The sequence below is a fragment of the Mauremys reevesii genome, linkage group 9, assembly GCF_016161935.1.
Source record: "Mauremys reevesii isolate NIE-2019 linkage group 9, ASM1616193v1, whole genome shotgun sequence".
NCBI classification, from domain to species: domain Eukaryota; kingdom Metazoa; phylum Chordata; order Testudines; family Geoemydidae; genus Mauremys; species Mauremys reevesii.
In genome coordinates, this window is record NC_052631.1 from 58,079,571 (window position 1) to 58,222,401 (window position 142,831).

Sequence of the window (142,831 nt, forward strand, 5' to 3'; positions counted from 1 at the left end):
TGCTGCCGCCGCCGGGCCCCGCCTTTCTTGCCCTTGCCGCCCGCAGGCCCCTTGCCGCCTCCCGGGCGCTGCCGGCCCCGCTTGCCCCGCTGCCCGCGCTTCCTGCCCTTGCCCGCGGCCGCCTGGGCGTCCTCCTCGCGCAGCTGCTTGTTGACGGCGCGGGTCAGGTCGAGCGGCGGCTTCTTGCTGCCCAGCCCCCGCAGCAGCTCCAGCTGCCGGCTCCTCTCGGCCGCCAGGTCACCCAGCAGCGGCTCGAAACGCCGCTTCTTGCCGCCCCTGGGCGGGGGTGCGGGCGGCTCCTTGGGGAGCCGGGGCTGGAAGCGGCCCAGGGAGGCGGTGGAAACGCGGGCCACACCTATTTGCAACCCTCTTTGGAGTCTTGACCCCTCCTTTGAGCAACATTTCTAAGAATCTTTTTTATTGCCAATTACTTTGGAAATATCTTAGTACAATTTTTAACAAGCCTTTAAATGTGATGTTACTATGGAATATACACGAGCCCCCATCACAGGTAATGGCCATCCCATAGTGCTCTCTGCTGGCTGAGCATAGTGCAGCTGGTACTGTAAGCCTCAGTTTCCCTCCCTGAGGTTGGTCTCCTTGGCAGTGCACACACTGGTCTGTGCTGGAGATGTGGCTTAGCCTCCAGCCACATCACAGCAAACAGACCCCTCCTGGGGTAGCAAAATCCAACTAAAAAGTCCCAAACAAGCAAAAAGGTCCCTCTGCCATTGGGGGCTTCTCTTCAACCCACCGTCTAGGCCCTGTCCCTTTCTGGGCTACATCTGAGAGTCTCTCTCTGTGCTCTGGGCTAGACACTAGGCCCATGCTGATTCCCATGATGTTCCCTTTCCCCTGCAGATCCTGGCTCAGGAGTGAGCCACCCAGCCTGTGGTTCCCTCTCTAGTCTGCTCACACTCTCAGTCCTTTGATAAGCCCAGGTGTCCATTAATCTATCACCTGACCCCTCTAAGCCCCACCTCCTCAGGCTGGAAGCAACTAACTAATTCAGGCACAGGTGTGGCTGGCCCCATTTCCCCTTAGCGAATGTCTACACAGCAGCTAGACACCCCAGCTTGCCCGTGCCAGCTGACTTCAGCTCACAGGCTTGGGCTGTGGGGCTGGTTCATGGCTGTGTAGACTTCCGGGGTCAGGCTGGGGCCCAGGCTCTAGGACCCTCAGGGGTAGGAAGATCCCAGAGCTCAGGCTCCAGCAGCACCATTGATGACACTTGTTACCGTAAAGTGGTGAACCTTACGTTTTCCATTCATTAGGCACTGGGAGCCCAGTGTGGGAGCATGTCCTGGCTGCACAGCAGAGAGGAAGGGGAGACAGTACCTCACCTAACTCAATAATTAAACGCAATAGTTCAATGCAATAGACTCAATAGATGGTGTGGATTGACTTCAAAAAGCCCTGTCCACTCTTCCATGGCAAGGGCTGTGTGCAGAGGCAAATTAAGGTTTCCTGGGGCCCTGAGCCAGAGCAAGTGGGGGGCTCCTCCCTACCTCTTCCACTTGCGGTCCCATCCCCAGTTCAACCCCTTCCATCTGCAGCCCTGCCCACAGCCGCACCTCTTTCTGCCCCTTCCCCAGGACCCTGCCCCTGTTCCACTCTTGCCCCCCCCATTCTGCCCGCCCCACAACCCGTTTGCTCCTTTCTGCCCCCCCCCCACTGCTGGAGGGGCTTCCCCCATCCCACAGTTTCTGCTGGGGATGGGCTGGGGTGCTGCTGGTGGGGGGAAGGTGCTTCTCCCATCCCATGCCTTCTGCTGGGGATGGGGTGGAAGAGTGCTGCCAGGGGGCTTCCCTCATCATGTGGCTTCTGCGGGGGATAGGGTCAGGGGGCACAGAGGCTTCCCCCACCCCACCCACCGGGCAGAAGCTAGGGGCTCCCAGTTGGCTGGGGTCCCAGGGCCTGGGCCCCATGGGCTCAGTGGCTTATCTGCCATTGGCTGTGTGATAGTGACCATGGTGTGGAACATCAGCCAGTGGAGGCCATTAGTGCGAGAAGTAGGGGGAGAGCCCCAAAGAGCGAACCAGGGACACATGACACTTCCATCTTTCATAAGAAACCTTAGTTTAGTAGTCCCAATTTCCACCAACTATTTATGCTCATATCCATCGCCTGAGCGTGAGCAAGGTGGAGTGAAGCCAACAATGCAATGCTTTCCCTCCCCCGATCTCCTGCCACCACCTCTGCACATGGAAGAATAACTATTAAACTCAAAACTGAAAATGTCCAGAATTTAGAAACCAATGTGAATGGTGCAGTGTGTAAAAAAAATCGCACAACCCAGTGAAAATCCCCTGACATTTATGGGCATGGACCATCCCAATCAGTGCGTCCCTGGGAGAGGGGACTTTATCAATACTAATCATTGCCTCCCCTAGAAGGAGACCCTTTAGCCATAGCTTGGGGTTCAGTGAAAGGAAAGGGGCCCCCTTGCGAACTTCAGCAGCAGCCTGGTGCTAGTTGTTCCGACCTGTGGCTTCGAGGAGTGGGGAAATGACCACTAACCTTGTGTGATTGTTGGAGAATGGGGACTTCTGATGTGTGTCCTATGGAAGAGGGTCTGCATTATCACTGACTGGGGGTGCAATAGAAGGTGATGTCTCAAAGTGGGGGTACTTTGGCCCAGATCCTCAAAGGTATTTAGGATCAATGGGAGTTAGGTGCCTAAATATCTTTGCAGATCTGGGCCTTTATCATTAACCCTGGCTGGGAAATTCCTGATCTGAAGGGTTTTTGGGGAAAATGGCACAGAGATGTCTGCAAAACAGTGTCCTGTGAAAAGGAACTGCGGGTTTTCTACAAATGGCAGTTCTGTTTCACTGTCGTCTCTCATCAGATTTCCACTCAGCGTTGGCTGAAACCTGCTGCATTCATTGTGAGGCTCTCAGGCCTGTGATGTCAGGGCACAGAGAGGGGAACTGCCCTGTCTCCTGTTCAGCATGGCCAAGGTAAACAGTGGGGCTTTTCAAGGGCCGGGTAAATGTCTGTTAACGCCACCTGTTCCAGCAGCGATACGGGGGAGATTTAAGGAATGGCACCCAGGTGATAATAGTGATGGCTGGCTCTGTCACCAGGATGGATGGCCGGCTAGGAAGATGAGAATCACAATGATGACATATTGATCTCTCAGAGATTGATACGTGAGGAATGTATAAAAGAAGAGGTCCCTTCTCAGGCCTCCATCAGTCTGGCAGGCTCCTCCAACATTGATCAAGTTTCCAAGGAGAAGAGGAGTCCGGGAGATGCATCCCCGGGTTCTGCTGTGCACCCTGGCAGTGCTTTCGGTAGCCTGCCGCATCGATGCCTATCCCATGTATCCTGACAGTGATGGGGTGCAAGGTAAGAGCCATTACTGAATCTTTCTTTCACTTGGTTGGCAGCACTGATAAGCCAGGCAGAGTTTAGTCAGTGTCCTAATGGGCAGGTCCTGTCCAGCTCCAATTGGAATCAAAGCAAACCTGACATTTAGTTTGGCATCGACCGCTGGAAAGTGCATGCAAACCTGCCTGCATCTCCCTGCTTTGGTCTTAGACCTGGTTTGATTTGGCTCATCAGAACCACAAGCTAGCATGGCAGAATTTTTCTACAGCCAGTAGACTGTCCTGGTCTGGTTCTGTGTAAAACTGGGTCAAATTAGAGGTGAGACAACAGACCTAGTTCTTAGGCTCAGACAGGCAGTGTGGCCTAATGAATTGGGCAGCATTCACGAGACCAGCATTCAATTTCTGGCTCTGCCACTGGCCGGCTGGGTGACCTTGGGCAAGTCAATGCCTCTGTGTGCCTCAGTTTCCCCACTTGGGGTTAATGATACTGACCACCTTTGCAAATTGCTTTGAAATTTGCTGATTTAAAATGCTGCATAATGGCTAGAATTATTTTTAAATTACCGAAGACCAGTCTATTCATGAGCAATCTGATCTCATTGATCGGTTGTTTTTTAAAATAAGACGCGGGTAGCTGAGTTCAGGTGAGCTGCTCAGATGCTCCTGTGGTGAGAGCCCTGCGTACCTATAGGTAGCCAGACAGAAGTAAATATATAACGACCCCATGGAGAATGGGAGATTACATAGGCATTTCTGGCTTCTAAATGGGAGATCTGGAAATTACAGCTCATGTATAAAGCAATTTTCTAGAGTTACCACCCTGGCTAATAACTAATGTAACTAATGTCTGACTATGAACACCATATATGGGGCCAGTCCTGCATCGCTGGATCAGTTCGGTCGCACTCAGGCGAAGCTCTCAGTGGGGTATCAGTGGGAATTTGCCCCAACCAGGGCTGTGAGAGTTGGGATTTGTAATTAACGTTAACTTAAGTCAGAAACATCAGGATTCCATCATTTGGTATTTTCCTTGGAAGCCGAGTAGAAAGCAGTATGGCCTAGTGGCTAGAACACCACACGGGCATTAGGAAACCAGGCTTCAATTCCCAGTTATGCTACTGCATGACCTTGGGCAAGTCCCTTCACCTCCCTGTGCCCCTCTAAAATGGGGTAATGGCATGGCCCTCATCACGTGTGACACGCCTGGTGATCTACACATGACAAATGTGCTGTGAGAGCTGGGTGTTGTTATTGGTCTATTGAAGGCTCGTGTGTGGGGGAGGATTTCAGGCTGGAGTCCAGTGGTGAACAGTGCCTGTGGGGATCAGTGGTTGGCATCTGTTGCATGAATGGCTTCCGCTTGCAGAGATTCAGTGTGTAAGTTCCATTAATGACCAAGGTGGTGATCATGAGCTGCATTCAAAGCTGCCTCTTCAAGATCCCACTGATGTTCTGTGGAAACCTTTGACCAAACATTATCTGGAGAGACCCCAGGCCTGATTCAGAGTCAGGATCAGATGAGCTAGAAGGAATATGTTGAAGTACAGGTCTCTTTGGCAGAGAACAAAAGCCATAAGGGAAACTATGAAAACCACAAACAGGCCCAATGCTCAGCATTCCTGAGCACCTGCAAATCCCACTGAAGGCAGTGGGTAAAATCCTGGCCCCAGTGAAATTAATGGGAGTTTTGCTGCTGACTTTAATGAGGCCAGAATTTCACCTTACAGCAACTGCTGGGACTCAGCTGGTGCCAGTCCTTGTGGCCCATAGAGGATGGATACAGAAGAACGATAGCAGTGCTGATGCAAATTGCATTAGAAAGCACTGAACACACACTGATCTTTCTAATTAGTGATCTGGGATGTCTTGGAGGCCCAGCTGACTTGTAATCCTTACTTTGCCATACAAATTCCTGTTCCTCAAAGCACCGTGAGCCTGCAGGTGGCTGTTGTGAGAGGAAGAGCTCAGTTATCCAACAGGTTGATTGCTCAGTCATTTGTGTCTTTTTGCTGTTGCCAGTGGCTCCTCTGCATGTCTTTGCCCCTCTGTTACTTGGTCCTTCTGGACACTGGCATCCAGCAGCGTGTGGGAGGGAGCTGAAATTTGGTATCACCAGCTGTGCTCAGCCCTCTCTTTAAGCTTCTGCTGCCCACCCCCCATGGATGCTTCTAAGTGAGCAGGAACAGCTCTGTCCCCTTGGAAGGATCCACTCAGGGCTTCCCTGCTGCAGACTTGGGCAGTGAGGGACATGGGGGCAGCCTGGGCCGAAATACTGCCTGAGTGCCAAGTCTCCACAGCTGACTGCCAAAGCTCTAGATTTCCAGGTGCCCAGAAACACCAGTGACAAAGCCATACGGTGCCCTCTAGGGCAATAACCACACCCCTTTGGAACATCCCTTTCCACCTAGCCTGGCTGACAGTGGTCACTACAGCTGTGGCCCAAAGTACTTTATCCCACCAGAAGCCAGAGTGCATTTCCTGTGGGGCCTGGGACAGAGATCAGGCTGTGAACTCAGATGTCCTTCCTGGCCATGTGATATACCCACAGCCATGGGTGATGAAAGATTCCAACACCACCCTTCACAACATATCAAATTCCTCTGCCTGTCTGTCTGAGGAACAGGACTGTCCTAAAGTGCCAGGAACCTTGTGATAGTTTCTCTGTTTAACCCAGATTTTCTTCCTACAGATTTTAACTTGGAGGACAATGCAGTTGGGTTCATACCTGATAACACCCCTTCCACTGGGCTCAGGCAGTCCAGGAGTCTGAACTCAGTTCTCTCTGCTCTGGAAGAAGGAATAAGCCAGATTCAGAAAGCTGGGCATTGGAAGGGTGAGTACCCAGAGTCTTTGGCACCTGTCTTCCGTTCTCAATATACAGCAGTTTGTCACTTTAAATGAAGTTATCCACACAGTTCACAACTCTGGATCAGTTTTGATTAAAGAATTAAACAAGTTGATTTAACTACAAGGAGATAGGTTTTAAGTGAGTATAAGGCCTTAAAATCAGAAATGGTTACCAGAGAAATAAAGTGAAAATACGTTCTAAACTCAACTAACTAGACTTGGCTTAAGGTGAAGTCCCTTATCACATGTTTTCAGTAACGTTGCTGACCAAACTCTCAGGCCAGGACCTGCTTCCAAAGTCCAATGGCTGCTTCTTTTGTCATCTCAGCTGAAAAAGAAGGGGCTGGACAGGGAGAGACATGGAGTCTCCTCATGAAAGAGGCTTCATGCTGTTGTTTGCTAAAATGCATATTTGCTTTGTCTCTCTCTTGTTGTCTCAAAGACCTTGGTTACCACTTTCATGTAAATTGAGGTAAATACACGCTCCTTTGTTTAAGACCTGCTTGACCAGTCCTCCCTAATTGGGGCTGGTTTTGAACATATGCCACCAACATCACTCAGGGGGAATTAATAACTTTACAGATAATGTTGCTGCACACATTTCACCATGATACTATTGACCAGTGAGTTGTTAGTTTTCAAATGATAGCTCACAAGGCATATTTTGCACAAAGATTATTACAGTCATGTGTAGGGGTGAAGACAGGGTGCATTCCATCACATCCATTTGATTGTTACCCAGTCTTTCTATTGGAAAACCCAGTTGCTCTGTGTTCTGTTGATGATGGTATTGCCATAGATATTTTGTCATTTCAGGAGGCAAAGAGACTTCTCTGGAGGATGCCCCTGATAACCTGGTGAGTGAGAGAGGCAGGCATTGTTGCTGTTTTTCACTATGGAGTAGTCAGCCTTGTTTGGGATGCCAAGTCTCAAATGATCAGACCCAGGGCCAGTCATCCTGGAGTAGGCCTGGTGATGGAGACAGCAGTTTTGAGGTCTAGGGGCTGTAACAGGACACTGCTGGAGGGAAGCTCACACTGTTGGGAGTTTAATCTGTCACTGGCAGGACTTGCTGTGCAGACTCGGGGCACCAGTATGAGGGAGCTCTCACTGGCCCTGCTGCCAGGGTGCTGGAATCCAAGCAACATGCTTGCAGCTTGCAGTGCTGCTGAGGCAGCCTCTTCACTAGCATGTGTGATTGGGAGGTGAGGAGGGAAGGAAAGGGTTCCAAGGAGGGCACTTTCTCCCCAGCGAAGGGCTGTTGTGAGCCATTGTGGCCCTGTGTCTTTTCAGGCAAACGATGTCAAGATGATCCTGTGGAAACTGGTGGCCACAGACCAGCTCCAGAACCAGGGATTCACCAAATCAGAGCAGCCCCGACAGAAACCCAACAAGCGAGGTGAGCACTTAGCTCTTGGGGAGCCACAGAGCCAACCTGAGTCTCCAGGAAGGGAAGGGGCACTTTGCTGAGTGTGGTTCCTTGTTCTGAGGGGCCAGATGTCTGGTCTGTCAGGGTGGGATGCTTGTCACCTGCTGCAGGAATCAAGCAGAGTGTTAGTTTTGCCGACTCTGGGAGCGAGTTGGAAGGCCAGTGGTAGGAGCTGAAGGCGCTTTCCCCACTCATGTCGCGAAAAGGAATTGTAGGGGTAAGTGCAATTCAGGGAGAGTGGGGACTTGAAACTTCAGCTCCCCAAGTACCTCCCATTCCTTTGAGGAGAATAGAAATGCTAGATCCCCTTGCTCTGGCTGCTTGTGAAACCTGCCTGAAGTGACTGCTCAAAGGACTGACAACAGTCAATTACTCCATGGACATCTCAATAAAAGTGTCAAAGGACTCGACTGGCCATATTGAGTAGCAGTGACTTGGTGTGTGGAGCAATTGGCTCCCTCCTGTGCCAGCAAAACCACTGCATCCCAGAAAGGATTCATTCCAGGGGGTAGGCAGGAGGTGATCCCAGGGTAATTCCTCAGCTCCCACAAGTTTCTGTAGATGAACCCAGCTGGGTTCACTAGCTGCTATAGCTATACCCACTCTGTAGGTGTCACAGCCTGGACTTGGGGCTGCACTGCCTGTCTGCAGGCCCCTGGGTGAAAGGAAGACAGTAGGTATCTTGCAGTCCAGCAAACCTGACAAACGCCCTGCACCAGACCTGGCTCCTGGAGTGAATCTGGCCCAGTATGTTCTGGGAATGTTTTACTTGATGACTAAAGATAGAATATTGCCTATGGTCATTTCACTGTCAGCATAATGTGAACAGCTGGCTGAGCACCGGCGCCAAGTCTCCTCCAAAATGATCCTGATAAACTGGAGAACTGGTCTGAAATCAACAATTCAGTAAAGACAAGTGCAAAGTTCTTCACTTAGGAAGGACAAATCAAACACACAACTACAAAACGGGGAATAGCTGGCGGTACTGCTGGAAAGAATCTGGGGATAAGAGTGGATCACAAATGAAATGAGAGCCAACAATGTGATACTGTTGCAAAAAAGACTATCATCATTCTGGGGCATATTAACAGGACTGTCATATCTAAGACATGGGAGCGAATTGTCCTGCTCTACTCAGCACTGGAGAGGCCTCAGCTGGAGTACTGTGCCAAGTTCTGGGCAGCACACGTTAGGAAAGATGTGGACAAATTGGAGAAAGCCCAGAGGGGAGCAACAAAAATGATCAAAGGTTTAGAAAACCTGACCTGTGAGGAAAGGTTACAAAACTGCATGTGTTTAGTCTGGGGAAAAGAAGACTGAGGGAAGGTCTGATCAATCTTCAAATATATTCAGGGCTGTTCTAAAGGGGACAGGGATCAATTGTTCTCCACGTTAGCTGAGGGTGGGACAGAAGATAATCAGCTTAAGCTGCAGCAAGGGAAATTTAGGGCTAGGTATTAAGAAAAGCTTTCTGGCTATGAGGGTAGCTAAGCTGTGGAACAGGTGACCTAGGGAGGTGTGGGATCCCCATCACTGAAGGTTTGTAAGAAGAGGTTGGACAAACCCCTATCAGGGATGGTCTGGGTATTCCTGGTCCTGCCTTAGTGCAGGGGCTTGACTACAGGACCTCTCAAGCTCTGTGGTTCTGTAAGGTGTACTTATGCCATTGTATGCCCAGTGCAGTGAATGAAGTTACACTGGTGCAAAGCCAATTTAACAGAGGTGAGAGCAGGGCCAGCTCCAGACCCCAGCGCGCCAAGCACACGCTTGGGGCGGCATGCCGCGGGGGCCGCTCTGCCTGTCGCCGGGAGGGCGGCAGGCAGCTCCGGTGGACCTCCCGCAGGCATGCCTGTGGAGGGTCCGCTGGTCCCGCGGCTCGGGTGGCCCTCCCGCAGGCATGCCTGCGGATGCTCCACCGGAGCCGCGGGACCAGCGGACCCTCCGCAGGCATGTCTGCAGGAGGTCCACCGGAGCCGCGGGACCGGCGACCGCCAGAGCGCCCCCTGCGGCGTGCCGCTGTGCTTGGGGTGGTGAAATTGCTAGAGCTGCCCCTGGGTGAGAGTGAATCAGGACCTGGGTCTCTTCAGAGATCTGTCTCCATCTCTGGGACAGAAAAATAGTCTATCCTGTGTGAACTCTCAATTTGACAGCCTAGGATCCAAACAGAGGAATTTTCAGGAGCCCTTCTCAAAAATGGAGACTTCTTAGCTGTTACACTGAAACCATTAATTTCCCACCATAAAGTTTCACCTGTATGGTGAATTAAAGGGTTAGGGAGGTTCATTGCTCCATCAGTCTGCTCAGTTTAACACCTTCAGGTGCTTTATCTGACATTTCCAGATAGAAGCGTCTGTCTTTTCTACTCACAAGCTATTGTGGATGCAGAATGGTGGGTCCAAATGCTAACAGTGAGCCATCTAACTACCTGGCTTTGGAACTGATTGCCACGGCAACTATAGGCGCCTGGCTAGAGAATTGCATCCACAAAGCTCAGCTATGCTGCTGTATCAGAACTGTGCTGTATCCCCTCCCACTGACTGTCACACTTCTCCACTCTCCTTGTCCCAGCCTGCTTCTGGAAGTACTGTGTCACCAACTGAGGCTGCCTGTCACATGGCCATCCCAACGCAGACATGCACTTTGTGAGCCCGCACCAAGGGTCCTCCACAAACTCGTTCCCCTTGGATGCGTGTGCCCCTTCCTTGCCTGTCTTTGTGCCCCCAACCTCTCTGCAGCTGCCATGGAAGAGCATGCATTGCTTTGTAAATGGCATTACAAATAATGAGGATGCGTCGGTGGAAAGAGGAGAGCATTTGTAAGAGGGTAATGGGCTTAGTATGTTGAGAGAAAGAACAGGGCTTGACTCTGTTCAGATGAAATAGTCCATATTGAAATATAGGCTACAGTCCTGGGGCTGTATTCCCCTGCCACAGCATGCACGGAAACCCACTGAAGTCAAGTATCCTGCAGTGTGAGAATCAGGCATCTGGTGCCTTTAAAGGTCCCCCCATCCTGCAGTGTGAATTCCACTGAATAATGCTGAGCTCCTGGAAAGATACATCTCCGTGCTGCACTACAGGAGGAATCTTAAAGGGCTGGAACTGTTCCAGGCCTGTTTCAGCATTGCAAATTTCAGACAAACTAGGAAGACAAAAGAGCATGACACATGCAGGGCATTTGTCAGTTTGTACTTGTGCCTGTCAAGCCCATTGCAGAGGTCACAAGGCGAGAGTGCTCCATGCCCCAGGATCAGCAGACAATTAAGAAGAAAACGGAATGATCAAACTCTCATGTTGAAAACCACAAGACAGCTGCGCTGGTTTCCTGCACATCACATGACAGACTTGTAAAGCAGCTAAACCGTTCTTGTGGCTGTGTGGATTATAGCAATGGAATGGTGTAGCTGCTGAGGGATAAAGGCCAGACTTGATCTGGCAACAGAGACAGCTAAGTGGGAAAAAGAAAAAGAAAACCCGTCACTGATCATTTTCCAGGCCTCCAGGATATGCACTTAGCAATTGTCCATCTCACCGGGTTTGCCGCCATTCATTCCCCCAGCTCCAGCACTTGGTGGCTTACCCCCACTTGGGGCTATTTTATTTAATAAACCCTGAAACATTTAAAACATGGTCTTGATTTCTTGTGTGTTTGGCTCTTTCTCTTTACTCTCTGAGTCCATCTTGTTTAGTGTCTTTGGCCCCTCTACTTCCCTCCCTTACATTACACAGAGGAAACAGGTGGGAGTAAATGAAGCATAAAGGGCTCACAGAAAGACAGGAAATGCTGCTGCATGGTGCCATCCGATGGCACTGCGTAGAATGCACAGGCAACACAGAGGTCCTTGCACACCAGGGACTGAACTGGGGACCTCCAGAGCTAAAAGCACCAGTGGCTACAGCTTGCTGCTGCTGAACAGACTCATGTTCGCCATGGATTGGAGACCGTGGTGGACATGGTGAAATGGGGGATGGGGCCTACCCCTCAAGGAGGAGTCAGGGACAAGTTCTTGGATGCAGCATGTTCCTCTCCCAAATCCAAGCACATGGTGCAGAAAGCAAGGGCAGAAGTTACTGACCAGCAGTAAGTGCCCTATATACTCTGCACCCCTCACAGGTGGTATGGGCACTTCAGATGCCAACAGGGGACTAATATCAGCACAGCAAAGGGACAAGCCAAAACTGAGGGGCCTGGGATCCCTATGGAGGGCCATGACCTCAACCAACATGTGGTCAGCAGGCCCTGTGCTTTGCAGTGTTCCTACTGCCAGTGAGTGACATCGTCAATAATGCCACAGCTGTTGCTATGCTGCTGTGGCTTCTCACTTTCTGAGGGGAGTATGGGGGCCATGGAATTCCTGTTCATGTGACGCTGCTCTATAGAGCTCAGGATGCAGAGCAGATGCAGTGTGCCACCCAGAGAGGGCTGCCTTCCAGGTGGTGTCTATATCCCTCTAGTCTGTACAGCATGTTAGGATCCTTCAGCACAAGGGACCGCACAGAAAATGGAGGTTATTATTACTGTTTATTTTAGAAATGCAATTAATATTCACTTCCTCATGTTCCCAGCACAACCACACACCTTTTCATGCTCTACTGCTTTCTCTAGCTCTCAGCATCTCCTGGACAGCAGTCTGGGGCCGGGTTGTGAAAGTTGTATATAAAATAAAGTTTATTATCACTTGAATGAATACGAAACTAACAAATATATCAAAAGCAGAATTGCGAGCACACACTTTTTAGTGCAAAAGTACAAGTAAGAGAGAAGCTTAGTGAGTTTTCTAGGGGGCTTTTACCATCTCAGAGCACAGTGCAGATCTGTAACGCTCAGTATATTATAGGCAGGCCACTGCATTCTACAGAATATTTACGTTGCCACTGGTTTCTGTACTATTTTGGTGGAGGAGGCAGATTCCTGGGTATAGATTTTGGCAGGAGGCCCCAGCAGCACAAATCTAATGGAGGAGAGGAGAGTGCAAAATGTCCCCAACATCCCGTGGGCCCCCGTAGGTAGCCAGTTCACACCAAAGAGTGGGTGATGCTGGGTGGCAAGGGGCAGGGCTGGCATGAGCACTGGGCCAGCCCCTCCCAGCAAACCTCTGTCAGTTGCCTCCTGGACTATGCCAGAGCTAGCAGCAATCCCCAAGGTTGCAGTGGTAGAAAAGGGTTGTAGTTCTTGAGCCAGCATCAGTCACGCCATGCTTATGTGGGCCAGATCCTTAGCTGGTCTTGCCCTTCAGTGGAACTGTGCTAGGCTCCCCCAGCTATGGAAGTGGGCCTGGGTGCTCTGTGCACACACACACACGGTTTGACCTTGATACACTGCACATCAATTATAAAAACCCTTTTGTTTTAGAAAGCAAATGAATTTTTGTCCACCCTGGTTGGCTGGGCAGGTGGGTACAGCTTGTGTGGGATCAGGGGAAAGTGGGCAGCAGACTGTGAAATCATGTAAAACTCCGGCACTGCCTGAACGTGAAAGGGGAACCTCTCCTGATCAAGCTGCGTTGCTGCGCGGGGTTATGGAGATCAGGAGATGGAGCACCTGAGTCTTAGCAGTGCACATTCCAGCAATAAGACTGGGGCAGATCTCTTGCAAGAGTTTCCAAGCTGAGCACTGACACTTACCGGGTGAACTTTGTATAAGAAATGGTTCTTTGCTGCTGGCGCTCTGTATTGAGATTGTGATATGTGTGAGCCTGATACACCTCGAACCTACACCTACATGCCTCAGGAGGAGCTCCACTGAAGTCAGTGGAGACAGAGCAATGGAAACCTGGTTTTGGAGGAGGGGAAAGCACTGTAGTTCAGTGTCTGTTGTTGGTATGTTTGTGACTTGCAGAGCCTCTCATGCTGGAGCCTTCACACAGCTCCACCAGGGCACCTCATTCCTCACCTAGAGCAGCCCCCGCTGGTGCAGCCCTGTGCACATCTTGAGCACACTATCTTTACACAGCAATTAGATAGTGCGTTTCCAAATTCTAATTAGAAATCAGGCACATGCCTTTTTACCAGTGAAGGTGATTAACCATGGGCACAAACTCTCCAGGGAAGTGGTGGATTCTCTATCTCTTAATGTCTTCAAATGCCTTTCCAGAAAATATACTTTAGCCAAACACAAGTGATTGGGCTCAAAGCAGGGGTAAGTGGGTGAAATGTAATGCCCTGTGTTATACAGGGTAGGTAAGTCTAGACGCTCTGATGGTGTCTTCTGGCCTAAACTCTATGCACATGTGAAAACCCATTTTGCTGGGATCTAAGACATCATTTGTACCCCGTCCTCCAGATTCAAAATGGGGATACTTAAACCGCACTATGCCGCATGGTCACCAGTTCTGCACAGTTTTGCACAATAAATGTTGGTGATCCCACAAAAAGGTTGGGCATCCTAGCCTCTAAGGAATGACAAAGCAGCTGCTTCGGCAGCTGGGTGGTGCCATTTCGCTACATGCAATGATTATAGCTGTAAAATCAGGGTGCAGTCAGCTGCAACAGCTGGAAGCACAGGATTATTTTCTGAAAGGCTGTTACTAATTACATCATAATGATTCCTCCAGTTCCTAGATCCCCAAATGTTTGCAGGTGACAGGACTGGGCTGTTCTACTGGCATGGCCATTCAGAAGAAGGGAGCTTTCACGGCAGTGTTTCCAATGGAAAGAGGGGTTTCAAAAACCAGCTCGTTTGGCTGCCCCTAGGTCATCTTCTTGGCAACGCTGGCATAGGTGCGTTCTATCTCCTCGTTGGCTGGGCATGTGTGGCTGAACTCATCACGGGAGTAGGCATTGTGGAGGTAGCGCCAGATGCCTGTCATTTCCGCCGGGATCTCAAAGTTACGGTATTTCTTGGCAGCAATCTAGAGGGGTGAAGGGTGAGAAAATGCAGGTGATTATTAGACTTCTGGGTATCCAGACAAGATCTGGCTCCACTGACCTGGAGGCCTGCAGGCTTTGTTGTTAAGGCACTGGCCTGGTATGCAGAAACTCAGACTTCACTTCCCAGCTCCATCATTGGTTCCTTGGGCACCTCACCTAATCTCTCTGTGCCTCAATTCACATCTGTAAAATGGGGACAATAATCCCACCTTGGGCAGTGTCCAGCACAATGGGGCCCCAGTCTCAGCTGGGGCCTCTAGGTGCTACAGTAGAACCTCAGAGTTACGAACTGATCAGTCAACCACACATATCATTTGGAAGTGGAATTATGCAATCAGGCAGCAGCAGACCAAAAAAAAAAAGACAGTACAGTGCTGTGTTAAACGTAAACAAAAAAAAAAATAAAGGGAAAGTTTAAAAAAAAATTCTGACCAGGTAAAGAAACTGTTTCTGTGCTTGTTTCATTTAAATTAAGATGGTTAAAAGCAGAATTTTTCTTCTGCAGAGTAAAGTTTCAAAGCTGTGTTATGTCACTGTTCAGTTGCAAGCTTTGAAAGACCCAGAACATTTTGTTCAGAGTTACGAACAACCATTCCTGAGGCATTCCTAACTCTGAGGTTCCACTGTAGCATCTTGGACCAAACAGGACTCCATGTCCATGGGCAACTAAGAGTGAATCTTGACTTGGAACTCCCAGGGTGCCCCCTAAAGGTTGGCCAAGGCAATCCATGTAAGAGAGGGAGTGAAAATCATGAAGTGGATGAAACAGTGAAGTCCACTGAGTTCCCACAAATCCCTCCCATCCCTTTTGGATCAATACCCTCATTCAGAGGAAGAAGATGGCCAGCTTTGCTGGAGAGAGATTGATAGACCCGTCAGCTCAGAATCTCAGCTTTCTTGGCTCATCCATCCAGCATGTCAGGGATGGCTATTACATACTGTGCTCTGTTCAAGCATCAATGCTCTCCCTGATTTCACACTTATTCTTCATCATGGATGAGATAGATGGGTTCAAAGTTGTTAAGTCCAGAAGCAGAGGAGGGTTGCAGGTAGGAGGGGAGCTGTCCACCCAGTCTGGCTTTGAACTAGAGACATAAAGGTGTCCCAGTGCTTCCAAAAGTACTGGCTGTGAAAGCCATATCCCTGAAAATAACATCAGAGCTTCACACGGTGCAGAAGGGGTGATACTGTGAAGGCTTTACTTGGGACATCACCTTTGAGAGCTAGCCAGGAGCTTCCCAGACTTTGGTTACCAGCACTGTGGTTGGGTGTGGCTAGTGCTGTTGGTCCCTCACGGAAGAGCAGGGGCTGGAGTGGGGTTGCCCCTACAAGTTTCTCGCCAGTGCTTTTCCTGTTGAGCTTTAGCTCCCTCAAGTGATGGAGCTTCCTTCATTCTCCTTGGGATGCAATTCACCCATGTTTAATGATCAGACCTCGCCAGCCCACTGCTCAGTTAAATGCCCTACTGAAGGGACAAGCGAGACACAGAGCAGGGGATAGCGCCAAAGGAGATGAGTAGAGACAGGCTTGAGTCAAGATATTCTGAGCTGGAATTGGACAGCGCCTCAGCTCCTCAAAGCTTCTCAAGGTCAGATGTGGTAAGCTGGCTCTAATTGGGAGTGTAAAGGGACCTGTACTGCTTTGGGAGGTGATTCTCACAAGCGCCTAAGGCCCAGATCCTCAAAGGTACTCATATGCCTAACTGGCATTGATCTCAATGAGGTGGTAGGCCTAAGTGACTTAGGACCACAAGTCCTGCTAACTGTCACAGGACCTTGCACTCCCGGGGCATGATGGCACTTTTGAAAATCCTGTACTTTGTGTGCTGGCCTGCCCTTTGACCCAGAGATTGTGGCCTCTATAGCTAGTGGGTGGATTTACTTTGATGATGTGCAGCTTGGGCAGCAGATTGCAGTCAGCTAATGTTAGCCTGTTCCCATCCAGGAACTTCCTCTTGGAGACCAGGACTTCCTCAGTACTGTCCTGGTCGATTTCTTCAGGGAGCGGGTTGTTCAGGTAGGTATCCAGGCGTTTGAACTCCCTCAGCAAAGCCTTCTCAAAATCTGCACCCAAGGAGAAACCACAGTGTTAGTGTGAAAGACCTTGAGCAGATTCTGCTCTCACACCCACCAGTTTCACTGCAACTCCACTGATTTCAGTAGAGTTACTCTTGGTCTACACCAGCCCAATTGAGATCACAGTCAGGGTCCCTGGTGTCAGATAATGAACCTGCCCCCATAAAAAAACAAAAAACTCCACCCTCACAGACAAATCCCTGATACTTGTACCGTTGAGCTGGGCCATACTTGAAGAGGGGTTTCCACCTGGGACCACTGTTGCGATTTTGGTGGAGAAACCCTGGAATATATCCTTTTGGCACCTTCCAAAGAGCTCTAGGATCTGAACATGCCCCTAATACGTATTGCCACCTTTCTCTGAGAGGGAGTGGTTAGAGGGGGTTGGCCAAACCAGTGGTAGACCGCCTCCCCAAGCCCAGATCTACCAAACACAGTGTGATGTCCCACTGCCCCCAGTAGGGTGTGCCAGAACTGCTCAGAGTGTGTACAAAACACGGCTCTGTGCAGGTGGAGCTACCAGAGCTGCTCATTTAGCAGCCACCTATCCTGATGCTGTGCTGCTTCCAGGCATTTACAGCACAAGCTATGGATCATGATCCTCAAATGGTGCTGGGTGAAAGGCAGGGTTGCTTCTGTCCTTCCAATTTATTGCTTTACTTGCTGGGGGCATCACTTGGGCGGGTGGAGTGTGGGAGACAGCGGGGACTCCAGCCCAGCCATAGGATGCCCTCTCAAAGAGCAGGAATCCTGCACATAGGAGTTATCACCAATACTCAGCACCTCTAGATCCCTGCCGCTGCTGCTGAGAGGCATCCCCCCCCCCCGTCCCGCCACCTCTCCTGGAGGTTCTGTAGCTCCCATTCTGTGCACCGACATCCCCACCGTCACGGACTGGGAACAGCTGAGACACCCTCTGGATCCCCCTGGCTGAGTGAGCCATTTTTCTAATAGGTTTTGCTTCAGGATCCAGGGAAATGATGGACTCAGAATAATAAATAAAAATACCCCAGGGTTCCTTACTCTCATTCGCTTCCTTGTGGGGATTCTTGATGTATGCAGAGAACTTGGCAAAAATGTTGCTGCCCACATCAAAGGACTCCTTGTATTTGGGGCTTAGGTGTGGGTACCTTAAACAGATAATTGCATAGAGTCATATATGGAGAATTCACTGCCATTAGAAGGCTACTCAGCTGCATTCTCCTCTGGTGACTATACAACCCACGAGCACTGAGATGGGCTCAAAAGCATAAAGCCCTGCAATGATCAACCTCATCTAGCTTCTTGCCCAAGGGATAGAGGGAAGCTCTGAGCTCTGCTGCCACTTCCAGGATGCTAGCCTCAGACAGGAGTGTACGGATTGGCACGGGGGGATATGGAAACTCATGCAGCTCCCATGGGGAAATGCCTTTTGTTCTCGAGGTATCCCAGTATACCCCACATGCCAACATCATCCCAGCTGTTGTGTTAGGCCCAGCCCTGCAGTGGCCCTAAGGTGGGCTCTGCCAGGCTCAGGGTCTGTTCACACTGCAGTCAGAGCGGGGACTGCAGCCCGTGTAGACAGACCCAAGCCAGCCCCCCAGCACAGGCTAGCAGCTCCAGTACCTACCCAGTGGCCTGGGGTGAGGAATGAGTGAAGAAGGTTGAAGGGTGCCCCAAAATAACACTGCTGCAGGTACCAAAACCTCTCCTGGCAGGGGGTGCTGTTCTGTAACTAGACCTGACCATCTGAGCAGGTAATATGCTTTTTCCCATTAGTCTGTTTGTCACAGGGTGGCTGGCTCCTTTAAGGAGAGCAACCCCATCTCAGCCCACCTGTAGGTCATTAATGCCATGCTCAGGTGGCTGATTGGCAGCTAACGAGTGCCTGGACATGAGGAAAGGTAGCTCAGCTGGCAGCGGGTGCACCTAGAGGAGATTCCCCAGGAGATCAGCACTACTGCTGGCTGAGCTTTCCCAGGGCAGGGCAGGGCAGGGCAGGGCTGCAGGACTGACCAGTGAGCCCCAGGATGGGGGCTGGGGGCTGGGGGACTCTCAAATGCAAGGGAGGTAAGCCTGCCTGAATTATTACTCAGGCCATGGAGGAGGCTGTGGGACTCCTGAGCTTATGGGAAGAGGCCTGAATTATTCCCAGAAGAAGGGGAAGACTTGAGGGGCTAAAGAGCTTTGTACTCTGTACAGGAGTTAATCCATAAGCCATTGGTCTAAGTGCCCTTGTCTGGGAGAGGAGAGGGCAGGACTGCACCATGCCATTGCACTGAGCTGAGACTCACATCTGCCCCATCGCTGTGCTGTGCCTGCCGGGCTGAAAGCTGTTAGGTGAGTGAGGATGGAGAGCAAAGCCTCAGTGTTTCGTGTGCTCAGCAGTCACCCAGTGAAAGGCTTGAGCGTTGGTGTGTCCCATGGTCGCTAAGGGCACACTCCTCCAGAGGCATTTCAGCCCCTAACTCCCACAGGAATCAGGCCTCTCAGACCGGGGCTTTCAGAGGGGCTCAGCCCCTGCCACTGAAGACAGATTTGCAAGAGATCCCAGCACCCAACTTGCGCCCAATGTGCAGAGCTCGTTTGCAGATCTGGCCCTAGGACCTAGCGGGTACCTTGGATTTCTCTAGCATGAGCTCCTGGAGTGCCCCCATGCCAGCTTGCTTGGGACGTGGCTGCAAACTGGAAAGGGTTGCGCAGCAATGACCTCTAGCTAGGTATATCCCAAAGTTTGGCTAGGCACAGAGAGGAGTTTTCAGGGCAATATGGAGCTGAAGGAGGAAACCCAGGCTAGGATTCTGCTCCCTGCTATCCAAAGAGTGTTGCTTTGGGTTCCATCCAGACAGCCATGCAGCCACCAACAGCTGGTAACTCATCAGGGAGGTGAGAGGGGGGAGACTCGGGCGAGTCACACAGCTTTCTACAGCTCAGGATCTGGCCTAAAGCCCCAGCTGTGAACTGTTCCGGCCCTTTAAGGTGTCTCCTGTTTACCACTGCAACGAACAGTCGGGGAGAGAGCCAAGAGTGAGCACATAACAACCGCTCGGCTGGGAGCTGGCTGCATTCCTAACCCCTGGGCTGGAGTGTTCACCTTGGCTTGGCTACGTGCACCTGCTCCTTTCAAAAACAAACAGAAAAAAGGTTTTCAGATCCCTTCCCCTCCCCTGCTGCAGAAATAACGGCATCTGCTTCTTGGGTCTCTACACCGATCCACCTGCATGTTCTCACCACATCCCCTACCCCTGTGGCTCGCCTGTCCAGCCCCTTTCCCTCTTTGCCTGCATCCAGAGATCACACAGTGAATTTCCTCCCATTGTGTTATCTCACAGGACAAACTGTTTCCTTGCTGCTTAGCTAGTCATAGAGGAAGGGGGAGGTGGGTCACAACCTTAGATCAACCGTCTCACACTAGGCAAAAGCCTATCTCTGCTTCTTCCCCGGGACACACAGCAGTACCTTGGCCTCAGCAATACCCTCATGGAGAGAGCTATATATTGCTCAGAGCAAGGGAGTAGGGACAAGGGACATTCTACTCACTGCCACTGGCTCCCAGTCCCGCTCTGTGCCTCTGTCCGTCCCCCCCGCCCCACAAGATGAGTGCCATTGCTGAACTGATCAATGTTTGCAAAGTGCAAGGGGCAAGAGGGGAGGCGGGGGGCAGGGGAAGGCCAGAATTGGGTAAGTGCAATGGCCACTACTGCACCCATGCCATTCGAGCTTTGCCATGGCCACAGATCTAGGCCCAGTGTTCTGATCTGGTGGCAGTTCACATCTCGTGGCTGGAAGGTTGCAAAGAAGTGCATAAGACTATGATAATAAATACTTAGGAGGCGCCAGCATCTGCTCCAGGAACTCCTCGATCTTAATGAAGTCTGTTTTCAGCTCCTTGTTGAACAATAAGAATGGAGGGTTGGTCCCTGGAGCCAGAGATTTCAGCTCTTCAGGTTTCCTGAAATGAATATTTTTAAAAAAAGAGGGATTCACTGCTGAGGTGAAGGCCTCACTGCACGTGCAGTGTCACAATCTCATCTCACCACCATGCACAACCACCAAGAAGAACATAGAATGGTAGGACAGGAAGGGACCCTGAGAGGTCATCTTGTTCAGGCCCCTGCACTGAGGCAGGACCACGTAAACCTGGAACATCCCTGACCAGTGTTTGTCCAACCTGCTCTTAAACACCACATGGTGAAGGCATCAAATAGTGAGAGACACAGATTAGTACATGGAGGAGACACAGTGGTGAGAAGGAATCGTGGGCCCTGTGTTTTGGAGCCAGAGCCATGGTGTTCAGGAGCGGGAGCTCCCTGGATAAAGACCCAAATTGTACCCTGAGTTCACAGCTCCCATTGACTTCACTGGCCATTGGGACATCCATCTTTGGCAGCCAGTGGGATATGTGTAGTCATTTCAATTTGCCAAGAGGGCTCACTGCCATCTTTTCATGGCCCTGTCACTTCAGGATATCTTGTATGAATCTCCATGGACAAACTTTTGTTGTTCACATTGTGTCCCCAATTGCTTAAGATACAATGGCCTGAACTGTTGATTTTGGGACCAAATTTCCTGCTGGCTTATCCTCTGTGTAATTCCAGGGAGGTCAGCGGCATGGGGCAAATAGAGCATAAGTGAGGTGAGAATTTGGTCACAGCTAGACTGCTAGCAGGGACACCACCTTGTAATGATGCCAGTCAGCTCCATCTATGCCAGTGACATGACAGATGTAACGAAAGGGGACGTGATGCTGACAGTGGGAGAGATCTGAAGTGTAGAGTGAAGAGCAATTGAGCCATATGACACTAAGATTTTGTTGGTGCACACCAGGGGTAGGCAACCATTTCAGTGGCATTCACACTGCCCAGGTCCTGGCTGGTCTGTGGGGCTCTGCATTTTAATTTAATTTTAAATGAAGCTTCTTAAACATTTTAAAAACCTTATTTACTTTACATACAATAGTTTAGTTATATATGATAGACTTATACAAAGAGACCTTCTAAATGAAGACTTGGTACACCACTTCTGAAAGGTTGCCAACCCCTGGTGCACACAATCCAAGGGGCAGCCCTGAGCTTCCCTGCTGTGTACTCTGGATGTCTCACTGGCATGAATTACCTCCATTTCCTTACCTTGTCATGTCCACTGTGGTCACATTGAATTTGACTCCTTTGAGCCACAGAACCATGAAGAGACGCTGGCAGAAGGGACAATTCCCAATGTTCTCGCCATCCAGGCCAGCCTGCAGAAGGAGCAAAATAGACCGATGCTGCTCACTGGGCATAAGATGTCTCCCACAGCCGGGCCTCTGCAAGTGGCTTTGGGAAAGGAGCTGCTAGCACAGCTCCGGGCTTGGTAAACAGGCAGTGGCAGCATAACAGATGATTCACTGGTTTCATTGGGAGTTAGGCCAGATTGTCAAAGGTGCCTTTCTCTCCATTTTTTTAAAAAAAAGGAGATTCAATGCAACATTATGGTTGAGATTTCAAATGGACTGGAGATAAGAGATCATAGAATATCAGGGTTGGAAGGGACCTCAGGAGGTCATCTAGCCCAACCCCCCTGCTCAAAGCAGGACCAATCTCCAACTTTTTTTTTTTCCCCCTGTATCCTTAAATGGCCCCCTCAAGGACTGAGTTTATAATCCTGGGTTTAGCAGGCCAATACTCAAACCACTGAGCTATCCCCACCCCGTAATGCTCAGCTAGTTCCTGTAGCAACTATAATCAAAGTCACATGGCACATTTATAGTCTATCTAGATATAGGCCCAAACTGCAAAGTTTGCATCTGTGTTTAGGTTTTTTTAAGGGATATGTTAAGATTCAGGGGTCCAGTCCATCCCATTACACAGAGAGACACCTAAGCATCAAATTCAGATCTAGGTTTGCATCTGTATTTTGGAAATCCCTTCCCAGAAGTCTGGAGTTGGTTAGAGGTTGGGGGTCCATTACAGAGACAGGGCATCAGGCTGATTGAAATTACACGGGGAAGATGAAGGGGAGAGGCGGGGGAAGCCCAGCGCATAGTCAGCCCAATACTGGGGAACTACAGTGGCCACTACTGCACCCATGCCATTCTGAGCTTTGCCAGAGCCACGGATCTAGGCCTAGTGTTCTGATCTGGTGGCAATTCACAGCTCCTTTGCACAGTTGTGAATGATCACACATGATGCAAACCAGGGGGTAATTAGCCCCTACTATGCTAACTTACACCCAGGCTTGGGGAGCTACATCATAGAATCATAGAATCTCAGGGTTGGAAGGGACCTCAGGAGGTCATCTAGTCCAATCCCCTGCTCAAAGCAGGACCAAACCCAACTAAATCATCCCAGCCAGGGCTTTGTCAAGCCTGACCTTAAAAACCTCTAAGGAAGGAGATTCCACCACCTCCCTAGGTAACCCATTCCAGTTCTTCACCACCCTACTAGTAAAAAAGTTTTTCCTAATGTCCAACCTAAACCTCCCCCTCTGCAACTTGAGCCCATTACTCCTTGTTCTGGCATCTTCTACCACTGAGAACAGTCTAGATCCATCCTCTTTGGAACCCCCTTCAGGTAGTTGAAAGCAGCTATCAAATCCCCCCTCATTCTTCTCTTCTGCAGGCTAAACAATCCCAGTTCCCTCAGCCTCTCCTCATAAGTCATGTGCTCCAGCCCCCTAATCATTTTTGTTGCCCTTTGCTGGGCTCTCTCCAATTTATCCACATCCTTCTTGTAGTGTGGGGCCCAAAACTGGACACAGTACTCCAAATGAGGCCTCACCAGTGCTGAATAGAGGGGAATGATCACATCCCTCGATCTGCTGGAAATGCCCCTACTTATACAACCCAAAATGCCATTAGCCTTCTTGGCAACAAGGGCACACTGTTGACTCATATTCAGCTTTTCGTCCACCGTAACCCCTAGGTCCTTTTCTGCAGAACTGCTGCCCAGCCATTCGGTCCCTAGTCTGTAGCAGTGCATGGGATTCTTCCGTCCTAAGTGCAGGACTCTGCACTTGTCCTTGTTGTGTAAGGAGGAAGAGGTATACGTTACAGGTGGCAGGTGGATTCACTAGCCCAGATAGCCTGCATTGCACCCCTGCAGTGCATACAAAAGCAAACATAACATTATCAAATCACACTCCAGCATCCAGGCATCCCAGCTGAGCTGGGGAAGCTTTGGAGTCCCATCCAAATTGGCGGCCAAACTCTAGTGAACGTGGCAGCAACCCCCTGAAAGAGTGAATTTAATCTAGCTATTTATACTGTCCTTGTTACTATGGTATCTGAGTGCCTGAAATGCACCAAAACTGATCGTCATCAGAGCAGGTGGGCTGTGCCCCTAATGGGGCTGCTGGGTTCATGAACCAGCACCACTCACCGTGATTGTTTTATAAGCTAGTGTGGTATTGTTTCTGTTTCCTTGGGTGGGAGCTGGGTCAGAGGGGAAGACAATATGAAAGCTCTCTGTGCCCCTTGCTGCCATATTTTGGAAAGCCTGTCTCTAGAAGCTGGATTGTCAGGGGCTCCTCAGACAGGAAGCGAGAAAGGGAGGGGGAAGCCGGTACACTCAGCGCTTGTGGTAGCGGTGGGGGAGGGCGGCACAAAAGGAGGATGGAGTTTGATAATGGATTCAACAGGAAGGGAGGCTCCTCGCTGGCAGGAGGAAAAACTCAAGAGGGAGGGTGTGGGAGAAAATGCACTAACGTTTTCCAGGAAAACAGTAGTTTGTTTTCTTTTCACTGTTCACTTGTTGATTTAAAGAGACAAGGCGTAAATTCCTAAAGGCTCAGATTTTCCATGAACCAGACAAACAATTCCCTTTTTAAAAACGAAAGTCAGGCTTCAGTCAGTGCAACAAAAATGAAGAACACTGCAAGCCTACTGGGCAAGTCCTGGGACTACCTTGTCAGACACAGATTACAGCCCTCATTCTCTGTAGAAGTCCTAATCAACAAATACATCTAGACAGGCACCTCCAGGCGTCTTGCATGTGTTTGGAAGGCTCTGAGGTCAGTATAGGAGAGGTGGGATCATTCAATACAAGGCAATAATAACTCTCAAACTGTGGGCCCTGTCTCCAAGTGGGGTTCTACTACAAAAAGTGACTGTAACAATACCAGCTGGGGGGTTCCACATTTATAAACCACGATCTGGGCTCCTGCCTTCTTGTGCATCAGTGCCAGCATAGCAGGGTCTGCAGGCTGCACTGGGCTCTTGAGGTGACATTTTCAGAAGCATCTAAGAGTAGATTTTAAAAGGTCGTTAGGCCCCCTAACTCGCAGAGAATTGGCCAGCCCCAATGTCTACCCAGCAATCTTACAGCCCCACAGCCCAAGCCCGGGCCAGCCACTGGGGTTTTATTGCAGTGTGGACATACCCTTAGGCACTGGGGTCCTGTGGCACCTTATAGACTAACAGACGTATTGGAGCATGCTCCAATATGTCTGTTAGTCTATAAGGTGCCACAGGACTCTTTACTGCTTTTACAGATCCAGACTAACACGACTACCCCTCTGATATTAGGCACTGGGGGCGTCTCAGTCCCACTGAAAGTCAAGGGCCAGACTTTAGAGGTGCTCAGGTGCCTACAGATACAGATAGACGCCTAAGAGGTACTTTAATAAATCCCACACAAGTTAGGCACCCAACTCCCAAGGGCTTTCAGTGGGAGTGAGGCACCCAGCCCGCTTAGGGCTTTCAGAAATGCCACTAGGTATCTGTCTGCAGCTTTAGGCTCCCGCTCCTACATAGCTTGGAAAATCAGGCCCCTGCTCACATAGGCACCTTTGGAAATTTTACCCTGATCCATCAGACTCTTGTAAAGACAACTAGAGCATCGGAATCAAACCAAGGAAAGCTGATGGTTTAAATAAACAAAATGACCATTTAAAAATGTTCTCCCCTTACTTTTACTATGCTGAAAAGAAACTATTCAAATGAATATTCTCCCAAGAGTATTTTCTGTTACTGTTTCTGATCAAACAGCCGTGTAATCAATAATTTCCATCTCAAGAGTCATATGGAACAGGAATAAGCTACTAGTAACTATAAGGCCTCGGCACTGCAAATGCATACATGCCTAATTTTAAGCCCCAGAGTATTTCCACCCAAGTCAGTAGGACTATTCAGAGACTGAAAGCCAAGCCCCTGTGTTTGCAGGACTGTGCCCTCTTGCTGCTGAAGCAAATACCGTTTACAGAACAGGGGGTGATCAGAATAAAAGAATTAAGAGAAATGGAGCAACTTAGGTCCAGATCCTCAAAAGTATTTGGGTGCCTAACTCCCATGGGTTAGACAAATAACAAAATTATGGGAGCAAAGGTAGGACAAATGAGATGAACTGATTTAATATGAACAAATGAATTAATATAACTTTTAAAAATCAATTTGTATATCTACCAGCACTCAGTCTTCTGCCTCACCTCCGCTTCATGCCCTTATCTGCTGTATTTGTCACCCCCTCTTTTAATGGGTGTGTAAGAAAATAATTTGGACTGCCCACAAAATTCTACTTGTTGATTTTAAAAAAGGTAATAACTAAAATATTTTCAAATAGTCATATTTACAAACGAGGAAAATCTTCTGAGTGCTGAAAGCGTAGAGGGCTTTATTACCTTTCTTGGAGACCTTTACTACTGCAGAGAATTGAAAAAATACCAAACCCATAAACCTAAGATGGAGATTGGCTACCCTATAGCCACCGATAATGGGAAGCTGAGCTTTTTGGTGCTAGATGGCTGATTTGGATTTAGGCTAGGCCACAGACAGCTGGAAGTCATTACCTGCTGATTTATGGAGACCTATTTGCAAGGAGTGAATGTTCTCCTAATTCCACAGCTACAATACAAGTGGTACTGAAAGAATGGTGTGTGTGTGTTGACATTGTTATCACAGAAGCCAAGCACTGGATGAATTTAAAACTGAACTACGGTGGCAGTCCTAGATGTGATCTCCCTAGATTAACGTTCAGATGCACTGGGAGCATATCAACAGGGCAAGGAGATTCCTCTGCTATCTCTACTAAACTGGCCCATTAGACACAGAAGATTTTGCTCCCCCAGGTTGTCCTCCTCCCACATTCACGTGCAATCACCTAGCAATCAGACTCTAGTAGGAGAGGGGCTAGTGGAATTTGACAAATGGCCCCTTACAATACACTCCTGAGCTGGAAGGAGCTTTGCCTGCCATTGCAATGGAGGCAGCCATATCATCCAGGCTTGAGAGTTCAGTGACAGCTAGGGATCAGCCGCTGGGGAGGGAGAGCGACAGACACAGATAGATTGTTGGTTGGGTGACCTAAAGAGAGGACCAATATTGCAGATCAAGGGGGAGTGAAGGGATAGAAATTGAGAGGAGCAAAGTGCCAGAGTGAGGACACGGGAAAGATCTATGGTATATTTTTTTATTCTTTTAAAAATTAATCCGAAGCTGGGTAATGTTAGACAGAGCTGAATTTTAACAACAGAATGATGATTGTAGAAAAAAGCGAGTCCAGTGACAGACTCCTTAACTCATATAAATGGGTGTAGTTCCACCAACTTCAGTGGCGCTGCACTGATCCATAGCAGCTGAGGATTTGGCGCTTAGTTTAACATTTAAGGTGGTGGCCAGTCCATCACCAGTTCTGACACAAACTTCCTGCGTGACCTTGGGCAAGTCACTTTGAGTCAGATTTTTAAAGGTATTCAGGCACTAACCCCCGTGGAAATCAAGGGAAATTAGGTGCCTTTAAAATACATCCCTTTAATGTCTTTGTGCCTCTCCTCTCCATCTATAAAATGGAGATAATCATTCCTTTCTCCCATCCTTTGTCTGTCTTGTCTTCACCGCAAAGTTGACTCGAGTTATAACTTGAGTCCTGTCCAGACACAAAATCCCTTGACTGTAGTGCGGTGGTGCTTTTACTTCCTGTAGATGAGCCCAAGTGTGGGTATAGGGTAAAGCTCAAGTTAGTACTACTTGTCAGCTGCTGGTATGACCACTCTGCAGTGTGGGTGCAGGCTAGCATCATTCGAGTGCTGATAGTTCTCTGATGCCTTCCCACAATTCCCTGTGTGCCCAGAAAGGAGAGGCAAGTTTCCCCACAACTCACTGACAAAGAGATCATAGAGTGGCTCAGCCTACAACAATGCAAAGAACCATGGGATGGCCCCCAGTAGCCGTAGTGCCACACACGAGTGAATGCAATGCATGCTGGTGTGAACACAGCAGCTCAAGTGTTAGTCCTCCGTATGGCTGCTCTCACCCACGCAAGGCTAACTCCAGAGGGGTAAACCGAGTGTAGCTAACTCAAGTGAACTGCAATGAAGACATGCCCAGGGGCCATGCCAGGGACCCTATGTGTTTGTACAGTGCCTGGCACAACAGCGTATGCCTCAGGAATAGAAATAATGATCACAAATAATAGCTTTTACCATCTGAAGATGCATGAGTTACAAGGAAGAAAAATCAAGACCAAGAAGTTCTCAATAGAACTTCAGGAACTGCCACTCTGGGAACAATAGCAGAGGTAGGTAAATGGGCAGCTGCATCACACCCTCCATGTCCAATGGGTCAATATCTTTGCCAGGAGACTAGACCAGTCCTGTGAGGTGCTTGGAACTAGGTGTTCAGCACCTTGTGGGAAGCACTCAGCATCTCATGGGATTCTTTTCCCCCCAAAAATAGGGTTGGGGTTTAGGGCCAGATTCTCTCCCACCAACACTGGTGTGAATGGGGTGTAATTCTAAAGTTACTCCAGTGTTAATTGGGGAGCAGGATCTGGCTCCTGATCTTAAGAGGTGCTGAGTGCCTACAACTGCCATTGGGATCGGTGGTTGCTCAGCACCCCTTTAGATCAGACCCTGTTTCATTAAAGACTGCCTGCCAAAGATGGTTAAAACACAGAAACTGTTATGGTAGGGGACTGTTAGTTTACCACCATACTACTTGTTCCAAGGGGTTTTTTTACTGCTAAATTAAGTAAGTTTTAGGGGAAGTACAGACTAACTTTGTTTTCTGTTTCCCTTCTCTAATAAAAAGCCCCTTGATTCTGATGCAGTTTTGAAACAATCTTGTGTATCATTTTCCTGCCTCTCCCTAAGATAGTTAGGGACTAGCTAGGTAACAATGTTAAAACAGGGAACCACAGAAGCGTTGAATTCACCAGCAAAATACCCTGGGCCAAGTTTGGTTGTAACAATTAAAGGACAGTGAACAGGAGATGATCTTAATGAAGTATCTATGTTCAGCAACTTAGCCTAGGCTTTGAGAGGTTAAGGACAGATAATATCTTTTACCTGACCCCTGAATAGTTTTACTTTGGACAGTCCTGTATGTCAGCAGTGAGAGTAGAGTCTGAGTCCCTAGATTTCTAACACAGACCGAGGTAGCTGTCTGTTATTTGCTGTGGGAAGGATTCGTTGTAATAGTTGGGGAATAAAACCTCCTATCGCATTTAAATGACACTTTTAGAACATTAAACATTTCTTTTTAAAAGACTCAGAATCTCAACATTATTTGTAGCCTGAAATCTTGAGCATTTGCTGTTTGCATCAAAATGCCCTAGACAAAGTCACTTGTTCTGTTACTGTGATGGTGTAATCAATGGCCAGCCAAGTAACTAGCACAGGGCTGGGGAATTTAAAGTTATGGAAGTTGTTCGGGGTCATGTCTCACTTCAGACACTCATTTGGAAATTCAGGCTCTCTGATTTATGTATTGCTCTCTCCACTTTTGCTAAGAATGTTTTGAAGTGGGGAGTTGAAATATTCCAAAGGAAATCGTCCCCAAAGTGCTTAACTGAGGGGAAAACATTTCTACTGCAAAACAGCCTTCAGCTGAATAATCGACACATACAGAGTAAAAGAGAGACAGAGCAGTTCAGAGAGTCTGTCTTGCAACCACAACTTGGTGAGAAGCTGAAATTGAGTGTATGTGTTTGTGTTATTGTCTGTTATCTCTTCTGGACAGGCTCACGCCTTATCTGTCTCTGTAAGGCACATGCCATATTTACACCACTGTATATATGATTTTTATCAGCATAACAATAATTAATAACACAACATCACACCAAAGGAACTTGATCCCCTTGATAAGTTTATAACCTTCCAGTTCCTTTGGCACTACACAGTAGAATGCATAGCTCCCTGCAGAGTCCAGACTGGGAATTCCCCCTGTCTGGGCATGCTTGGCACCCTTTTCTGCCAGCCACTGTGCACACATAGGTGTAGTCATGGGTCTATCTGCCTATATGTACCGCTGACAATAGCAAATGGGACAATACCCCCCACTCTGAAATGATAAAGCACTTGTAAAAAAATCTGCAGGTAACTTCATCAAAAGTAACTGGTGAGTTTAGTGGGTCGTTGTCCTTCCTGCCTGGGGTAAATCCAGCATGCAGAATTCATAAGCGTACATGTCTCTGAAACTCACCTTCACAAAAAGCTCGATCTCAGGCTCCTTCCGAGGGCTGTGCCGCTGGCTTGCCATCCTCTCTGCTTGTTCAAACTGCTAGCCACCCTCCACTGCAGCAAGTTGCTCAGTTCTTTGCTGCTATTGAACCTCCGAGTGGAAGTGGGTGGCGATCCAGTGGGAGAGCCGCTGGTGTATGGTGAAGGACCTCTCTAATGAAGATACACCAAGCCCCGTTGCCAGCTTCACTCACCAATGGGCAGTTCTATCACGGTTCTTTTCCTTCCTCCTCCTGAATTCTCAACTGAAGAGGAGTGACAGAGTGTTTGCAGCAACTGCTGGAGGGGCAAGGGTATTTCCACAAGGGCCTCCCAGTTGTGACTCAGCATCCTAATCTATCAGAGAGCATGCATGAGGTCCCCCTGTCAGCTATCAAGCAGACCAGATGCTGCTCTGGGCTCTTTCTCAGCCATGGGCTTATGTCCCAGAAAAGGTCCTTCCACTTCTGTTACTGTAAACTCCCACCCATGAGAGCTTTTATGACAGGAAATAGGCTGGAAGTGTCTTGTGCTTCATCAGTTGGAGAGATCACTTATTCTAATTATCCTGTCCAGGAGGCAAAAAGTCCACAGCTCCAGAGCACATCCCTCCCCCGACAACATTCACTAAGAGAAAGCAAGTGTTGTTCGGAGAGACCCAGATTCACCAATAAAAGAGGCAAACTTCCCTCTAGTAGGCACAATTTTAAAACACATAGTATCTGCCTTAAACAACAACATCTGAGCAGGGCCCACACTGGCAGCTCAAATCTGAACCCCTCTCCACCCTTTGGGGAAAGCCCCAGCGATCCAGGGAAGGGTCTGAATTTCATACCTCTGGCCTCTCACTTTTGTGGGCTGATTTAGAACCCCAGATGTGAGCAGCCCTCAAATCGGCAGGAGTTTCAATTCCAATCCTGATCTGAACCTGTGGCTCCGGCTCATTTCCACTGGATCCAGTTCACTTTCCATGTGTTATTCTCCCATTTCCTTAGATTTATGGATTTGTCACAGATATTTGTGTGTATCATCAAGGGCTGTGTGACAGGGGAGAGGTGGGGATCTGCTTGGTCCATAGTAAACAAGGGAATATCTCCAGATATCTTCTGCCTTTGCACAGGTCGCCCAGGAGAGGGAATGCTTGGTGAGACAGAGTGGGAAGAATGGCTTGGGGGAGGTCAGGCCCCACACCCAGGAACTTAAGAGAAACTGGAGAAGTTTACTGTCTGCCGTCCACACTCTGTCCTTTGCTGACTGGGGGCTGCTGGGACAAAAAGTTTGGTTTGGCCCAATGAAAGTCCATCACAAATAGATCAGCTCTTCAGACAAAAACACGGAGATTGAGGATGGGTCCTTCTCTTTGGCCCAGAGACTCCCAGGGGCCAATGGGAGGTGCTGCTGTTTTCCTGGCAGCACAGGAGTGGGGGAAGTTTCTGCCCTATCTATGCCTTAGCAGGGAATCGTTCAATCAGACTCAGCGTAAGAACCTAAAGTCATTTCATTAGAAAACATGACCAGCTTGCTTTTTCTCCAGAAGGGAAGGGTCATGAACGTGTTGTTATTGGCTGGCTGCCCTCCCCCACCCCCACCTGCCACCCGCCACCCCCCACCCCCATGCCCTGGGATCCTGATTAGAGCTAGAGCACCCACTAGGAAAACAAAAGTGAGGCATCTCCATTACAGCAGAGGGCAATTTATTGGATTAAACTTTTCTTCAATGAATTCAGGTTGACCAAACAATGTCGTGAATTCAGGTCAAATTAGGGTGACCAGACGAGAGGAAGAAAATAGGGGGGGAGCAAAAAAAAAAAAAAAAGCTGAATGCTGCCGGCGGAGCGAAATATTGGGACAAATTGCATCCTGACCAAAGATCGATCGGGACATGGGACAAAAACACCTAAATATCGGGACAGTCCTGATTTTATTGGGACGTTTGGTCACCCTAGGTCAAATTCACTGAATTGTTTTGGGTTAAAAAAAAAAAACTTGGAAAGAAGCCAAAAAATTTCCATTTGGGCTTTGAACTGACTTGTTAGTTTCAAATTTCAATTCATGCTGACTTTAAAAAAAGTTTAAAAATACCCCTGCTCAAAACCAAGCCATTTTCTTCCATCTGAAACTAAACTTCATTGACTTTTCCCATATGGACAGTGAACCAAAAAAACAGTTATTTTCACAGATCTCCTGCCAGCCCTCATAGTTCAGGACATAGGCTGAGCCCCAGCGAGGGTTGGCGAATAATACCTCTGCCTGGGACAGCATTGCACACTTCAGTATTGTAGCAGCAGACCCACTGTCGGCCACAGTGCAAAATGCTGGTCGATTTTGCTCTGGCTGCATGTATGGGCCAGTGGCGCAAGCTCCAGCCTTGGAATCAGGGGAGCTGTGCTCTGTAATGATACCTGCTTGCAGTTCTGCTATTCAGCAACTAGGGGCTATACTGAAAATTTCAGAAAGAGTGTGGTCTGTGGAACTAAGCAAAAATGGAGGCTTCATAGATTTCAAGGCCAGAAGAGACCACGTAGGCTACATCTACACTAGGAGCTTGGGGTGCAGGGCCGGCTGCAGGCACCAGTGTAGGAAGCAGATGCTTGGGGCGGCCAATTCAAAGGGCGGCACTCCATCCAGTATCTGGCAGCACTTGCCGGTATTCAGCAGCAATTTGGTGGTGGGTCCTTCATTCCCTCTCTTCCTCTTTGAGCTGCCGCCAAATTGCCGCCAAGGAGAAAGAGAGGGAGGACCCGCCGCCGAACTGCCGCAGAAGAAGCGGCGCGATTGAGCTGCCGCCGAAGTGCCACCACTCATCTTTTTTTTTTTTTTGTTTTTTTTTGCCACTTGGGGTGGCAGAAAAGCTGGAGCCAGCCCTGTTGGGGTGTGATTCCCCTGCTCGTGTACACAAAATCAAATGGTATAAATAGTAGCGTAGCTGCAGTAGCATTGGTAGCAGCAGCGGGGACACGGATTAGTTGTGTACCCACCTGTTTCAAGTAGGTTTGTCCTAGGCATGGAAAATCAGTGCCTTTGCTGTTGCTACTATGGCTATGCTGCTATTCATGCTCGTGCTAGCTCACTGAGAGCTAGCACGTGTGTGTATGAGGGGTGAATCACACCCCAAGCTCCGTTACCCTGGTCTGACCGCCTGTACTACACAGGCAATAGAACTTCTCCCAAATAAATCCTGTTTGAACTAGAGCACATCTTTTAGAAAAACATCCAATCTTGATTTAAGGATGAAGCTGGAAACTCTGATGGAAGGCAGCTTGTTTGTTTTGCTGCTGTTTCCCCCAATAAGTGCCTGTTGTTTACCCAGATGGTGGATTCATCCATTCTGATACTGACATTGAATGTGATCTTGGGCTAGTCCCTTCACCTCTCCATGCCTCAGTTTTCCTATCTGTAAGATGGAGGCAAAAATCCTTTTCTAAAGTGCTCTGAGATAATAAGTGTCACGAAAGTGTTAAGTATACTGAGGATTAGCACACAGCCCCTGCTTCCTATCTTGAATGAGTCACCCCAGAGTTGCAGAGAGAGTTCAGAGATTTCTGAAAATGCGCATGCCCCTGGTCAGAAAATAGCTATTGCAAGGACATTTTGGTGACCAATGTTGTCTGCTGCAGCAGAGCACGTGGGAAGCATTTCTGCTGGGAGCCCCTGCTTTTATAGCATGGAGCCATAAGACACAGCCACTGGTGAGGAGCGTATCATCACCTGCTTGGTGATACCCTGCAGCTCTGAAGTTGTCCTCTGCTGTTCACCTCCTGCCCAAGGACAGGAAGAAAGAGACACTCTTTGAGGTATCTCACCAACCCACCTCCTGGGGCTGGTCTTGCAATAGTCTAGACACAGGAGATGCTCTTATTGTATATCAGGAGTATTACTTAAACCAACGGTAATGCTGCCCACTCCAAAAGGGAGCCTGTGCGTAGGGCACTGAGTTTGTTTTCTTTAGAGCTGACAGCCTAAAGGAAACAAACTCAGCCTGCCTGCAGTGGAGCTGGGGTAGCAATGAACTCAGGTAAAACAGATGCAGGACAGCATCTGTATCCTGAGGTATGATGGCTATGGGAGACATGAGTTCCCTGGTGTGTAATTTTAACAAGTACACTGATAGGCCCCAAGCAACATTTCACTGGGCCCAGGGCAAACTCCTAACACAGGCCCCCATCCCATCCCACACACACACATTAGTTAATGAAAGAAAAAATACTCTTTTATTTCTGAAATGGCAGAGATAGGCCTCGTCACGTTACAACTTGCCTTTTCTGGCCTTTTTTGTGGCAAAATCATGAACAACCTCACTAAGGTCAAGTTTTCTTGCAAGTTCACACTCAATAGATAAAACAGCAAGGTGACCTAAGCCTTCCTCCGTCCTAGTAGATTGGCTGCAGTTTCTGATGTGTGCTGGCTTGCTGAAACGTCTTTCAGCTTCTGCCACAGTCACTGGCAATGTGCAAAAAATTCATAGGGCTATGCACACCTCACTGAAAATTAGTTGTTGTTTTGTGCTGTCAATCTCATTAAGTAAGATATGTGGTGGCAGCTCAAGTTCTTTTCCAAAAGTAGACTTGAAACCAGTCTTTTCTCTGTTGTAGGAAGTCCTGCATTTGAGAAGAAATTCAGGGAAAACTATGGCCGTCAGTATCTTTTGGTATTCTCTGAAATTAGGTGCACGAGACAGAATAGGCTTTTGAATAACAGAATCTGTAATGTATTTAGGCCACAATCCTGGAGCTTTTAAAAAACATGAATCAGTATGGACTGCGACCCTATTCTCTCCTGTTTCTTGAAAACCTTTCTCTGAGACTGGTGGTGCTGGTGGCAATATTACTAGACTATCTTCAGAAGTCATTAGATTGGAATCACATGATTCATCTGGCTGCTTGTCTTCATCACTTTCCACAGTCTCTATATTGAAATCCATTTCACCTTGCTAGTTCTTTCATCCTGTTCCCCAGTTTGTGCAATGCTCAAGCTAGACTGTTCACAGGTCTTGTTTGTCTGGAAAAACTGGCAGCTTGATTGGAGACCTTTCACTTCTCCTCCCCCCCACCCCCCTTTCTTTATGCTCCTGACATTCCCGGCTTTCTGATTTGTATTGATAGCCAGACATGGCAGTATGGCACATATATTAATGATATGCCAATGACAAATGCTCTCTAGGCACCCTGGAGGTACTGTTCCCTGTCCCTGGGATCTTGTCTCAGCCCTTCTAGGCACCCTGGAGGACCAGCTCCCTATTTGGAATATTGCTTCTGTTAGGTAGCTCTGGTAAATCTCAGCAGATCTTGCTAGATCTGGACACCGCATGGATACAAACAGACTCACCGGGATGATATAAATAACATATAAATAACATTTAGTCATTTTGTAACATATAAACATATTTACTAACATACAAATAACATTTAGTCAAATGCAATTTAGCCCGAATTTTTTTTCTCATGGAGACAGGTTTGTGGCCCTCTAGCCAGGCCCCTTGTTGGACCAGGCCCTGGTAGAGTACCCATTTTCCTGCCTTTACTTGGGCCTGCCCACAGAGGTATAACAAAGAGGGGAGCATAGTACATTTGGGGTGAACTAGGAATCAGTACATTGAGAGACAGCCTGGACAGGAACTCACATAAACTGACACAGAATAGCAGCAGGGTCTCACAATGTGATGGAGCAATGGGTGTGCTGTGGGCAACAGTACACAGTGGTCTGAAGTAGGAGTGGTGAGGACTGGCTGTCTAGTAGAAAAGGGAAGTGCACTAATCCTGGGCTGTTTATCTGGAACTTGAGTCATGGGAAGGGTGACCACCCATCCAGAATTGGGTGTGACAGTCCCGAAATGCAGAGTTCAAGTCCCGGTCCCGGGCTGAATGACTCTGGGACAACATTTGTGCTGGATTCCCTGTGGCACTGCTCTGTGCCTGCCTGAGGCACAGGGGTGGCACCAGCCTCTTCCCATTGTGGGGAGGGGCTGAAGTGGGCCTTAGTCCCCCTTCACCATGAGGCCCCACTCCTCCTCTTCCCCCTGATGTCCTGCTCCCTGGCCAGGCCAGAAGCCAGAGCCAGGCTGTGGTAAAAGCTGCCCAGGGAGCATGGGCTGCTGTGTGGAGCCACAGACCCTCCACATACTTGTAGGGTTCAGGGCTTCCCATGGAGGCCTGAGCTCCCAGGCAGTTCTTACCATGGCCTACTTCTGGCCTGGCCAAGGGGTGGGATGTCAGGGAAAGAGGAGGGGCAGATGGTGGGGCCGCAGAGGGGGGCAGAGCTCCAGCATGTGTCCAGCTTTTGCCTTTTGAAAAGGTGGTCACTCGAGCCACAGGGGTGGAAATAACCAATTAATATTTGTAAAGTGCTATAGAAGGGGTCGGCAACCTTTCAGAAGTGGTGTGCCAAGTCTTCATTTATTCACTCTAATTTAAGGTTTTGCGTGCCAGTCATACATTTTAACGTTTTTAGAAGGTCTCTTTCTATAAGTCTATAATATATAACCAAACTATTGTTGTATGTAAAGTAAATAACGTTTTAAAAATGTTTAAGAAGCTTCATTTAAAATTAAATTAAAATGCAGAGCCCCCCAGACCCATGGCCAGGACCCGGGCAGTGTGAGTGCCATAGGTTGCCTACCCCTGTGCTATAGCTTCCAAGGTGAAATGCATTAGAGAAGGCAAAGCGTTATTATTCAATGACATTGATGTTCACAGGACAGGGCAAGAGATGGGAAAGAGCAGTCAGGGACTATTGATCTTAAGGCTGTTAAATTAATACTGGTGGATTTTCAAAGAGCAATATTAAAACATAAACCAACCTTTAATTAATGTAAGTTAGGAAGAAACTTTCCCTATGGGCAGGCTATAAATAAATGCCTTTTGCAGGGATGTTTTCACCTTCCTCTGAAGCATCTGGGACAGAAACAGGATTCTGGGCTAGATGGACCAATGGCCTGAGCTAGTCTGGCAATTCTTTAAAAAAAGGCAAAGAACTGTCTCCTTCATCCAAGACCACTGGAGGAAGGGAAGGGGAAACATTTAGCATGAAGGGCAACTCCTTGTACAGCTGTTAAATAAATACCATAGCTAGAGATAGGGCAGTGCTGCAGATATTTGTTTGAATTTGGAAACAAAAATTCACCTTGTGCTTGTGCCCCTTTTGTGGGTGCATTTTGCAAATATTCCAGCCAACAAATTCACTGGCAGGAATATTCCCTGAAACAGATAATGCTACACAAACACTGCAGAATGTTTCCATTTGGTATCTGTAATCAGGGTATCCACAAGGGGAAAACCCAATTTTAAGAGTTATGCTCGTCCAGTAGGGGAACAGAAACAAAACAATGTGACCAATCAAAAGAGCACAGCTATTGAATACTCCAACAAACTGCTCCAAAGGAGGTGCTGACCCAAATTATTTGACAAACAATTTAGAGTCATAAATAAATCTAAGGACATTGCAGTCAGTTCTTGAGTAGTCCATGAACAAGAAAAGGCGATTTTATGTAATGTATACTGGGCAATAACATGAGAAGGCTCCTGATTTCTAAAACTAACCTGGCTCTTTCTTAAGAGACCTATTTACAGAGATGCTGCAGCTGCAGTTAGCATGCCAACCATGTGCACACAAACTGACTTGCTTCTCCAAACTCTTCCCTCCTGCCCCTGTGCTCCCCTCTTCAAGTTCCTTCCAGGTTGCTGCAAGTGACATTTTCCAGGTAAATTGTTTGATACCATGGAGTCACAGATTTTTAACAACCCTTTGAGAGCTCTTTAAAGAGTTGTGCCAGTGCCCTTGTCCTTGGCACTGTTGTCTTGTCTTTCTGGTGCTGACCTCAGATTCTAAGCAGCTGGGTCTCTGGACTTTGGAGGAGGGAATCATTTGCTTTGGGCTTATCAAAGTTCTGAAGTAACAGCCCATGTTGTAACCCTTTCAGACTGCCAGGCACAACAACGTGTTGAAGATTTTCCCCGACTTGTGAAAGTGCTGTGTGTCCTGATTGCCCCCAAAAAGTAAATTCAATGCCTCAACCAAATTACTGATTTCTCAGCAGGGGAGGATGAGGAGAGTAGCTGTGGATGGATCAAGGCAGCTTGAATTGCATATGGAGTGGTAGAAGCTATGGGGCTTTATCGCTGTCAGGGAGAACCAGCCCACTCGCTCTCCCTGAGTGAATTTTCATGCAAGGGATCATTTCATGAGCATTTGTGAGGTTGGTGCAGGGTGAACATTTCCTCTGGAAAATGCCTCTTTGTGTGGCAGGCAGCTGCCTGGCACCATTCCATTCAATGCAAAATCAAGACTAACCAAACATTTGCCGAGATGGAGATTATATATATTTAATATCTTTATTCATGGTTTAAACAGGGAAAATGGCTTTTCGTCTTTTTGAGAAACTAGAGGTGTAAGCTAGAAATCTGGCAAATACATGAAACCCTGATTTGTGGAGAGATGTTGTCTGTGTTTGGTTTGTTTTTGCCAGTTTCACTGGCAGTGAAAACTCTGTGCACCCTGCTCCATGGTACAATTCCCCACCAGGTCTTGCTGCAGAATTCCAGTGAACCTTTGTTGTGGATTATTCCTCCTTTTAAAGTGTGTGTGGTGCGGGGGGGAAGATATCCCAGCTCTGGGAATGAGACTTTACTGGTTAATTAATGAGTAATTTTCTCATTGAAGGGAGAGAGACACACACACACACACACACACATGCACACGCATACGCACACACACACACACACTAGTAATTCTGGCAATGCAAAGAACCAACCCATTGTTAATGGACAATAGGAGCCTCTGAGCTACAGCACCAGCAGCAACGAAAGATGAGATCCCACCCAGACTGGAGTCACAGTGGCTCTGGGACCCAGGCAACAGGGAATCTGGGACAAGCTATATGATGACTGTGTCTCAGTGGCTGCTTGGGGCTCGGGTCTCATGTTTGGGGGCAGTGTTGGGCTTCCTTTGCTTCTCAACGGTGCTGAAGGCAGCCCCTGAGTTCTCAGGTGAGTTTGTGAGATGGCATAGTGGAGGGTGAGGGTCAGTTGGAGGAAGGAGAATCTTCTTAAGTCTTAGCCCTGTTATCGCTACCACTTCTTAGCAGACAGTGAATGAGGATGGGGTGGGGTGGAGATGGGAGGATAATTTCCTCTAACTGTATACCCAAGAGATCAGATTCTCAGAACTATCCAGGGAGAGGTTCCCACCAGTGAAGATGCAGGGGTAGGGCCGGGTTATATTTGTCAGAGGTGTGGGGGTGGCACAGTCTGTATTTAGTTCTGTGAGTCAGGGAATGAGTGACAAAACAAATACACCCTGTTTGAGTTCAAGCCGGCTGTGATTCACCAGCAAGACTATTCTCCATTTGGCCCAGATCAGACCCCGAAGCAAACAATGCCATTCTGTGGCCATTCTGTGTTTGCTACGAATGGTCTAGGAGCAGGGTCCTGCCTGCCACTGATGCTGCAGGCCAAGTTAGAATGGTGAAGTCACAAAGCAGAAAATGAATTCTAGGAAGATCCCTTATGTGAGGTGAGAATCAATGAGGCTTTAACCCCGGTGACATTTCCTCCCTGCCCCGTGGAGGTTTGGGCATAGAATGAGTGAGCTGTGAGGCACAGAGACAAAGCCCAGCAGCCTTTAGAACCCATGTGTCATAGTGTGACAGGGACCTTGAAAAGGGAGTTGGGTCCAATGCACCTGTGACTGGCCAGTTGCTTCCCAGTTGGGCTTAAGGGAAGGCACCTGGGGCTGTGGGGGAGGAAGACAGGAAGGGGCAGGAGAGAGCTTCCTCAGAACACAGACAGAAGGAGCAGAGACTAGCCCCTGAGAGAGAGTTATAGGAAGCCTGGATGAGGGCAGTAACTATGGATGCTGGGGTGAGTTCTGTGGAAAGCCATGGGCAGGACCTGCTAGAGCTGGAGAACCCTGCCAAGTTGTGGGAAAGTTAGTGCAGAGGCCCCTGAGAATGAGGGGAAGAATCAGCTTGGTCAGTGTGTGTTGGGCATAGAGGTTCTGGAGGGAGGTTCCCCCGAGCGAAGTGGGGCACACAGGTGAGGAGCCCTGGGGCAGTGGAACCCTGAGGGGGGCCCTCTCACAGGAGACATGACTTGGGGCTACAGGAGAAGGCTGAGCCCCAAGTCTTCAAGGGAAGAGCAAGGCTTCATGGCTTCAAGGCTCATGGGAGAGCAGCAGGTCTGGGAACTCTCAGGTGGAGGAGCAAGAGGCCCTGGGGCAAGGGAATGGAACTGGGACTGAGTGGTTAATGTCTCGGGTGGGCGATCTGGGAACAGAGACCTTTGTATGGGATTGAAAAGCTGGTGCATTGTGAGTGGATTTTACTTTGGGGTTTTGTTTTACCATGAAGGATCCACAGACTGTTGCCCTATCTATGACTAAAAGAGTTTGCATTTGCCACAGAGGGAGAGAATATTCCTTTGTGTGGGTGACACTCTGGGGAAACTGAGGCAGGCACAGTGGGGGCAACCCAGTGATGCCATATGTATTTAGGACCCTCATCTGAGCAGTGTTTTGCTTCTGTGAAATGAACAGGATGAAATGAGGGGTCAGGTAGAGCATAGCCACAAATGGAGTCTCTGGCTGGGATAAGAGAGCTGGAATTTTTCATTGTGCAGGGGTTCAGATGGGCAGTGATTTGGAGTCTAATGCCTGGATCTGAACCAGCACCCTTGCATTGCAGGTAGTCCTTGGGGGCTGTTTACACCTGCTTCAAGGTCCTTTCATGGTCCTGGAGTAGCAGATAGGGGTTTCTTAGAGCAATTAAATGTCTGGCCCTAGAATTTATGAGCCCAGCTAAATGTACCATCTCTGGGCCCAATAGTGCTGAGCACCCAAACTCCTGTGACTTCAGTGGATCCACATCTGTTTATGCAAGTAGAGAAACTGGCCCTACTATGTGACCATTACAGCATGTGACATTTCTCCAACTAAGCTCAATCAAACCCCAACTCAGCCTCTAGAGATTTGTGCCTAGCCAGAAAGAGCAAAATGTTTTCCCCCACCTTTGTCTGAAGACTCCTGGACCAAAAAGGGTTTGAGCGAAACTCAGCCACTTCCCATTTTGTGGTAAACTTAAACCTGCTGTGTCTTTTTGGGTTTCACAATAAACAGCCCTGAGCTAGTAGGATAATAAACTGAACCCCCGCCTTTCATTAAACCTAAGCATCTTGTAGAAGCACTAATGCATATCAAGATGTTACTTAGAATAACAGATGGGGCTGCAGTAAGATCAAAGGAAATGACTTCATGAGGCAGGGTTATGGTAAATTCATAACCACGAGAAGAGGGACTGAGTCACTGGAACCTCGAGGCAGGAACAATTCCCTGCAAGCCCTGTTCCTTAAAACAAATGTATGGACTGAAGTCTGTTTAATTCTAACACTCCTAAAACAATGTACCCCAATCCGCCCGCATTTCTGGAAGCAGAGGCTGGATTCTGGTATTATGCAACATATCATGTACCCACGTTCCACCAGTGCCCTCACCAGCTTTGGCCTCGTTTCAGATTTCATTTTAAAATAAAAGTTTTTAGTCATAATGGTTGTAAAGAAAATTGCTGAACTGTCAGGACAATCTTGCTGGGAGGTGCCAGCTACAAGAGAGAGTGGGAGTCGGGAGCACACTGCTGTATTGGATTATTTTTGAATGCTTGGTGTTAGGCACCTGAAACTCCTAAAATCAGCTTAAAAATCATGAGACTAAAGAAAAGCCCAATACATTTTTATATATATTTGGATTATTAGATGCCTATTGAGTTTTCAGCATTTAGGGTACCCTCAGGTCATATTTTCAAGCTTTTCTCCATGACCATCAGGGATAGAAACTTACTTTAAAAAAAAAAAAAGCTGAGAGTTTCATATAGTCACTTGACTCCAGGAATTGGAGCTTTAAGAAAGCCATCAAAATTCATGAAGCTCATGATAAAATCATGAGAGTCGGCAACAATTAAGTTGTCATTGTAAGCTCAGTTGGCCATTCAATATACATAGGAGTTTAAAGAACAGGTCAGCACTATGTATGGCAGGCTATCAAGGAATGAAATCTCTCTTGTTTGGGCCACATTTGGAGGTGGTGTGGGCTGCCAAAAGTATGACAGGCCCCCCCCCCCGCCCTGGACCTGTGAGACCATTTGAACTACAGTTCCCAGAATGCTCCTGTTCTAAGGAACCCCAGGAATTCCAGACTGGATCAAATATGTAGTTCATCTAGTCCAGTGTCCTCTCCAACAATGGCTGATGCCAAATGCTTCAGAGCAGAATAGATAAAAATCAATGATTTAAATTTTTTTTTTAAAAATGGATTTTTTTGATAAAATGCTTTTTGAGGAAAAAAACCTATCTAAAGATAGTTTTAATTAAGATAGATATCTCATCATGGAATAGGGATTATAAATTCTAATTCTATAGTATGAGAGAATATATTCATGTAATATTTAAGAAAAGTTTGTAAATGAGTTCCAATAGTTCATGGATTAGGGACCCAATTTTATGGGGTTCCAGGGGCTTCTGTATAGATTATTTAGGTTAATCTTTCTGTCTAACCAATGGGACTCAGTGCTCAGTCTAGAAGATACCATCAGAGATGCTTAGTTTTGCAGTTCTCAAACTGTGGATTTGTGTCTCCAGAGATAACATGCTTGTTAACAGCAAAAATGTTTAAAAATAAATAAATAATATATAGAGATGAGAAATAACAGACCTCAACCCTATTGTCCCTTTGCAAATTTGTGTACACAGAAACAATCTCTTACCTCTCTCTAAAAGTGAAAAGTTTCAAAAAGTTCAATGAATAGAACATTGTTGGGGGCGGAATAGATCTGGACAAGGAGAAGAAGTCTGGAGATAAATGTGAGAAGGAAGGGACAGGCAGTAAAAACAAAAGTGAAACTGTTTGAGCAGCATATTCCAGAAGTCTTGAGGTCTTTGAGTGTAGCCTTCATTGATTTGAGATCTACCATACCATTCTCTCAATAGAAGGGAAAACCTATCATGGCAGCAGGCCGTAAAAGTTTGGGAATAAGAACCTGTGACGGAGTAGGGAGTGGGGCAGATTGACCTGGGAATGTTGTGTGGGAATTTTATTGGGACTGTCTGCATTTGTGATGGGATACCAGGGTGTGAACTCACTTGAGGGATGATACCTGAGCATGTAACCTGAGCCCAGGAGGGGATTGGAGCCAGGTGACACCTTTTGCCCAGGAAACTGGACAAAGGCTGGCGGAGGAGCTGGGGGGAGGTGGGGGGAGACTGCTGGAGGGGGTTTTTCAGTCTGGAGCTGGCTGGGAAAATGGAGGGAGCCCCAAAGCTGGGGTCTAAGCTCCCTGCCCCCCACCCTTGGGACTTGATTGTGGGGTCCTGGTTGTACCTATAAGCTCTGTTTGGGACTGTGTTCCTGTCGTCCAATAAACCTTACGTTTAACTGGCTGGCTGAGCGTCACGGTGAATCACAGAAATTGGGGGTGCAGGGCCCTGACTCCCCCGACACTCCATGACAGAACCATTCAAGAAATATGTTTGCTGATGTTTTAAAGAAAGTCACACCAGTGAACTGGTGGAAGTCACTTAAGCACTTGGATTCAGAGACCGTTGAAGTGATAATCTCACTTTTAACAGCAATAGCTTTCTTCTGCCGGTGTAGAAAGAATATTTTCTTCCTTTGGACTAATTCATGCCATATCGAGAAATCATTTGGGAACTGGAAAAGCAGGAAAGCTTGTTTTTCTTTTCCAGATTATAAACAAACAGGAAAATGAAGGTGAAGATGACGGAGTTAGCTGCAGAAGCCAATATTTTAAGTTTCTCGTATTTCCTGGCTGTCATCGTTGATTTAATTTTTGTTTTTTTTAAAAAAATATTTCATTTAAGTATTTTAGTTAAAAACAATTTAAACAAAAACAAACCTGATTTAAAAAAACTTGAATGTTAAACTAAATTCAAAAATTCATATTCTTGTTTTGTAAAAATATTATGTTTGCTGTTGAAGAAAAAAATCCAGAATACATAATGTCATTGTTTTAGTTAAATAAAACAATTTAAATGTCTGTCTGGTGATGTTCTCCTCCTAATACAGCATAGCAAGAAAATCCTCCAAATATTAATGATTAACCTGCTGAATTGGGGATAGTTCACCTTCCAGTTACTTCATAAATATGTGGTGGGAAGAACATCTCAACTGCCCAACACTGTGGCCTTTTCAAAAAAAAGGGGGAACTAAAAAAAAATGGGGTTAGTTAGAGAAAAAAAAAAAAACAGTAGTGAAGTAAAAGAAATCCCTTGCAAGTTTTTTTTTTTTTTTTTACCATAATAATAGAGGCCCAAATTGTAAACCCCAATTAAAAAAAAAAAAAAAAAAAAAAAGAGCCAAAAGCCACCTTAAACCATGTAAAAGAAAAAAGAAGCAAAGGAGAAAAAAAAAAAAAAGAAGTCAAAAAAAAGTGAAATCAAAAAATCAAAGCACAAACACCTGCCAACTAAGTGCAAAAGTGTAATAAGAGAAAAGCCAAAGAGAAAGAAAAGAGCGGCTAAAAAAAAAAAAAAAAGGTAAAAAAATTTTATTTTTTTTTAAAGCAGGAAGCAAGCCTAAACCACCAGGGCCAGGGCCGGGCCTGAAAAAAAAGAAAAACAAAAGGAAAAAAAAAAAATAAAGTCATAAAAGGAAAAAAAAATTGCTTTCTTTTCTTCATTTCTTGGCTTCCTGAGAGATTCCCAAGAGCATGCTGGCTTTTTTAGGTTGAAGCTCTGAGGAACTGTCTTGACAAATCTGAGAACTGTCAGGAGGTTTGTTTTTTAATTGAGGAACTCAACATTAACAACCACAACCACAAAGACACTCAAACCCCCAGTTAGAGAGAAGAACTCAAATGTGAAGAACTGAACTATTAACCAAGGTTTGTAACTGGTCTGTAACCTGTGTAACCTGCCCAACTGAAAAAAGCTAATGTAATGAATGCCAAAAATTAAAATATTTAAAAAGGGCTCTAGGGGACATTACAGAGGCGGTACGTCTAACGTGCAAATTAAAAAAGTTGTATTAAAAAAAAAAATAAAAAAAAATAACATAGAAAAAAAAAAAACAAAAACTAATAGAAACATCAAAAGTCAATCTGGTTTCTCTAAAGGGAAATCGTGGTCTACTAATCTCTCAGAGTTCTTTAAAGAGGTCAACAAACAGATCCACAAGGGGATCCGTAGAAGAGAGTAGAGATCATTTGACAAAACCCTCAGACAAGGTCCCAAGCTGTCTTGGGGCTGTAAGCTGTCATGGATAAAAGGGAAGGGAGAATTCATGGATGGAGAAAGGAAAGGAAGGGAGGGACAAAGGAAATGGATTGGGAATTAAATGTAAGGTGTAATGGTAGGTTCTCCCAATGGTCAGTCCTATCACCAATTCAATTTAATTATTTCATTTATGGATAAAATTCAAATGACAGTGAAAAGAAAGGAAGAGAGGGAACTAAGTTAGCAGATGAAGATTGAAAGAGACAAAGAAGAGAAGAAGAAGAAGAAGAAAAACAAAAAAAAAAAAGTGAAAAAAAAAAATAAAAAAAAAAATGAAAAATAAAAAAAATAAAATTAAAAAAAATAAAAAAAAAAATAATAAAAAAAACAACACAAAAATACAAAAAACATGGTGGGGCTAATATATGGTTCTCTCAGGATGAAAGATCTAGATCTTCTAGTCTTCAAAAAGCAAACAGTGTGTTAGGAAGATGTTAAAGCAAAGAGAAAAGCGAAAAAAAGCAAACAGGATGTTAGGAATATATAAAAAAGATATAGAATAAGAGATAGAATATATTATTGCCCCCTTTATACATCTCGAATAAATAGTCTCGTGTACTCTCTAAGGTAGTGTAAAGATAGAAAAAAAAAAAAGAAAAAGAAAAGAAAGAGAAAGAAAAGAGCAAAAGAAAAGGGAGAGGGTTTAGAGAGGAGGAGAGGGGAGGAAAGAGAAGAGAGGAGAAGAGAGGAGAGGAAGGTTTGAGAAGAGGGAGGAAATGAGAGGATGAGGTGATATATAAAAAAGTGGATAGTTGAGAAGAAATAAAGGAAAATAAGTATACTACTTATTTAGGTCAATAAATATAAATAGGCAAAAAATAAATTAAAAAAATAGGCAGCAGGTTTAAAAACAAACAAGTTCCAGTTCTTTTGAACAACTTCTTACTGAGGAGGTTGTGGCTGGGAGGATAAATAAAGGGGCTAGGAGGCTGTAAATAAAAAAACCTGGAATGGAAATGGTGGGAAGTCCATAAGATGGCTGGGTATAGGTGGGGTAAGATGGGGATGTGGAGCCTCTCGAGAGATGGAGAGATCAGAGAGAGGATGAGATTGGAGTCAGATGGCCACACTGGCTGGTCACAGAGGCACCTGTGGCTGGCCACTGGCTGTCGTAGACTGCTGGTTGGGATGGACCTTGGGTTTGCTGGACTGACCTTTTCTTTCTTCTAAATATCTGCTTCAATTACCTTTGGTAAATGAAATAACCAAACAATCATTCATTTTCTGATATAGCTGTAAAACTAATCTGAAAAGTTTTCAAAATAAATCACTTAAAAATGTATAGTGTACCTTCTAAAAATGAAACCTTTATCTATTCTGAGTTGTGAAGAATATGTATTAAGGTTATAACAACCAACAAGAATGCACTTTTATGTAGAAATCCATGATTAAATCTAGTCTTCCTGACTAGTGATTTAAATCATGATTTAAATCAAATCCACCCTGCTTCAGAGGATGGTGCAAGAAACTCTGCAGTAGGTGGTTGGGTGATAATCTGTCCCCCACGGAGATCTCTTCCTGATCCCTAATAGTTAGTTAGAGATTGTCTTAAGTCCTGAAGCAGGAAGTTTTATATCCCTTCCAATACTCTAGTTCTTATAATTAATTCTGATGTTTGCATAGACTTTTTATATGTATAAATGTCCAATCCCTCTTTGAATCTTGCCGTTTAAGGGATTTTTAAAAATAACTTATGGTTCTAGTTCCTGAATAACTTATTACAGCAAATATAATCATAATATGTGCTCACTGGGCCAATTTTGCTAATGTAGGTACTCCAACAGCTGGAGATGGGACACTAGATGGGGAGGACTCTGAGTTACTAGAGATAATTTTTTCCCAGGTGTCTGGTTGGTGGATCTTGTTGGCAGAAGTCCACCTCCCTCCTCCCTCTCAGTTCCCAGATGCAGTTCACTGGAAAATAACAGTCCAGAGTCCAGTCTGCAGGCAATTCGATGGGTTTATTGGGGCTAAGCAAGCAAGCATACTCTGAAGCCCTTCACACCAGTTGGGCTATCTCTATACGCCAATAGTTTTTTCCTCTTCCTCTCCCCCAACTACAGTTCTATATGCTGAAAGAACCCCCTTCTTCTCCTAACTCCTAGCTTTGCACGCCAACAGAGCTCCCTCTCCCGCCCCCACCTTCTTAGCAAAATTAATTACATTTGTAGTGCCCCTCCCTTGGTACCACCCCTTCCAATATATGGTTGAGTCTAGGGGTGTTGAGACTACCTCTTTTGTATCTGATGGGAGGGTGTCATAAATATAAAGGGAAGGATAACAACCTTTATGTACACAGTAATATAAAATACCTCTTGGCCAAAGGTGCAGAATCACTTACCTGTAAGGGGTTAATCAGTTCAATTAACCTAGTTGGCATCTAATCAGAAGGACCAAATGGGGAAAGAAGATACTTTCAAATGTGGGGGGAAGGCTTTGTTTGTTCTCTTGTGTGTGTGTTTGCTCTTGAGACAGAGAGAGGGACCAGGGCAGAAAAAAAAATCTCCTAAAAAGATCCTGAAATGATACATCTAAAATCACAAAAATTGTAAGTAATAGCAAGGAAATGCATTAGATTATCTTTTGGTTTAGCTTGTGAATTTTCCCTATACTAAAGGGTAATTTTATTCCTGTTTTGTAATTGGGAAGCAGAATCAGAAGGGAATCCTCTGGGTTTTAAATCTTTTTATTTACTCTGTAAAGTTATCGTCCATACTGAGTTTGCAGGTGTGATTCTTTTACTTTTTTTAAATAAAATTATTTTTTTTAAAACCTGATTGATTTTCAGTGTCCTAAAAACCAGGGATTTGGTATGTGCTCACTTTGTTAATCTATTGGTTGGTATATTATTCTCAAGCCTCCCCAGGAAAGGGAGTGAAGGGGCTTGGGGGGATATTTTGGGGGATATGGGACTCCAAATGGCCCCTCTCTAAATGTTTGTTTAAATCACTTGATGATGGCAGCAATACCATCCAAGGACAAGGAAAGGAATTTGTGCCTTGTGAAAGTTTTTAACCTAAGCTGGTGGAATATAAGATTAGGGTGTCTTCTATGCAGGTCCCCACATCTGTACCCCAGAGTTCCGAATGGGGAGGGAACCCTGATAGAGGGGTAAGAAGCAGGGTTTTTTCTGGCTACGGTCACTTTCTTGCAGACTTTGTGTCTCCTCCTTATACCCTCCCGCTGCTCGATTAGCCTCTTATCATCTCTTGTTATTGAAAGGCAAGGCTACCCGCTTGGGGTGGGGGTGCAGCCTTGTGCTTTCACTTACATTCTCTTGCTTGCTTATTCAGCCTGTTTAAACTAAAAGCAAGGCCAGAAGCAAGATTATTCTTGTTTAGTCTCTACCCTATTTATTTCACATTCTCCGTACAGGTCTCACCTACATGCCCAGGGTCTAACAGGTTGCTGTATTTGGGGTCAGGAAGGAATTTTCCCCCGGGTCAAATTGGGAGAGACCATGGTGGGTTTTTGCTTCCTCTGCAGCATGGGGTCCAGGTCATTTGCTGGTTTGAACCAAAGTAAATGGTGGATTCTCTGTAAATTGAAGTCTTTAAACCAAGATTTGGTCACCACAAAGCTGCATTTTTTTTGGTGAATTTACTATTCGACCAAAACATTTCTCCCAGTTCTAGTGCAGCCACACTGAAGTTGATGGTCCCAAAGGGCCAAATTCTGTGTTCAATTACACCAGTGTAAATCCCTAGTAACCTGTTGGCTTCAGGATTTGGCTCATAGGCCAAGTACATTGGTGCATTCTTACACCTGGGCTGAATTTGGCCTGGTATGTTTAAAGTGCCCCAAAATTATTGAGCTTGATAGAGTTGACTTACATAGTTGGGAAAAATAAGTCCATCCACTACAGGAATCAGTGGATGAATGTCTATGACCAGGATTATGCAGGAGGCCAGGTTCATTGGTTCCAAGGTCCAAAGGACCATTATGATTATCTAGTCTAACCTCCTGTATAACACAGGTCAGAGACCTGCCTCAAAATAATTCCTAGAGCAGATCTCTTAGAAAAAACATCCAACCTTGATTTTAAAAGGGTCAGCGATGCAGAATCCACAATGACATTTGATAAATTACTCCAAGGATTAATTACTCTCACTGTTAAAATTTACACCTTATTTCCAGTCTGAATTTGTCTAGCTTAAATTTCTAGCCATTGAATTGTGTTAGACCAGGGATCGGCAACCTTTGGCATGTGGCTTACCAGGGTAAGCACCCTGGCAGGCCAGGACGATTTGTTTACCTGCCATGTCCACAGGTTCAGACAATCACAGCTCCCACTGGCCGCGGTTCACTGCTCCAGGCTAATCAGGGCTGCAGGAAGCGGTGCGGGCCGAGGGATGTGCTGGCTGCCGCTTCCCACCGCCCCCATTGGCCTGGAGCAGCGAACTGTGGCCAGTAGCAGCTGCGATTGCCTGAACCTGTGGACGTGGCAGGTAAACAAATCGTCCTGGCCCACCAGGGTGCTTACCCTGCCGGGCCACGTGCCAAAGGCTGACAATCCCTGTGTTAGACCTTTCTCTGCTAGACTGAAGAGCCCATTATTAAATATCTGTATCCCAGATAGATACTTGTAGACTGTGGTCCAGTCACCCTTTCACCTTTTCTTTGTCAAACTAAAAAGATTGAGCTCTTTGAGTCTATCACTATGAGGCAGGTTTTTTTGATCCTTTAATTGTTCTCGTGGCTCTTCTCTGAACCCTCTGCATTTTATCAACATCCTTCCTTCTTTAATTGTGGGCTCCAGAACTGGACACAGGATTCCAGCAGTGGTTGTACCAATGCCAAATAGAGAGGTAAAATAACCTCTCTAGTCCTACTCTAGATTCCCCTGTTTATGCATTCCAGGATTACATTAGCTTTTTTGGCCACAGCATCACATTGAGTGCTCCTGTTCAGCTGATTATCCACCACAGTCCCCAAGTCTTTTTCAGAGTCACTGATTCCCAGGATAGAGTCCCCGAGCCTGTAAGTGTGGCCTGCATTCTTTGTTCCTAGATGTATACATCTACATTTAGCTGTGTTAAAATGCACATTGTTTGCTCGCATCTAGTTTACTTAGTGATCCCACTCTCTCTGAAGCAGTGACCTGTCCTTGTCGTTGTTTATTGCTCTCCCAATTTTTGTCTCATCTGCAAACTTTATCAGTGATGATTTTGTTTTCTTCCAAGTAGAGCTATCGAGTGATTTAAAAAAAATTAATTGTGCGTTAAAAACATTAATTGCGTGATTAATCGTGCTGTTAAACAATAATAGAATACCATGTAAATATTTTTGATGTTTTCTACATTTTCAAATATATTGATTTCAATTACAACACAGGATACAAAGGGTACAGTGCTCACTTTTTATTTATTTTTTTACAAACATTTCCAATGTAAAAATGATAAAATAAATAGTATTTTTTTTCAATTCTCCCATTACAAGTACTGTAGTGTAACCTTTATATCATGAAAGTTGAACTTACAAATGAAGAATTGTGTAAAAAAATAATGACTTTGTTTTTTAATGCAATGTAAAACTGTAGAGCCTACAAGTCCACTCAGTCCTACTTCTTGTTCAGCCAATCACTCAGACAAACAAGTTTGTTCACATTTGTGGGAGATAATGCTGCCCACTTCTTTTTTACAATGTCATCTGAAAGTCAGAACAGGTATTCACATGGCACTGTTGTAGCCGGCATCGCAAGATATTTATGTGCCAGATATGCAGCATTATCTCCCATAAATGTAAACAAACTTGTTTGTCTTAGCGATTGGCTGACCAAGAACTAGGACTGAGTGGGCTTGTATATGCTAAAGTTTTATATTGTTTTGGTTTTGAGTGCAGTTATGTAACAAAAAAAAATCTGCATTTGTAAGTTGTACTTTCATGATAAAGAGAATGCACTACAGTACTTGTATGAGGTAAATTGAAAAATACTATTTCTTTTATCATTTTTACAATGCAAGTATTTTTAATAAAAATAATATAAAATGAGCACTGTACACTTTGTATTCTATGTTGTAATTGAAATCAAAATAATTGAAAATGTAGAAGAACATTCAAAATATTTAATAAATTTCAATTGGTATTCTATTGTTTAACAGTGTGATTAAAGCTGCGATTAATTCTGATTAAATAGTGATTACATTTTTGTAGTTAATTGCGTTAGTTAACTGCGATTAATCAACAGCCCTACTTCCAAGCCATTGATAAAAATGTATCTTCTGATTTTAAAATCTATTAATGTAATGGTAGTTCTAATCCTAGTACTTTTTAGCATCGGCAATGCTGTTTGGACTATACTACCTAGAATCTGCAACAAGAAGTAATAATTATTAACATTATCATTTATAACCTATATAGAATCATAGATGTGCTTGGCACTTAACAATATAGATAAAGATTGAGTCTCTGTCCCGAAGACCTTGCAATCTAAGCTGGTCATCCTGCAAAATCATAAGCTCATAAGTAGTCCCAATGGCTTCAATGGACTGCTCATGTGCATTAAGTTAAGCAGATGCATACATTTTTGTACAATTGGACCTTTGTGCAGATGAGACAACAGTGAGAAAGTGAATTAAGAGGAAGGAAGCATGTGGGCGAAGACCGTGTGATTATGAGTATATGCGCTTATCTAGAAGGGAATATGACATGCTTACAACTGTGACTACGCATCAAGATGATGAATTTTTCTAAAAATAAGTGATATTTTGGGTTTGTCGCTGTGCTCAGTGGATTTTTAGCTGTGCAGCCACGCTTAGTGTGTTTCCTTACAAAAATTAAACCCCATGGAGTGTGGTGTATTGTACATATCTTTCTTGTTATAGAATTCCAAGCACCCTGCATGTTACAGAGAAATGCCAACACTTCTTTGGATGCTGAATCCTGAGGTTTTGGCAGCTTCAGGCTTTTAGATTCACCTATCACAGTGCATTTTCCCCCTTGGTGTATCAATGACACCCTCTGCTAGGAATTATTACTGTTGCTGGTTAAGTACCTTAGCAGTAAGTTCTAACTTGGGTGGGCTATTGTTTTGTATCTCACATCAGAACCCTCCTCCACCAATCAGCTTGAGCCCTTGGTTCTGTCATTTGCTTGCCACCTGCACTTAAGGTGTATTTGCTGTAGTGCCCTGGAGGCACACTCTGACCTGTGATTCACTGGTCGATGGACACCTGTATTCTGCTGGCTATTGATTCATTGCTTGTGACATGAACTCGTGCACTGTGTCTAGCTTTTGATGGAGAGGTGCCCACATTAATTTACAGTAATTGGGCTTTTGCAGGCAGTGGCACAGGGAGACCAACTGACTGAATGGGCTACAAAGAGTGGCCCCAATGGAGGAAATTGGCACTGCCATCGTCTGAGCCAGCCCTGTCCTTTGGCTCAGTGGAACACTTCGATCTTTGGGGCTGTCAGTCTGTCTTGTTTCACAGCACTAAATTAAATGTTAAAGCATAAGGCACCAGGCTGGGAATTAGGAACCCTGGGTTCATTTTCTGGCTTTGCCACCACCACCTTGCATGGCTTTTGGCAAGTCACTCTATCTCTCTTTGCCTCAATTTCCCCATCTGTACAATGGGAATAACTACACTTGGTTTCCCCCACCCTTTGTTTGTCTCATCTCTTCAGATCATAAGTTCTTTGGAGCAGGGGTTGTCTCTTAGCAGGTATGTGCAGTGCCTAGAACAAATCAGACCTGATCCTAACCGGGCCCTCTAGGCAACCATATTCTACACTTGAACCACTGTACTCTGCCCTTGAAGAGCAGTACTTTTCCAGGGTATGAATGTTGCTCTGTGGCCTTGTTGATCCTGTCCACCTCTCTCTGTGGACACCAGTGCCCCAAGAGCTTCCATCTTTTGCCCTTGTTGGGTCAGCACTGTTCTTTCCTGGAACCAGCACCCGTTCCAAGGAATGCCATTTCTTCCCCTCAGGGGGAGGTGGGCTTTGCAGGGACCCCACCAAAGCTGTTGATCTGCTGCCCTCTTGGCTGCATTTCCATCCTCCTCCCTTCCGTTCTTGTTTTCTTCTTTGCAGTTACATTAAGATGAATGAACCAGTTGTGAAACCCTGAGGCCCTCCAGGGACAGATTTCAGATGTTTATTCTTCTCTCACCAATGAAAAGAGAAGGAAAGAAAATGATCTGCTGCTGTGTCCAAGTGTATGATTAACCCTGTGGGGCCTGGAATGAGTCTGCATACAGGAAACCCTGCACTATCAGGAGCTCTGACTCCAGACATCAAAGGGTTAGTGTCAGCGCTGAGTACTGGGAAGGTAAAAGAGGCCATTGTACAGCAGAGCCTGGTACCAGGGTTTCTGGATGGATTCAGAGAGCAGGTGTGGATACACTCGATGTGGATGACAGCTCCTTCCCCAGATAGCCCAGCTGGAGGGATGGGGGATAGCTGGATGTACACAGCCCTGCCACCCGGCTCTCCAGATTCTTCACCAGCTGTGAATTCAGAGCTTCTCAGACCAGTGATTGAAAAATAATCTGGTCAATTGACTCCTTTGCTCAGAGTCATAAACTAGGCCAAGGGTTTCTGAGATTTTGACTCTTTCTTGTAAATAGAGCCAGCTCCAGGAACCAGCTAAGGAAGCAGGTGCTTGGGGCGGCCAATACAAAGGGGCGGCACATCCAGGTTTTCAGTGGGAATTTGGCGGCGGGTCGCTCAGTCACTCTCTTCCTCTTTGAGCTGCCACTGAAGTGCTGCTGAAGAGGAAGAGAGGGAGTGACGGACCCGTCGCTGAACTGCCACCAAAGAATGGAGCGGCCCGATTGAGCTGCCGCCTATTGGCTTTATTTTCCCCCCTGCTTGGAGTGGCAGAAAACCTGGAGCCAGCCCTGCCTGTAAAACTGCAGTGCTGCGGGTTTGTGGCTCGCTAAGGCCTTGTCTACAAATGCCTAGTGTAGCCAGTCTGGTGAGATCTGCACTGGTGTAAATAGTGCAGACTCCTGTAGACACAGATGCAGCTACATCAGGGGTTGAAATTCCAGTGTAGACAAGGCCTAAAACCTAGAAGGGATGCTGGCATTAGGTTGACCAATTCACTACCCACCCTGGCTATTAAATCCCCAAGCTCAGGCATGTGCTGTAAGTATGTAAAGGATCTCTCAGGGAAGAAGCATAATCCTCCACCATCCTTCCCTGCGGCAGCACAGTACTGTCAGGGGAGGATTTCGGGGAGCTGGTGTGAGATCGGTCTTCAAAGAAGGAGATAAGGGTGTGGTGGGGTCTGATACGTCAGGAGTTTCATACAACCTCAGCAATTAATGGCCAGTGCTGGTATTGGAGGGCATGGTTCCTTCTCTCAGCAAGCATCAGAGATGGGGAAGCTCCCTGCTAATCACAAGCAACGGGGGAAGGCAACTTACAGCCAGATTTCCTCCCCCTCAACCTGGCTATGAATTTTGATGGGGGCAATATGATCAAATCTAGTCAAAAGCCCAGTACGATGTGCCTTGGGCGGGTAGAGGGTAAGTCACTCATGGTCAGGGTGCTATGTATTCCATGATTCTTCAGCTGCAGCACTGGTCAGTGTCCATGCCTTGCCAGAGAAATGCACTAAAGATTGTAACTTTCATTATAAATAACTAACCCCACCCCAAATGGTTGCAAAGAAAACCTGCCAGAATAAAACTGAGTGTAAGCGGATGCAGTCTTGCCTTAGACAGTCTGACAGTTTTAAACAAGAGAGCTGAGCTGCAGTGTTAACTCTGAAACCCACTGAAGACTACTTAAATAGGTTGCTATTTCACTGCTGACCCTTTTAGCACAGACATCCAGCTAATGTGCTCATCTCACAATCCCACTCTGCCTCTATCATCTTCCATGCAGCCAAAAGCCCCAACTGCCTCCTCCTCAGCTGCCACACCTCCCTCTTCTCCACTGCTGAGGTCTACATGGCAGTATCTACCACACACTGAGAACTGATCTTCAGGGGCTGAGTGAAATTAACGGCATGAAATAACCTGGTGCCCAGACTGGATTATATTCATTGTCATATTTAATGACATAAGGAGCTCCTGTTTTTGTAATTCACCTCCAGCTGTTGTGGAGTTTTCAGTCTGACACCCCAGGTTGTCATAGAAACCAAGAGACTTTTATACTGGATGTAGGCCCAATGCCTGCACAGTATACCAGGCCTTGCCCACGATGGCTGCAAAAAGCACAGTGTTGAGGGGCATTGGCGCGCCATTGAACGCGGAACAGTGCTGACCCTTGGAATGGAGCATATAGGTGTCTGTCTAAATACGTAAAAGCAGCAGAGAGTCCTGTGGCACCTTATAGACTAACAGACGTATTGGAGCACGAGCTTTCGTGGGTGAATACCCACTTCGTCGGACGCATGTAGTGGAAATTTCCAGGGGTGAGTATATATATATGCAAGCATGAAGCAGGCTAGAGATAATGAGGTTAGTTCAATCAGGGAAGATGAGGCCCTCTTCTAGCAGTTGAGGTGTGAAAACCAAGGGAGGAGAAACTGCTTTTTTAGTTGGCTAGCCATTCACAGTCTTTGTTTAATCTTGAGCTGATGGTGTCGAATTTGCAGATGAACTGAAGCTCAGCAGTTTCTCTTTGAAGTCTGGTCCTGAAGTTTTTTTGCTGCAGGATGCCTACCTTTAAATCTGCTATTGTGTGTCCAGGGAGATTGAAGTGTTCTCCTACAGGTTTTTGTATATTGCCATTCCTAATATCTGATTTGTGTCCATTTATCCTTTTCCGTAGGGACTGTCCAGTTTGGCCTATGTACATAGCAGAGGGGCATTGCTGGCATATGATGGCATATATTACATTGGTGGATGTGCAGGTGAATGAATCGGTGATCGTGTGGCTGATCTGGTTAGGTCCTGTGGTGGTGTCGCTGGTGTAGATATGTGGGCAGAGTTGGCATCGAGGTTTGTTGCATGGATTGGTTCCTGAGTTAGTTACTATGGTGCAGTGTGCAGTTACTGGTGAGAATATGCTTCAGGTTGGCAGGTTGTCTGTGGGTGAGGACTGGCCTGCCACCCAAGGCCTGTAAAAGTGAGGGATCATTGTCCAGGATGGGTTGTAGATCCCTGATGATGCATTGGAGGGGTTTTAGCTGGGGACTGTATACGATGGCCAGTGGAGTTCTGTTGGTTTCTTTCTTGGGTTTGTCTTGCAGTAGGAGGCTTCTGGGTACACGTCTGGCTCTGTTGTTCTGTTTCCTTATTTCCTCGTGCGGGTATTGTAGTTTTGAGAATGCTTGGTGAAGATTTTGTAGGTGTTGGTCTCTGTCTGAGGGGTTGGAGCAGATGTGGTTGTACCTCAGTGCTTGGCTGTAGACAATGGATTGTGTGGTGTGCCCGGGATGGAAGCTGGAGGCATGAAGGTAGGCATAGCGGTCGGTAGGTTTTCGGTATAGGGTGGTGTTAACGTGACCATCACTTATTTGCACCATGGTGTCTAGGAAGTGGACCTCCCGTGTAGATTGGTCCAGGCTGAGGTTGATTGTGGGGTGGAAGCTGTTGAAATCGTGGTGGAATTTTTCCAGAGTCTCCTTCCCATGGGTCCAGATGATGAAGAGGTCATCAATGTAGTGTAGGTAGAGAAGGGGCGTGAGTGGACGAGAGCTGAGGAAGCGTTGTTCCAGGTCAGCCATAAAAATGTTGGCATATTGTGGGGCCATGCGGGTGCCCATAGCGGTGCCACTGATCTGGAGGTATATATTGTCATAAAATTTGAAATAGTTGTGTGTGTGAGGATAAAGGCACAGAGCTCAGCAACCAGTTGTGCTGTGGCATCATCACGGATACTGTTCCTGACAGCTTGTATTCCATCTGTGTGTGGGATGTTTGTGTAGAGAGCCTCTACATCCATGGTGGCTAGGGTGGTGTTTTCTGGAAGGTCACCAATGCATAGTAGTTTTCTCAGGAAATCAGTGGTGTCACAGAGATAGCTGGGAGTGATGGTGGCATAGGGTCTGAGTAGAGAGTCCACATATCCAGACAGTCCTTCAGTGAGAGTGCCAATGCCCGAGATGATGGGGCGTCCAGGATTTCCTGGTTTGTGGATCTTGGGTAGTAGATAGAATAACCCTGGTCGGGGCTCTAAGGGTATGTTGATTTGTTCCGGTGTTAGTGTAGGGAGTGTCCTGAGTAGATGGTGCAGTTTCTTAGTGTATTCCTCAGTGGGATCTGAGGGAAGTGGCCTGTAGAATTTGGTATTGGAGAGTTGTCTAAATATGGGGTCATGAGACATGAAGTAGGGAGGTTCCCTAGGGGCCTTTTCTTCAGCCTGAGTCTGGCCGCCCTCGTGAGTGTTAGGATATACTAAGGCTGAAGTGTGCATGGTAAGGGGAACTGAAAGTGGCCCTCAATGCTGTGCTGTGGCCTTGACTGGCTTTAAGCCCTGTAGCTCTTGCTGCTTTGGTGCCCTCTGAAGGTCAGATCCTGTTCCTGTACAGCTCACTGTCAATGATCCCCTTGACTTCAGTGGCACAGGATCACATTAACGAGGTCAGGGATCTACATGGGGAGAGCTACATGGGGGAACCTCTCCACATGGTCCTTCACTTGGTAGATCTATGTCATGAAATTAATCATTGCAAATGGCACAGAGAACTGGGAGGGAGGTAATTGTAACTTACTCTGGTTTTATTTCCCTGTGTAGCTGAGTGGGGCCCAATGAGGGAGATATAATATGAGTAGTGGAACTGAAGAGTGAAGATCAGGGTGAGGAACGACCCGTGTGAGACCTGAAAATCTCAATAACTAAAACCGAGCTTTCATGGTTTCTGAACTTTGCCTCCTTGCTGCTTCTCTTGTTCCCAATGAAACCACCGCTGCTCCGTTGGCTGATAAGGAAAAGCTCCCTGACACAAGCCATGTACTTCAGACACAGGGCTGGAGCTTCAGTCATAGGGAAATGCTTCTGTAGAAGCTTTCATGTCAGACTGAGCTCATGTCATTCCCTGCTATAAAGAGCTGAATAACAGGATGAGGGGAAGGGGGAGAACTTAAAAAGTGAAGGGCTTAATTCTCCCCTTACACTACTGTATAATTCTGTCAACTTTGGTGGAGTTTTTTCTGATTTACTCCTGTGTAAATGAGGCCAGAACCAGGCCCAAAGTTTTCATGGACATGGCCATTTCCTGTGATAGTCTCCTCAGGATAAGGCCTGGCTTACATTTTTTTAATGTAGAAGTGACCTTGGAGAGGTCTTAATGCAGATCCTTCCAGAGCAAACTTGATGTCTCCTCAGTGCCCCAAGCCCTCTGCTCAGCTGGGGAGCCTGAGAACAGTGTGAGGAACTGGCTGTGGAAGAGCTGGTGATCTGAACTCTGATTCCCCGAGTGCCAGTGCATTGTGTCTCTAGAGGCAACTAAATATTGGTCTATAAGTACTTGCACATAATATATCTGATACTACAGGGCACTTTAATCTGGCAGGCAAAGGTATAACAAGATCCAATGTCTGGAAGTTCAAGTTAGAAAAATTGAAGTGGAAATAAGGTGTAACTTTTGAACAGTGAAAATAATTAACCATCACAACAGCTCACCAAGGGATGTGGGGCATTTTCCTTCACTTGGCATCGTTAAATCAAGACTGGATGTTTTTCTTAAAGATAAGCACTAGTTTAACCACACGTGATTGGGCTTCAGGCAGGTGCTGCTGGTGAATTTCTGTGGTCTGTTATGAAAAATATTGGATTATGGCCTTAGAAGCAATGAATCTATGAACCATCTTGGTCTGTTTCTACAGTAAGTTTGTTATGTCACCAAAAACTTAGAAACCCCCCAATTGGTTCTTTTAGCTTAAAGACGGGTTAAAAAAACCCAGATTTTGTCTCCAACTCTTGCTTATTCTTTCCAAGTGGCTGAGCTGGTTTTTGTTACTTTTATCCCACTTTGGACAACCCTTAGTGTAGACTAGGGGCTCTCAAACTTCACTGCACTGCGACCCCCTTCTGACAACAAAAATTACTACACAACCCCAGGAGTGGGGACCGAAGCCTGAGCCTGCCCAAGGTGGGGAGGATCAAAGCCGAAGCCCAAGGCTCACTGGCCCAGGTGGGGAAGCCAAAGCCCAAGGGCTTCAGCCCCAGGCCCCTGCCACCCAGGGTGGAAGCCCTTGGGCTTTGGCCTGGGTGGTGGGCTCAGACTTTGGCCCTGGGCCCCAGCAAGTTTAATGCCAGCCCTGGCAACCCCACTATGGGGTCCTGACCCATAGTTTGAGAACTGCTGGTGTAGACCTTGGTACAATATTCCCCTTCCCCTGCCTGGCAGAAAAGTGCATTCCCCTCCCTGCCACAGCATCTCCCTCCCTTCTTGAGTTTGCATTTGCCTGGGATACTGCTCCATCCCCTTCCTCCCCCTCCGCCCTCCTCCCCCCCATGCTGTGTTCTCATTCCCTGAGGCTCCAGCACTTCCCAGCTCTAATGACTCTCTATGTTTTATAGAGACAAGGTGGGACTAGCATGGCTACAACACTGCATACAACATCTGTGTGTTTTACTCCTCTCAGGTTACCTTCAAAAGGTGCTGAAGAACCACACAGCCCACGCCTGTGATGGGGAGCAACTGGGAGTCATTTGTCCCCACAAGACCTCCATTAGCATCCTATCTGCATTTTATGGGCGTCGAGTGCCCAGCCTGAACCTCTGCCCGAGCACTGGCAATATCTCTGGTGAGAGCACCATGTGTGTGTCTGCCACAGCCCACCAGGTAAAAGCAAAAACATCCTTGAAATTCACAAGTAACAACATTCGAAGGGACTGCAGGAAACCAGGGCAGTACCATGCATGGAGGTGTTCAGGGTGACATGGGATACTTTTGGGTTCAGGCAAGGGAGATTAGATTGTCTGATTGGGGGCCCCCAAAGTGCCCCCACATCTGCCAACTGGCCCTCAAACATTGTAGCCTCAGGTCTCATCTCAAAAAATGGTGGGTGGTTTGGGACCTTGTAGTGAACTCCCACCCCTTACCTATACATGCAGAAGGAATCCAGGATGCTATTTTATCAGTGAAGTGATGAAAGGTACTGATGCAATGGGACCTTCTGTGATGGATTGGGTGGGATTCACCTCCTGGAACTGCATTTGAGGATATAAACCTAGAAAGAGGTGTTACTGATTCATTTTAACCAAGATGAATTTTGGAATAGGCATACAAAAATTAATTGTGAGAAATTTGTCCATGTTAGGGCTTAACCCAGAGATGAAGGATGGTCCAGTTGCTGTGTAACCCCAAAAAATTGAGATTTTGGGATGCCGCTATAATACTCTACCCCCATTAAACTGTCCTTCCTGAGATATAAGTTTCCAGGATTGTTAAGGAAACGCTAAAGGACACGGATATAACCTTCAGATAAAGAAATTGGCAAAGACAGTATTGTTTTCCAAAACAAAGTAACTAATAATCCCTAATACACTGTATCCTAAAAATTCTAAACAAAACACAAAATCCCCAAGACACAAGTCCCTTGTTGCAAGTTTAAAGAGCATTTAAACCACAATAGTATATAGTTTATGATTCTAAGCAAAGTGGCTAGTTTGTAACAAATCACTGATAGTAGTTCTTTAAATCAGTGATTCTCAACCTTTCTAGACTACTGTACCCTTTTTAGGTGTCTGATTTGTCTTTTGTACCCCAAGTTTCACCTCACTTAAAAACTACTTGCTTACAAAATCAGACATAAAAATACTAAAGTGTCACAGCACACTTACTGAAAAATTGCTGACTCTCATTTTTACCATATAATTATAAAATAAATCAATTGGAATATAAATATTGTACTTACATTTCAGTGTGATACTGGAGCCTGTTTTTCACTTGTGAGCCTTGTCTGAAGCCCAAGCCCTGCTGCCCAGGGCTGAAGCCCTGCTTGCCACCTGCTGATTTCGGCTCTGCACTTGCAAGCCCGTCCCATGACCTCCCTGGAGGCTTCAAACCCCAGGTTGAGAAACATTGATCTAGATGAGTTGAGTACCCCCTGGAAGACCTTTGAGTACCCCCAGGGGTACATGTACCCCTGGTTGAGAACCACTGCTTTAAATTTCACATAAGTAAAATACAATTAAAAGACACACACTTTTAGCACATACAGGTTAAACACTACACTAAAAATTATATTAAAACTGGCAAGCTTACTTTATAAATCCATTGGTATCCCTTTATATTACTACTGCTGCTGTGATAAATCTTTTAATATTCTTCTTTAATCGCTGTTCAGCTCTTGGTCAGTCAGCTCTGCTCTGCTCGTTTTCTTTTCTCTGTCTCTCTGTCTCTCTCTGCAGCAGCTTTTCTGACTTCTTTCCTTTGGCATCTCTTGCTGGTTTCCAGTTCCTCCGTCTGCTCCTGACTGAATTCCCCTCTCTCTGAGTCGGACTCCAAAACTACCTGCTGGCAGCTGGCCTTTTATGGTGCACTGTGGCTCTCTCCTAATATGTCTTTCTATTCTTAGAAGCAATTACCTTACTTGCACATGCCCAGTATCAACCATTAGTTTAGGAAATGTAAATTTCAGAGATTTAAATACAGAAAGATCATGATTTTTAATTTACTGGGGCTAATATAGAACCAAAGGAAATCATTGTTTTCCTTTGACTCCGGGTACTCAAGCCATGTGTGGTGGAGGTGAATGCCAAAGTCATTATTCTTTTCACCCAAGAGATTCTTTGAGAGGTGCTTTTATTGTGTAGAGTCCAATGGCAAAAGAATTTTTAAACCTGGTTAAATACTTCCTTAACATTGCACTTTGCTGGGAAGAGATCTGCCTTCATGTGGGCTTATGAAGGAAAGAGATTGTGTGCCATAGAGTCAGAAAGCCAGATAGAGGCACAGGGTCTTTGACATTAGCAGCAGCTAACTTTTCATTCTGGGTGTCGCCATTTTAAGGAGGGGTGTCTGGATAAGAAACTAGGAGATATGTTGAGTTTTTAAAGCAACTGAACCTCCCCCACCCCACTAGGTTCTGACAACTACTGTGAAAATTGTTTGAGGTGGGTGGCATCTCTGACAGTCTGGAACAGGCAGTGACTTTTCTGACACCAGTTAGATCCTCATCACAATCACAGTGGAACATTATTATTTAGTGACAGGCCATTTATCACCATTTAGTGCAAGCTGATCTTCATCCTCTTCATTTAGTAGAAAGATTCTTGGCTGTCCCAGCTGACATATCAGGGAGTCAAAATGAGGCAATGAGCCTAGACTGATCCTGGGTCTCTGATCTCATGAGCCAGGGGACTCGTGAAATTTTATTGCCTCCTGTTGGCTTATCTTGGGGATAGGATGCAGCTGGATTTTGCTATTGAATTGAGAGCTATGACTTGTTTTGTAGCTGAGCCTACAGTAACACCACTAAACTCCTTTTTACTCACCAGCATCTCCTTGTTCTAGATTCACCAGGACAGTGGAAATCCTAGTCTGTGTGCCTTTGGCTGCCAAGGGCAGCTGGACTTAAGGAGAATATTAGATCAAGAGGTGTGCAGAGCAGCGCAGGAGAACTAAGAGCTGATCGGAACCTTCCTTATAACCTCAGACTGAACCTTTCATAGTACACGTCTCACTAATAAGAGCAACCCTCCATAGGCAGTTAGGAGTGCCCTGGATGTCATGTTCCCTGAGTCATGAATAGAATAAGGAATGAGGCAGACTGGAGACAGCAGTGTTACCATCTCCCCATAGCTCAGAGTTATCATAGTTATCCATCCAGAGTTATTCATCACCACTCTTAACATGGGTGACCGTTGGAGCAATCCCCTCACCCCTCACAATCAACTAACTTTCCTGACTGTCTGGAAACCAACCTGATTTCAATGAAAATAATGGTGCTGATAATGAGCATAAATTACACAACTCTTTCAAAGATTCCCCAGCCCAGCAGCTCTAGTTCTTTCTCTGCCATTTCACTTTTGACTTAATAAACACACCGAAGGCTTTTCACCCACGGGTTGGGCTTTCCATTTGCAGCTTTTGTTCCCCATCAAACGTCTCACATCAGCCTGAGCTGCCCTTGTGTTGTGCCTCTCTTTAATTACAACACTCTGGCCCATCAACCCAGCTAGAGGAGGGTATGGGTAACTCCCTGGTTCCCCCCAGGGACTGAATCTCCCTGGCCAGTCCAAGTATGTAAACTAGGAAATATCATCTGGTCCAGCCACTGATCATTTTAATCATGGATAAGCCTGTGATTCTGTCACAGAGGTCGTGGAAGTCATGGATTCCATGACTTTCTGTGACCTCCGGGACTTCCAGAACAGCTGGTACGGCTGACTCCAGGGCCACCCGAACAGATGGCCCCAGGACCAGCTGCTCCAGTGCCCCATGGCCAGCCGCACCGCGGCTGCTGGAATGGCCCTGAGGCCAGCTGCTCAGGCTGTCCCCAGGGCCAGCCACATCAGCCACTGCTTGGACGTCCCCAGGCAGCTGGCTCCAGGGAGTGCCCATGCACCGGCCAGTGTAGCTGAATCCGGGGAGCACCTGAGCATCGATCCCGGGGGCAGGGCCCCCCTGAAGCAGAGATTCAGTCATGGGTATTTATAATAAAAGTCATGGACAGGTCATAGGCTGTGAATTTTTATTTCTTGCCCGTGACCTGTCCATGACTTTTACCAAAAATACCTGTGATTAAATCGTAGCTTTAATCATGGATCGAGAGGCATAGTATTCACCAACTGACTCCTGCATGGGAACTGAAATGGCTCAGTTGTTTGATCAGCAAATTTTACTGGTTTATTTTAGTTGGTCCTTCTGAAGCCCCACCCCCATACTCTGCATAGCCAATGGGGACAGGTAGGGTGACCAGATGTCCTGATTTTATAGGAACAGTCCCGATATTTGGGGCTTTGTCTTATATAGGTGCCTATTACCCTCCAGTCCCTGTCCCAATTTTTCACACTTGCTGTCTGGTCACCCTAGGAACAGGATCCCTGTGCTTATCCACTCCTGGGTATTTTTTTTCTATGAACACTGAGGACGAGCTGTGACATATTGTATGTATTATGTTTATTGATTGCAGGGTCCATTGACTTAAGGTACTGAGGCTTAGGAGTGAAATGGGTCAAAGTTGTTTTCCATTTGAGTCATTACAGATACAGTGTAGAGGGAACCAGTCACCAGGTTTGGAGGCTTATTGAGTTATTTGTCTTTAAGTAGCCATCAGTCCCCTATTCCTGCCACTTGTGGGGCCCACTGACTTTCCCTTACTCACCACAACCAGCATGTAGGGCATTTCTTAGGAGGCTTTCTAAACCAAGTACTCTGGGGTATGGGCTCTTTCCCCCCAACTGCCTCTCACGAGGTCAGAAGGCTGCCGGCCCTTTAAGGAAAGTCCTATGCTGGACCCATGAAGTCATTCAAGCCTCCAGTGATCTCATTGTACACAAAGTTGCTAGGATTAGAACCAAAGAAATGGTATGTAAATAAGAGGTCTGATGTGACACTCCACCAAGGGCCACCCTAGGGCTAAGTACAATGAATAAGAGACACCTCACAATTTTAGAGAGCACTTTCTCACCCCACCCCCCCCCTAGAGGCCTCAGAGCTACCACTCTGTGGATTTCAGTTCAGCCCAGCACACATATACATTCCAGGTTCCTATCTGGCCCCACCATGGGAATCAGTAATGCACTTATCCCAGCAGCCCTCTGTGAGACAGGGCAGGGCAATGTATCTCATTTTACAAGGGGGGGAATTAAGGCTCAGAGAGATTAAGGAGTTTGTCCACAGTAACATGTGGCAAAGGAGGGAACCAAACCCAGGTCTCCCCTAGCCCAGGCAAATGCTCTAATCACCAAACCATCCTTCCTCTCTGCAGTGTGCCTGGCTTGTCTACTGGGGTCTAGCCCTGAACTGATCCAGGATAGTCTCCAGGGCTAAAGTCTGATTTAAAGGCCTGATGCCTAGTGGCTGCAGTAAAAGAAACAGGTCGGGAGAGCCCTGAGCCACAGAGTGAGAAAGCAGCAGTATCTTGGAATGGTGCAGGATCTCTTCTTATCTTAGGGCTTGGCTACACTGCAGAGTTGCAGCGCTGGTGGTGGCTTTACAGAGCTGCAACTCACTCACCGTCCACACTTGCAAGGCACATACAGCGCTGTATCTCCCTGGCTACAGCGCTGCATGTACTCCACCTCGGCCTGGGGAATAACGACGGCAGCGCTGGTGATGCAGCGCTGCTCCGCCAGTGTGGCCACCAAAAGCGCTGTTATTTGGCCTCCAGAGGTATTCAGAGGTATCCCAGAATGCCTGTTCAGCCACTCTGCTCATCAGTTCGAATTCTACTGCCCTGGCCTCAGGTGACCCGCCCTTTAAATGCTCCAGGAATTTTAAAAATCCCCTTCCTGTTTGCTCAGCCAGGTGTGGAGTGCAATCAGTGAATCTTTCCAGGTGACCATGCCTCCACGCACCAAACGAGCCCCAGCATGGAGCAATGGTGACTTGCTGGACCTCATCAGTGTTTGGGGGAAGGAAGCTGTGCAGTCCCAGCTGCGCTCCAGCTGTAGGAATTACGATACCTTTGGGCAGGTATCAAAGGCCATGCTGGAAAGGGGCCATGACCGGGACGTGCTGCAGTGCAGGGTTGAAGTGAAGGAGCTGCGGAGTGCCTATTGCAAAGCCTGTGAGGGAAACCGCCGCTCTGGCGCTGCCCCCACGACCTGCCGTTTTTACAAAGAGCTGGACGCGATTCTTGGGGGTGACCCCACCGCCAATCCGAGGACCATGATGGACACTTCAGAGTGAGGGGGAGGAGGAGGAAACCGAGAGTGAGGGTACTGGGGTGGTGGGAGACACCCCAGAGTCCCTGGAGGCATGCAGCCAGGAGCTCTTCTCAAGCCAGGAGGAAGGTAGCCAGCCGCAGCAGCCGGTACTTGGTGGAGGACAAACAGAGGAGCGGGTTCCCGGTAAGTGGCTTTTTATTTTCAGGATGGAAATTTTTCGGGAGAGGAGGGAGGGTTCTGCATGCATGCCTAGATGTGGAATAGCGCATTGATGTGGTCTATCATGTCACGGTAATCGGCCTCGGTAATCTCTTCAAAAGTTTCAGTCATAGCGTGGGCAATGCGCTTGTGCAAGTTTATTGGGAGAGCCACCATGGTCCTTGTCCCAGTCAGGCTAACGCGTCCGCGCCACTGTGGCGCGAGGGGTGGGGGGACCATTGCTGCACACAGGCAAGCTGCATAGGGGCCAGGGTGGAATCTGCTTGCTGTAGAAGACCCTCCCGCTCTTCCCAGGTGACCCGCAGCAGCGAGATATCTTCCAGGATCAACTCCTGTTGAAAATGTTGGGAGAGTGTTCAGTGTAGGTGCCCCCTGCAGCTGTTTGCTTCCCCCAATGCACAGAAACCCTAGTACAGCCCTGAAGCAATCAGTCCCCCTTACTCACCATTTTGGAGCTCCTGTGGGTTATGTGTGCTCTGTTTGGTATGGGAAAATTATGCTATTGTGAAGAATGTTACTCCTTCACTGTGTGGGAATAACTGTCTGAGATATAAACAATGCTGCCTCTGTTAAGTGTTGCCTTTTTTGTCTTTCCACAAGCAACCTTGAGTTCTGGGCTGCCCGTGTTATCAACAGCTCAAAGACTCCAAAATCTCCGGAAGAAGCCATGAAAAAGCAAAGAAGACCTGCTGCAAGCAGTTATGGATCACTCTGCCAGAGAAAATCAAAAAGTGCAGGACTGGAGGGAAAGGGAAAGCAGGATCCGCCAGAAAAACGCAGCGGTCAGGAAGAAAAGCACAAAGCAGCTGATAAGCATCCTGGCGTGCCAAGCGGACTCTATCCAGGCGCTCATAGCCATGCAGGCAGAGCACTACCGCACCAGCCCCCCCATCCCAAAGCTCTGTCCCTTGTGCCCCAATGTCAGCTCAAAACCCCCTTCCCCAGCATCCAGGTTCTTACCACCACCAGCTGCCTCCAACACCTGTACGTTCACCAACCAGCCCTGAGAACTACGACCCTTACCCTCTGCACTCAACCCCCATCACCATGCAGTATAGGCACCCTGAAGTGCAGCAGTCATTGCACAGCACTCCAGACAGGACATATTCAAACCTGTGACTGCACAGTTCCCCACCCCACCCCTCTGCCCTTTTAGGTTCCCAAAATGATGTGTGTCTGTCAATAAAGTTATTTTCTTTTCAATAAATGAATTCTTGGCTTTGAAAACAGTCTTTATTATTGCAGAAAGTCAAAGATACCTTAGGCCAGGAAAGAAACAGGCACTGCAAATCAGCTTAGGAAAAACAGATTCCTACTAACATTGCAACCACTGCACTTCACTCCCGTGCAAGGCACCAAACATTACTGTTGGTTTTCAGCCTCAAATTCCTCGCTCAAGGCATCCCTAATCCTTGCAGCCCTGTGCTGGGCCTCTCTAGTAGCCCTGCTCTCTGGCTGTGCAAATTCAGCCTCCAAGCGTTGAACCTCGGAGGTCCATGCTTGACTGAATCTTTCACCCTTCCCTTCACAAATATTATGGAGAGTACAGCATGTGCGGGGATGCTGCTTTCCCCCAAGTCTAGCTTCCCATACAGAGATCGCCAGCGCCCCTTTAAATGGCCAAAAGCACACTCCACAGTCATTCAGCACCGGCTCAGCCTGTAGTTGAACCGGTCCTTGCTCCTGTCAAGCTTCCCTGTATACGGTTTCATGAGCCACGGCATTAACGGGCAAGCGGGGTCTCCAAGGATCACAATGGGCATTTCAACGTCCCCTACTGTGATCTTCTGGTCTGGGATAAAAGTCCCTGCCTGCAGCTTCCTGAACAGGCCAGTGTTCCAAAAGATGCGTGCATCATGCACCTTTCCAGGCCAGCCTGTGTTAATGTCAATGAAACGCCCACGGTGATCCACAAGCGCCTGGAGAACCATAGAGAAATACCCCCTTCCGATTAACGTACTCAGATGCTAGGTGGGGTGGTGCCAGAATAGGAATATGCGTCCCATCTATCGCCCCTCCACAGTTAGGGAAACCCATTTGTGCAAAGCCATCCACAATGTCCTGCACGTTTTCCAGAGTCACGGTTCTTCTTAGCAGGATGCAATTAATGGCCCTGCAAACTTGCATCAACACGATTCCAATGGTCAACTTTCCCACTCCAAACTGGTTCCCAACCGATCGGTAGCTGTCTGGAGTTGCCAGATTCCAGATTGCAATAGCCACCCGCTTCTCCACCATCAGGGCAGCTCTCAATCTCGTGTCCTTGCGCCGCAGGGTGGGGGTGAGCTCAGCACACAGTCCCATGAAAGTGGCTTTTCTCATCCGAAAGTTCTGCAGCCTCTGCTCATCATCCCAGACTTCCATGACGATGTGATCCCACCACTCAGTGCTTGTTTCCCGAGGCCAAAAGTGGCTTTCCACGGTGCTGAGCATTTCCGTGAATGCCAGAAGCAATTTAGTGTCATACGCGTCAGGCGGCTCGCTATCATCGTCGGACTCCTCATCACTTTGGATCTTAAGGAATAGCTCAACTGCCAAACATGATGTGCTGGCGAGATTCGTTAGCATACTCCTCAGCAGTTCAGGCTCCATTTCCCACAGAAATCGCGCTGCACAGAAACCGTTGAGAGAGTCAAGATGGCACCAAACATGGACGGAAAAACAGGGATTGCTGGGATGTGAAGCGATGCATCACGGGGCGTTGGGACAGGAAGCAGAATGACCCGCATCCTCCACCCCCTTCCCACAACCCACGGTGCCAAAATGGGATGAGGTGCTCTGTGGGATAGCTGCCCATAATGCACCACTCCCAACACCGCTGCAAATGCTGCAAATGTGGCCACACTGCAGCGCTGGTAGCTGTCAGTGTGGCCACACTCCAGCGCTTTCCCTACACAGCTGTACGAAGACGGCTTTAACTCCCAGCGCTGCACACCTGCAAGTGTAGCCAAACCCTTAGTCCCTTTGGTCTGTCTGCTGATGAGTTAAGTTTCCAACAGTGTTCAGTATGTCTGAATGCCTTTACCTGGGAAGCTAAGGAGATTAATATACAACTATAATGTCCAGCAACACTGTGGTCCTGTTTTCCTAATTCTCCATCTTTTGCAATATGAAGCACTTGAATTGTTTGAAGAAATCTATCCTTGGTTGGGACTTGAACTAGCCATCTTATTATACAAAGTGGTAGCTCTGTCCACCTCTTGAAACACACACAAATTGATTCTATAGGCATAACATTGCTATCATTTTTTATTCTTACTTTTATTGTAAATGGTATTTACGGTATAGTAAAAATGTTTGACTTTGAAGAAGGCATCGCCAACCTGAAAAGTGTTGAGAAAACTGGCCTAGAAGTTGGAATAAATGCCATGGTTAATGGAACCGGCAGATGGTTTTAATTTGAGATGAGCTATTGTAGGGATATTAAAGAAGGTACTAACAGTGATTCCCCCAAGTGACAGTGCCCCCCACCCCCATAATTTGTCCCCCACACTTTAAAAATCCAACAGTTTCACCAAGTACAAAAATCTTTTCGTTCTTCTGTTAAAACGTCTACTGTCTGTAGAAACCATTGATTGTATCTGTCCTGTGAAAGATACTCTATTACTATGTAAAACTTACAAACAAGTTAATTGACTTTGTTCTTGAAGTGAACACTATGCTACCACCCATGCTGTGAGCCTTAAGCTGTAATTGATACAATGTAAACAAATGCTATAAACCCTTAAGTGACTTTCACTTCATTGGAACAGCAACGGCTCCTAGGAACAGACCCCCACCCTCTGTGATTAAAGGGCAGGGAGTCTCAAATGAATTAGCACACACTCTGAAAGTGGTGGAGACAGTAAATTAAAATATGGTTAAGATATGGAATGTATGTTGATGAATGCTTGATGTACATGAATGGTTGGGGAGGTGCCAGCCTAGAAAGGGAGTATCCATCGTCCAAAGAATGTGTCAAGTGGACCACCAGACAACCCCTGGAAGGTAAACTGGGATCCACCCCAACACCTGGAAGGATGAGAAACACAAACTTTGGACAGTGTGGAGCCACCAGGAATGTGCCATCTGCTGATTGAGTCAGCAACAGCAGGATGAAACAGCTCCCATAGGCTAACATAGGAATTAATTCCTATAAGAATGGACTCTAAAGACTGAGGACTTGGAGTCTCTGGTTCTGCTGCCAACTTCCAGGAGCATCAGGTGCATCTGACACAGACTCGGCTCCATCCTCATGACCAAGATACCTGGCCAGTAACTTGGCATGAGCAACTTCTAGGCTGGTAACTATAACATCTATACAGAACTTGAATGAATGATTGTGTGAATTAATATATATATGTGTGTGTATAAGGAATAAGTACTAATAGGAATAAGTAGTCAAACAACATTGTTTACTTTTATCTTTTGCTTTATTATTATATTTACAATAAATGTGGCATCTTTGCCTTATCCCTCTTAATAAGATCCTGCTGGTTTTTATTCTATTGGTATAACATTTTGGTGGAGAATTGCAAAAGGGGGAATATTGGTAAAGAAGCCTCAGGTATTGTAAACATTGGTGTGCACACAGCCGGCTCTATAGAGAGCAGTTCTATTTTTGGTTAACCAAAGCCTACTGACCTCCGGAGGGTAGAGGCTATTGGTATAACACTGTGAATGTGAGGGCAGAGAAATAGTCCGAAAGGACTGGATCAATGAAGCAGGACTGGAAGGGAGCTCCTGGGTCACCACACCCTGTCCCTTGCTGTTGCTGGTAACCCCAACCATATAATCCAGCCATAAATTTATCAAAATCCTTCTTAATCCCAGTTTGGTTGTTGCCCCCACTGCTCCTGTTGGGAGGCTCTTCCAGAACCTCCCTCCTGTGATGGTTAGAAGCCTTCTTCCAATTTCCAACCTAGATTTATTCATGGCTAGTTTATCCCCATTTGTCCTTGGCTCACCATTGTCCTTTTGCTTCTATAGCTCTCCTCCCTTGCTGGTGTTTTGCTTGTGATGGGTTTAATAGAGCACAGCCAGCTCCCCATGTTGGTTTAGTACAGCTCTTCCAGCCTCCTTACATGAAATCGGCCCTTCCTTCCCCTGATCATCCTTGTAGTCCTTCTCGGCACTGATTCCAGTTTGAAGGCATCTTTCCTGAATCATAGAATATCAGGGTTAGAAGGGACCTCAGGTGGCCATCTAGTCCAACCCCCTGACAGACTTTTATCCCCAATCCTTAAATGGCCCCCTCAACGATTGAGCTCGCAACCTTGGGTTTAGCAGGCCAATGCTCAAACCACTGAGCTATCCCTCTAGGGGTGATTAGAGGTGTATGCAGTATTCCAGGTGAGATCTTGTGCAATGGTTTTAATCTATGGGCAGAAAATAACCAGATTAGATTAAATTTGGAATAATCCAGGCCAGTATCTCTGTGGAAAGATGATCTGAAGGGTAGATATTCAATGGGAGGGTGAAGTCTGGAAAGCAGTAATCCTAAAAGAGATCTAGGGGTGATAGCAGGTCTAGTCCACTTTCCAGATAGGGGTTGCAACTATCTGCTCCTACCCCATGGCCAAAGCCATACTGTCAGGTGGTGGTGTGACGAGGAAGGGCATCCTTAGATAGAGATCACCGGGAGAATAGATGCACCGTGGAGGGAGAGGCCCAGCAAGAGAGCAGCCAAGGAGGCCACCTGGAGTTAAGTACATTAAAAATAGTTTCCTGTCTCTTTACCATCTTCTTCCTGCTGTGAGAGTGGCTGGCCCAGACTGGGGTTGGGCTGGCCCTTCCCAGATCAATGACAGGCTCAGAATTTAGCAGGGAGCAGCAATGTTGGGGAGAGGAGCTCTGTGCTCAGTAGAGGGCCCTGAAACCAGACTGGGCCTGCAGGATTTCTTAGAAGTGACCTTGTCAGTCAGGACCAGACCACTCTTTACTACTGTGTGCATTGGGTGTTAGGTGTGTCTCCCTTGGTTTAGCTTTATGCAAAGGCCTGTGGTCACACTGCCCATCACAGGGCAGTATGGCCAACCCTGAGCATCACAAATCATAGTCAAGCCAAAGAAGGGGCAGGGAGAGAAGTGGAAGGGGATTTGAGGAAAGGTTCAAAGAGCTAAACTAAGGAGGAGGGCTCATGATACAAATATGGGAAGGCTGTAAACACCATGATTTGTGTCATTCCCGGGAGATATGGCTGTGCATCCTGAGATGAAGTGAAGACAGAGAAAAGTCAGGCTGGCCTATTTCAAATGTGGCAGCCACCAGGACAATATATTAAACAGCCCAAAAATGGAGGAGAGTCAGTGGGAGCAATTGAACTAGAGTGATATTTCATTGTAAGGTTTTCTCCTTAATAGAGTCAAGAGGAGATTGCTGGCTTGGCAGTTTTTAAAATGGTTAGAAAGGTTCTTATGGAGGAAATGGTCAGCTACAGAAGTCAGCACTTGCGTGGTTGTTGCAGTCTGATGCTTTGCTAGCAACCTAGAGCTTGGGGGTAGCAGCAGCAGGTCACTGTTAACAGGGCTACCTGCACTTTGCCTGGCTCTGTTATTATAGAGGTGTTTGAGGGGATGCCAATGTGACCTCAGGATTTCTAATGTTAAATTCATATCTGTTTCCCCTTCTGCCCCCACCCCTCCACAGAAACTTCTGGATGAGTGCCAGGACCAGCGCTGGTGCCAGTTCTCTGTGCATAGCCCAGTGTTTGGGCCGGACCCGTGTCCCGGGACACACAAGTACCTGATAGTTTCATACAAGTGCAGACCAGGTGAGCTCTGCAAATGGCTTTAAAGTGCAAAGGAGGGTGTTGCTTAGCATCCTCTCTGTTTTTTCCATAGACTATTGGTGCAGTCAGCACTATAAGTGTACCAGAGGCAAAAAGGCGATTCATTGTCTTTGTCAATCCATTGTCAATTAACCCCACCTGTGTCCTGGACAGATCATCCTTCTCCTGGAGAGACAGGGAGATCATAATTTTTTTGCTTGTCTTGCAGAGGCATTCCAAGGCCTCAGTCCAGATCAGGCCCTATTGGACAATGTGCTGTGCAATCACACAGGAAGACAATGGTCTCTATTAAGGAGTCTAAACTATGCCATGTGATTTAGGTGACACAGATAAATAGTCAAAGGAAACAGTTTCCAAAATCCCATAGGATGAAAAATATCTGCCAAATCATTTAAGCAAATGCTAACAAATAGCTAGTGCATTCACCAGCTGGTTGCAGAGAGAACAGTGAAGGGAATTGCTCAGTCTCTTGGTTTCTTCTTGCTAGGTGTTTTATGAACTTATTGGGAAGGGATGCTTTTAGGCCAAATGGGAGGAGCTCAGAGCTGCCACTTCGGAGAGGGCTGCATCAAATTTGCTTTCTGACTTTCGGAATGGTAAAGGCCTAGCTGTTAATGATGCAACAGAATACTGTGTAATGTTTCCCAGCTAACCACCGCATTAAGACCGTGTGTGAGAATGACAACCTGAGGCTGCAGTGCAGGGCTAAATCCGTCCTAGCAATTTACTCCGCAAGCTATGGCAGATCCATGCGGGGCAAACCAGAGTGTGACTCTGTGAACAGGACTGGACTCAATGTAGGTATGTTGGCAAGGTGTGAACTAGAAATCTGACGGGGCCCCTTTCACATTGAAGAATCTGGAACTCATTGCCAGGGGATGTTGTGGAGGCTAAAAGTGTAATTGGGTTAAAAGAAGAACTAGATAAGTTCCTGGAGGATAGGTCCATCAATGGCTATTAGCCAAGATGGTCAGGGATGCAACCCCATGTTTTGGGTATCCCCAGGCTTTGATTGGAAGCTGGGCATGGACAGGGGATGGATCACTTGCTAACTGCCCTGTTCTGTTCATTCCCTATGAAGCACGTGGCATTGTCCACTGTTGGAAGACAGGATACTGGGCTAGATGGACCATTGGTCTGACCTAGTATGGCCATTCTTATGTTCTTAATAAGTCATTACGCTGTCAGAGACTTTACATTGGGCACAGCCATATCACTGCTGTGTGGGCATCAAGACATACACGCTCCCAGTCAAGACCCCATATTGCTGGGGATAGGTGACTGCCACCCAGGCACAGCACTGTACTCACACACAGCCAGCTCACTGCTGCATGGGCGCTGGGGTATGCAGTCTCTCAGCCAGCTCACTGCCATATGGGCTGAGGGAGTGTGCATATAATCAGCCACATGGACACAATATATACACCCTTCCTTCACAGCCAGCTCCCTGCTCAGTGGGCAGGGAGACATGTGATCCTGATAAGGTCACTGCTATGGGCTCATTCATATACACTCCTATGTGTGCATTTGAATAGGATATTACAGACCAAGTATGGCTTTGGGCTACATGGTTTCCAGAAGCTTTTCTCCCTGCTACTGAGAATGCAGGGGCCACAGCCTGGTGACCACCTGGTCTATATTTCCAGAGTGCTTAGCTCCTGATGCCTTGAGGAGAGTCTCTCGGAAGTGTCACAGGAAGGAGAACTGCACCATCTTGGCTAACAAGGCCACCTTTGGTGACCCCTGCTTCCCTGGTGTGAAGAAACAGCTGAGGGTCTCCTATACATGTGGTAAGAGTCCCCAGTCACCCTGACACTGCACTGGGGAGGGGCTGGAAGAACTCCAGCAAGTGCTTTATGATGTACAACACGGATCCTGGAGAGCGGGGGCATTTTGAGGACTAAGGGCACCTGTTGGCCTAGCAAGCCAATAGCATAGCTGTTGAGGCTGCCGGGTCAGTTTAGATGAGAGTGGTGCCATGTGTCTCCCTGAGAGATGCTTGTACATTCCGTCAGCAGCAGGCTGAGAACTATAGAAACGGCTACAAAGCTGAGGCCCCGAGAAACAGGACAGATGCTGAGCATCTGTTGCTCTGTGTCCTCCTCTTGTGGCATGGATCTTTAACCACGTGCATGCGGGTGGGGAGTGGGGAGATGGGAAGCTTCAGGGTGCACAGATACAGACAGAAGGTGAATCCGCAAAGCTCCCCATTAGATGAAATATTTTGTCTTTCTCTGTAATTAGCAAATCATAAGGATCTGAGGATCCATGAAAGCAAGATTAACATCCAGCCAGCCAGGGCATGGGTAGGTTCTATGCAAGCTGCCTCTCCCCGCATGGCTCCAGGGCTAGTGCAACCACTAGGCGAACTAGGCAGTTGCCTAGGGTACCAAGATTTGGGGGCACCAAAAAGCGGTGCCCCCCAATATTTTTACAGCATTTCAGCCTTCTGCCCCTCCACCCCTGGTGTTTCCCCTGAGCGTCCTCCGGCACCCTGAAGTGTCCCTGCCTCTCTCCTGCAGCTCCACACTGCCTCGGTTCTGCTCTGCTCCCAGCATCAACTGCTGCCGCAGGGTCCTAGTGACCCTCAACCACTAGTGGCAGCCCTTCCTCCTCAGACACTTCCCTTTTCTGGTGGGACCCTCCACCAGCACAGCCCCGCCACCTCCCCACCTGCAGTCACCGCTCCTGCCCCACACTGGGCAAGGGTCACCCTCAGTAAGGCTACAGTGAAGGGCAGCAGCAGGGGAGGAGGTGCACATGTGATGGCAGCCCCCCCCCCCCCACGCGGCACCCACCACCGGGGAGGTGAGGGGGCTTCCTGGACCTGAGAGGGGTGCAAGGAACATGTGCAGTGACAGTGGTGCAAGGTGAGTGTGCTACCGGGGTTGGGGGGAAAGTGAGGGGCCCCTCCCCCAGAACTCACTGCTGCTAGCAGAGAGAGGGCTGGGGGAGTCCTCATCCCCCCACACCCTAATCCTCTGCCCAGCCCTGAGCCTCCTCCCACACATGAAACCCTTCATCCTCAGCCCCACCCCACAGTCCTCACCCCTCCACCCCCACCCCCTTCCCACACACCTTCTCTGCCCCCAACCTTCCTCCCAGAGCCTGAACCCCTCACCCCCTCCTGCACCCCCACCCATTGTCCCAGCCCAGAGCCTACACCCAAACTGCCTCCCAGAGCCTGCACCCCCAGGCCCCCTCCCCCACCCAAACTCCCTCCCAGAGCCTGCACCCCAATCTCCTGCCCCAACCCAGAGCCTGCATGCCAGACCTCCTCCCCACATCCAAACTCCCTCCCAGAGCCTTAGGCAGGTCGGGGGCAGAGTTTCGGGGGGCAGGTTCTAGGCACCACCAAAATTTCTACAAACCTGCCACCCCTGCCAGTATCTGGGTTTTAAGCCCTGTTATGCCTGCAACAGGCCTGAGAGCCTGTGAGTGACCCCATAGCAGCTGCTTGAAGTGCTTGGGGGAATCAAACATGAAAGACAAGTGTTGGTTTTGTAAAAACTTTCGTCCGAGAATGCAGGAGAGTGATATTCATTTGAGGGCTCTCCTCATGGAGGCTGCACTCCGCCCGGCGCAGGACTGCAGTCTCGGCAGGACTCTAGGTCCAGCACCTCGGCCTCGGTTTGTAGTGCACCCCTGGCACCGGGCTCAGTCTGGCACCACTACCCCTCACCAGTGCCCAAGAAGCAGTCAAAAAAGTGGGACTCCCTGGCACTAAACAAAAAGGGTCAAGGGACATCGGACAAATGACCTAGTTCAGGCCACCTGCCCACCCCAGAGCCACATGGGGGTTTCTCTCCGATTGGATCAACTAGTCTCCCCAGGAATCCACTGCTGACTCCTGGGAGTGGCATGGGATCCAAACTCACTATTGTGCGAATATGCATGTGTAGGTTGTTGAAATTTGTCATATGGATATTGTCAGTTGTTGCTGTATGACGGAGTATCCACCATTCTAATTTTATACATTTTATTAATAACAATAATTGGATATTCTAAAGGTGGAATAAAATGTAGTCGATTTTGATATGAAAGAATGAAGGAAGGAAATATATGTGACTAAAAAGGGTGTATTTTTTAAAGTATTTTGAACTTTTATAATAAGCGATGGCCTGGGGGGAGGGGAGGGAGAAGGGAGGAGCAAGGTGGAAGTTTCTCCTAGGGCGCTAAATATCCTTGTACCGGCCCTGCATGGCTCTACCACATACTGGCCTCCTGACTTGCAGCACCCTCTGGGACCTTTGTACAACTCTACCAATGCACCTCCATCCTGCCAGTAGCCCCCCTGCTATTCCAGCCCGGGGTTTGCTCTCTGCCCACTACAGACAAGGATGACACATGGCTCACTGAACTCATGTCCTTGGTGGCAGGGGCGGCTCTAGCAATTTCGCCGCCCCAAGCACGGCGGCATGCTGCGGGGGGCGCTCTGGCTGTCGCCGGTCCCACGGCTCTGGTGGAGCATCTGCAGGAACGCCTGCGGGAGGTCCACCAGAGCCGCCTGCCGCCCTCCCGGCGACAGGCAGAGAGCCCCCCTCGGCATGCCGCCCCAAGCACGCGCTTGGTGCGCTGGGGTCTGGAGCCAGCCCTGTTTGGTGGTCAAGGCCAAGGACATTATTTACCCAACCTGGCCCCTCCCTCCTTGACCCACAGAATTCCCCTGGACAGATTGAGGCTGGCGCCTGTGCCGTCTCCTCACCCACTGCTTTGACATAGGGAAATATTTTGTATGTAAATTTCTGGCAGTGATGGGTTGGTCCTGCTCTGTCCATACACCCCTCACCTGAGGTACCTGTGCAGCCTTCATGTCTTCTCTCCATCCCTGGCTGCTACCCCCATCCCAGGGGTTCTTCATGAGCTGCCCTTTCAGTGCAGTCTCCTTTCTCATTTCAGTGCCAAGGCAGCTGTTTGAGGAGGTGGGCCAGGATTCCCCAGACCCCTTCTCGCTCTCCGACTACACACATGGTAAACACTTGCTGTTCCCTTGGGGTTGTGCTGTGTGGGCTAAGGAAGGCTCTTGTTTGAGTGTCAGGTTGGGGTTTCCTGGCTGGCTGGGGACCGCATGTGTGTGATGTGCCAGGCCAGCTCCTCTCACACAGGCTGTGCGCTGGAAGGTTTGCCCAAAATCTGGCTCCTGCATCGCAGTGAAGAGGGGAAGTCCCTGAGCCAGGCACTTCTACCCTCCATGAGGAATGCAGTCCGAGTCCAGAGAAAGGGAAGCAGAAATCTAAATCAGGGCCTTTTACCTCCATGGACCAGGCTGATGGTCACAGGGCTCACAGTTCATGTGCCTATTCTAGATGTGCTAACAGAAGGAGGGCTCTATTCCCTTATTTACACACAGCCTCTGTGTCTCCTGTGTGTGGGAAATTACTTTGAGCTCCCCGGCCTGGTTATGCAGGCAGTTCAGTGCAGTGCTGTTCACTAGTATGGCTCATTCAGTCTTTGATTTCTTAATGCTGCTCCATCAATGCTCTCACTAGACCCCAGCTCTGCCCTGTAGCGGCTCCTCTCCACTGGAAATTCATTCACCATGTTTGTTCTCTCCTGGGTGTCACACACTCTCCCAATGGACCCCAGCTCTTCCTGGGGACTCCACCTTCTCCTTGACTAAGGGCAGGTTTCAGGCCCCATAGTTATCTGGGTGTGGGCTAGGATCCCAGCCCAATGCTGCAGGGTACATTTTGCCAGTGGTGAAAGGGAAGTGGAGTTGCTCTGTGATCAGGGCCGGCTCTAGTTTTTTGCCGCCCCAAGCAAAAAAAATGTTGGCTGCCCCCACCCCAGCCCTGGGCTCCCGCCCCATACCCCGCTGCTGCTCCTGCCCTGGGCTCTCCCCCCCACCTGCAACCCCAGCTCTGGGCCTCCCCACAACCCGCACCCGCCCTGCCGTCCCAGCCCTCGCTCTGCCCCCACACACACCCCGTGCAGCCGCAGGTCTGGGCATCCCCTTCCCCTCACCAGTGCCCCCCCACACACACACCCTGCCGCCCCAGCCCTGGGCTCTGCCCCTCCAACTGCCCCCTGCCGCCCCAGCCCTGGGCTCTCCCCATCCCCCCCGTGCACCCTCCTTCTGCCCCAGCCCTGGGTCACTGGTAACTTGCTCCCAGGGTGGGTCATTCAGCAGGAATTTTGGATGTGCACAAAACACAGACAGGATTGGTTCCCATATGGTTACAGAACTGCAGTAAAGTGGAACAATTTTCAGCTTGTGTGATTGGAGGATATCTGGATGCATATTATAAGACTGTCCTACATAAATGAAGAAAAGTTGAGGTGCCTTTATTATTCTTTTGTTCTACTCTTTGTTTGTATGGGGAATTTGCCAATGCAATATCACTGTCTTCCTTTTAAACAAATAAAACTAAAAAAAAAAAAAAAAGGCAATGGCTGTTGAAAATAGCAATTCCAGTCCTAAAAACTACTGGGAAGCATTTCTTGCTCAATTTTATCCTACTTTTTCTACAGCAAATTACAGTGGATCAGTATATTTGATATGGGAGAAATGAAGTAACAGCTGCCCAAGTTGAGCTTGAGCACTCCTGAATTTTGAGGTGTTCAAATCTGGAAGGCAGGTGCTAGATTCCCTTTCCGAATATTAGCTAAATCTGGAAAGGAAAAGTCAATTTCTACTTCTATGGCTCAGAAGTGGAAATCCTCCTACCTGCCTGGTACTGTATCTAAAGCTGCCCAGGTCCAGAGCCTCCCTTCTCTTACTTTTCATTTTAAATCCTAGTGGGATCCACATACCTCCCTTGCTAGGCTTCAGATAGAGAGGGGCACTGTCCATTTAGTCCACCCAATTCCTTCTTTGGGGGCTGCAAGGTGAGGTCACACCAGTATCCCTACCCTAATCCAGTCTGGGGATGTCTTCTGAAGGGGATATCTGAACCAAAGCCTTCTACTCCTTGGGCACACTTGTTCCCCATTCATAGTGCCACCCCGCTCTAGCAGTGAGCTCTCCATTCACAGAAAGCTGCAGCATGAGGTTTCAGCTACCATACTCCCTCCCCCTCCTTTTCCTGTTGATAGTGGCCAAGGGAATGCTGGGAAATGTAGTTCTTTCCCTGCTCCAGGGCTGGCTCTATAGGCAGGGAGCTAAGCAAGGAACTACAGCTCCCAGGGCCCCCTGTTGGTTCTCAGCTCCCAGGCTGGATCCCTGCCAGCTGCCGCCCCTGCAGATGGGCTGCCCCAAGCACCAGCTTGCTTTGCTGGTGCCTAGAACCACCCCTGTTTGTGAGGCCTGTCTCTTTGGAGGATTTGTAGCACCCTGCGTGGTAGCAGTGGTAGTGAGGTTGCACTTGGAGTTCATGCCATGGCAGATGAATTAGAGAAAAGGCAGCAGGTAGAAGGCTAGCAAGAACTGGGAAGAGACCTCCTCCCCACCACTGCCTCCACACACACTTAGCTTTGTAACATTTTTTTCATGAGGAAAACCAAGGTTGCAAAACCAGGAGTGAGATCTAGAGGATGTGGCCAAATGGTCTGGCAATAACATGGGGATCTCTAGAGGGGAGATGACAGATGGGCACAGACCAGCCAGGGAAGTGAGCAGAGTGACAGATAGGAGAAGCACTGAGGTCCGCAGAGGAGGGGGTGCCTCAGAACATAGCAAAGGGGAGTGGACTATGGAAGAGTTAAGGGAAGAACAGATCTGAGGGGGAGAGAAGTGGCCAGGAGCAACAGAAGACTAGGAGAAGCTAGAGAAGAAGGTTTGGAATATGGCATGGAGGAGAGAGAAATGGTAGGAGGAGAGCAAAGAGTGGGAGCGCAGACAATGGGAGGAGCTGAGAGTGGATGGGAAGAACTTAGGGATGGGATGGCGAGGATCATGGAAGAAAGACGTGCTGAGTGCCTGGGAGGAGCAGAGCCGAGGAGGGAGGGGTGGGAGTGAAAGTTGGCAGATGTGTTGGTGGTAGGTGAAGATTCTAGTCCACAGAGTGGATGAGGGCATTGAGAAGCACCTCATCCCTGTACCCTAGCCAGTAAGACCATGTCCCCTTGTTCACTGCAGGTGGCTGGTACCATGGGCCGACGCTGTCCAGGCTCCGTGAAGATCTGATGATTTTTACTAGCTCTCTGAAAACGTTTGCCCACCTCTGGGGTACGTGAATTCTCTGAGTGCGTGCACAGTGCTCTGTGGAGAGGGTGCAGGCAGAGAGTCACATTCCACTCTGTCTCTCTTGCTTTAGCGTGCTGGGAGACACGGGCATGTTAGGGGGCACTTGGCGAAGAGCCTGCAGCACCGTGCACTCCCTTTATGCCCATCAATCCCCCTCTGGTGTAGACTGGTCATTGAAGGCACATCCAAGATACATCCGCAGGGGTGGAGCAATGTCATGGAGACTCAAGGACTGAATGACCCCAGGACTGAATTCTCTCTCCCTCAGGCAAGAGACAGTACTAAGTCTAGCTGAGAGAGGACATTAATGAATGTGATGCCTGCTGAATTCCTCACTCACTCTAGGGAGAAGCAAAGATGCCAGTCTGGTTGGCCACTTGTTGGAACTCCGGGGCCACGCCTTTCCTGGCCCCCTTCTCTTAGTGTGTGTGAACACTGCAATCAGGGACGCAGCTGCAGCATATGTAGACAGACCCAAGCTGATTTTGATCTAGCACAGGGGTAGGCAACCTATGGCACACATGCCAAAGGCAGCATGCGAGCTGATTTTCAGTGGCACTCACACTGCCCGGGTCCTGGCCACCAGTCTGGGGGGCTCTGCATTTTAATTTAATTTTAAATGAAGCTTCTTAAACATTTTTAAAACCTTATTTACTTTACATACAACAATAGTTTAGTTATATATGATAGACTTATAGAAAGAGACCTTCTAAAAATGTTAACATGTATTACTGGCATGCAAAACCTTAAATTAGAGTGAATAAATGAAGACTTGGCACATCGCTTCTGAAAGGTTGCTGACCCCTGATCTAGCTAGTTCCAACAGCAATAGCAGTGAAGGTGCATCACTGCAGGTTAGCCATTTAAGTAACATACCCAGGGTCCTGGGTGGAGTTGTACAGCCCATGCTGCTGCCCATACCACAGTGGATTCCTTGCTATTGTTACTGGAGCTAGCTAGATCAGGGCTAGCTTGGGTCTGTCTACACGTGCTGCAGTCACACCTCTGATTGCAGTGTAGCCAAACCCTCAGCCTTTTGCAGGATATTGTTTTGCATCCGTTTCTGTAGAGAGAGAAGACAGTACCTCACAGTATTTATAGTTCAGACCCCCGAACTCAGTGTGAGCTGTACCATTTGGCGAACTAGCCCTCCATTCTGGAAAGTTACTAGTGTAAATGAGTTAAAAAATAACTCCTGGAGTTACCAGTCCACTCGCCGTGAGCCTTGCCCCCACCCTACCAGGAATCAACCCATCTTTGATTGTGCTAGTCAGAGAAACACAAAATTTATCCTGCTGGAATAAAGCAGTATCTCCCAGCCCAGCACCCTGTCTCCTACTGGGACCAGTGACAGATGCTTCTGAGGAAGGTGTAACACCCTATACTGTCTGTGATGGGATCCTTGGGGTGCAGCCTGGGACCATGGGACTGCTGTGCCCCCTTAACTCTCTCCTAGCCTGGGCTGTCTCTCACAATGCCTTGCTAGTGACAAGCAGCAAACCCCTCTAGGTGCTATCATCACTCGGAACAACTGCATATGGATCCCCACACCCAGCTATATTACATGAATGCTCCCAGAGCTACTCATGAATCACACAGGGAAAGCATCAGCCCAATCGCCCCAGCCCAGACTTGCACTTCAGGAAATATACCATCTTGCTCTGCTCAAGATGAGCAATGCAGATTTAATAATTGATTCACCACTTCATCAATGGAAAGTGGATATACACCAGCCTTTGCAAAACCTGAGCAGATTTGCCATACAAACTAACTGGCAAAGATAAACAGTAAAACAAATTTGTTGATTACAAAAGATAGATTTTAAGTGATATTAAGTGATAGGCAAAAAGTCAGAGTTAGTTACCAAAATAAAATAAAATAAAATATAACCATGCAATCTAAACTCTCAACCCTATTAGACTGGGCAACATCTAGATTAAGCAGTTTTTCTCACCCCACTGGATATTGCAGTCCTTAATATACAGATTTGTCCCTTAAATTTGGGCCAGTCTCTTCTGTTGGAGTCTTCAGTCTTCTTGTCAGTGTCTTTGTTGCTTGCAGCATAGGTCGGGGCAGAGAGATGCCCAGCAGCATGGGCCTGCTATGTTTTGTTTTATACCCTTAGTCCCATGTGCTTGAGGAACACACAAGTCCAGGCATGTCTGGGGGCATTGCTGAGTCTCTAGGCAAGGTTGAGCAATTCCCCTGGTGTGGCCTCATTCAGGTAAGTCACTGAATTGTAGTTCCCTTGCTGGACAATGGCTGTTGATGGGTTGTTTTACACTCTACCTGGGCATTGGTTACTTTCCTTGCTGTTGCCTCTGGGGAGCCAATATCTGTCTGATTCCCCAACTCACAGCATGATTTAGTGACAACCATACCACACAATTCTCATAACTTCATATGTATTAATGATATACATATATGGATAGAGAAATGACTTTCAGCAAATCATACCCTTTCCCCTGATACCTTACAAGGCATGCTTTATATGTAAGATTATGATTATATAAAAATGAGGAATATGGGGGTTACAAGACACTTCCCCAAGGTATAGAATGTCACACTGTCCTAATTCCATGATATGTTATCATGGGGGACCAGGGCAGTTCCTTCATGACCCCATATACTGTGAAGAATGAGGATTGAGGGCCCTTATTCTTTTACATCCCTTCTTCCTACTTGCTCTCGTGCTTGTTCAATAGGGCTATGATACTGGACGCTCACTGCAAGGGGAAATGACTCCTGTTGCTCTTTAGGAGTAATTCATATTCTCTTCTGAAGTGTTTCCACTTCTCTCCTTAGGTGTCCCCGAGAAGGTAGGCCTCTATTTTCTGTGTGGGGTCTCCGGAGGCCTGGTGTTCCTGCTTTGTATCTTCAGCCCCAAAATGGCTTTCATACAGGACATGAAGGAGGTCTTAAAAGACTCGAAACTGGGGCACAGCTCAGAGCTGAGCCGGGCCAAGTTACGGGATGACCATGACGAGGACAACCACAACGACGACAGCTCCTCAGACTCCTCATTCCGCCGCCTCACCCGCACCTACCGTGCATCCAACAACATCTTCAGCCCAGAGCTGACTGCAGCCCTGGAGGGTGCTGCTGAGCACAGGGCCCAAGAGGGAGAGGAGATCTGGATGCTCAAAGATTCCAGCCCCTATGCTATTCACAAACTCAAATCTGCTACCAAATGAGAATGAGGAGCAGGGGCCACGGGCAGGGCAATGAGCCATCTCCATAGCTCCACATCAGCAAGCAGCTCTTCCTAGTTACAGATCCAAATAATGGAGTGGGGTCACGGTGGGAAGGGAGACAATTTTAATCTCTGGGGACCCAAACTCATAACAGGCTTAGGTCACTTGCAACGAGTATGTTGATAACAGTCTGATCCCTGATAGAGATTTGTCATGACTCAAACAAAGCTAGGCAAACTAATATACATTCTGTGAACGCCATGTAATAACTTTCCTGCTATAGAAACCATAGATTCCATAATCAGTATTGATATCACACACAACAAAAGCACATTTGTTACAATTGGCAGTCTCTGTTCAAGAGACAATCTGGTTGGAGAAATGTAGACATAACCATATTCCATCAGAATATACAGTTCTGTTGAAAGCAAAATGTTTAGCAAACTTGGGTTAAATTCTGCCTGAACTTTGTTTAGGAAGAAATGCATGGGGGAAAGGGGATTCCAACAATGTTGAAATGACCCGTACCAACATGTTCAGAATTAAACTTTTTTGATTTTTTGTTTTTGTTTTGAAACAACTTTTAGTTTCAATTTTTTTGCATTTTGTAGTAAAATATATTTATAATACAAAATGAAAAAAGTCAAAATTGAAACACTATGTTTCAGATGACCCCAAAGAAAATATTTTTTGGAACATTCCTTTGCAGAAAACTTTGAGATCTTCAGTTTAGGAAAAAAACAAATTTTGAAATCTCAAAATCCTTCTGTCCTCCCTGAGATCCTGGTCTAAAACAGCAGGGAGTGCTGCAGGGCAGGATTGAATGGGATTGTCTGTCATTTCAACTGAAAGTTCTGACTGGGAGTTACCCTGGTTTGGTTACCAAGAAGAATTCAGAAGTGGAAACCTTGCATTGTCATTACAGTTGGGTGTTTGTAGGGTCAGTGAACCAACCAGTTATGAAATGCTATCTCAACAATATCAAGCAAGGAATCAGACTGGTACATTACGTGGCGTTTTGTCTGATTTCTTCGGGTATGTCTATATGGCGGGTAGTGTTTGATATATCGGGGATCGATTTATCGTGTCTCATCTAGACGCGATAAATCAATCCCTGAATCGACGCCTGTACTCCACTTCGGCAGGAGGAGTAAGCGGAGTTGACGGGGGAGCCACGGTGGTTGACTCACTGCCATGAGGATGGCCAGGTAAGTCGAACTAAGATACTTTGACTTCAGCTACGCGAATAGCGTAGCTGAAGTCGAAGTATCTTAGTTCGAACCGCCCCCCCCCCCCAAGTGTAGCCCAGGCCTTAGTGACGTGACTAATTTTAGCCAATTAATGATGCAGTTCATACTGAATGCTTTGCTTAATCATGGTTGTGTTGCACTAAATTGCTAACACTCAATTACTGTTATTTCTTGTCTATAGGCCTATTTATAAGGCCCCTTTATCCTCCTTTTCACTGATTCCTAACTGTCTTCTGTTTTTTATTCCAGTTATGTCAATTTACATTACAATTCATGATCAATGTTCCTTAATGATATGTGATAACATTGTGTGGATAGAGAGCCAAGGAGATCAGAGTCTGGGTTTTGATGTGTATGGGAAAATCATTACAGATGCACAGGGACAGCTCTAGGAATTGCACCACCCCAAGCAGGGCAGCACGCCACGGGGGGCACTCTGGCGGTCGCCGGTCCCGCGGCTCCGGTGGACCTCCTGCAGACGTGCCTGCGGATGCTCCACCGAAGCCGTGGGACCAGCGGACCCTCTGCAGGCATGCCTGCGGGAGGTCCACCGGAGCCGCCTGCTGCCCTCCCGCGGCACGCCGCCTCAAGCGCGCGCTTAGCGCGCTGGGGTCTACAGCCGGCCCTGCAGATGCATATACCAAGTAAAAATGAGGGGAGGGGGGAGGAATGAGTAAGACAGACGGAGTTGTGTGAGACACTGGACTAGAACAGAGATGGGTGCAGGTGGTCAGAGCTGTGCAAGATCCAGTGCTTGAATTAGCAATGCTCCAGGCAAGGTTGAGCTCATTAGGAACAAACAGGGGTCAGCACAACCATGTTGCACGACAGACATTTGACAAAATTACCGGACATAGTGACTGACATTGGTGGGGGGGGTTATGTCATTCAGTCATTCAACCTGTACAATAGCACACATAATTTTCCACACTGAAAAATACCAGTAACCTAGTATGGGAATGGGTTTTGAAGCAGCAGTGTAACGTTACTGGCCTTTGCTCTAATCTTCGGGGGGTTGATCCAGAGCCGCCTGCAAGGCCTGGGAGTGGGAACTAGGCAGTGCAATGGGGGCTCCCCTTGGTTTGGGGGATGTGAGTACCTAAAGGGACAATGCCCCTAGTTGATTGCCTTAATTCACAGCAATTCACATGCAGATAAACCGGAGCAGCCCAGTTCTCATTTCAAAGTGCTTCTTCAAAGGGGCAGCCAGCCCCTCACTACTCCCCAGGGAAGTGGAGATTGACACAGTCTCAACACCTCTGAGAACTGCCTGAAATATTTAGCTGGTGCTATTTAATGCAGAGGGGGATGTTAATGAAAACAGGGCCTGGCCCGGTATAAGAAGAGACCTCTCTGTGAGATCAGCTCCGGGCACTGCCGTGAGATCTCAGGCCAGCCCGCAGGAGTGTGGCCCCCAAGGGAGAGAATTGGAGAAGGCTATCTCTAGGCACAGCCAAGAGGCTCCCTCCCCTCCCCATGTTCCCAACCCCCTGGTCCGCCAGGAAAGGGCAGGGCTCTGCAGGGTGGCGCTAGGCACAGGCACTGCTGCTGCCCCCTGTTCTCGCTGATTCTGGGTAGCTACAGGGCATGCACCTAAAACCCCTGCAACCCACCCGGGCAATTTAAAAGGGCCTGGGGCTCACAGCTGCCACCAGTGCCACTACTGTCAATAGGCTGGGAGCCACAGAGTCAGCACTCAGGGAGCGAGGGCAGAGGCAGCCTGCAGACCCACCTGGCCATGCCTCCGCCAGCAACAGCATGGATGGAGAGCCACTTGTGGGGAGCCTCCCGAGATGAGTGCCCCCACGGATCTCAACATTTTTACCATGGACACTTGTGTACAGCCACATTACCAACCCCTGGGAACAAACTAGCAGCTCAAGTTTTGCCTTCTTCTGTCTGCAGTTGTTGTTTTCTGTCCCTCAGTTTCAGGAAGATCAGCTATTGCCCTGAAAGAAAAATCATGCCCCAAAATACCAATAATGTGCTATGCATTTGTAACGTATCAAACAGGTTTTCTTTCCATAGCTCGAGGTAAATGAATTATTCCTTCATGGTGCTTGCATAACTGCTCCAAAGGTAAGGAGGCACATAACTCTCACTAAAAGCTTTGTGAAATTCTTTTGCTACATTTCAGCTTTAATACCTCCGTGAGTCCTTTATCACTGTTTTTATTATTCTAGTTTGGCTAGCGCCACTCAGTTTCTAGGTAACAGGCTAACTGGCGTGGTCCTTTTTCAGCAAATAAACAAATACTAAAAATTTCATTAAACTTGGGCTGCTGCCAATCACACGGGCATGTGGAGAGCCTTTTTTCACTGAAAAATGCAGCTTCAGATTGTTTGAAACATCAGGCAAATTTAGGTCTAATTTGCTGAATTGTTTTGATGAGAAAAAATATTCTGAAAACAGCTAAACTTTTCAATATTTCAATTCAAAATGACTTTTTCTTTCAAATCTTATTTCAATTTTGTTTTTAAAAGGTTAAAAACTCTCAAAACCAAAACAAAATGTTTCATTTTGTGTCGAACAGTACGTTTTGTTCTACCCAAACCAATTTTTTTTAAAACTTTTTCAGTTTGAGAAAATTCAAAAATTTTTCATTTTGAGTCGACCCCAAATGATTTTTTCTCCCTGATTTTTGGTTCACCCATCAAACCAAAAAATCAGTTGTTGGCCTGGACATGTTCACATCAGACATTGATGTTACTGTTGGAAACACACACACGTGTCAAATGTGTGCTGTTCTTTTAGCAGTGGGCTGCCATATCACTGTGAGCTGGGAGAGCAGCCCTGTCCTTTGACAAGGGGAGGGCTGGAACTGGGGGTGCCAATGTGTTTCGTGTCCTGGTTACATTCCGTGTGTGAAGGGTCACTTGTCTATAGCGAATCACCTGTATCTAGAGCAAATATCCTACACTGATTTGCCTCCCTTAGCTCTGTAGAATCTGAGGAGACATAGATGTAGCACAGCCATCCTGGCTTGGTGGAGCACCCGCTGGTGTCAGCTACAGCCTTCTCTGGGGGCAGGCTCAGCCAGGAGACATGGAGTGACTTGTTCCCTCTTAGCAATGCACCCTGAGGCCTGGCAGTGAGGGCCTTTGACAGGGCAGCATGGGGCAAAGCCGCTGCTGCCTGGGGATAGACAGAGGGCTTCTGTCTCCTCTTAATGCATCTGATGCCAACACATGCCTCCCACCTGCAGACCCTATGGTGTATTAGACATGCATGCATGCCATTTGTGTCATAGACTGTTACATGTGCGTATGTAACACCAGATCCACACATTTGGTTTTAGAATTTTCCATGTCTCATGACCCCCTCTCTCGCCCCCCACCTTGTCTTTTGTGACCCTCTCAGGGGCAGGACCCTGTGACGATGCGGTTCAGGCGGGGCCCAACTGAGAGTGCCAGTTCAGGACCAATTGCTTCAACAGGGCAGTTACAGCCCAAGGCTGGGGTTTTTCCACCTCTAAGGCAAACCAAACCAGCCAGACAAAGAGGACTTTGGTTTCACCCCACTGGCTAACCACAAGTCACACAAGCAATTCCCTTAGACACTCCAGTCTCCCAGAATCACCACCAGTCCCACTCGTCCTGGGGATGAATGGTTATGAAAACCAACACCCCAAGGAAAACGGTTCTCTCGATCCCAAAGAATCAAGCCCCAGACCCAGGTCAATATACAAATCAGATCTTACCCACAAATCACGCTGTTGCCAATCCTTTAGAATCTAAAATCTAAAGGTTTATTCATAAAAGGAAAAGGATAGAGATGAGAGCTAGAATTGGTTAAATGGAATCAATTACATACAGTAATGGCAAAGTTCTTAGTTCAGGCTTGTAGCAGTGATGGAGTAAACTGCAGGTTTAAATTAAGTCTCTGGAGTACATCCCCCGCTGGGATGGGTCATTCAGTCCTTTGTGCAGAGCTTCAGTTCGTAGCAAAGTTCCTCCAGAAGTAAGAAGCAGGATTGAAGACAAGATGGAGATGAGGCATGAGCCTTTTATAGGTTTTTCCAGGTGTAAGAACACCTCTTTGTTCTTACTGTGGAAAATTAGAGCGAAATGGAGTCTGGAGTCACATGGGCAAGTTCCTGCATACTTTGCTGAGTTACAAGGCATATCTGCCTTCTCTCAATGGGTCAATTGTGTAGCTGAGGGTCCTTAATGGGCCATCAAGCAGGCTAGGCAGAGCTAACACCAACTTGTTTGGGGTGTCACCCAGAAGCACAGCACAAATTTGGACCTCCTTGGACCCCATTCAAGGTGCCTGTGGCGAGGGTGCACCTGAAGTGGGGGGCCAAGGAGGGCCCCAAGGATGTGGGGGTACACCCGCATTTGCCCACAGAGGTGTTAATGGGGGGGGACCTCGAGGCCTGGCCAGGCAATGCCCGGGGTGCTCTGGTCGTGACCCGTAGTCAGAGTCGGCGCAGGGCACTGCGCCCTGACAATGGGGAAGGTACTCTGCTCGAGGCGCAGGACCCTAACCTGGTGGGGAGGGAACACCCAGGGACATGGCTCAGAGAGGCTGCGGCCACAGACCCAGCCGGTGAGAGAGAGCAGGTCCCCATCCCTGTCCCAGCTGCTGAGTTCCAGGCCAAGTTGCAGAAAGACCCCTCCTCGCAGAAGCTCAGGGACCGGGCTAACCTCAGTGCAGTACAGACCATGAGGAGAGGTTGCAAGGAGAGGTTCCTGTGGGAGAAGGGGTTCCTGTACCGAGAATGGGCTCCCCCAGGGGAAGTAGAGTCATGGGGGATCAGGAGGCAGCTGGTGGTTCCCCAGAAGTTTCGCCACAAGCTCCTGTACCTGGCCCATGACATTCCCCTTGCAGGGCACCAGGGAATCCGGTGCACCAGGTAAAGGCTGCTACAGAACTTTTACTGGCCTGGGTCTTTACCCATGTTTGACAGTACTGCCAATCCTGTGACCCCTGCCAGAGGGTGGGGAAGGCCCGGGACAAGGGGAAAGCAGCTTTGAGGCCTTTGCCCATCATAGAAGAACCTTTCCAGAAGGTGGCCATGGACATAGTGGGACCTCTCAGCAAGGCGACCCGGTCAGGGAAGAAACACATCCTGGTGGTGGTAGATTTTGCCACTCGCTACCCCGAGGCGGTGGCCTTGTCCTCTACCGACGCAGACACCGTGGCAGATGCGCTGCTGACCATTTTCAGCCGGGTGGGGTTCCCCAGGGAAGTCTTAACGGACCAGGGGTCCAACTTCATGTCGGCCCTGCACCAGTCCCTGTGGGAGAAATGTGGGGTCCGGCACAACTGGGCCTCAGCGTATCATTCCCCAGACCAACGGGCTGGTGGAAAGATTCAACGGGACACTAAAGATGATGCTAAAAACATTTATGCACCAGCACCCACAGGACTGGGACAAGTACTTACCTCACCTGCTGTTTGCGTACAGGGAGGTACCCCAGGAATCTACTGGATTCTCGCCTTTTGAACTGTTATATGGAAGGCGGGTAAGGGGGGCCCTGGACCTGCTGAGAGACGAATGGGAGGGGAAGGCTGCTCCCGATGGAGAGTCGGTGGTGGAGTATGTCCTGACCTTCCGGGAAAGACTGGCCGAGCTCATGGGCCTGGCCAGGGAGAATCTGGCCCAAGCCCAGAGGAAGCAGAAGGTCTGGTACGACCGTACGGCGCGGGCCCGCGCCTTCGCCACCGGGGATCAGGTGATGGTTCTCATCCTCGTGAGGAAAAACAAACTCCAGGCCGCCTGGGAAGGGCTCTTCAAGGTTATCAAGCAACTGAATGAGGTAAACTATGTGGTGGAACTGTCAAACCGGGCGCACCACCGCCGGGTGTACCATGTGAATATGATGAAGCCATATTATGACCGGGGGAATATGGTGTTGGCCGTGTGTAGACACTGGGAGGAGCCGGGGGATGACCCTCTAGTGGATCTATTCCCAGGGACAAAGGCTGGTTCCCCCCTGGAGGCGATTCCCCTCTCTGATCAGCTGACCCGGGCCCAGCACGCTGAGATCAGAGGGGTGTTGCATCTATACCGACAACTGTTTTCCAACCAGCCTGGGCGCACTAATTTGACTGTCCACCGGGTGGAGACCGGGTCACACCCCCCTATAAGATGCTCCCCTTTTCAGGTCACCAGGAAAACTGCCCAGGAGCTAGAAAGAGAGGTCAGGGACATGCTGGCCTTGGGGGTGATCCAGCCATCTTCCAGCCCTTGGGCCTCGCCAGTGGTGCTGGTCCCCAAGAAGGACGGGTCGATCCGGTTCTGTGTGGACTATCGAAAGCTCAATGCCATCACTGTATCTGATGCCTACCCCATGCCCAAGCCTGACGAGCTCCTGGACAAGCTGGGAGGCGCTCGGTAAGATCCACCATGGGCTCTTACAAAGGGCTACTGGCAAGTGCCGCTGGACGCAGATGCCAGGCTGAAATCGGCCTTTATCACCCCTCTGGGGCGCTACGAGTTTCTGACCCTGCCCTTCGGCCTCAAGGGAGTGCCAGCCACCTTCCAGCGTCTGGTGGATCAGCTACTGAGGGGGATGGAGAGTTTTGCTGTGGCGTATATTGACAACATCTGCGTCTTCAGCCAGACCTGGGAGGACCACATGTCCCAAGTTAAACAAGTGCTGGACCGACTCCGAGAGGCTGGGTTAACTGTAAAGGCTGAGAAATGCAAGGTGCGGATGGCAGAAGTATCTTACCTGGGCCATCAGGTGGGGAGCGGCTGCCTAAAGCCGGAACCAGCCAAGGTGGAGGTGATCAGAGACTGGCCCGCTCCCCAGACCAAAAAGCAGGTCCAGGCCTTTATTGGTATGCCGGGGTATTATCGAAGGTTCGTGCCCCACTTTAGCGCCATAGCCGCCCCCATCACTGAGCTGTGCAAGAAGGGGAAGCCAGACAAGGTGGTCTGGACCGAGCAGTGCCAGCAGGCTCTCCGGGCGCTGAAGGAGGCTCTGCTCAGAGGCCCAGTTCTGGCAAACCCAGACTTTGACAAGCCCTTTATGGTGTTCACCGATGCCTCAGACACGGGGCTGGGGGCGGTGTTGATGCAGGAGGATGAAAAGGGGGAGAGACACCCCATCATGTACCTGAGCAAGAAGTTGCTACCCTGGGAGCAGAACTACGCGACCATCGAGAAGGAATGTCTGGCCATGGTGTGGGCCCTTAAGAAACTGGAGCCCTATCGCTTTGGGCGCCACTTCACCGTGTACACCGACCACTCTCCCCTGACCTGGCTGCACCAGATGAAAGGAGCCAACGCCAAGCTCCTGAGGTGGAGCCTGCTCCTGCAGGACTATGACATGGACGTGGTCCATGTGAAGGGAAGTGCCAACCTGATAGCGGACGCGCTGTTCCGGAGAGGGGGCCCCGAACTTCCCCGGGTCACTGGGCAGAGTGACCCCGCTCAGTTCAGTCTCAAAGTGGGGAGAGGTGTGGTGGCGTAGGGGCTGTCGAGATAGGTGAGAGACAGGTATTCAGCCTGTAACATGAGCTAGGCCTGGGGGAGGGGAGGTGACACCTCTGCCCAGGAGCTAGACAAAGGAAAGGAGCTGAGTGGAGAGGGTTGGGTCAGTTTTCGGTTTGGGAGCTGGGTGGTGGGTTTTCAGGGGAACCTATGCTGGAATCCACACACCTTGAACCCCCAGAAAGGCCAGAGTGAGGGGTCCTGGCGCTGAACACGAGCCCTCCTGTATCCTGTGTTCCTGTTGTCCAATAAACCTTCTGTTTTACTGGCTAGCTGAGAGTCACTGTGAGTCCCAGGAAGAGGGGTGCAGGGCCGGACTCCCCCACACTCCGTGACAACTGGTGGTAGCGGTGGGATCTACTGCACCCCGTGGACGGTGCTTCCTGAAGTAAGTGACTGGGGAGCAGTAAAACAAAGGGGCGATTGTAGGGGCGATTAACCCCTGGGAGAGTGTGACCAGAGAGAAGGACTGTGCAGTAACAGGGTCCCTCGGGGGATCACAGCGAGCGGTCCCAGGGGCGGAGGAGTCTGCAGCTCGACCCTGGCAGAGAGGTGGTGACCTCCACCACACAGCATAATTATAACCAACAACCCATAACCTGGTCTTAGACACCTTATATGACCCCCTTTACATAAGATTTGGTGCCACTACAGGACCTTGGTTCCAACCATGTTCTATATGGTCCCAGATTATATCGATAACGTCATAGACCCCCCAGCTGAAGAACACTGGACTAAAGGATAAAAGATTTTTGGGTTACTGATAACAAGGGCTGTTGCCCTTCTGCTAGGGGGCTGCAGAGGTGATCAGATAATGCACTTGCATACCCAGAATGAAAACCAATAAACCAAGTCTGACAGCTTGCTGCTGCTGGGGGTTCCATGACAGGGGATACAGAGATTTCATCTACCTGCCTCTGAGGGCCAGATGTTTGCATCTGCAACTGGGCAACAAGGGCAAGGGCTGGTCACATCCCAGTTACTGACCAAGGAGAAATTAAATGAGAACGACAAAGTTTCCTGGAACACATCTCTGCCAGGCTGAGTTTCCGACACTGCGGAGCTGGGTCTGGTTCTGACGAGAGAGCTCTGAAAGCAGGAATCTCTGCATTGGCTGCTGGCCTGAGCTCTGTCTGGGGACGGGGATGGTACATTAGGAATGGAGATGGTGGGAGAGTTTAGAACAGTGGTCCCCAGTGTGGTGCCTGTGATTGCCATGGCGCCCGTCAGGGCATCCGTGTGCGCCCATGTACTGTCCGGCAGACGAGCATCTGCCGAAATGCGACACCTCTGGATGACGCTGCTTGATGGTGGCATTTCAACGGTGACACCTATTGACGTTGCTTCTCTGCAGCATTTCTGCGGATGCTCGTCCGCCAGCCACGGTCCTCGGTGGCTCATTGTCCAGTGCCCGCCAGATAAAAAAGGTTGGGGACCACTGGTTTAGAATGTGAAAGGGGAGAATCCAGTTTTGTGGTAGTTCCAAAAGCCATTTTGCCATGGGTTAGCACTCCTCCTCCTCTCTGAATCTGTCTTCCTGGCCCCCGTCACCATCAGGATATTCTCAAGCAGGCTCTGTCTGGCCTTGCCACTCAACCTGGACCTTGCAAAGGATGACTTAGAAGAGCTCTGGCTGAGCCTTCCATGCCCCAGAGCTCCCAGCTGACTCCACAGTTTTGGATGGCCTCTCATCACCCTTCTACTGCTCCACTCCCTGGGGGATGGGCGGGATGGGAGTCTTTCATTGGTTCAAAAAGTCTCTGGTGAACTTTCCTAGCCCCTTTGGCACTTTTGGAGACAATATAACCTAGTGTATAGAGCCCAGGGATTTGGAAGACCTGGGATCTAGTCTTGGGCCCTGCCACTGGCCTGCTGCATGCCTTTGTGTTGTGCAGGTCACTTGCCCACTTTGTGCCTCAGTTGCCCCAGCTGTAAAATGGAGCTAATGCTACTGACCTGCTTTGTAAAGCACTTGGAGATCCACTGATGACAGGTCTTTATAAGCGGGATTAGCCTCTTGAAAATTCCATTATTTGCTCCACTCTGCTACCACATCTTGTGTGTTTGGCAGAGAACAGAGGTTCCCAGATTGTGGCCTGCTAGTGACTTGCAGAGAGCTGGCTGCTCATATGGACCTGGCTTCTCCTCTGTCCTAGCTGCTATGCAGCGTTAAAAGGAGCTACAATTACACTTTGGCTATAAATGGTTTTTAGCATGTTTCAGGTGCTGTGCTTTTGAATTGATTCAGTGTAATTTCAGGGATAGAGGTAGAGGCCAGGGAAGCATTTCTAAAAAGGGAAAAAAACTATTTGTTTGGTCAGTGAAAATGTAGAAAGTAAGGCCTGCTTCTCTCTTGCATCAAGGCAGCACAAAGGGGTCGTAATGCTGCAGAAAATAATGCCCCTGGGGACAGGGCCGGCTTTAGGAAGCGCAGGGCCCAGTTCAAACAGTTTTGGCAGGGCCCCATCAGGGATGACTTAAAAAAAACAACCAAACAAAAAAAAACCACGTGGGGCTTGTACTTACCGGGCGGTGCTCCGAGTTTTCAGCGGCACTTCCACGGCGGGTCCTTCATTCGCTCCAGGTCTTTGGTGGCACTGAAGGACCCGCCGCCGAAGTGCCGCTGAAGACCCGGAGCACCGCCAGTTGAGTAAAAATTAAAAAGGCGCCTCTAGCCAGGGAAGGGATTCTCCCTGGACGCGGGGCCCTCTTAGGCGCGGGGCCCAATTCGGGGGAATTGGTGGAATAGGCCTAAAGCCGGCCCTGCCTGGGGAATACCCTCTTCATAAAGGAGTTCTTCAGCCAGTGCAGAGGTGCTAGGGTCACAGAGGTCCCTTCTAGCTTTATAATCTATGAAGCGATTTGGTTTGCCTTCTCACTGCCGTTTTTAAGAAGCCAGTGTCCCATCCCTCCTCCACTGCAGGAGGAGAATCTAGTGGGCATCAGGGAGTATGCTTTTACATACCAGTTTTACAGCCAATTGACTATACATGTTTGTAATACTAGATGCCAGTTTTTGTCACCACTCTGCCCTGGGGTATTCTCATGGAAGTGCTGTCATTTCATGTTCTGGGATGTGTGTATGTGGAGAAATGGTGGCTTCTCCATCCCTAATGACATCTGGATAATTGGCTGGCACATGGAGCCACAGTGCTCGAGCATAAACAATGAAAATAGCTGGTACATGGGTAGAAGTGAGTGTGTCACAAACAGCAGGCGATCAGGTGAAAATAGCCACAATTCATTGTTGTTATCACCACAATATTTACCAAGGGATGAGGCGCCAGTTATTCTTTTAACAGTGCTGCTATCAGATGCGATTGAGTGGTGCACTTGCATTCTGGGGGCCTTATCTTAACAGGAGACAGTCGCAGGATGAGATCCTAAGCCCCAATTTTCAACCATATAAAACAGGTTCAAAGAATAACCACTGGGCTCAAATCTCTGACACTTGCTCTCAGCCCAGAAGCAGATTTTGTTAATGGGGAGAGGGAAAGGGGTGTATAAGCATACGCATTTGTTGGGAAATATTTTGCTAGCTGGCAGCTGGTATTGTGGGAAGCTAGAATGTTTAGGTTTTTAAGATGGGTTAATTAGGCTTTGAGCTTTGTTTTGAGAAGTTGGCCTTGGCTAGTTTATGAAGTCACAGCTGCGGGTGTGTGTACCTTGTTAACCAATTAGCAACTGCTTGCTTGCCTGCTGCAAGAGTATAAAGATGTATGCTGGAGAGAAATAAATGACTTTTGCTGCTAATCAAACTGACTGAAAAGCTTTGTTCATATACGCCTGCGATGCAACAAATGGTGACCCCGACGTGATTGAATGAGGACAGTGTTGGTGGCCTGAACTGAAAAGAAGAAAAGGAGGCGCACCTGAGTCTCAGTGTCGACCTGAGCTCAGTGTTGGGCGTCCGAAAGAAGGGCGCACCTGAGTTCAGTGTTGAAGAGGCGCACCTGAGCTCAGTGTCGAGTGGCAAGCCGCAGGGCGTCTGAAAAGGGAGGCTCACCCCAGCCCAGAGGTGAGCAGCTAACATGGGAACCGCTGCATCAGCGGAAGAAAGGACGGTGCATGAATATCTGATGAAGCTCCTCTGATACGTTATCCCCGCCTGCCGCGGGGGACGGAGAAGGGGACTTTCTGTTCAACCAAGTACAATTTTTGATAAAACTGTTTGGGAGCGGCTAGGCTCCGAGCTTTGGAAGTCGGTGGCTCAGGGCGATAAGGAGGCCTTCTCCTGAGTCCAGTATGGAATAAGGCGAAGGAGATAGTAGAAACTCTCACGGCCGAGGCAGGAGTGCAGGCGGCCCTTTCTGAGCCGCCCAGAATGCCTTCTGTGTTGCCGGTTGGAGCCAGAGAGTTTTTCGGTGGTGAGGACACGGTGATACCTTTGGCTTCCAACCCCTACCCTATGGATGATGTTGCCCCTGCTCGCCTGCTCCACTACCCTCCAATGTGGCTATTGGCCCCGACATGATTGATCCTGCTACGGTCCCGCCCGAGCCTATGGAGACAGCCCTCCAAAGCCATGCCGTGTCCACGGGACCTGAACATGTGCCATCAAAGCCATATCCCGATTTGACTACGTTTACTCAGTTTACTCAGTCTGATGCCTTCTATAAGGAGATGGAGCGCCAGGGTCGACAGCTGCAGCATATGTGTGACAAGTTGGACCAGTTGCACGGTTCTCCACCTGGATCATCGCGTCGCATCTTCACGCTTTCATCCGACTTGCCCTTCCGCCCGCCTGGGGACCCTCCAACTGGGGACCCTCCGGATCGGTACAGCGCTGGCATGGAGTTTTAAGAGAAGCCATCCTTGAAGGTCTAACCCTGAGGCCTTTCCGGTGATTACGCCAGACCCTCAACACCCTAATCATGACTGGAAGTTGATCCGTGAGGCACAGAAATCGATCATGGCTTATGGACTAGATAATCCGTATGTACAGTCTATACTTGAACAGGTGTTTAATGGACAGGCAATGTGTACCTATGATGCGATCAAGCTAGCTGATATGCTTCTTTCACCTACCCAGAGACTTTTGTGGAAAGATGATTGGGCTAAATGAATTGATTTGGCCCTTGTCCGCAATTTGGGACGATGATGTTGCCACTGTTGACATGCTGTTGACCCGCATTTGCAAGCCCGCCTCGATCCCCGGATCCTGCAGCAGTCGCAGGAACTGGCTTTGGCTGCCTTTAAAGCGGTGCCCCAGATCGCTAAAATTATGCAAGGCCCATCGGAACCTTATTCCACCTTTTTGGATCGCCGAGGCTATTGATAGCTCTCCTAATCTGACGCCAGAGGCCAGAACTGCAGTTGGACTTGATCTTGCAACCCAGAATGCAAATCCCACTTGTATTAGCCACCCTGCCCAAGACTCTGATGGAAATGATTGAGGCATGTGGTAGGGATAAGGCAGCAATTCATGCTAAGGCACAGGCCTCTGCACTGGCAAACCCGGCATTTCCGGCGGGACTGCTATATGCAAAATGGGCAGCGGGCCTCTGATGTGTTACCTGAAGCTGCAACTGGCGCTTGATAAGTTTGGACATAGAAGGATGGAACACCGCTGCCGGAACGGATTTCAGACACAAGTACCTCCAACCAGCAACCTGGCTGCCTGGAACACAGCGACAGATGTAGTTTTAGAGACTGACGAGGTTCAAGTTCTTCCTTCCAACACCGATGGTCCATTAGGATTTGGCCTGAGTGCCCTTTTGATTGGAAACAAGGTATTTTTGTTTTGCCTGGCCTTATTGATGCCGATTATACGGGAATATTGGGATAATGCTTTGTCCCCTGTGACTATAACTGCTGGTACACGTCTTGCTCAGTTAATACCTTTCAAGGGATGTGATTGACCGCGGGTCTCGAGGGTTTGGATCCACTGGCCCTCCCACACTGCCTTTGCTATGGACATCACAGCCCACCCGAACTGCTCGGCTTCAGGGATCCGATGGGCGGCAGATCACTCAGGAGCTTTTATGGGGATGCAATGCAGAGTGGGGTAACTGAGGCACCTGGGACGTCAGAGGTAGAAGATACTGTGTTTACCTTGGAATCAGCGCCCACTGGAGCGGTTGCAGCTGAGGCCCCATGCAGAATGATGTAGGAGATGCGCCATCTAACCTAGTATCAGAATGCCCAGGGCAGTTGTAAATGGGGCCCTCTACAGAGCGACATGTGTCCTCAAGAACTGCCTGTGTGTGGAAAGGAGACGAAGAGGAGCAAGAGAATTTAGCTGTGCAGCTGGCAGATACTGGCTCACCCATTTTTAGTATTGAAAGCTCTGGGGCTCAAAAAACATTTGTGCCTGTTACAGCTGCAGCAATTGAAGAACAAATCATTGCAGAAACTGTAACATCTATGGAAACCTCAGCTGAAACTTTAAAGCCTTTAGAAGCAGTGCCTGGAAAACTATTTCCTGAACTAGTCCAAGATATTACCACTGCTCATTCAGGATTTGAGGCTGCAAACAGTAGGACTGAAGAAACTGCAACAGTGTCAGTATTAGAGATGACTGCTGCAATGGTGGATGGAATGACTGAGAAAGCAACAAGATGTACACACCCTGAGCCCCTGGAGAACAACTGCTTGTTAGCTGTGCCAGGATCCGTTTGTTTGATCCTCCTGATTGATTTAATTGATGGAGATAATTTTTGCTTTGCCTGAATGTATAGGATGGTGTCCTGATAATTTCCCCATAAAACTTGAACCACGATGGTGGTGGAACAGAAGAAAAAACACTCACATCATTGATCTTGCCAATGTCTAGAAATTCCTGACTAAAAGGGCATTGAGAACTGACCCTGGTAAAGAAGCAAAGAATTGCACACTGGCAGGAAAAAATTTGGGACTCCTGCTAAAAATTGTGGTATTAATTGGATTTTGGGGTTTATTTTGCAGGCTGCGCCCTGTGTTGTGGAATTTTTTTTTAGCATGTATTGCCCTCCCTAATTGGATTGTAAATGATATTACCCCTCCCCATTACTAACCCCTGTTTTTTAGAGCCTATTTGTTTTTTGTTTTTAAAGTTTGAGAAAACTCAGCCAAAAGGTTTGTTGAGTATTCTCAAAGGGGGGGGAGTTTATGGTGTTATTTAGGCATAAATTTAGGTAATTTGGGAGAATGGCTTTGAATTTATGTGACCCAAAATACCTTTATGTAAAGTGCTTTGGATCCGATAGATAGAGAACTTGAAGAGGAAAAAAGGATCGGGCCCAGGCGGCGGGCAACAGACAAGAAGCTTGGAAAACTGGTTGATAACCTTGAGGGTGTAGTTGATAGAGAAGGTAATTAACTACAAGCGAGTAATGTTAGGCAGAGTAAAAGTTAACTCTGTGATTGCTAGAGGGAACAGCAGTTGAATTTTGCAAAGTTGCTAAAGAGTAAAGTTTTGGTGTTTTTGAAATGTTTGTAAATAAATTTAGGTAAAGTTATTAGTTTGTAATTGTTTGGTTATAAATAATTTTGTTGTATTAGCTGAAGAATGTATATAGTGCTATGTAATTGAAATTGTATTAGGCTTAAGGGCATATAAGTGGTGATGTTTTTTGTTTGTGTTTAAAGGTAGAAGTTAATAGTAAGAACCCTTAAGCTGTGAATAGCTTTGAATTTAGAAGTAAGCCAAGATGCAACTGTATTACTGTAAATGATTTAATTGATGAAGTGATTCCCCTGTTTTGTCTGAAATTAATAAGGGTATTTGTGTATTTTAAGTAATGATTGATTGCCCAGTAGGGGTATATTTGTTTTTGTATTTTAGATAATCGAGGAATATGGATGTTAGCTGCTTAGTATTTGATATACCATGCATTTGTTTACAGAGTTAAATTTATGTTCTGTGTCTTATGTTTGTTTGTTTGTTTGTTTGTTTTTCTGGCCAGAATTGTCTTTTGCGTTTTATGTGGTTTATGTTGTGTTTTTCTACTCAGTGTCAGTTTGATCGCCTGACATCTGAGGGATGATTTATAGAAGTTTGCCACAAGTTGGTGTGCTATAGAGAAGGGAATCCTGTAGAATTTACACCATTTATGTGTTTGATTTTTGTGTATTTATGTTTGTTTTGTTTGATGTTGCTGCAGTGGAAGCCCTTATTGGAAACCTGCTTTGTGGGTGTTTGCATATTGGCAGAACCCTCCTGGTACCTGGAGGAAGGATGTATAGGTAAAAGTAGGGCATTGCGGAAGATATTGTTATGGTTTAGTTAGGCAGCTGGTGTTTAAATTTGCTTTTAGTTTTGCTGTGTAATAGATTGTAGTAATGTGATGCTATAAGTTGAAAATGTTTTGCTAATGTTTTTATTCCTTTTTTTCTTTCCCTCCTTTTTTGATTTTGGGTAGAGGGGGGAGGTGTTGGGAAATATTTTGCTAGCTGGCAGCTGGTATTGTGGGAAGCTAGAATGTTTAGGTTTTTAAGATGGGTTAATTAGGCTTTGAGCTTTGTTTTGAGAAGTTGGCCTTGGCTAGTTTATGAAGTCACAGCTGCGGGTGTGTGTACCTTGTTAACCAATTAGCAACTGCTTGCTTGCCTGCTGCAAGAGTATAAAGATGTATGCTGGAGAGAAATAAATGACTTTTGCTGCTAATCAAACTGACTGAAAAGCTTTGTTCATATACGCCTGCGATGCAACACGCATTCCTTTCTGATCTATGGCACATATGTGCCCCCATCACTGGAGTATCTGAGCCCCTTACAATCTTTAATGTATTGGCCCTCCTGCACCCTATGAAGTGAGGTGGTGCTGTCATTCCCATTATACAGATGGGAACTGAGACAGAGACTAAGGGTACATCCATACTGCAAAAGAGACCCCGCAGCAATAAGTCTCAGAACCCTGGTCAACTGGCTCTGGCTCTTGGGGCTTGCGCTCTAGGGCTAAAAATAACAGGTAGGCATTCAGGCTCAGGCTGGAGCCCTGGCTCTGAAACCCAGCCAGGGGAGCGGGATCCTGAGTGGGAACATCTACACTGCTAATTTTATCCCTGTAGCGCAAGCCGAAGTCAGTTGATCCAGGCTCTGTGACTCACTGTTGTGAGGTCTGTAAAGATGCACCCAGAGTGACTTGCCCAAGGTCACATAGGAAGTCTGTGGCAGAATAGAGAACTGAACCTGAGTTTGCCAAGCCCTAACCACTAGACCAGCCTTCCTTCTGATCTAGCCAAGAGTGCAAATATGCTCCTGCCATGTCTCTGAATACATATCAATTTTAAACCCTGCAAATTCATTGATTCTCCTAGCAGCATGTGGAGTGGCTAAGGGTAGGGAGAATTATATGGCTAGCACACCACAAATTTATGTACTTAGGGCAGCATCTGGAAAGTCTACTCAGTCACCCAGCCTGTTCAGCACTCTTTTCCTTCAGTCTTCAACCTCTCACTTCCCTTTGTCTGTGGTTGTCCACAGGGCCACCCGGGGGGGGGGGGGGGCAAGTGGGGCAATTTGCCTCAGGCCCCGGGCCCCGTAGGGGCCCCCACGAGAATATAGTATTCTATAGTATTGCAACTTTTTTTATGGAAGGGGCCCCCGAAATAGTTTTGCCCCAGGCCCCCTGAATCCTCTGGGTGGCCCTGGTTGTCCATGTTACTCAGCTGATGTGACGAAGGTGTTATATGCATTGCTCTGTCATCGCAGGAGGACATAAAGCTTATGAACAGAAAATGTTATGCTGAAAATTAAGGGCCTGATTCAAAGTCAGTTGAAGTCAATGGAAAGACTCCCACTGAAGCAAATAGACTTTAGATTGGTGCCGTTGTCGTTGCAATAGTAAAGATTTAGAGACCAATTCTCCTCTCGCACTGGGGTGGCTATATTAACTTTACTGGAGTTATGTCTGGCTTGCACTGAAATAAGTGAGAGGATAATGAGGTGCTCACATTTTAATTTCTCTCGTGTCGGGTGATTCGGAATAATGGGACAGATCATAAACGGGTGCAAATGAGCATAGCTCCATTGATTGCACTCACTGGAGCTGTGCCATGTAGACCAGCTGAAAATCTGGTCCGATGAGCCCCCCTTGGACTTATGCATTCCAATAGGGTCTTTTGTTTAAAAAATGACACAACATTCAACAATGTGACAGACCATTTGCCAATTACAATGACACAAAGGAGCTGTTCCTTTTTACATAGCTGTTATCTTTTCTGTTATCTCCACTGGGTTGTGCAAATCCTTGGCGACACATGTTGGGGGGCAGGGGCCAGACAAACACCCTGGATTCCATGGTTTTACATGTTTTCACTTTGGTGCTTTTCAATGTAGCCAAAACCAAAACTCCCATTGATTACAGTGGGAACATGACAAGGCTTCTAATAATGCTATAATAATAATTAATTAATAATTAATAATAATGCTGTGAATTCAGATGTACAAATTGCATTAATGTAGGTTTTTGCATGTGCTTTTACTATGTTTCTTATCTAAGGTTCTAAACATGGTTCAGAAATGTTTTTAGTTGTCTTGCACAAGAACTGAACGTGCGTATGAGACCCTGAACTTTACTACTTGCTGAGATGCTAAAAGCCAACACTGTAGGTTAGTTTGGGACTGGTTTCACTTTCTTGTTGATAAAGAAGGAGGAATCTTTGGTCTGTTTATTCAGGCTCAGCTGAGACCGAGGAATTTCTACACAACATATTTATAGCAGCCACTTAAATATGATTTCCATGTTAAGGAGAGGGAGTGGGCCAGAGTGTTATGTCTTATTTACTTTTAAAAAGAATCTGATAAACACATTATCATACAAGTGGCATTTCTGGGGCACACATCAGGAAATGCCAAATCACATCATTCTTAGCCAATAAGTCCCCTCACACTGAGCACAACTCTACATGCCTGGGCGGTGGGTGAAGCTTCCCCTGTGGGAGGCTAGCTCTCTGTCCCACCTCTTCTGCCAGTGGCCCCACCCACATTCCACCCAAGCCCCACTCCCTCCTCTCCTTGGCCCCCTCCCCACTCGGCCCCTCCCCACCGCTCAACCGCTCACCATGTCCCTCCTCTCCTCCCCTCACCCCCGTGGGGTCCCCACCACCTGCTGCATCCCTTCTCTCCTCCACCCCCTCCCCCATGAGGCCCCCACTACTAGCACTTTCTTCATCCCTCCTCTCTGCCACTCCCCTCCCCCACATGGATGGGGCCATGAGGAGGGATGTAGCAGGATGGTGGGGGGGGTCTCATGGGGGATGGTGGTGGAGGAGAGGAGGAATATGGGGGTGTCTTGCAGGGAGGGGGGTGGAATGGAAGAGAGGAGTGAGGAGAGATTCAACAGGCAGCGGCAGGTGGTGGGGCCTCAGGAAAGGGGTGAAGTAGAGAGGGGAAGAAGCGGAGCGCAGTCATGGCCACCACGGCCCAGGTATCCGGTGGTGGGGCAGCGGTGATGTATGGGGAGGCTTAGCCTCTCTTGGCCTATTATACCCGCTGCCCATGTCCACCTGTTTGAAGTAGTTTTTGTGTTATTTACACCCCTTAACTACCATGTAAGCAGATTGGGTACACCTTCAGTGCTCAGCATAGCAAAGAACCTAGGACACATTGGATAGCTGCCCTGCGTAGATTGCTCTTCCCTTGTGCTGCTACCTTCCTATACAGACAGTGAGTGCAGCAGGGCCACCCGGAGGGGGGGGGCAAGTGGGGCAATTTGCCCCAGGCTTTGGGCCCCACAGGGGCCCCCATGAGAGTTTTTCAGGGCCCCTGGAGCAGGGTCCGTCAGTCGCTCCGGGTCCCCGGAAAACTCTCACGGGGCCCGGGCCCCCGGAGCTTCTTCCACTCCTGGTCTTTGGCGGCAATTTGGCGGTGGGGGACCCCCGCTGCCGAAGACCCCAGGCCCCCTGAATCCTCTGGGTGGCCCTGGAGTGCAGGGGAGGGAGAGCCCATCCTACACCTACACCTTGACTTCAGTGGGACGCAAGCACGTGCTGCACAGGATTGCCATTCTTGAATCAGGGTCTGTGTGCTGGAGAGGCACTAGGAGGAACAGCAGAAGAAACCTGGCTGCCATAGCTGACTGCAAGACATCTGCACATGTTCTTGTAATGTCAGCTGTTTCAAACCTCAACTGGAAATGCAAAGCCCTTTAAATCAACAATAAAACTCAGACTTTGTTTCTTAAGTGAGTTAACCTTCGTCATTCCGAATTTATGGTTCTGAAGTTTCTATATAGCAGAGAGAATATTACTTTATTACATTAAACCCACAAAACAACGTACTCTGTCCTAGACGTGGCCTTCTTTACAATAGCCTCAACTTCACCATGGCTTACCAAGGACCCAAGCAAATTACAGGTGTTGATGAAAGTCCAGAGTTCAATCTGATTGACTGCCATGAGTCATTTTTACAGTCCTATGCCCCAGCTGTGCTGAATTAGTTGGGATTGTTGGCCATCTGATTAATGTTGTCTGCACCAAGTCTATGTGAATGATTGCTTTTTGCCCTAAAATCTATGAAGCTATAACACTGCTAGGCACTGACTTGCTATCTGCATCTGGGCCTCACATGCTAGGGCTGCTCTTTGGACCCAGGAAAGTGGGGATCTGGCTAGCTGGAGGACACCTCTTGCTTTGTACATCATGAAGGCAGCAGAGATCAGATGAGCTGGTTTTGCTGATAGTTCCTAGGGTGAAATGCTCCAAGCCCAGTAGCAAGGGGCTTTGGTCTCACAATTTAGTTTGTCCAGCAATTGGTGGATTATTTCTGTTTCATTTGGCTTTGGTCCCTGACTGTTCTGTGTCTTGTTCTGGTAGCCCATGAATCCAGTAAGTTCCAATAGCCTGTTCTCAGGCCCTGCATTGGCAAAGGGATGGGTTGGGCAGCCAGCTGGCTAACCTGAAGCTTCTCAGACCTTGCCCACTTTCTCAGTCCCATCTGTCACTACATTCTCTGCCTGCAGAGCCCTTTCATGATGTCATTCCCTTAGGTTTTATGGATTTCTCTTGGGAGAAAGGGCAGGATTCTCACACTTACTAGTTCCAGGAATGTTTATGAGGCCCTTTCTTACCTACTAGGGCCCTTCCCCTACTGCACCTCCATCACAGCTGATGCTTGTAAAAGCCAGGGCTGTGTGCCAGAGTCCAAGGCTCTGCGCTGCACTCAGAGCTCTGGGTTTTGCACACAGACAATTGTAAATCTCCTCTGGTTCTGGGGACAGGCAGCTCTTAGCCTCTTTTCACTGATGCTGTCTCAGGCGGGTTTCTCTTTCCCCCTCAAAAGGGGAAATGTCAGAAATGACTGTCACTGTAGGATTATTTTAAATCTGTAAATGATTTCATGGCCACATGGGAGGTTAAACCTCTGCAGAGATCAAAGCTCTGCTTTGCCCATTTGCTGCATGCATGTTCCAGTAGACCAGCAATACGTTGTGGACTATTAGCCATGGCTATAGGCCCCAAACCCAGCCCCTTTGGTTCTAAGGAGTGCTCAGACCGTGACCATCACCCAGTATCTCAGAGTCACTGGAGAAGGGGTCCAGTGATGCTCCTGCCCACACAGCTCCTGACTGGGGGAGATGTCCAGTCCCACTGATTGGCTGGGATGCACGACTTAAACTGCAAAAAGGCACAGGGCATTGTCTGAGCAGTTAATCCCTTGATGGCTGCTACTATGTAAGGACTATGCCCACTTGCCTGATGCCTGCCTATTCCTGTCCTCCTTATCCCAGGTTCCTGCCAGTCCCTGGTTCCTGCCTCACTCCAGGTCCCTGCTCCTATGCCCTACCCTGGTGCTGACTCTGGTTCCAGCCTCCTGACGCCACCCATTAGGCCTGATTGCCCATGCCCTGCTCCCCATAAGGAGGTGTGATCAGTGATGAGCTGCTAGAATGTTCACAACCGGTTCCCTACCAGGTCTTCGGCAGCACTTTGGTGGCGGGTCCTCACTCGCTCTGGGTTTTCGGCGGAACTTCAGAAGCAGGTCCTTCAGTGCCGTCGAAGACCCGGAGTGAGTGAACAACCCACTGCAGAAGTGCCGCCACCTACCCAGTAGGGAACCGGTTATTAAGCGTCACCAGTGAGTACAAGCCCAAGACCTCCCACCCTAACTGCCCCCCAGAGCCCCATCCCCTACCCAACTCACCCTGCTCCCTGTCCCCTGACTACCCTGATCCCAGGGGTGAAAGTAGAAATAGGGACTTACCAGTATGTGGCTGGGTTGGGGCCAGCTCTGGCCCCTGGAAAGGGCGGGGCCTTGGGTGGAAGGGGTGGGGATGGGGGGTCAGAGCCAGCCCTTGCCCGCCCTGTACCGGTAAGTGCCCTCCCCCTCCCTCTCTGGGGTAGCAGCAGTAGCAGGGGGCTCCGGCTGCCGCTGCTACTCCAGGGCTCCAGGGGCTATTTAAAGGGCCCAGGACTCCCCTGCTTCTACTGCCCCAGCCCTTTAAATAGCCCCCAGAGTCCTGGGGTAGTGGCAGCGGGGCTCCAGCAGCTATTTAAAGGGCCCAGGGCAGTAGAGGCAGTGGGAGCCCTGGCCCTTTAAATAGCCCCTGGAGCCCTGCTGCCGCTACCCCTCCTCCCAGCCCTGACCTGGCCCCCTTACCATGCTGCTCAGGGCAGCGTGTATGGATGCTGCGCGGCCCACTGAAGCTCGCACCCCCTTACCATGCCACTCAAAGTGGCAGGAGCTGCCAAGCTGCCCAGGAGCAGTCCCCCTGGGAGGGGCCAGGGGAGCCTCCCCAGCCAGGAGCTCAGACGGGCCGGATAGGACAGTCCCACGGGCCGGAGTTTGCCCAGCCCTTTAACAACCGGTTCTAAACCGGCTTCTAAATTTAACAACCGTTTCCCATGAACTGGTGCGAACCAGTTCCAGCTCACCACTGGGTGTGATGGGATGTATTCCCCATCTTAACTCTGAAAGAATTAACCGGAGCTGGAGAGCTCAATTAGGGCACTTGGTTGCACCTTGCAGGTGGGCCAGGCCCAATTACAGAGGATTCCCAGATGTGCAGGGAGTAAGTATAAGGAGAGGAAGGGAAGGAGCTGTGCTGTCCCTCTCTTTGCAAGTGAGCCCAGCAGGGGTGAAGAGGCAGCCTGCTGGGAGAGCTGGCCCAAAGAGCCTCTTCTCAGTAGAGAGGCTTGGGGAGACAGACACAGAGCTGAGCTGAGCTGCCGGCTGCTGCTGCACAATGTGGATTTGAAAACTGCAGACTGCGATTGACCAGTCAGCATTCAATCAGCAAGCCAGGCTGATTATGGTTGCTAAAGGCGGTGCGCAGTAGTTTTAAATCAGCTCCCTCAGCCAATGGGAGAAATGGCTTCCCAGCGGGTGGGCAGGCCAAGGAACACAGGGGTCATGATCTCCCCATCCACCATTTTCATTGGCTAGGAACTCACATGGGGCGTGGTGACCCCATCCCTCATTTTCACTGGCTGAGAAGTCACCGAGCATCATATCTTGGTTAAAATTTACCTTAGGGCCAGACAACAGGGAAAGTGTTAGCAGCTGCCAGAGCAGGGACTAGGGAAGGGATTGCTTCAGCCAGGACTTGTTCCACCCCAGGGCCTGTCTCCATCCTCCCTTCCCCAAATCATGCCTCACCAATCTATTAGAATTCTTTGAGGGGATCAACAAATGTGGACAAGAGTGATATAATGGATATAGTGTACTTGGACTTTCAGAGAATTTTTGACATGGTCCCTCACCAAAGGCTCCTAAGCAGCCATGGGTTAAGAGGGAAGGTTCTCTCATGGATCAGTAACTGGTTAAAAGACAGGAAACAAAGGGTAGGAATAAATGGTCAGTTTTCAGAATGAAGAAAGGTAAATAGTGGTGTCCCCCAGGGGTCTGTACTGGAACCAGTCCTATTCAACATATTCATGAATGATCTGGAAAAAGGAGTAAACGATGAGGTAGCAAAGTTTGCAGATGATACAAAATTACTCAAGATAGGTAAGTGCAAAGCAGACTGTGTTGGGTGACCATATTTTCCCAAAGGGAAAATGGGACACCCCATGGGCTGGCCCGAGCCCCCCCCCCCCACCACACACACACACACACACACACACCCCATGGGGCCTCTCTGAGGTCCTCCCACACCCACGTGCAGGGCCAACCTGAGGAATCCCTCCCACCCCGGCATGCTGAGCCAGCCTGGGCACCCCCCACCCCACTTCCTAGCCATACACAGGACCACCCAAGACAAACACCCCCTGCATGCAGGGCCGGCCCAAGCCCTCTCTGCCTCCCACCCATGTGGGGCTGCTCGAGGTCCCCCTCACCCTCCTGCACATGGGGCTGGCCCGAGCCCCCCTTCTGCCCACCCGCACAGGGGGCCAGCTGGCCCGAGCTGATCTCCCTAGATCTCCCTCCAGCGTGGGGTTGTTGTTGCTGTTCGCGCACCCCCCCACACACACATACGTTCCTCCATGCCATGCTAGGGGTCACACCCAATTTTTTGGCAAAACTGTGCATTTGTCCAGTTTGTTCTTACAAATGCTCAGTTTTGCCAAAAAAGTCAGGAACGCTGGGACAGGGCCTAAAAACGGGACTTCCCCAGCCAAAACGGGATGTATGGTCATCCTAAAACTGTGAAAAGTTACAAAGGGATCTCACGAAACTGGAAGTCTGGCAGATGAAGACAAAATGGCAGATGAAATTCAGTGTTGATAAATGCAAAGTAATGCACATTGGAAAACATAATCCCAACTATACATACAAAATGATGGGGGCTAAATTAACTGTTACCACTCAAAAAAAAAGATCTTGGAGTCATTGTGGACAGTTCTCTGAAAACATCCACTCAATGTGCAACAGCAGTCAAAAAAGTGAACAGAATGCTGGGACTGTTAGGAAAGGAATAGATAATATAATATTGCCTCTATATAACTCCATGGTATGCCCACACCTTGAATGCTGCATGCAGTTCTGGTTGCCACATCTCAAAAATGATTATTAGAAATGGAAAAGGTACAGAGAAGGGCAACAAAAATGAGTAAAATATGGAACAGCTTCCATATGAGGAGAGATTAAAAAGACTGGGATTGTTCAGCTTGGAAAAGAGACGACTAAGGGGGGATATGATAGAGGTCTATAAAATCAGGACTGGTGTGGAGAAGTGAAGAAGGAAGTGTTATTTACTCCTTCATATAACACAAGAACCAGGGCTCACTCAATGAAATTAATAGGCAGCAGGTTTAAAACAAACAAAAGGAAGTATTTCTTCACACAGTGCACAGTCAACCTGTGGAACTCATTGCCTGGGGATGTTGTGAAGACCAAAAGTATAACTAGATTAAAAAAAAACGTAGATAAGTTCCTGGGTGTCGCTAGTCTCTGCCTGCCAGAAGCTAGGACTGGATGACAGGGGATGGATCACTTGATTTCCTGTTCTGTTCATTCCGTCTGAGGCACCTGGCACTGGCCATTGTCAGAAGACAGGATACTGGGCCAGATGGGCCATTGGTCTGAGCAAGTATGGGCATTCTTATGTAAGACTGAGGGGAGATTTGATAACAGTCTTGGGACCAGATCCTCAGCTGGTTCAAATCAGCATAAGTCATTGAAATCAATGCTGATTTACACCCGCTGTCCTGTGATTTCTCATTTCCCAAGCCAGCAGGAACTGGAAGTGAAAAAAAAAGGAGGCGCAACTCAGCCTGATGGGGAAGAAAGGGGAATATCCCATGTCACTGAACCATGCCAGCAGTTAATGGGAACTATTGTTGGGCTCTGGGGTGATATGCCTTCCTTGAGAAGCCTCATGGCCAAAAGGTTGGTGTCTCTGATGTGCAGCAGTGAGTGTGGATACAAAGAGAGGAATTTCCAGGAGGAAGGTGCAATGCTGTAGTTTGTTTAACTGGAGAACAGGAAATGACTGACTAGGTAAAGGCACACAGAGTACCTCCTGATATAGTGTGCCTTGAGGAAAAGGAAGCAATCACTTATCTGACCCTACAGTTAAAGAAACTTTAACTGCTTTGAGCAGGGGGTTGGACTAAATAACCTCCTGAGGTCTCTTCCAACCCTAATCTTCTATGATTCTATGAAACTCTCAGTAAGTCCTGGAGATGTGGCAGAACATGCATTTGACAACACCCATGGTGGTGCACTGCACCTCTAGGTCAGCTGACGACTGTGCACTGCTGACATATGCCAAGGCACTGCCTGTGTAGGATAGATGGTATGTGGTGACACATTTAAATAGTGTAGACGCAGTGCAAGGTAGGGTCAGGTTAAAGTGTGAGGTATCTCTAGGAACCCACCCTCCACCACAATACTGGAAATATTACTGTGAGAGACACATTTCCTCACATTAACAGAAAAGATAAAAGACAAAGATAAAAGGCAAAAAGCTATGAGGAAAACCTGTTCCTCACCCTGGGAGGAGAAAGAGAGAGACAATGTACTCAATGCTTTTTTTGCCTCTGTCTTCACAGACAAGGTCAGCTCCCAGACAGCTGCACTCTGCAGCACGGTATGGGGAGGAGGTGACCAGCTCTCTGTGGGAAAAGAAGTAGTTCGGGACTATTTAGAAAAGCTGGACAAGCACAAGTCCGTGGGGCCGGATGCGCTGCATCCGAGGGTGCTAAAGGAGTTGGCCGATGAGATTGAAGAGCCATTGGCCATTATCTAGTGATCAATGGTTCCATGTTTAGTTCGCAGCCGGTATCAAGTGGAGTGCCCCAAGGGTCGGTGCTGGGGCCAGTTTTATTCAATATCTTCATTAACGATCTGGAGGATGGTGTGGACTGCACCCTTAGCAAGTTTTCAGATGACACTAAACTGGGAGGAGTGGTTGATACGCTGGAGGGTAGGGCTAGGATACAGAGGGACCTAGACAAATTAGAGGATTGGGCCAAAAGAAATATGATGAGGTTCAACAAGGACAAGTGCAGAGTCCTGCACTTAGGACGGAAGAATCCCATGCACTGCTACAGATTAGGGACCGAATGGCTGGGCAGCAGTTCTGCAGAAAAGGACCTAGGGTTACGGTGGACGAAAAGCTGAATATGAGTCAACAGTGTGCCCTTGTTGCCAAGAAGGCTAATGGCATTTTGGGTTGTATAAGTAGGGGCATTTCCAGCAGATCGAGGAATGTGATCATTCCCCTCTACTCAGCACTGGTGAGGCCTCATTTGGAGTACTGTGTCCAGTTTTGGGCCCCACACTACAAGAAGGATGTGGAGAAATTGGAGAGAGTCCAGCGGAGGGCAACAAAAATGATTAGGGGGCTGGAACACATGACTTATGAGGAGAGGCTGAGGGAACTGGGATTGTTTAGCCTGCAGAAGAGAAGAATGAGGGGGGATTTGATAGCTGCTTTCAACTACCTGAAAGGGGGTTCCAAAGAGGATGGATCTAGACTGTTCTCAGTGGTAGAAGATGACAGAACAAGGAGTAATGGTCTCAACTTGCAGAGTGGGAGGTTTAGGTTGGATATTAGGAAAAACTTTTTCACTAGTAGGGTGGTGAAGAACTGGAATGGGTTACCTAGGGAGGTGGTGGAATCTCCTTCCTTAGAGGTTTTTAAGGTCAGGCTTGACAAAGCCCTGGCTGGGATGATTTAGTTGGGTTTGGTCCTGCTTTGAGCAGGGGGTTGGACTAGATGACCTCCTGAGGTCCCTTCCAACCCTGAGATTCTATGATTCTATGATTTTATGAGCAGAGATGGCATTGCACTAGACGGCTCAGGAATGACCGGAGTGCCACATGGACTCCAGGGTAAAACCCCACCACACTGTGAAGCCTGGCTTGATTGGATTTGTTGCTGACCCAGACTTGAGGGGGTAGTTCTGTATCTTTGATCTTTGGCAGCACTTGTGTAGCTTGCCTAGGAAGTGAGCAGTGATTGAACTGAAATCCAAACGGAAACAGACTTCAACAGACTTTTTTGCCCTTTGATTCCATTGGAGTTTAGGGTTCTTAGAGGCTGCAGTTTGTGCAGGTAAGCAGACCCCCCCTGTCTCAGAGCACCGGTGAGAGGGATTATTTATGATCTGTTAAGCACTGATAAGGTTGTCAGGGTTAAGCATGATTTCTCTATAGGTATGTCTACACTGCAAACTCCTTACGGGGTACACTGCGTACCTCCTAGCACAGGATAAATAGTAGTGCAGGTGGGGAGGCACAGCTTCCGTGAATAGAGTAAAGATTCACCTGAATCCTGTGGGTATGTACACAGGTATATACCGTACAGGGCTCCCCTGATGCCCAAGCAGTGCCTCCCCCATCTACATTGATATTTTGAACAGTGTAGGGTCCTGCTGCCTACCCACTGCTGCAGCCTTTCCCCACAGCAGGGACCTGCCAGAGTCTTTCCCTGTAGAGGAAAGACTTGTGGCGATTGGGGGAGGTCCCAGACGATTGGAAAAAGGCAAATATAGTGGCCATCTGTCAAGGCTGATTCCCCTCTCTAGCACTTCAAGTGCAGAAAGTGGGGGCCCGCAAGGATTCTAAAAATTAATACTGGCCACTCCAGGCTTGTAATAAACTCCCAAGTTTGCAGCTTCTCTCTGGCCTTGGATGGGTAGATGCTGCCACCACCCAAATGCAAAACCCCTTGGAACCCAGGAAGGTGCACTTGGGAATTCCTTCCTGTGGGGTACCCTCAAGCCCTTTAACCCCCCCTCCAGGGAAGAGCTGAGAAAGAAAACAAAGGAAATTAGCTGTTGCCCCCTGCTAATTAAAGAACATGCACAAACCTCTTAAGGTACATACATCTACACTACCCGACAGATCGGCGGGCAGTGATCGATCTATCCGGGATAGATATATCGTGTCTAGTGTAGACACAATAAAATTGATCCCTGATCACTCTGCCATTGACTCCGGAACTCCACCATGGTGAGAGGCAGAAGCGGAGTCAATGGGGGAGCAGCAGAGGTTGACTCACTGCTGTCCTCGTGGCCAGGTAAATTGATCTAAGATACACCAACTTCAGCTATGCTATTCACATAGCTGAAGTTGTGTATCTTAGGTCAACCCCCCTTGTAGACCTAGCCTAAGGATACCAGAATCATAGAATAGCAGGTTGGAAGGGACCTCAAAGCAGGACAAATCCCCAAATGGACCCCTCAGGGATTAAACTCACAACCCTTGATTTAGCAGGTCAATACTCAAACCACTGAGCTATCCATAGGTTGCAGAAATCTAATCCTGTTCTTAAAAAAGGTAAATTTTATTAAAAACAAAAAGAAAGAAAATACATCTGGAACTTAGGCTTTTGTTAGATTTAAAAAACCCACTTACAAAAATTAAACGTCAAGAATAACCTTCTTGAGGTCCAGCTTAAAGGTTACAATCAAAACAAAAAGCATTTGGGGTTAGCACAGAGGAATCCACAAGCCAATAAGAAATAAACAGAAATAAATCTAATAATGTCTTTCTAAACATTCCTGATCTACTTACACGTCTAGGTTGTTAAATAAATAGTTCTAGGTATGATCTGATGATTTTCATATCTGGCCTTCAGCTTCTCACGGCATAACTGCTCCCTGTTCCCCTCTTTCTTGGAGACCAACAACAGCACACAAAGGGAAAGCTTTTTTCCCAATTTTAAAAAGTTCTAGCCTTCCCATTGGCTCTTTTGGTCAGGTACCCACTCCCTTACTTTTACCTGGACTTTTTTAACCCTTTACAGGTAAAGCAAGTAGAGAACAGGCACTAAGAGGGATTGTATAGGTAACTGGCTGGCTGGGTGTCCATAAAAGGGAACTACACTCCTCCCCTTCATTTATCACACCATCTTTAACAAAGGGAAGAAGGAGAACCTGGGGAACTACAGACCGATCTGCCTCACCTTGGTCCCTGGAAAAATCATGGAGCAGGTCCTCAAAGAAACCATTTTGAAGCACTTGGAGGAAAGGAAGTGATCAGGAACAGTCAACATGGATTCACGAAGGGCAAGTCATGCCTGAGCAACCTGATTTCCTTCTATGATGAGATAACGGGCTCTGTGGATGTGGGGAAAGTGGTGGACGTGATATGCTTGACTTTAGCAAAGTTTTTCATATGATCTCCCACAGTATTCTTGCCAGCAAGTTAAAAAAGTACGGATTAGCTAGATTGTTGGGCTCAATGGGTAGTGATCAACAGCTCAATGTCTAGTTGGGTACAGATGTGAGGACCCACATGAAAGACTCCCTAAGTTTATATTCTACCAGTTTAGGTTAAAACTTCCCCAAGGCACAAATTCCTTTCCTTGTCCTTGGATGGTATTGCTACCACCACCAAGTGATTTACACAAAAATTCAGGGAAGGGTCACTTGGAATCGCTACCCTGCCCCCAATATCCCCCCCAAACTCCTTCACCCCCTTTCCTGGGGAGGCTTGAGAATAATATACAGTTGAACCCTGTTATGTCGCTGGCCTAGGGGTTTGCCAAAAAGCGTCGAGATAACCGATGATCGAGATAAACAAAAACCAATATGGCGGCAATACATTAACATGTGCTTGAAATTTCTTTATGTACATGATGTGCGTTAATAAATGAGAATGTACATGCACATGTTTTTGGAGGTTTTTTTACACAACAGCGTTGCCGCGATTTGTTTGATGAAGCGATCGGCATGCTATAAAAATGTACATACATGTTTGCTAACAACAAAAGGCATATGTGCACCAACTAACAGCAGAGATTTACCAGTATATTAAGAATAAAAGTTTACATGTCTGTATCATGGCTTTGGAGACCTTCTCGTAGGTCTTTGCATTCAGTTTTTTTGGAGTACCACCCAATTACCTTAGCAATGTGAGCACAGACCAAACCATTTGTCTTCAGGACACTGAAATCAATCAGGTTCTTAAAAGAAGAACTTTATTTATAAAGAAAAAGTAAAAGAATCACACCTGCAAAATCAGGATGGAAGGTAACTTTACAGGGTAATAAAAAGATTTAAAACACAGAGGATTCCCCCATGGGCTCAGCTTCACAGTACATAAACAGGAATAAAACTACCTCTGTAGCATAGAAAAATTCACAAGCCAAAACAAAAAATAACCTAACACATTTCCTTGCCCTACATACAATTTCTGTGGTTTTAGATGGATTATTCCAGGTATATTTTTAGGAGATGTTGTACCTGCTTGGACTCTCCCTCTGTCCAGAGAGGGAACAACAAAGTAAAAGCACAAACAAAACCTTCCCCCACCCAGATTTGAAAGTATCTTCTTTCCTCATTGGTCCTTCAGGTCAGGTGCCAATTAGGTTATTTGAACTACTTAACCCCTTACAGGTAAGGTGATTTAGTATATTTAGTACAGCTACCCTTCTCTCTATTTTTATGACACAGCCAGTATCAAGTGGAGTGCCCCAGGGGTTGGTCCTGGGGCCAGTTTTGTTCAACATCTTTATTAATGATCTGGACGATGGGATAGATTGCACCCTCAGCAAGTTTGCAGATGACACTAAACTAGGGGGAGAGGTAGATATGCTGGAGGGTATGGATAGGGTCCAGAGTAGAGGATTGGGCCAAAAGAAATCTGATGATGTTTAACAAGGACAAGTGCAGAGTCCTGCACTTAGGAAGGAAGAATTCCATGAACTGCTACAGGCTGGGGACCGACTGGCTAAGCAGCAGTTCTGCAGAAAAGGACCTGGGGATTACAGTGTATGAGAAGCTGCATATGCGTCAGCAGTGTGCCCTTGTTGCCAAGAAGGCTAATGGTATATCGGGCTGCATTAGTAGAAGCATTGCCAGCAGATCTAGGGAAGTTTATTCGGCACTGGTGAGACCACCTCTGGAGTACTGTGTCCAGTTTTGGGCCCCCCACAACAAAGGATGTGGACAAATTGGAGAGAGTCCAGCAGAGGGCAATGAAAATGAAAATGACTGGGGCACATGACTTATGTGGAGAGGCTGAGGGAACTGGGCTTGTTTAGTCTGCAGAAGAGGAGAGTGAGGGAGGATTTGATAGTAGCCTTCAACTACCTGAACGGGGGTTCCAAAGAGGATGGAGCTCAGCTATTCTCAGTGGTGGCAGATGGCAGAACAAGAAGCAATTGTCTCAAGTTGCAGTGCAGGAGGTCTAGGTTGGAAATTAGGAAACACTATTTCACTAGGAGGGTGGTGAAGCACTGGAATGAGTTACCTAGGGAGGTGGTGGAATCTTCATCCTTAGAGGTTTTTAACAAAGCCCTGGCTGGGATGATTTACTTGGTGTTGGTCCTGCTTTGAGCAGGGGGTTGGACTAGATGACCTCCTGAGGTCTCTTCCAACTCTAATCTTCTATGATTCTATATTAAACAACAGTGGACCCAGAACAGATCCTTGTGGAACCCCACTTGAGACCTCCCTCCAATCTGACATCATTCCATTAATAGTTACTCTTTACGGTTTAACCAATTATGTATCCACTTAATGGTAGTTCTGTCGAGCACACATTTCTCCAGCTTACTTAGGAGAATGTAAAGTGGGACTGTGTCAAAAGCCTTGCTGAAGTCCAGGTATATTATGTCCACCACATTACTCCTAGCCACCAAACCAATTATCCTGTCAAAGAAGGAAATCAAGCTGGTTTGGCAGGATTTGTTTTTGGTATATCCATGCTGGTTGCTAGTGATCACCCCTTCATTCTCCACGTATTCTCAAACTGTATGTTTATTGCTCTAGTAGCTTCCCAGGTATCAAAGTCAGGCTGACTGCTCTATAGTTCCCCAGCTCCTCCTTTTCCCCCTTTTTAAAGATGGGTCCTACGCTAGCTCTTCTCCAGTCTTCCGGGACATCTCCTGTGATCCATGAATTTGCAAATATTATTGGTAGTGTCACCAAGATTTCATCCTTAACGCCTTCCACTCCTGCGTGGTGCGGACACCCCATTACAATCCCTCATTGGCTGACATAATAGTTCATTGACTAATAAAAATGAATTTACAAATAACTGTCTGATGAAAAAAATTGCCAACATTTACAATAAATATTCTCAAGCAATTATCTGCCCAGATCTATCAGACACCTAAGTGTCCAGATCCTCAAAACCCATTCACACTTGCTTAACTTTAAGCACGTGAGTATAGCCACTGAAGTCATTGGGAACATGCACTTGCTTAAAATTAAGCAGGTGTGAAAGTATTTGCAGAATCTGGGACCAAAGCTAAGCTCTGCATAGGCATGACATAGCGGCAAAGTTTCTTCCCTTATTGAAATTTTTCCTTTTCTAGCATTTCAAGAAAAATACAAAAACAAACAAAGCCCATTGCAACAAATGAGACATTTAAGGCCATTTTTCAGGAACTCAAGAAGGTGCATAACTAATTAGTATAGGAGTAGTTCCGTTGACATCAACAAAAGTACCCATACACTTAAATAGGAGCCCAAATGACCAACAAGCTCAGAAAATAGGAATACAAACATACGCATCTCTTGATTTATGCTTTTGGTGCTTGTTTTTAGTTGAGCATCTGGTTTTTCACACACAGGAAAGGCCCAGCGCAGGTGTGACGAACTGGGAATGTTCTTAATGTTTTCTCTGAATACTGTGTTGGTGCCTCAGTGTCCCCTATGCAGTTCTTAATATCTAGGTGGTGGAATAAGGGTGTGTGATTGCTGCAGAGGAAGGGCCAGTGCACCTAAATGCCTGGCACTTTGTCTCCTAGCAATTGATGGCCTGGGCCCCTTCTCTGCAAAGGTGCCAGCTGAAGGTGTTGGAGACAAAGAGGTCAGGTGATGACCTGGCCCGGGAAAGGAACTGAGCAGAGAAGGAGGGGCTGGAGGGGGTTGTTAGTCTGGAGCTGGCTGGGGACGAGGAGTGAGGGCAGACGTGGGGGTCTGGCTCACTGCCCCCAAAATGGACCCGGCCGAGGGGTCTGGCTCGTGGTACCTACAAGCTCTGTTTTAGACCGTGTTCCTGTCATCGAATAAACCTCTGTTTTACTGGCTGGCTGAGAGTCACGTCTGACTGCGAAGTGGGGGTGCAGGACCCGGTGGCTTCCCTAGGGCCCCGCTGGGGTGGGCCTGCTGGAGGAAGCGTGCGGAGGGGCAGAGGATGCTGAATGCTCCAAGGAGAGACCCAGGAGGTGAAGACGTGTGAACTTCTTGCCCTGAAAAAGTCTGCTCCAAGGGACAGGAGGCTCCCCAAAGTCCTAACTGGCTTTGTGGGGAACAGTTCCAGAGCATCTCCCGGGGACTCCGTGACAGCAGGATCATAGGTAAAACTGGACAGAATTCTTTAAAACTTTGATAAAAAAAAGACAGGAGGCAGCTGACAAACTGTTTCAATGGAAAAACAGGGTTGGGCTTTCCTGTATCTCCCGGCACCAAAATGTGCAATGCAAGTGCAGGAGGACATCACTACTCAAGATTAATGCTACTGTCCTGTCTGGTACAGGAGCTGAGTGTGCCAGGTGGTGGGGAACAGGACCAAGAGCAGGTGAGATGGCTTTTCAGCTATGGTTCCAGCCATGCTGCCAGTGAGTTGGAGGGGGCCAGGAAGAGCCTGGAAGGAGTATGGCGGAATAGGGCCTCCATGGAGGCATTTGAAGCATCTGCTGGCCCCACTGAGGGTTGAGTCTGGTATTAAATGGCAAAGACAGGCCACTGGGACTGGAACCCAAGTGAAAGCTCCTGAGGCACTTTAGTTAGATTGCTGTTCCTCACCGAGGGCCTGAGTCTGCCAACTTCACCAGGAGGACCTCACCGCACAAGTAATTTCAGTGATTTCAACCATGAAAATAAAATTAATGAAAGTCCAAGATAATAATAATCCCTAGTTGTTATCAGCAGATATCCAAGTGCTTTACAAAGCAGGTCAGCAGCATTATCCTCATTTTACAGATGGCGAAACTGAGGTACAGGATAGCAATGTGACCTGCCAAAGGTCACCCAGCAGGTCAGAGGCAGAACCAGAATTAGATCCAGGTCTCCCAAAGTCAGAGGGTTTTAGGATTAGCCAGAGAAGAGGACTCTGTTGCTTATAAGGGGAAAACAAACCACCTTCTCCTGGGATGTCTGAGCCACTCCAAGAAGAATGATGCAGGTTATTACATAAGAAGGAGTTAGGCTATGTCTACACTACAAAGATAAGTGGAGCTAACATAGGATTAGCATTAATTACTGTGGTGGCTGGTGTCCCAGGAGCACTTCCATAGACTGAAGAGGGGCAGTGTTGGGGACTGAGAGACAGGACTTTCACCTCCACACAGCTCTGGACCAGGAGCACAGCTGTCCCCTGGGGTTTCTTGCTTCTGCACTCCCAGCCAGGAGTAGGGAGAGAAGCTGCCTGGGGGTTCCGATGGAGATCCGCACCCAGAGTCTGGTTGGCTGCCGAGCTCCCGAAGGGGAGAAGGGAGACAGGACCTGCGGGGGCAGCAGGGCTCCCAGCAGGGAGTGGGGAGCCCTGGCAGCAGCCCAAGCTGGGAGCCTGGGTGGCAGCCCAACTTGGCTTTCTTGTCAATTTCACAGCTCAGCAGAGCCATGATATAAGGGACACAGTATCTACACAGTGTCTACACAGACACTGTGTCACCCTAACTACACCGACATAAGCCCTATGCCTCTCGTTGAGGTGGTTTTATTATATTGGCATAGCAGAGGAATTACATCAGCAGAAGAAGCATTTCAGGGTGTATGCCTCCACTGTTTTGTTAACAAGAGCTGACTTTTGTTGACAAAACTGTATAGTGTAGATGAGGCCTTAGGGACCTTGGGGTATCCTGCCAAATCTGTGGTTATAATCAAGTCAAATCCTTCACTTATCTAGAAGCAGTGACTTTCCTGTATCTTTCGGAGCATCAAGGTGGATCCCTGAGCCCAGCAGATTTCTGCTACAGAGAGATCCCAGGACAGACAAGCAGAGCTGGACTCCCAGAGTGTGGTTGCATATTTTACTGTAATCAATGGGACTAACTGCATAGCATGGCACTTAGGGCAGCAAAAGTGGCAGAATCAGGCCCACAATGAGCAAATGAAATGAGGGCAGAGGTAGTTATGGTGAGAGTTTAGGAAGGCATCCAGACTCGAGTCCCAAAAAAACCGCAGGTCCTTGCTCCTTCTCTGATTTTTAGCTGGAATTTTGAAGGGAGGGAGGGGAAGTTTGCGAGGAAGGTGTAGCGTAAAAGAATTGGGTCGTATCCCTTTAAAAAGTTTGTGAGCCTTCTAGTGGTCCCCATGGGCTAGGTTTCAGAAGCCACTGGGACCCTACCAGAGCAGCAAGGTATATAAGTAGCTAGGCCTGGTATGTTATGTATGTTTAGTGCATGGGGTGATTTGCACTTCATTATGCCCAGGTGGCTCCTTCATACCATGTATTTTAGATGAAGAGCAAAAGACAACAGGAGGAAAGTATGGACTCTTCATCAGAACGGGTTAAATCATAGCAGAAACCTAAGTGGGTCTCTCCAGCTGCCCGGTGTCCTGCCTTTCTGCACACCCACTGCAAATACTCCTTGCGATTCTGGGCTTCAAGCAGCCTAATCTGGATATCAAGAGGTGGGGGAGAAAGGCTGAGAGAATCCCTGAGAACAATCACTCTGGTACTCTTCAGTAATTGCCCTTAACGCTGTATTATCACCTCTGTAAGCGTCAGCAGTTTGGACTCAAACTGCCCAGGTCTTATTTTTATAAGGGGTGTAAGGAAGGAACAAAACAAGTAGCACAACACCTTCCCTGTGTAATGACTTTCCTTTCTTTCTTTCTTTCTTTGCAGGCTAACAATAAGGAGGAGGATTCGTAGGATATCCCTGTAACTGCGACCTTGTAGTTACTGCCTGAGGAGAGAGAATATCAACAATTCTGGAGGACTAAACAATGGGAAACAAAACAAGCAGAAATTGTAAAGCAATGAAAAAAATCCTTCCTATAGGATGCTGGCAGGGCACAGACCTAGCCTGCCCTCCTCACCTGCCATGGCAGACAGGGGAACTAGCCAGCCAGTCCATATGCACCTCGGGAAGCTTGGGAGAGCCGGACGCAGGTTAACAAACTGGAGGGTTCCATGAACAGCAGAAAGGATTGGGTGTTACAAAGAGACTCAGCTACAAGCCAGCTTTGGGGTTTGGTGCAGAGCCCTAACAGGCATCAGAGAGGAAGTCTGAGCCTGTGGCTAAGGCAAAAGAGCTGGATTAGGTTCTCAGCTCTGAGACAGACTCTGTGTGACCTTGGACAAATCACTTAATGTCTGTACCTCAGGTCCCCATCTATAACATGAGACTGTTCTAGTACCAGCCTTTTGTCTTTCTGATTGTAAGCTGTTTGGGGCAAGGACTGCCCTTACTATGGGTATATGGACTGTTGACTATGGTAGTGCCCCAATCTCAGCTGGTGCCTGTAGGAGCTACCCAAATACATACTCCTGTATTTTCATTAAGTTCCTTTTTAGTTGGACGCACTTAGAGAGCTGTGTTTGTTTTTCTGATTTTAACTTTAGTCCTCCCTGTCTATATCCATAGTTTCATTGCATGCTTAACACCCATGGTAAATACCATTTATAGAATGACAATGCAGTTTATTTGGTTACACTTTCCTAACTGCTGAGCAGTGACGTGATATGAATAGTTCTCATGACCACATGTAAATTCCCTCACTAAATATATATATATACACCCTGCTGCTTCCGTGCAGGGTGCAGAAGCAAGCCATGATGTCTGCACCACACCAGAAACATCTGAAACCTGTTTAGCAACACTAACTGGTTCACTCTTCATAGCCGCTGCTGAAGTTAGCCTGGGGCTGCAGTAGCTTTGGAGACAGTTGCTATGCTCTAGAAAAATCCAAACAAAACCTTCACCTTGAAGGCAGCCCATTGCAGCTGTTCCTGGTGAAGGGACCTTTCTATTGATTCCTTTCTGCATACAGATTGTATGGGGTTAGACTGAGCCTTCAGGCACAGCCCTGAGTATCGTGTGGAATGTGAACTGCACCAACCCAGGAGGAGCTGTGACAGATGCCATGTGAGGCATAATTTCCTCCCTGCCTCCTCTTTGTTCAAGGTGTGGGCAGTAATTTGCTCTTTTCCTGTGCCCTCAGCTAATGATAGGTACACCTACACTTGGTACTGGAGAGTGTAATTTCCAGCTTAAGGAGCAGTACCCAGGCTAGCTCTGATCAAGTCAGCACACTTAAAATGGAGTGCAGCTGCAATGGTGTGAGAGGGGCTATGCTCCAGGTATTATCCCTCGTTGGGGAAATCAACCCATGCGTTGTGTTTAGACAGCCTGAGGCTCTTTTATTGATTAATCAATAATCATGCATGTATGGGGGAGTCAGCCAAAGCAGCCGGACCCCCCTTGATAGATAAAATACAAGAGCTTATATAGGATAAAACTGCAAGAGTTACATATACTTCCTTAAAATCTGACATCCATATAAGGGATAAAACAAAGCAAACATTTCCTGTTTTTCTTAGTTTTGCCCTTTGCAGTTTCTTGCTCTGCCACCAGGCAGCTATTAATTGCAAGCTGTTACCAATGGTTAGTTCTGTTTCTATAATTGTTTCTACCCTTCTCCTTCCTCCAAGCCATACATACACTTTACTTTACCAAAGTTTTAGGCCCTGGACCTTTTTCCCCCACACCCTTCAGAGACTCTAGACACGTATTTGGAACAGCTACATAGCTATTGTTAGCACACTAGCTCTATCAGAGCTGGGAGTGGGATGTCTCCTTGAGCTTGAATTGCCACCTTCCAGCTCTAGGGCAGACAGTTTGGGGAGGGATAGCTCAGTGGTTTGAGCATTGGCCTGCTAAACTCAGGGTTGTGAGTTCAATCCTTGAGGGAGCCATTTAGGGATCTGGGGCAAAAATCTGTCTGGGGATTGGTCCTACTTTGAGCAGGGGGTTGGACTAGATGACCTCCTGAGGTCCCTTCCAACCCTGGTATTCTATTATTCTACCCCAGAGCATCACTCACTGAAGGAATGAGTGAAGGTTCCATGTAGCCTCCATCCACCTCAATTAAGTTTTAATCAAAGACAGTGAAGAGGGTTGGAAAGAGAGAGGGAGAAGAAATTCCTGCTATTAGTCAAACCATTTAAGTAAGAAAAAAACATGCATCAATGTAAAAAGAAAAGAGATACTGAATCCATCATGGGCAACTGACAAACCTCCTTTGGGGAACAGAGCCCAAGGTGAGTGAATTGGCCCACAAAGATAATGTTTCCATCTGATAAAAACAAAAGCCAATCCCATTCTCTGGACAAACAATTGCACAGCTGAGAGCCGTAGGGAGATGTAACACAGGAGAAAGCAGTATATTACGGTTTAATGTTCTGGACAAGACACACTCCTATAAGTGACTTTAAATTTGGGTGGAGGGGTTTGAATTTTTCATTCTCCATCCTAGCAACTCCTGACAGCAGCTAGCTGTCCCTCTGCACCTGTTCAAATATTTGTCATGACATCCAGCAATAGACAAGCATTGATTTTTTGTTCAATAGTTAGCAATCTGTTGATCTTTATATCTTCATCATTCTTTTTCAGTGTTAACACCCCATGGCAATGAACGGGAAGAGTTCACGCTTGCATGTGAGCTATTTTGTCTGGCTGTATGTCTGCAGATTCAGGCAGATGTCACTGAATTGGTTTACAACCAGTTTACATTTTGAAGGCGATGTTTGCAACCAAAATGGCAGGAAACTTTTTAAAAAAAAATCAAAGGTTAAACTGTGGAGTATAATTATGCAGCAACTTTTAAAACTACATAATATGGTGAATTGTCCAATCATACAACTGCCTTACATGCTTGGCCTTGTAAATAGTGAATAATGGCAAAAACTCTTGAGCTGGCTATTTTTTAATTTCCAGTATTGTTATTACCAGTGGTGTATTCTGGATCCCATTCTGCTGGTATAAACACATCTCTATACAATACAAACATACCCTACACACAAAGACTATGAGACATACAGCACATCTTCCTTACAACAACTAGGGCAGCAGCATCTGTATACACATCTCTTGAAAAAGTAACTGCTCCTGTTGATGGACGTAAGAAACAGCAATTATTCCATGCCACAGCAATCTAAGCCACTTTGCTACCAGCCACCATGGAAAGCTACAGTTTTTAAAATTCTTACAGTAAAATAAATTGAATGCTTTGTAAATGTTTTCTTTACATTATAAATGAGCACTAAAGGATGATCAGGAAACAAAAAAGATTGCTGGGCCCATGTTCTTGGTATTGCTACTCTTGACACAAATCAGTCTCAATCTTCTTTTTGCAGTGAAAGTTAGCAAGAAGATTTTGGTAAGATGGGGCTGGCCCTACTTAACATCCTCAGCTGCTTATGATCTTATTTCAGGCCTGGCTGTGATGCAGACACATTGCTGGCCACATTGACTGGAGGATACCTTGGGGCAAATACTAAGTGCTTCATTCACACCGGCCATACAGCTGCAGAATTACTCCTGATTTACATGGAGGTGAAATTCACAAGTTACCTATTTTGTCCTCAAGACTGGATTACTGCAATGGTCTCCAAATGTGATCGCTCTAGGATCACACTTGGAAAGTTTAGTTAGTGAGGAATGTGCTTGCTTGCTTACCTACCAGTACTTCCGGCCTAGAACATGCTACTCTGGCAAGCACTGTAGATCACACGATCTCCCAGGTGGTTTTGGTAGAGTTCAAGTGGTTGGTCTTTAGCTAGAAAGCCCTTTGTGTATGGTGCCCAGTGCAGCCTACAAATAGCCTCTGCCTTCCACCCAGCAGGGATGCTGAGGCTGGCACTTCCTAAGTACATCTGAAATGTAGGCAGGGCACTCTGCGGAGACCCAGCCTAGCTAACCTACTTGTGTGATGCCAGGAACATCCAGGGCCGGTGCAAGGATGTTTCGCGCCTTAGGCAAAACTTCCACCTTGCGCCCTCCCCTGAGCCCCCGCCCTGAGGCACCCCCCCCCCACGGCAGCTCCCCTGCTCTGCCATGAGGCACCTCCCCTGCAGCAGCTCCCCACCTTCCACCATCCGCCTTGAGGCACCCCCCCACACCCCAGCTCACCCCTGCTCCGCCTCCACCCCGAGCACACCGTTGCTGCTTCACTTCTCCCGCCTCCCAGGCTTGCGGCGCCAATCAGCTTAGGTGCTGCAAGCCTGGGAGGCGGGAGAAGTGAAGCAGCCACGGCGTGCTCGGGGAGGAGGCAGGGCAGGGGTGAGCTGGGGTGGGGAGTTCCCCTGCATGATGCCCCCCCCCCCCCGTACTTGCTGCAGGCGGCCCTCCCCGTGCTCCCCTGCCCCAGCTCCCTCAGCCAAAATGCCGGCGGCAACCAGGGCGGCTGAAGTTCCGGCCGCCGCAGTCGCTACCGAAGAAAATGCCGCCCCCCCGGTCGCCTAAATGGTTGCACCGGCCCTGGGAACATCATATCTGACCTTATGGCTGTCAACTCTTCATGCATGCCTGGAAGGTGGGGACATACTGTGTCTCACTTTCCAGGTGGGGCAGTGAGGTACAGTGGGAGGAAGGCCTAGATTCACAAAGGGACTCAGGTGGCCAATTTTGGTGCTTAAGTCCTGGTTTTAGGCTCCTCTATAGTTCACAAAACTCTCTCAATGCCTCAATTTCTGCCTCTGAACACACCTGCTGCTGCCTCCCTCTGGGCATCCTGATGCCTATCTCCTGTCTATGCCTGAGAGCAATGCACACATTGGGGGAAGATCAGTTCTTCTTCGAGTGATTGCTCATATGCATTCCAGTTAGGTGTGTGCGCGCCGCGTGCACGCTCGTCGGAAGATTTTTACCCTAGCAACACTCGGTGGGTCGGCTGGGCGCCCCCTGGAGTGGTGCCGCTATAGCGCCAGATATATACCCCTCCGACCCATCCGCCCCTCAGTTCCTTCTTACCACCCGTGACGGTCGTTGGAACGGTGGAGTGCGGCATTGCTGTCCTCCACAACCCTAGCTTCTCGCTCTTATTTCTCGTTTATCGTATATATAGTTCAACTTTAGTGTAGTTATAGTTAGTTTTAATAGTTTAGTTGTAGTTAGTGTTTGTAGTCACCGGGGGATTGGGGGAGTAGCCCCTTTTTCCCCTGACTCGGTGTGGGCTCATGCCCAAGGCACCGGGGTTTAAGCCGTGCTCGGCTTGCCAGAAGCCGATGCCGGTGGGAGACATTCATGAATCTTGCCTGAAGTGCTTAGGAGAGTCTCACCTTCCTGATAAGTGTCGAATTTGTAAATTGTTCAAGCCAAGAACAAAGAAGGAGCGGGACTTTCGCTTAAAGCAGCTCCTAATGGAATTGTCACTTAGCCCTGCGGCGCCGGCACCGACTGCCCAGCAGTCTGCATCAGTGAGGAATGCACCTTCGGCACCAGCTCACTCCGGTACCGAGTCCCGGAACCGACATCAGCCGGCACCGGCTCCCCGGCACCGATCCCTTTCCCCCTCTGGGAAACGTCATGCTGCACCGGCCACATCCTCTAAGAAGGAGCATACATCCAGGCCTACAGGCCGGATCCGCTGCCTGCACCAGCACCGTCAACTCCGGCACCGCAGTTCCAAGCTCCTCCTAGCGCGGCACCATCAATTCCGGCACCGCAAGGGCGGTTGAGTCCGGTACCACACAGCTCCCCAGTTCACACTGCGGTTGAGCTAGCTCTCCATTCAACTCCCGAGACCTTCTCGACAGCACGAAAGCTCATTGCGCTAACGGAGTCGACGCAGCTTCAACCCCCGGCACCGCCGGAGCGGGTCATCCAGTCAGTTGGCAAGCCGGCCATTATGAGGCCCCCTTCCCCTGACCACCAAGAGAGGCGTCACTCCAGATGGCGATCTCGGAGACGTTCCCGCTCACGCCGGTCCCGATCCCAGCACCGCTCGCAGTCCCGGTACAGCTCTCCATCGCGGTACCGGTCGTACTCGCGGAGGCGCTCACGATCCCGGTCTCCGGACAGACACTGTCGGCACCGATCCGGCTCTCGGTACCATTCTCGGTACCGCACGTCCCGCAGCCGTTCTCGCCACAGAGACTCGAGATCCCGGTCGACCTCCCGGCACCTGTGCGGTAGATGGTCCCGATCTCAGTCCCGGCACTGACAGGACCGGTACCGTTCTTTGGTACTGCCCTGGGACCGAACGGCTGAATCGGCGGCAATGTCCCAGGGTCTCTCGGCACCGCCATGGCCTTCGAGGCACCCGTCCATCTCATCCCACGCCAGCAGTGCTTCCTACCAGCAGTCCGAGGCACAAGGCCAAGAGCAAGACCCTCCTCAATGGGCTTTCTGGACTCTGTGGGCATACCACGAAGCACAAGGTGCCCCATTCGTGGCTCAGCGTTCAGGTCCCTCTGATCATAGAGCCCCCGAAGCCACGGTCAGCCAGCTTCCTCCCACGGGCACGGAAGAGGAGCCACTTGTTTCTGCAGAACCCGACTTTCATCCTGATGCACAAGGAACTTTGCCGCTCACTGACCCACCACAGGACCCCTTGGTACCGGGCCTCTCCTCCTCCTCCTCGCCTGATGAGGTGGTAGCAGGAATATCCTCCTCGGGTCCTCCTCCTATTGACCTTCGGGCTCATCAGGACCTGTTACGGAGAGTAGCTCAGAACATGAACCTACCGGTCGAGGAGGTGGCTGAAATAGAGGACCCAGTGGTGGACATATTGACGGCTGATGCCCCCCTTCGAGTGGCCCTCCCCTTCATCCGTACTATACAAAACAATGCTGACACCATCTGGCAGTCCCTAGCCTCTATTACACCTACGGCTCCGTGGGTGGAAAGGAAATACATGGTCCCATCGAAGGGCTATGAATATCTATATACCCACCCACCTCCATGCTCACTGGTGGTATAATCTGTCAATGAGCGGGAACGGCATGGCCAGCAGGCGCCGGCTCCTAAGGCGAAGGAGGCTCGGCGCATGGACCTCCTAGGTCATAAGATATACTCGGCTGGAGGCCTTCAGCTTAGGGTGGCCAATCAGCAGGCCCTCCTAAGCCGTTACAACTTTAATACATGGGTCTCTGTAGGCAAGTTCACTGAACTCCTACCACAAGACTCCCGCGCGGAATTTACGGCCCTTTTGGAAGAGGGTAAAAAAGTAGCCAGGACTGCCCTCCAGGCCTCCCTGGATTCAGCGGACTTGGCAGCCAGAACTCTTGCCTCTGGGATAACCATGAGGCACATATCTTGGCTCCAAGCTTCGGGTCTTCCTCCTGAATTGCAGCAGACGATTCAGGATCTACCCTTTGACGGACAGGGTCTCTTTTCAGAGAAAAGCGACCCAAGACTGCAAAGCCTCAAGGACAACTGCATTATAATGCGCTCGTTGGGCATGCACACACCGGTAACCCAACGTAGGTCCTTCAGGCCCCAGCCATACCGCCCCTATAATCAGCCCAGACCGCGACAAGACACCAGATGTCGTGGCAGGGTGAATCGGCGGAGACAATCTGGCAACCAGGGAAACCAAAATCAAGCGCCCCCAAAACCATCTTCGGGGACAAAGCAAAACTTTTGATGGGACGCCCGAGAACGACCCACCAGTTTCCCTACTGGATCCTTCACCCTCCTTTTCCAACTGTCTATCCCATTTCCTCCCTGCCTGGTCCCAGATAACCTCTGACCGCTGGGTCCTCCGCATGGTGGAAGCGGGATACCACCTACAATTTGTTTCTCCCCCTCCTTCCCACCCTCCCTACCTGTCCCTCTTCAGGGACCCCTCTCACAAGCAATTCCTCTTGCAAGAGGTCCATACTCTCTTAAGTCTGGGTGCCGTAGAGGAGGTGCCAGAGGGCATGAGAGGCCGGGGGTTTTATTCCCGCTACTTTTTAATCCCCAAGGCAAAGGGAGGTCTACGACCAATCCTAGACCTGCGAGAACTCCACAGATTTATGGTAAAACTCAAGTTCCGCATGGTAACCTGGGGACCATTATCCCATCCCTGGATCCGGGAGACTGGTATGCCGCCCTTGATATGAAGGACGCATACTTCCACATTGCCATTTACTCACCACACAGACGCTATCTTTGTTTTGTCGTCAACCACCAGCAGTACCAGTTCACGGTGCTCCCCTTCGGCCTATCTACGGCCCCGAGAGTCTTCAACAAATGCATGGCCGTAGTCGCTGCCGCCCTCCGCCATCGTCGAATACACATCTACCCGTACCTTGACGATTGGCTCATTCGAGGGACTTCCCAGCTGCAAGTATCCCAGCACCTTCATGTAGTCAAAGGCCTCTTCGGGAGGTTAGGCCTCATGGTCAACATCGAAAAGTCTACTCTGACTCCAACGCAGAGGATAGACTTTATTGGAGCAGTTCTGGACTCCAATCTGGCCAGGGCCTGCCTCCCTCTGCCGGGCTTTCAGGCAATGTCTTCGATCATTCGAAGTTTCCAATCCTACCCGACAAAAACGTCGGTGCGCACCTGCCTCGGCCTCGTAGGTCACATGGCGTCATGCACCTTTGTGACCAGGTACACCAGACTGCGGCTTCGGCGCTTCCAAACATGGCTCGCTTCACTATACCGCCCACACAGGGACAACATAGACTCGGTAGTCACGATCCCCAGGCCAATCCTCGATTCCCTCACTTGGTGGTTGGACCCCGCGGTAGTCTGCTCAGGGGTACCATTCCACCCTCCCCAACCCTCAGTGGCGCTGACCACGGACGCATCGTCTCTGGGTTGGGGTGCCCACCTCAGGAACCTACACACTCAAGGCCTCTGGTTACCACAGGAGCTGGCCTTGCATATCAATGTGCGGGAGCTGAGGGCAGTCCGCCTAGCGTGCCAGGCGTTTCGAGTCCATCTACACGACCGCTGTGTATCCATGTTCACGGACAACACAACAACAATGTTCTACATAAACAAACAGGGCGGGGCGCGCTCCTCCCTACTTTGCCAAGAAGCCATTCACCTGTGGGACTTTTGCATAGCCCACTCTGTTCATTTAGTAGCGTCTTTTCTCCCAGGAGTACAGAACACTCTGGCAGATCGCCTCAGCAGGTCATTCCTGTCTCACGAGTGGTCGATCCGTCCCGACGTCGTCCACTCTGTTTTTCGGAGGTGGGGCTTTCCCCGCGTAGACCTCTTTGCCTCCAGAGAGAACAGGAAATGCCACATGTTCTGCTCCAACCAGGGACGCTCCCCGGGCTCCCTTTCAGACGCTTTTCTCCTCCCGTGGACGAGACACCTGTTTTATGCCTTTCCGCCATTTCCCCTCATTCACAGAGTGCTGCTCAAGCTCCGGAGGGACAGAGCCAACCTCATTCTCATTGCTCCAGCATGGCCGAGGCAGCATTGGTACACCCTGCTGTCCGACCTATCGGTGGTGGAACCAATTCCCCTGCCACTGTGGCTGGATCTCATAACGCAGGACTTCGGCAGGCTTCACCACCCGGACCTGCAGTCCCTTCACCTCACGGCATGGCTCCTGCATGGTTGAGCCAAGCAGAGCGGCGTTGTTCTGCTGCGGTACAGCAGGTGCTTTTGGGGAGCAGGAAACCTTCCACTAGGACGACTTACCTCGCCAAGTGGAAGCGTTTCTCACACTGGTGCAATCAGAACAACTTCGATCCTCATCTGGTGTCTATTCCAGCGATATTAGACTACCTTTGGTCCCTTAAGGAGCAGGGCCTTGCGGTCTCCTCTTTAAAGGTGCACCTGGCGGCTATCTCGGCCTTCCGGCCAGGCGAAGATGGCCGTTCTATTTTTTCTAACCCGATGGTTTCCAGGTTCCTTAAGGGACTAGAGCGGTTGTACCCACAGGTCTGGCGCCCGACCCCTACCTGGGACTTAAACCTGGTCTTAGCCAAACTTATGGGGCCCCCTTTAGAGCCTATGGCCACGTGTTCCCTTTTATATCTTTCCTGGAAGACGGCCTTCCTCGTCGCTATCACTTCGGCGAGGCGAGTCTCAGAACTCCGTGCCCTGACAGCTGACCCTCCTTATACAATCTTCCATAAAGACAAGGTGCACCTGCGACCACACCCCTCCTTCCTCCCTAAGGTAGTGTCTGCTTTTCATGTAAACCAGGACATCTTCCTCCCTGTTTTCTTTCCAAAACCGCATTCATCGCGCCGGGAACAGCAGCTTCATACTTTGGACGTCCGTAGGGCTCTCGCGTTTTATATAGAGAGGACAAAACCCTTTTGGCGTTCGCCCCAACTCTTTGTAGCTGTAGCAAACCGCATGCCAGTCTCTTCCCAGCGGATCTCGTCTTAGGTAACATCCTGCATCAAGACATGCTACGACGAGCTTGCTCATATTCAGGCTAGCCATCTTACTGCTCACTCTACAAGAGCGCAGGCCTCTTCTGCCGCCTTCCTGGCCCATGTCCCCATCCAGGAAATCTGTCGGGCGGCTACCTGGTCATCGGTTCACACCTTTGCTTCACACTGCGCATTGGTACAACAATCCAGAGACGATGCAGCCTTCGGCTCAGCAGTCTTACATTCTGCCATGTCTCACTCCGACCCCACTGCCTAGGTAAGGCTTGGGAATCACCTAACTGGAATGCATATGAGCAATCACTCGAAGAAGAAAAGACGGTTACTCACCGTTGTAACTGTTGTTCTTCGAGATGTGTTGCTCATATCCATTCCAGACCCGCCCTCCTTCCCCACTGTCGGAGTAGCTGGCAAGAAGGAACTGAGGGGCGGATGGGTCGGCAGGGTATATATCTGGCGCTATAGTGGCGCCACTCCAGGGGGCGCCCAGCCGACCCACCGACTGTTGCTAGGGTAAAAATCTTCCGACGAGCGTGCACGCGGCACGCGCACACACCTAACTGGAATGGATATGAGCAACACATCTCGAAGAACAACAGTTACAACGGTGAGTAACCGTCTTTTTTGTTAGGGCCTGGGCCAGTGGGTGTGCCCCAAGGCTGCCTGCTGGATTGGGTCCCATTCAAAGTCTGGCTGGGTGGAGGTTGCTACTGCAGCCAACCTTATAACTGTTAGTCCCATGGGTAGCGCACTCACCAGGGATGTGGGAGACTGGGATTCAAGTCCCCTCTCTCTGCCGGAGGGGGAGAAAAGAGGGAGACCCCTGCTCAAATCCTCTCAGGAGAGTGCTCTAACCACTGGGTGATGGGAGACTCTGGTGTGGGGCCCTATCAATCTCTCCTGCTGCGTTTAAATAATTAGTCAGTGGAGCAGGGGGTTGGACCCTGGGTCCCCCCACCTCCCAGTGGGTGCCCTAACCACTAGGCAACAGAGTCATTCTTTCTCTTTGGGCCAATGACTCATTATTTATATTGTTTATAAAGAACCCAAAAATCCAAGACTCTATGGAAATTCAGGGGCCAGATTACTCCCCCAAGATGTGAGCACAGCGGCCCCAGAGTGTTTCTACAAAAGCCACGACAAGGGGTGGGGGACCCTGACCTGGAAGGGCTCCTGCCTCACCTTACTTCTTTACTCTGCGAAGTTTTCCTTCTCACGCCATACACATTCCCCATGTAAACTGCTAGTTCAGTGTCATCTTAGGCCAGCACCCAGGGGAGAGCGACCCGGGGCTAAGGGACTGAACCAGGAGCTTCTGTGGGAAGGCAGAATAGGAACTGGCTGTGGGAAGAGAGGGTTGGGTTATGGCATTTTGGAGGGATGGGATGCAGGAAGGCTAGTGGGTGTGGTGGGGGGAAGGGCAGCACGTTTGGTGGGGTATATGGGGGAAGAGAAAGAAGACGTGAAAATCAGTTAATTTGCCTTCATTTCCCTAGTGCAGTTCACTGAGAAGGAGCACACCTGTCCAGTGCTGACAGCTCCTTTGCAACCTGAGGAAAGTTAGAGGAGGAACTATGAAACCCAAGGGGGAGGTGCTAGCGAGGCTGTCTTCAGCTCCTGAGCCATAACACATTCCACCTGAGATTCAGAGTTCAGACTACAGCAGAGACACTTCCGTAATGTCAAGTCGTGTGACAGGTAACTCAGCTGTTCCTTACTGTCTAATGACTCCAGCTCTGTTACATGGCAAGAAAATAAAATCTAACTTCTCAATGGTGATTGTTTTCACAAATAGATGGCAGTGGATCAGACTCCTGCAGCAAGCTAGACAGATTCATAGAATGGTATGTAATGCTGGGGGCAGCCCCTTTTTATGAGTGTGTGTGTGTGTGTGTGTGTTTTGAAGAGTTGGAATTATTCTAATTTGTGGCTGTTTCATTTTATCTAGGTAGTTGCCAGGGAAAAAATCATCATCCCAGACCTGTTGCATGTACCTTTCTTTCTTTTTTCCTTTCTGTGTGCATTCTGTAACTGTCAGTCACTCCTAACCTAGGTGTTCGCTGTTAGCAGACCAGATTTAAATTCCTCTTTACAAAGGATGCTAGGTTGCTCTGGGGAGCTTTGTTAATAATCAGTCAATAATTAATGATCACTAATAATATTTTCATAAATGTATATAGTGCTTTAAACCACAGAATAAAATACTTTCCCTGCTCTGTATTCTGCATTACTTTCTAGTGTCCAAGATATTATTGTGCAATAGTACCCAGATAAAATCACAAGTTTTCATATTAACCATGTCAGTGCTGTTTAGCATGCCAGGTACACAGGGGAAATCCACTACATGGGCTGCTCCCTGTACCTGCTTGGTCCTTGCTTATGGCACTGCCAGCGTTGCACTGCCAATTACTGAAAATTAGGGGCTGGCGAGGAAGGTACTATTCCGACCTGGATTCGGTTTAGGCTACCACTCAGGTTCATGTTGTGGGTGTATCCTCAGGGCTAGCCTTTGAGGTTTGGTATGAGGCTGCATCAGCGCCAGGGTTCGGGGTCAAGCCCCCATCAGAAGTAAAGCTCTTGTCTTGATTTTATGAACGTCATCAGGCTGGCCTCCTCCCAGCTTCCCCCTCGTGGCTGGAGGTTGCTCTGTAGGTGGCTTGCCTTGCCTTAGTTTCCCCCTTCAAGGGATTGCCTCAATAATTCACAAATTCTTTGTCCCTCCCCATCCCTTCTAAGCTTCTGTGTTTTTAAATTAACAAACATTTAAAATAAAGTTTTCAAATCCCTCTGTTCTCTGCTGGAGCTTACCCACTGCAAACTCCCTCACTCTGCAGCTTCCTGCTGCTCTTCTAAGGGAATTGAGTGACCCCTGCTTAAGTGTGCTTCCTCAGTAATCAGGGCTGGCTGGCCTCTCGCCCTCCCTGTCACAATGACACTGAAATCTCACAAGTGTTAGGGTGGAAATGTTTGTGAGATCAGCTTCTCTCCTAAGATTCTGGCCACATCTGAACCAGAAATCAAACACCTTTTAACTGAAACCATCCAAGTGGATTTGGGATTCAGGGACTTGAATCTGACCTGCCCCGTTTGGCAGACATCAAAAGGGGCAGGGACATGAATCATCAGACTGTATCGCTAACAGCCCGTGTAACAACACCTGTTAATTGCAGGCTGATGCAGAAGCTCAGTTACATCAGCGTGACAACTGGCCATGACGAGTACATGAAGGAGATGGGAGAGAGGAAGCAGAGGTGAGAGCCAGGAGGTATTGAATCAGGGAATGACAAGGGTGGGCTATTCCCCCTCTAAATCAATAAATTAGTTAGGAAGGGGTGGGAGGGGCTTCCCACTGGCTTGAGCCAGGCACAGAGTGGTACAGGGCACTGACAGGGCTCAACTTCTGCTGCAGGCCTGTGTGGCTTCTGGGCAGTGGCAGCATGCAGCAGCAGCCTGCTTTACCAGCCAGGTGTGCTAGGAACAACACTAAACTCAGTTCATGTAGTACCTGTTCCTGCCAGGACCTCAGCACCTCAGTGCTCTGTGCTAGGGATGTGGAACAGAGCAGTAATAGACTCTGCAGAACGCAGCTTGTGTGACAATGGGACAGAGCAAGGGCGATTCTAGTTCCTTTCCAACAGAGGGTGTTGCTGTGATGTGTTCTGGAGCTGCCACCTAGCGTTCAGTGGTCTCCCCACACTGTATGGTACTAGGGTGACCCAGGGCCGGTGGAAGGATATTTTGTGCCTTGGGTGAAACTTCCACCTTGGCCCCCCCGTCCCCCCTGTAAGCATTGGTTCATTGAGGGGCAAATCCCAACGAGCCTTTATAGACCCCAGGGGCCAGCCATGCCCAGGGGCTGCTCCCCAGACCAGGTTCCCCCCTTCCCGCCCCCTGAACTCCCCTGGAGGGTGCACAGCCCCCCTGTGAGCCCTCCCCACCCCACCCCAGTGGCCCCCGCCCCAAGTTCACTCACTGGCTTTGCCGAGCTTGGGCCGCTGCAGCAGATCGGCAGGGAGGAGCTGCCTTCTGGGGGCTCCTGGGGGCTCCTGCAGCAGATGCATGCGGGCAGAGGCCCCCATGCACACACCCCCCTGCTCCCCCCTCGCTGCGCTCGGGCTCTGCAGCTCCCAGGAGCGTTAGTTGTCCATGAAAACAGGACAAAGCCCTTTTCAGCCCCACTGCAAAAAGCATTTGAGACTTCAGGGCCACAGCCCACTCCTTCCTGTCTACACTAGTAGTTAAACCTCTCAGCACCAGCTTAAGAGCAGCCAGTTCTGATGAACATTTACAGTCTCCCAGTGGAGGCTGGGCTTTTGTTAGTCTGGACAAGGCCCAAGAGACAGAGATTTTTCTTCAAATACTTGACCTCTGAGCTACCACCAGTGCAGCTCCCCCTGTAGTAACAATGACAGGAGTGCAAGCATCCACCAGCATTTTAACCAGTGTGTTATCTGGTCTGAACAGGTGGCTAAACTACCTATGCCTGGTCTTTGTGAGAATTTCTACCACCAGGGAAGCTGTCAGGTACTAGCAATGGGGAGACACTGGAGTTGTAGCAATGACCTCAGGCATTTGGACAGGGTTTGGATGCTAAGACTGATGTAGAAGGTACACTGACTTCAATTTCTGTCTCTCATTGCAGGAACGGGGATTTCAACCGCAAGAGATTAGTGAAACATGAACCAGCCATTGAAGCCACTTAAAATAATAATATTATTTCCTACAGCTAATACTGCAGTGTATGTAGTATATTTTTGCTACTCTATGTAGTGTTTCTCATGCTTGGCCTCCTATAGCAAAAGAAAATTAGAAAGTGCGGAGTGATTGGAGAGATGGGGATGGGCTGGGGAAGTGATTTAGAAAGTGATCCGAGCCCAACTGAAAACAAAAACATCTTTAAAATTGACTGAGCCAAACCTGGAAAGCCGCACAAAACAGGAAGGGAAGGAAAAGAACAGACAAAATAAATAAGAAACAAGGGGAAAAAGAGAAACAGCAGCATAAGGAAAAGAAAATGAATGAGAGACAGAGAAAGGGACTTTTTAAAGAGGCTGAGGGGCGAGGGAGGCCCAAAAGAGACATTCAGAGTTACTTGGGAGTATAGCACAGGGCGACAAGGAGCTGGATAAGCGGGTGTGTGGACAGAGGGCAGGAGATGAAGACAATGGCGAAAGAAACATTAGGGCAGTAACCACAGGGGAAGGGACAAAGGCTGTGGGGGACGGGGACAGTATTCATGGAGCAGAACACATGGGCAGTCATTTTAAAACAGAAAGAAGCTAATGGAGGCAATTCTCATTTTCCTTTGCCTTCCTAATTATAAACAGTCACTGAGAAGAAACAGCTGCAGGATCCATTTTTCATAAGTGTTTATTGCAAAAAAAGTAACTAGGCAGAGCAAACAGTGGTGGGTGTAGCTACAGTTACTTGACACTTCTCACTACGAGACCCAGTTAAAGACTGTACCGTGATGCACACACACAATTAAAGCTGCGGAACAAGCAGAAGTCTGCCATTTCCTAACGTCTGAGTGCTCAATACGGAGCCAAATGGCTTTGTGAATGTAACGTGGGACATATGCTAAATCAGTCCAATGAGTCACATAAATATTGTAAAGAACATTAAATGGGCATCTTCTTTATTGCATCCCTATGGCTGCCCCAACTACCCAGGCTGCAAACTGGAGGAAGCTCCAGCCTCCTGCTCTGGGAAGCAATTTAACAGTGGTCTCAGGAGGGGCGTCCCACTGGCTGCGCTCCATGGCCATGGTGGGCACTAGTGGAACCGTGCATCCGCTTGGAGCCACTTTACATCTTGGTCAGCCATGGTCTGACTGAAGCTTTCCCTGGCCATTATTTGGCATGCACCACTGGCCACTCATGGCTTAGTGAGACATAGCCCTGCGTGGAGCCGGGTAACTAAGCAAATGTGGCCCAGAAGCAATATAGCAAATAAAGCACTCAAAAGGACTCGGAGAGCTTTGGTGATGTGCACTCAGTGCTCCTGTGAGCTTCTGAAGGGTTCATTTGCTTAGCTGTATTCTGAGAATCCCAGCCACTCCCTCACCGCAGACAGTGCCATTGGGCATTCAATAACGTGGATTTATGAACCCAGGTATGTGCGTGTTCAGGGAGTGCAGCGCGCTAACCTGTGTGGAGCTACCCATCAGGGTGAGCCCACAAGTGGTTGTACCATGTGTAGATGAACGGGGGTGACTGTTACACTCAGGATACAACTCTTCAGGGTTCTGTCTCTGACCACGACCACAGGAGGTGTGGGGCACAGGATGTGGTTTCACTGCTGCATTGTCAGCATGGGAGAGTTCCTATGCCTGGAGGTGGTTTTATTTGCCAATATGGAGGAGAACTGGATGTCATACAAGATGATTTGGATGACCTTGAAAGCTGGAGTAATAGAAATGGGATGAAATTTAATCGAACCGCCAATGTGATGTGGCCATGAAAAAGGCAAATGCAGTCCTAGGATGCATCAGTGAAGTATTTCCAGTAGAGACAGGGAAGTCTTAGTACCATTATACAAGGCACTGATGAGGCCTCATCTGGAATACTGAGTGCAATTCTGGTCCCCCATGTTTAAGAAATATTAATTCAAACTGGAACAGGTACAGAGAAGAGTGACTAGGATGATCCGAGGAATGGAAAACCTGTCTTATGAGAGGATACTCAAAGAGCTTGGCTTGTTTAGCCTAACCAAAACAAGGCTGAGGGGAGATATGATTGCTCTCTATAAATACAACAGAGGGATAAACACCTGGGAGGGAGAGGAGTTATTTAAGTTAAGAGCCAATGTGATAGCGCCACAAGAACAAATGGATATAAACTAGCCAAGAAGTTTTGACTCGAAATTAGATGAAGGTTTCTAACCATCACAGGAGTGAAGTTCTGGAACAGAACCCCAAGGGGAGCAGTCGGGTGAGGGTGCGGAGGGGGAAACCTAACTGTCTTCAAGAATGAGCTCAATGCGTTTATGGAGGGGATGGTGTGATGGGACTGCCTACAATGGCATGTAGCCAATCTGTGACTGCTAGCAGCAAATATCTCCAGTGGCTGGTTATGGAACATTAGATGGGGAGAGCTCTGAGTTACCACAGAGAATTCTTTCCCAGGTGTCCGGCTGGTGGGTCTTGCCCGCATGCTCAGGATCACCGTATTTGGGGTCAGGAAGGAATTTTCCCCTGGGTCAGATTGGCAGAGACCCTGGGTGTGGGGGGGTTCACATTCCTCTGCAGCACGGGGCATGGGTCACTTGCAGGTTTAAACTAGTATCAATGGTGGACTCTCTGTAACTTGAAGTCTTTAAACCATGTTTTGAGGACATCAATGACTCAGCCAGAGGTTAAGGCCTGTTATAGGCGTGGGCAGGTGCGGTTCTGTGGCCTGAAATGTGCAGGAGGTCAGACTAGATGATCAGGATGGTCCTGTGTAGTCCTAGAATCTATGATTTTATTTCCTCAAACTTCTCATGCTGCCCTAGTGTGGGCAGGAGCAGGGAATCATCTCCTAGCAGCCCTAAGTGCTAGGATGGCTATGCTGCATCCAGTGCAGGGAGACCCAGAGGATTCAGGGGGCCTGGGGCACAGCGGGGAAGATGTGGCGCTTGTACTCACCCAGCAGCAGTCCGGGTCTTCGGCGGCGGGGAGCCCTTCAGTCACTCTGCGTCTTCGGCAGCACTGAAGGGCCCCCCCGCCACTGAAATGCCGGCCGACGACCCACCTCACATTTAGAACTCTCAAACGTCAGGATATTTTTTTCCCCTGAGAGTTCTCTTGTGAGATCATCAGTGAGGATTAATTTAAATCAGAAATCACAACTCTTCCAATCAATGCACAAGAGTTGGCTCGTCTGCAGTTTCTGTTGTGTGCTGACCTCCCAGTGGGCCTCCCTCCAGCTCTGTAAGGGTATGTCTACACTACAAGACTATTTCAAATCAACTTAATTCGAATTTGTGGAATCGATCTTATCAAGTCGAAGTTGTGTATCCACACTAAATACACTAGTTCGACTGTGTGAGTCCACAGTAACGGGGCCAGTGTCGACTTTGGAAGCGGTGCACTGTGGCAAGCTAGCCCACAGTTCCCGCACTCCCCACTGCCCATTGGAATTCTGGGATTTCCCCCCAATGCATGCTGGGGGAAAAATGTATCGAGGGTGGTTTTGGGTAACTGTCATCATTGAACCGTCAATCACGCCCTCCCTCCCTCCCTGAAAGCGCCTGCGGGTAATCTGTTCGTGCACTTTTCTGCTCAGTGACAGTGCGGGCGCCACAGAACTTTGAGCACGGATCCCGCTGCAGTTATGGCCGTTGTCAACTCCTCACACCTTATCGTCCACCTCTTCCACAGTCAGCTGCTGAGAAATAGGGCTACTTTTCAATGGTGCTGAGAGCACTGGTGGACCATGGGGGACGTTTTACCAACATCAACGTCGGGTGGCCAGGCAAAGTTCATGACGTGCGTGTTTTCAGGAACTCTGGTCTGTTTAGTTTCTTCCCGGACCACAAAATAAGTCTTGGGGATGTGCAGATGCCTATAGTGATCGTCGGGGACCCAGCCTACCCACTAATGCCCTGGCTCTTGAAGCTCTGTGCAGGTGCCTTGCACAGCGACAAGGAACTCTTCAAGTACCAGCGAGCAGTGAGCAGCGTGACCTGTGACTGTTCAGTTTCTTTACAGAGAAGCTGAACCTGCCCCTGTTTCTTTACCAAGTGACTGTTGACTATCATCTGCAGTTACATACCCCGCCCACCCCGCTTCCCCAACTTCCAACACACGTTTAAAAATAAAATACATGTTCCACTGTAACTTTACAAAGGTTTCTTTATTGATGACTTTGCGTTACAGGGTTGAAACTGGGACACGGACTGTGCTGGGTGGGGTGTGCAGTGATGTAAAGACCACCTCTAAACTTGAGGAATGACAGGCTCCTGCTCCCAGAGCGGTCTGCAGTGCCGGACTGGATGTTTCAACGGAGCCTGCCATCCCTCCTTTTTGGGACTCTGTGTGCGGGGGCTATGTGGCCTTTTGGCGGGGGAGGACGGATACAGATTCCTCTGCTGCGTGGCTCTGTGGTCCAGGACAGGGACCGTTGCATGAGATCTGTAACCCCCCTCCCCCGCTACAAAGTCACGTACCCCCCCACCCACACAGAACCTGCAAACCACCTCCCATACCGACCAGGGTGCGTACTGACTGCAGTGTGACCTGCTGCTGATCCTGCCCCCATGTCTGTACCCTGGTAAAGGTGATTGTCCTGTCAAATTATCAACCCCCTTCCCCCCCTTCAAACACAGTCTCCTCTAAAAGAACATGACGGAAACAGTAATTAACAGAAAAGTATTTTTTATTATCAATTAGACAGTTAGGGGATGAAACTGGGATGGGGGCTTGGGTGAGGCGGGAAGGAAAGGACTTCTCAAAATTTAGGGTATGAGAGCTTTTGGGTACTTGAGCACTCTGCTGGGGTGCAGTGACAGTTTACACGGCCTCTGGCGCCCCTCCTTCTGGTTATTTTGGGTGAGGGGGGTATGGGACTTTGTGGCGGGGGAGGGCGGTTGCAGATACACTGCAGGGGGGCTCTGTCCTCCTGCCTGAGGTCCTGCAGAACATGCACAAGGCGCAGGAGCATGTCCGTTTGCTCCCTCATTAGTCCAAGCAGCGTTTGAGTCGCTTGCTTGTCTTCCTCACACCACCTCTCCTCCCGTTCGCTGTGTGAGCGCTGGTACAGAGAGAGGGTCTCCCTCCACTGGCTCTGCTGGTCCGCCTCGTCTCGGGAGCACCCCGTAAGTTCAGCGAACATCTCGTCCCGTGTCTTTTTCTTTCACCGTCTAATCTTTGCCAGCCTCTGTGAGGGGGATGCTGTGGCAGGTCTGGAGACAGTCGAAGCTGTGTGATGGGAAAAAGGGAGTGAATTCCTTGCAAAGATAAATTTTTGTGAACAATGAACACAGTCTAGTCTGTCTCTGTGAATTCTGGGTTGAGATCCCAGTGCCTGATGGGGCAAAAACCATTTTCGCGGGTGGTTCTGGGTAAATGTCGTCAGTCATCCCTTCCTCCGGGAAAGCTACAGCAGACAATCATTTCAAGCCCATTTTCCCTGGATTGCCCTGGCAGACGCCACAGCGTGGAAACCATAGAGCCTGTTTTGCCTTTTGTGCCTGTCACCATATGTGTACTAGATGCCGCTGACAGAGGCGGTCCAGCAGCACTACACAGCAGCATGCTTTTGCTTTTGCATGACAGCAGAGATGGTTACCAGCCATACTGTACCATCTACCATACCATAAATTGGTAATAAGATGGGCATGGTTACCAGTCCTTTTGCACTGCACCATTTGCTGCTGTCATAAGTGCTCTTAGCCAGGGGCGCAAAAGCCAAAATTGGGAATGACTCCCTGAGTCAATCCCTCCTTTTTGGTATCTAAAAATAGAATCAGTCCTGCCTAGAATATGGGCAAGTGTACTAGAGAACCTCTGTATCAGAGAACCAGAGAGCACAGCTGCTCTGTGTCAGATCCTGCACAGATTATGAGCTGTATGCTATTCACAGGGGATGCTCCTGCAACAACCCCACCTGTTCATTCCATTCTTCCCCAGCCTTCCTGGGCTACCATAGCATTGTCCCCCCACTTGTGTGATGAAGTAATAAAGAATGCAGGAATAAGACACAGTGACTTGTTAGTGAGAAATGAGTGGAAGGCAGCCTCCAGTTGCTATGATAGTCCAGATAGGACATTAAGGAGTGTGGAGGAGAGGAGCCCAGCATCCTGCTGCTAGTCCAGGGGCAATTGAATCTTTTCTTTACACATGAAGGGTGGGGGGGCTGATGAAGCTCAGCCCCCTGTTGCTATGATGACGATGGTTACCAGCCATACTGCACCATCTACCAT

General features: G+C 48.3%; 3 protein-coding genes and 2 long non-coding RNA genes across 7 annotated transcripts in view; 3 read left to right on the forward strand and 2 right to left on the reverse strand.

Moving 5' to 3' along the window:
* The window catches only part of LOC120372111 (ribosome biogenesis regulatory protein homolog), a 1,798-nt gene extending 269 nt beyond the window's left edge, over positions 1-1,529 (reverse strand). Inside the window, exons 1-2 of the mRNA XM_039488850.1 lie at positions 1,509-1,529; positions 1-389 (exon numbers count right to left, since the gene is read on the reverse strand). The exon at positions 1-389 is cut by the window's left edge and continues 269 nt beyond it. Of these exons, the coding sequence (XP_039344784.1) occupies positions 1-389; positions 1,509-1,529 (410 nt within the window). The remainder of the gene's footprint in view (positions 390-1,508) is intronic.
* Positions 1,530-12,121: 10,592 nt separating this feature from the next.
* On the reverse strand, positions 12,122-30,425 carry CLIC2 (chloride intracellular channel 2). 3 transcript variants are annotated; one of them, XM_039488404.1, is made up of 6 exons: positions 29,931-30,412; positions 21,667-21,776; positions 20,364-20,489; positions 17,582-17,688; positions 16,365-16,546; positions 12,122-14,464 (listed from the first exon to the last, which is right to left on the reverse strand). In XM_039488404.1, the coding sequence occupies exons 1-6, from the start codon at positions 29,985-29,987 to the stop codon at positions 14,303-14,305; spliced, it is 744 nt and encodes a 247-aa protein (XP_039344338.1). In that variant the 5' UTR covers positions 29,988-30,412; the 3' UTR covers positions 12,122-14,302. The 3 variants fall into 3 exon arrangements, with proteins under 3 accessions (XP_039344338.1, XP_039344339.1, XP_039344340.1); XM_039488406.1 differs by lacking the exon at positions 12,122-14,464 and adding an exon at positions 14,471-14,666 and having other exon boundaries at positions 29,931-30,425; XM_039488405.1 differs by lacking the exons at positions 20,364-20,489; positions 21,667-21,776; positions 29,931-30,412 and adding an exon at positions 18,168-20,321.
* An 8,394-nt stretch (positions 30,426-38,819) lies between these two features.
* Positions 38,820-84,701, forward strand: LOC120371926 (protein eva-1 homolog C-like). Its single transcript, XM_039488403.1, has 8 exons — positions 38,820-38,928; positions 59,712-59,911; positions 72,754-72,877; positions 73,544-73,696; positions 74,542-74,685; positions 77,795-77,866; positions 80,913-81,002; positions 83,826-84,701. The coding sequence occupies exons 1-8, from the start codon at positions 38,820-38,822 to the stop codon at positions 84,212-84,214; spliced, it is 1,281 nt and encodes a 426-aa protein (XP_039344337.1). The 3' UTR covers positions 84,215-84,701.
* Positions 84,702-121,117: 36,416 nt separating this feature from the next.
* On the forward strand, positions 121,118-122,702 carry LOC120372422. Its single transcript, XR_005584959.1, has 2 exons — positions 121,118-121,298; positions 121,472-122,702. It is a non-coding gene; the product is annotated as an uncharacterized LOC120372422 (long non-coding RNA).
* A 10,803-nt stretch (positions 122,703-133,505) lies between these two features.
* Positions 133,506-136,672, forward strand: LOC120372621. The gene is made up of 4 exons (XR_005585078.1): positions 133,506-133,624; positions 133,722-133,770; positions 135,097-135,177; positions 136,569-136,672. It is a non-coding gene; the product is annotated as an uncharacterized LOC120372621 (long non-coding RNA).
* Positions 136,673-142,831: the final 6,159 nt, after the last annotated feature.

What these genes read in the sequence shown, in the direction of transcription:
- LOC120371926 (XM_039488403.1), top strand. Translation starts at nt 38,820, where the DNA reads ATGATGACTGTGTCTCAGTGGCTGCTTGGGGCTCGGGTCTCATGTTTG. An exon ending in CAGGACTGGACTCAATGTAG is followed by an intron (nt 73,697 to 74,541) that starts GTATGTTGGCAA and finishes CTATATTTCCAG; the next exon opens with AGTGCTTAGCTCCTGATGCC. An exon ending in GAGGGTCTCCTATACATGTG is followed by an intron (nt 74,686 to 77,794) that starts GTAAGAGTCCCC and finishes TTCTCATTTCAG; the next exon opens with TGCCAAGGCAGCTGTTTGAG.
- CLIC2 (XM_039488404.1), bottom strand. Translation starts at nt 29,987, where the DNA reads ATGGCAAGCCAGCGGCACAGCCCTCGGAAGGAGCCTGAGATCGAGCTT. An exon ending in ACCACAGTGGACATGACAAG is followed by an intron (nt 20,490 to 21,666) that starts GTAAGGAAATGG and finishes TATTCATTTCAG; the next exon opens with GAAACCTGAAGAGCTGAAAT. An exon ending in CCAAGCTGCACATCATCAAA is followed by an intron (nt 14,465 to 16,364) that starts GTAAATCCACCC and finishes TCACCCCTCTAG; the next exon opens with ATTGCTGCCAAGAAATACCG.